Source organism: Triturus cristatus, chromosome 3_1 (genome assembly GCF_964204655.1).
Source record: "Triturus cristatus chromosome 3_1, aTriCri1.1, whole genome shotgun sequence".
Classification (NCBI taxonomy): Eukaryota; Metazoa; Chordata; class Amphibia; order Caudata; family Salamandridae; genus Triturus; species Triturus cristatus.
In genome coordinates, this window is record NC_140583.1 from 415575974 (window position 1) to 415720152 (window position 144179).

Consider the following 144179-nt stretch of genomic DNA (forward strand, 5'->3'; position numbering starts at 1 on the left):
AGTCGCCTGTCCTGTGTTTGGCACATACAGAGAAATAATGGTGTAGAGGGTGCCCCTTAGCCTCCCCTTTACCATAAGGACCCTTCCTTCTTGGTCGGTCTTGACCACTTCTGCCTGGAATTTAGCAGAGGACCGATAAAGTAGCGCTACCCCATTGTGTTTGGTGGTATTCGATGATTGATACATAAACGGGTATGGTCTATGGCGGAGCCGCTTGTCTTCTGACCTTTTCAAGTGCATTTCCTGGAATGCCACAACCTCGAATTGCCTATCGGTAATATACTTCTAGAGTTTTTGCTGATTTTGTTGCAAATTAAGGCCTTTAATGTTCCAGGAGGCTAGCAAGATCATACCCTTAATGGATAGCAACCTCTTTGCCTAGTATAGATCCTCCCCCCACAACTCAACCACACAGGCTCAAACTGTTGCCCCAATGTCAATCCGCCTTCCCCCCAGAGTGTGCCCCTATGTACCCAAGAGACCCTTATCTGTTCATCATCACCACCAGGTATCCCCCCCAACAACCAAATCCCCAACAACCACTTGAAACAATGTGCCATGATGCCAGCAGGCCCCTGGCAATAAACAGCATTGAAAAGCAAAGTAACATTTCGGGCAGTATGGTCAAGGCCCATACCCCCTGCTGCCATACTTCAATATCACAGAGATAATAGCGATAAGTTGGTGATCACATTCATTGCGCTGCATCAGTGATCAGAGAGCCAGCGCATGTCGTCCACAGCACCGTCATGCCTGTCCGCCAACCCCGTGGGACTGCACATAGGTACGCGGTGTAGAAAGTTCAGCACTCCAGCGTAGATCAATTCCATTGCTTGTCACACGGGTCATTTTAGTGTCGAGCCGTTCCTTGCAATCGTTTGCCATGATCTGGTCTCCTTCCTAGATCGGTGCTCCCCGGTAGAGGGATAAGGGGTGTCCCCCTCCGTTGGTACCGGGAGGCCGAGGAACCGCAACCTTTCGTTCAGCTCAGTCACATGATGAGATTTGTTCCAGTACTCCAAGGTGAGACCAAAGGGATAGGTCCATCGATTTCTGATGTTGTCGTCCCGTAGTTTAGAGGTGATAGGCTGCATGGATTGCTGACGCCCCAAAGTGACAGGTGCCAAGTCTTGAAACAGGACGCATTTATATCCCTGGAAGGAGACCTCATCCTTCTCTCAAAATGGCTTCCTTTGTTTGAAAGGAGTGGAGCTTCACCAATATGTCCCTGGTCCATTTGCGTTTGCCAGCCTGCACAGGCCCAACTCTGACGGGGGGGCCAGCAGTTCTGAGAAGAGTCCCACTATGAACGTCTCAAGATCAGGGCCCTCCCCTCCCTCCTCTAGGTCTCCAATATGTACATTGTCTCTACGAGACCGGTTCTCCAAATCCTCCACCTTCAAAAGCAGTTGCTGCAGTTGGGACTGAAGTGACAGCTGGAAATTTGTGTAGACCCTGGGAGTGGGTCTCGAGGGTCTGTGCTTATTCCTCCACCTCCAGCAACTGGGAGCCCACAGCGTCTACATCTTGGCGCAGGGAGGCCAGCTTTCCGGTAAGGTCGGCTCATAGTTGATCCATGGTTGCACGTAGGTCATTCTTCATTACCTAACAGATATCTTTTTTAAAGTACTGTAGCATGGCTTCCAGATCTTCCCTGGTGAGGGCCATGGCCCGCGCCTGGTCCAACTTGGCCGGAGGTGAATTCTTATCTGTGGCCGAAAAGTAATTGAAGACCTTGTAGGAGGATTTCTTAGGTGACATTGGGGCTGCGTAGTGAGAGACACTGGAGTCCGCAGCCGTTCAGATTGTTAGAAGGTGTTCTAGGAGGTCCCCCCATCGGTACAAGCCCCCTGCCCACTCAAAGATACGTCTGCAATCAAAAGGAGCTGGCCACCATCTTAAAGTCAGGCAAGCGATGTGGGGGAGTGTTGCCCAGACCAGAGCAGTGAGAAGTTCCAGTCCCTACACCGCAGGGGGGTAAATGAAATCCAGTGACTCGCCTGCCTCAACTTCTGCGTGCAAGTGTTGTAGCTCTGGGGGCCACAGATCCAGATCAGGGTTCAGGCACCATCTTGGGGTCAGGCTGCTGCCTCGAAAGGTATCTTAACGTCAAGCATTGCCATATAATTTTCAGCAGCTCAACATTGTTCAAGTGAGTGAATTGTAATACTGCTCCCCATCCCCAACCGTTCTCTTTTGTATTTCTTCCCTATCACTTAATTCTGAACAAATTTCAAAGCTGTCTAAACCTGCAGGTATGTGTTTAGAGATCACAAATGTTATCAAACTTAAGAGACTGCAGTGATTGTGGTGTTCGTTTCTACATGCTGTAAGGCCAATTATCCTCCATGAATGACATACAAAAATTAGTTACATCCTTAACCCAAGTAGTCTTTATTAAAACATAATGCCAACCTAGGAGAGTCTGCTTTGGCTAATGCCAGACTACTTGGTCAGCGAAGACCAAAGAATAACAAGTGATTGATCATGAAATACTGAGAGCTAGGCAAATAATTAGATTTTACATGCACTTTGTTTACAGAGTATAAAGTAAATGCAGTCCTAGGATCTGTGATGTCAGCATGAAATATTTCAGATCAATGTCCATAGGGTGGACAAAAACCTAGAAACACTCTTCACAAGAATACTTCCTTTCAAACTCTACCATCAATTAATAAAATAATATTACTAATAACAAACAGAACTATTCACACATGCAACGTACACTTATGAGTACTTCACACATATAATTTACTCTTACACCTTTGAGTAACTTAGCTAATTTTGGTTATTCACAAAAACCGTAGACATACATGTCTCCACGCCCTGAAAAAGGGGTGGAGCCAAATTTACAAGTGTTTGTTACTGCTTCCCAAAAAGAAACAGTAGTAAGTTAAGCACCCAGGATAGCCAAACACTGGTACTGGTAAAAATATATATGCATTGTGTTTAATGTAAATAAAACACATTTAATTAAATTATATATTTATTTATTGATATAAAATATTTTTACCAACATGTTTTAATTTATAAATGAAATGTAAAATTATTTTAAATAAAATATAAATAAATTCCTTTCAATCAATTCTATATATGACTTTTAATATCTAATTAATGCATTTATTTGTTTTACTTTAGGTTGGAAATTATTGTTTAATTTAAACTTTTGAAAAATATTTAGAATTCAGTTGAATATATTTACTTAGTTGAAGATTTAGTTCGAAATTAAGTTAATTGTCCTGGAACATAAATATATTTTGTTTTTAGATTTTTAAGCATTAAATTACGTGGATTTATGTTTGAACTATTTAAATAAAAATTTGATTTGGGGTTTTATTTTAAGTCCCTACCTCCATTATTTTCTTTGGGAGTGTGCTGCAGTACCATTGGTTGGCCATGTGCGGTGCTGGACCTACTCCAGCTCTGAGCTGGAGAAATGTACTACTGTTTTGAGCCCATTTTTGGCTACAGTACCTTTGTGAATAGCAATGGGCTTACTCTTTTGTGGCTGGGGGAATGACCCTCCCTTAACCTCTCAGTAACCCCCCTAATGCCTTTATTAATCCTCCTTACACCCTTCACATTTAGTTGTACATATGCCCCTTTTTCCAACCACACCCCTGGTCCCTACCATATTTACTACTAAGGTGCCGATACCGATCCGGGTCAGAAAGCACTCTGACCGAGCCGGATCCAGAGTGTTTTCTGACCAAGCCGGAGTCTTGCAGTCCAACCGAGGGAGTACGATGCGGCCGTATGCTGCCGGACTCGGTTCGGTCGAACTCCAATAGAAGTCAATTGGAACAGGTCGTAAGACGCGTACATGGGCTCCCATTGACTGAATAGGTACGTCTTGCACAAGGGCGCCCCCTACAGTGGGTACGCATCGGTGCCATCCGCACCGTATATGCCTGTGTTGGGGGGACACTTGGGTCTCCCCCTGTGTCCGAGTCGTAGGGCTACAGGTGACAGCGGGTCCGACGCGGACCCCCAAAGGCAACCACCCGTACATTTTGTGAGCCGGACACTCCGGCTCGCACAGGCTGTCCGATGTGTGCATTGTACTGGCTCGGTCGTAAATCGCATCCATTGCAGGCCACGGTTAGCTTACGACCGAGACGTACGGAGCGGTTCGGAACCGGAAACGACTCGGTCAGTGAATTTCAAGTAGCTCGCATCGTACTTGCTCTCTCGTATAGCTGTACGAGTCGGGCGTAAAACACACGTACGGCTCATAGTTTTTCCGGCCAGATCACGTTCGGTGCCCTTCCGACCCGGATCGGAATCGGCCCCTATGTGGTAGGATTTCCTCATAGAAAATATAGGATGGTTGGAGGTAAAAATGTACACTCCTCGGTCTGTGAATAGCATTTGTAGTACTTTAGAAGTACCTTTATGGTACTACTAAACATACCACAAAATTCACTTTGAGACTAGGCCTCAAATGTTCTCTAAATCAATCATAAAAAGGTAACATCATCAGCTTTATGGCTTAAAGATAGTGCCAGCAGGCTACCATTTCTCTGATAGGCTTTAAATAAAGCAAACCTTTTTATTTCTTTCCCCTAAAGAAAAAAGGCTGCATTTTTTTTTAAAGTTTAATTTTTGGAATTGTTTGGTTTATGGTGGTCAGTGGACCCTTGGACCACTGTTTGAACACCTACAAACGTTCCTTTCAAATAGCAAAACAGTATGGGGTCTCAAACTCATTTTAGGAGTCGATAAAAGTTTAAAATTTGGTTGATAAATAGAAAAACCCTATTTTGCCATCTCAAAGTCAGTGTGGAAGTGTTTCCGACCATACAACAGTTACATACTATCTGGCCTTTAGTGTCATAGAATTCTGGTCAAGCTGAAATATAAAATCTATGACTTCGATGAATGACTCTTATTTGCCCCCTTCCATGCCAACCCTAAAAGAAAACTGTGAATAACGGTGTGCCTCTTCCCATTCTAATACCACAAGTCACAATACCTGACCAGTCAAAGCTCAGGTGCAACCCACCTCATGTAATACTCCTCTAAAACAACTTCCAAAGCATCCACTCGAGTTGGGTCATTATAATACTTATTTGAAATTTTATGATGTTTTAGTAAAATTAGCATTTTGGAAACAAACGTTTTGATTTGCAAACAATTGAATAATTAGTCAATTTATTTTGACAGGTGAAGGCGAATCTGCCTTTTGACATTTCACCCAACCATTCCAAAATTAGTTCAGATATTATTTAAAGCTAAAGATAAATCAATAAAAATGCTATAAATATGAAAATAGTAAAGATTCTGTCTCTTTAAGAAGCAAATATGCTTATAACTGAAGGATGAGATGAAGGTGATAGTATGCAAACGTATTCATTGATAGACTAATTGGTAAGATGTCACTTGCTGATAAAGTAAATGTTAACCAGAACCACTGTGGGGTTGATTCCACACAGTTTCTATCTTGGTTATACGACTACAGGATTACGCCAGAGAGACGTTCGTTTTTAGTAAAATGTGAAAAAGTATGGTGCAGGATAAATCTGATAATCCTAAAATGATCTTTCTAAAACAGTGCTTAATCAAAGAGCTATGCAAGTAATTTCAATAATTGAACACAATGCTAATTTATTATTTCTAATTTAACAATATAGTTTATTAAGAGTTACAGCTTTTAAAACACCATATAATTTCATGCCTAATATGAGAAAATGCAAATATGTTTACATTCATTAAAAACTTAGGTGTCAATAAGGAAATTTCTTAAAGTTTTTTTGCATAATACCTCTATGGCTGATAATCTCCTTGTTGCATCATGCTTAGCGAACACAAATAATAGACAACTGAGTAGAAAAATGGGCATGATCACATTTTTCATCAAAAAACAAAAATAACACTCACTTCACATCATCACCCCAAATCTTTATCATCTAGCCAAGGGATATAAGTACAATCACCTTTCATGCAATTTATCAAGAACATTTACAGTTAAGCAATACATTTGTTCCCAAAGAAGGCAGGGATAAAGCTATTGACATTTTGTTTTTCAGATATTGGGAATGCATAATTTGACTTTGTTCTTGGACAGATGTACATAAGAGCTTTTATTTTTAATTAAGAGAAATTAGGACATCTCAAGAGTAGTTGAATTCAAGAGTATATAAAATCGCAAGCAACAGCCTACAGCTAACAGATTAAGTAGAGTAAAGCTTTGCTCAGTTTGACTAGACTGGACCAGGGATGAGAGAAGGAAGCCACTACTTTGTCAGAAGTCTACTCTTTAAGAGAGCCACTTTGTCAGAAGTGTAATCTTTAAAGAGAGCCATGCTGTCCACTTCTCTAGTGCCAATGTGTCTACCAGGTGTAACAACGTCTTCTGCAATCATGTAATCTTAAAGGCGATGGAGTTCTCCATCCACCAAACCCTCAGTCCGCCTGCCTCATTAAGTTACAGGAGGACCTTATATGTTCTGTGTTTGGAACCTCCATGTCTTTGTTGATGGAATACATTCTACGATGGACGAATGGAGTAGTGGCCATTGGAGGAAGCACATTACACTGACCGTCCTATTTTAAGTATTTAATGGAATAGCTTTTTTCCTTGTTTGTGAGAGACCAAAAAGAAAATATGACCCCCACATTCAGGGAGAAAACATTTCTGCTTTTTCCGGAATTAATAACTGCTTTGAAAGAAAAAAACTGTTTTGAAAAGTTTAGTGAATGGACATTAGACCTGATGATGATCATCCACCAAAGATTTTATTCACTGAAAGGAACCGCATTGATGGCAGATCCTTTCATTATACAGAGATGGCCTCTGGGCCAGTGGTTATCTATAAATTTTATGGACAGTAGTTCATCAGGATAGCAGTAATAATGTATTTCACCGCCCTAATGTAAAGAGTACCATTGGTCAAAATCCTAAATCATGACTGTTGGAAATAGTCCTTTCTGCACGGTCAGCCCTCAAATATTTTGCCTTCTGCACAACCTTTTTGCTGATTTCATCCTTAAAATGCTGGGCACTTGTAGTGCCAGAGGCACTCCCATATAATGGGACCATGTGAGGACCTTTGACTACCATTATTTTAATGGACTTTTGGCGTTTTACTTTATTTTAGCTTGAATGTACAACATTACTTTTTCTGCATGTGCATTTTTCCTTGAAGATTTCACAGAGTAGAAAAGCCTTACCAGGAGCAGAACGTGTGGGATGTGCAGTCGAAAGCATGAGAGAGAGGTGTGAAATGTACTTCATGGTCTCAGAGTGCAGTGTTATAAGCAGTGGTGCTCAAATGTGGATTCAATTGTACATTGGGAGGTGAATTGTGTGATGCTATAGGTAGTTGTGCAAAAATGTGCATTATGTTGCACATTGGGAAATATTATGAAGTTCTTCCTATTGGCTTTGACATGCCCTCATGCCGTCTTCAATTCTGACTCTGTCTAGCTTGAGCTTTTGCACACACAGGCAGGCTCCCTGATTACTCAAGTTGTTTAGGCTATTCACGTTCAAGGTTGTTTTTGGAGATTGTTTTCTGTACTGTTGGAGACTTTCATAAGCTTAGTTTTGGTAAAAGCTGGAGCATGTGAGAGCGCAGAGTTATAGGTTGGAACTCTTTTGCCTTTAGAATGCTTGAATGAAGAATGGTTAACTCCAGTAAGTTTCCTTGGCACAGAGGAGGGCTTCTCAGAAACTTCTAGTACTTTGACATCATAAAACTAGGGTTTATTGAATTGGAAACTGGGATTTGTTTGACCTGAATGCGGGACGTGTCTCTGTTGCTGAGTCTCTTGACCCCAGCTGTGAATCTCCCAGATTCAAGTGGTCTAAGACGCAGTGTTTGCAGCCGGTGATGGTTTATCTTTGATTTTTGATATTGTGATGTGTGAGTGTGTCTGGGTGTACATTCAAGGCTCTAGTGGCTATAATCATCATTGTGATGTGTGAGTGTGTCTGTGTGCACATTCATGTCTCCAGTGGTTATTATCATCTAATGTGCTAATTTTGAGTATTGACATTGTGATGTGTTAGTGCATCTGTGTGCACATTCAAGTCTTCAGTGATTATAATCATCTTTTGTATTCTAGTGTATATATCTTACTGATTTCTTGCAGTGAACATCTATATTATTATCTCCTTGTATTTCATTTCATGTACTGCTCACTTATAAGTGTTTTATTATTGCGTGCATATATATAAGCCTTTTTTTAGAGACTGTTGCACAAATGAAACTCCATGCCTTATTCAGAAAACAATCTTTTGATGTGTGTCATTTTATAATTGTGAAATCCCTTTCCTGGTGGTATTTTTATTGCTTCGCTGTGTTTGTGCCTCCGTGTAGAAAAGCAGTATATTCTATTATTTGGGAGGGCGAAGCAATACATCACTTTACCTCGCTACCAGTGATGAAGTGCATTTGCTCTCTCCCTAAACATGGTTTGATTGACTTTTCACAAACTGGCATATTTAAATTACTTATAAGTCCCTAGTATAGTGCACTACATGTGCCCAGGGCAAGTATAGGAAATGATACTAGTGGGCCTGCAGCACTGATTGTACCACTCACCTAAGTAGCCTGTTTTAACATGACTCAGCCTCTCAGGCTAGCCACTGCAGAGCCTGTGTGCAGGTTACACTGCTATGGCGTATTGGCATTTAAATAAACCTTATTAATCACCTCTGAGGTAGGCCCTAAGTAACCCATACGGCAGGGTGCAGTGTAATTACATGGATGGCCATGTAGTTTAAAGTTTTACATGTCCTAGGGGTGAGGAACTCCCAAATATTTTTTTTACTACTGTGAGGCCTGCCTCGCCCTTAGGTTAACATTGGGGATTTCATGTTACATTTAATAAGCTGTAATTCCTAATTGGAAGGCTGTGGATCTGCAATGTTTAGCATCACTGGGATTTTTGTGATGATACATCCTGATGAACTATCCTGGGCAAGATTGGAGAGACGAGCTGGACACAGCTTCACACATCTGAATAGGCTATGCCCTGTCCCCACACACATGTTGCTTACCCCCATGTAGTAGGTCTGGAGCAAGAGCAGGAAGGGAGGACCTCTGGATACTTCAAATCCCCTTTTTGAAGTGTCCCCCACTTCAAAGGCACCATGGGGTATAGGGACTGTACCTCTGGCCCTACCAACGTAGCACACCTCTAGACCTGTGGATACTCTGCCAGGATGAAGGACTACTGTTCAGCTGAAGGACTGCCATTCTACTGGATTGCTGTTTTGGAAGAAGTGCTTTCTCGCTGTTCTGAATAACTGGCTTCTGCCCTCCTTGCCTGGGTGAGAAGGAGTGGGTCCACATCACTTGAACCCAGAACCAAAGTGACTCTAAGGACTTGCTGGCTTGTGTCCTGTTCTAAAGTTTCAGGGACATCAAAGACTTCCAACCACACTGCAACAGCACCTGGTCTGTGCCATCATTAAGTCTTGCCCGGCCAAGTGGTGCTCACTTAGTCCTGGACCTTTGAAAGTGTGCATAAAGTGCCACTTGTAGCTAATGCATCAACTTCACCCGTGGTTCAGCGACGACATAGCACATCTTTGCTTCTCGCATCTCTGCTCTGTCGATGACACAACTAAGGTACTTTGAAGTGGTCCAGGGCTAGCCCCTGTATCTGACCAATTTTTTTATTTGACCCATTCTAGTGCGACCAGATAGCCCTGGTTTCAGCAGCATAGTGGTCTTTCCTCCTGGCAGAGTATCCACAGGTCTAGAAGTGCGCTATGTTGGTAGGGCCATTAGCCCAGTCCCAATGGTGCCTTTGAAGTGGGGGAGACTTCAAAAAGGGACTTTGAAGTATACAGAGGTCTTCCCTTCCTGCTCTTGCTCCAGACCTACTACAGGGGGGTAAGCAGTCATGTGTGTGGAACAGGGCAAAGCCTATTTACGATGTGTGAGGCTGTGTCCAGCTCCTCTCTCCCATCTTGCCCAGGATGTCCATCAGGATGTGTATAGCCAAACAAATTACTCCTAATCTCCCTTTGTGTGTGGCTGTCTAGAGGGAATGCACAAAGCCCAGCTGTCACCCACCCAATGCATGTATATAAGACAGGCACACATGACTAAGAGCAGAAAAATGCCATCTTTCTAAAAGTGGCATTTTTAAAATTGTAATGATGAAATTAACTTCACCGCTAAACAGGGTGTATCATCAAAAAAATACCAGTGATGCTAAACATGGCAGATCCACTGCCTTCCAATTAGGAATTACAACTTATTAAATGTAAAAAGAAATCTCCAATGTTAACCTAATGGCGAGGTATGCCTCACAATAGTAAAACATGTATTTGGCTATGAAGAGTGGTCCCTGAACACAAATTTTGGCCTTTGGAGTACTTTCTGCCAAATTTTCTGCTGCAGAGAGCAAAGATTTCTGCCACATTTATAGAGTAAAACATATTCTTTTTGCCCTCTTACCACAAGATAGATTGCTACATAACTTGGCAGGCCAAAACATAGTCTTACAATGTATCTTTGAAAAACTTTCAGCAAATTTGTTATACAGTCCCAAAATGATAAACCACCCCAAAAAACACATTTTGAATTAAAGCTGATTCTTAATCAAAAGTATTGTCACTATTGGCAAATCAGAAAAGTATACAAAACCATAATAGTAAAAAAACTAAGTTTATATAACATTTTTATGGAGATTATAGACATGGAAATATTGCCCTTATGTTTAGTAAATTGTACTTGTTTTGACATAAAATAGTATTCCGCATGGTTTTGATGTGTATGACTTACATGAATTAAGCCTTCATTCTATGCCGCCAATTTCCTGGTGGATCCCCTCAACCATCACTGGTAAGATCCAATCTAGCAGTAAGTAAGTGTTGCAGATCTTGGCAACCCACCACCAGTACAGACCTTGTGTGTGCAGTTTTAAACTGCCATTTTTACCCTAAGGTAGGTCCTGGACAACCCATGGGCGGAGCACAGTGTTTTTAAAAAGTAGGACATGTGCTGTTAGGATTAACATGTCCTGATAGTGAAATACTCAGATTTGGTTTGTACTATTCCAAGGCCTATATCTATCCTAGGATAAGATTGGGATTGTCTTATTACATTTTTGAAGTGCAATTTCCAATTAGGAAAAGATGTGACCGCCGAATTTTGGGTCTCTGGCATCACAATTCAAAAACACAACTGATGGCGAAGTTGGCTTTTAAATTGCAATTCTAAAAATACCAATTTTAGAAATGTCAAAAAAATGTTGTCACCATTTGCTGCCTCCCACCTGTCTCTGGAATATACATCTTGGGTGGGTGACAGCTGGCTACCTGTATTCCTTCTAGACAGCTACACACAGAAAGGTAAGGTAGTTGTGGCTGAATGTCCATCTGTATGCTGATGGGTCATCCTGAGCAGGATGGTATGGAGGAGATCTCAGCTACACGTGAAAGGGCTATGTCCTGTCTCCACACAAAGGGTTGCATACCCCCCTGTAGTGAGTCTGGAACCAGGGGAGGAAAGGCAGTGTCTTGTGCACTTCAAAGTCATCTCTTTGAGGTCTCCCTATTTTAAAGGCTCAACTGGGTATAAGTACTGTACCTTTGACATCACCAAATTAGATCTCTTCTGGAACTGAGGACATTCTTCCAGAAAGGAGGACTGTTGTGCTGCTAGTAGGAACTGCCACTTTGGTGAACTGCTTTGATGTGTTGGTCTGGTGCTTCTTGCCAAAGTGTGAGAGAGACTGAACCTATATCTCTACTCTTAAGAAAAAAAGTATCTCCAAGGGCTTGTTGGCTTGCTTCCTGTTTCTGAATTCTCAGGGATATCAAAGACTTAACAGGTCAACCTGCAACAAGCACCTGTACTCTGTCTGCTGAGCTCTGCTCTGCCCAGTGGTGCCAGCCCAGTCCTGGGCCCTTGAAAGTGAGTTCTCAGTGTTGCAATCCAGAAAATGGATGCATTGATGACATTGGGCCAATCCTACCGGTGCACTTCCGTAGAGACCAATGCATTGCCACTGCTACATGAACTGCAACACCACATCTCAGACAGCGTGATGCATCGTTTCCTGTTTCTGACACCTCTCCTACCTTGCGTGGATCAGTGCCACCACATTGTTTTGTGCTGCACGCATCACCTACAACCCAGCAGTTCGACAATGATGGATCACCCTGATGTTCAACACATCTTCATTCTAGACGCATCCTCTTCTTTGCGCAGCTCAGTACTGATGCATTGCCACAGCTGTGAAATTGACAGCGAAACATCACCTCTGTTGTTCCACGCATCATCCTCAGCGTTGACGCATCCAAAATACTGTTTCGGGGAGACAAGGCTGGTCCTTGTATCCAACCAGTGCTCCATCGAGTTCGGCTTGAATTTTTTGATTTGCCCCTGGTCAGGTGCCACCAGATTGCCCAGATTTTTGTTATTTTGGTTGTTTTGGTCTTGTGGTGTTTTAACTATGTTACTGTGTGTTGTGTGCACAAATACTTTACACACTTCCTCTAAGTTAGGTCTGACTGTTCTGTGCCAAGCTACAGAGGGTAAGCACAGGTTAATTTAGAATGTGTTACCCTGTGTAGGATTGTGGTTCCTGCTTGGACATGGCACATGCCTTTGCCACTGCGAAACGCAATTGCTACCATAATGTAAATAGTGTTTCAATGAAATAGGAGCTTTAGTGACAAAATGATTGTATAGTTACAATCACATGACACAGAGTAAGATGATACACAGTCTGTGTAAGAAAACGTCCCTTTTTGAAACATCACTCCCGTTTTTTGGACCTGAAGATGCTGGTTTTTGGACTCCATTCATTTGGACTCTAACAACCAGGTCCCAGTGGGTGTGCTTTGACCCCTAAAACGTGTTGTATTGGCTAATTCCCACATTGCTGCATTTAACTTCCTTATAAGTCCCTGGTGTATCAAAGTTAACTCTCACTATTGTACTGCAGTGCAGGTTGTGCCATCAATAAAGGGAAAAGGTAAAACATGTCTCCAGGCCTGCAACCGTAGCCAAGTGGTGCAGTTATAAAACTGTCATTTTTATCTGTCAAAATAAACCTTTTGACATGTCTAAACTTTACTTTTTAATATTTGTAAGCCCCCCCTAACATATTCTTTAAATAGTCACAGGGAAGGATGCATGTTATTTACAAGTGGGAATTGTATGTTTATTGCTTTACATGCCATGGCAATGAAAAACATCCAAAGTCCACTGTGGCAAGGGTTGCTCTCCCTTAGAGTAACCTGATGTACACTATTACATTTAATAAGTAGTAAATTCAGTTTGCGAATAGCTAGAAAACTGTGTTAAAGTCTCATTTTGAAAGCAATTGAAAATACAGTTTAAAGCAAATAATAAAATGTCATTATTCTATGACAGAACAGACATTTTAGAAAGCTATCTATTTTCTGCCTAAAACCCAAGGATTTTCTGCCAGTGCCCAGTTGTCATCTAACCTATCATAGCTCCCCTGAAATGAGATCTAGATTGCACCTAGACAGTGGACAAAGAGCTTTGGGCGGGGAGGTGTCTTTCTTACTTGAGCAGGGTGCCCTGAGGGCTCTGCCCTGCCATCCATGAGCTTAAAAGCACTCCTACACTGTTGCTGGCAGATGTTGCTCAAACCGGAGCCTGCCTCCCTTTTGTCCTTCCAGTCAGGCTGTCTTCAAAACCATTGGGAGGGGAAGATCTGCTCAGAACTGGGTAGAGGTGGTCGAGAAAGGATTGCACTGCACCCGCAGGTTGGCATTTGGCATACAAATCACAATTCTCAATACCTTATTCAGACCACTATTGAAGCAGTAGAAGACAAAAGAATGACTTTGCCTGCTGTTGAGACCTGTGTGGAGAACCCTATGGGCTGGAGCTGTTTTCACTTGTAACCAGGAGACAAAGATGGACTCGGAGAGTCGGTTGGGTGACCTCCTGTTAAGCTACAGAGACACAGAATTACAAGAAGCCTACTTTCCTGAAGGGTCCCTGCTGAACAGTTCCAACTGGATGTGCCCTGGAGCCTTCTAGTGGCTTCTGCTGGGGTGAGTCTTGACCACAAGTGCTATTCTTGAGGTCTTAGAACCATTGGCAGGTGTCAGAGTGTATTCCTTTTGCCTAACTCTAAAACTAGGGGCTGAGAAACGTTTTGGCAACTTTTCTTCAAGAGAACTCATCTAGGACCGGGACCATGTCAGCCAATATACCACTGGTGAATCAACGGTGGGATTGGATTTCCTGCAATTCCTGCTACATTCTCCACTATGAGCGCAAAGAAGAGGCCCCCTGCAGTTCCGATAAGGATCCTTAAGGTAGGGAAAGTCAATTAATGTACATATTTAAGGCAACCAATGTATAGACCATGATTAAAGTTAAAAACATAAACGATAGTGTTCTGAAAGAACCAAAGACAACAAATAATTTATCCAAAGTACAAAAACAGCATTTATTAAGTTTTTAAACAATTAGAACAAAATTAATAATCATTCATTCACTTTCATATCCATCATACAGACTCACAAACATACTAGAGACAAATTAAAAACATTGTTGGTGTGGTAACATATTGTTCAAATGTATCAGATTGTTAAAAAAATGAATACCATAAAACCAGGAGCCATAATTACAATCCATCCTGCCCTATGAGCTACATTGGACCCACCTTAGGGGTGACTTATGTGCAATAGAGTGTTGACTGATTATTCCCATTTAGCTGTTCTGGGGACAATTCACAAAGGCACATAAAAGTAAGTGAAAGACTACTAAATGAGTATGATTCTACATACTCCAAATTACCTTTATCAATATGGCCTCCTGCTTTTGCGTTTCATTTTGGGTCTTGTAGTGCAGATATTAAACGCTGAAGAACCCAAACTACAAGTAATGAACTGCTAAGCAAAACTCCCCATACCTGAAGTGAGCGAAAGTTTGAGCTCTGTGGAAAGTTACAAATACTTATTTCTTTTATGCAATTAAAATACTCCAATTGTTCCTTTATAAGGGTATTGCAAAGTTACTCAGAGTTCATTGCTTTTCTAAAGGTACTAGGCAGGCTACAATGTGCCTCTTAATGTGTCAGATGCATCTGTGACTTGCAACATCCTTTTAATGCAGTGACATATTTTTATATATTTTAATTATATCGAACCATATTCTGCCATTTCATGTGTTTGCCTATTAGGTTGTGGCTGGGTCAGATGAACAGAGCAGATGGGTGATGTGTTTTTGCGCTCTTATTTACATACATGAGAACCCAGTGAACGTCATCTGTCGTGCTGGCATGTTGTAGGTTTGCTACAGCACTGATTTTATGAAAACATTGCATGTAATATACATCGAAGGCAGAGCTAAATTCCAGTGAAAAACTTCTCTATAAAATATAAATGTGTCATCTGTTTCATAAAGTAACACATTCTAGGATATATCTTCCTCCAGTTGTGTGTTAGCATGCAGAACGGGTATCAGTGCTCCTCAGCCGGAAAATGAATACAGGCCCAGCTGCTACTTAAGAGGACGTCTAAACCTCTGTGCTGTCAACAGTAATCCTTACTTTTCTAGAAAATATAGTCATGACACAGCAGGGATGAACAGCAGATCTTCTGCTTAAAATGTCGTCCAGTGTTCCGATGGCAAATTGAATTTTTCAGTGTGCTTCACCGGCAGAACGCAAAGCGTGTGTATCTACAGTCAGCCTAACAAACCATCTGTGGATTCGCGAACACGGCAGGATCGGTGTTACTCTATCATGGCTATTAGTACCTCAATTGAAAGTGCATTTAGAAGCAAGGAAGCGTCACCCTTTGGTGTTAATTAACTGGTCAATTGACATTTAACTTCTGATTTGAATAGTTTGGTACAATGGACACACATCATCTTTGCACGTGAAGAGATGTATGATGATACAACAAAGTCTATTACTATGCGTGGCATACAACGCAGGTACTGCAAACCAAGAGCCATTACCGTGCATTGCCATTACCGTGCATTGCCATTACAGCGCATTGCCATTACCGTGCATTGCCATTACCGTGCATTGCCATTACAGCGCATTTCTTTCCACACAGATGCCTTTGCAATGCATGCCTTTACCACGCAAATGTAACTAAGTTCTACATGTAAGTATAAAAACCCTTTCCATGTATATAAAAACGGTTTATACTTCCCTGAATAATACTTACATTTCCATGGTAAAGTCATAAGGGGTAAAGGTATACACATAATAAACTTGGTAAAAATGTAAAAGATTGGTACAAACCGTATATTTATACATATTGTTTTAAAATATAGATTGATTTTTAATTCACTTTTGACACCCACAACCCCTCAAACTAATACCAATCCTAAACCCTAAAATTGCCCTTGCCATTTAAAAGCCCAAACCCACCCTAAATCCTAAAAATACCCTTGCCATCCAAAAATCGAAACCCATCCTAAAGCCTAAATTTACCTTTGCCACCAAAAACCCCATACCCACCGTAAACCCTAAAAGTACCCTCGCCCTCCCCAAAATCTAAACACGCCTAAAACATCAAAATACCCCTGCACCCAAAAACCTAAACCCATCCTTAACCAGATAATTGCCCTTGAAACCCATGCCTATCCTAAACCCTAGAAATAGGGGTAATTGTTTTTTTTACAAAAGAAGTTAAAAATGCTGAGAAACAGAAAAAATACAGTTATTCAAAATTATTACTTAGAAAAGCTCTTTTCAGTATGAATGTTGTTTGTACTGTTATCCTTTTTTTTCGTCTTCACGGTTCTCGTGAGACACTCATGAGAGCCCTGATGCTCTCATACATAACATGGGTGACTCTTGTCTCCAGGTGCACAGTGCTCTGTTTCCAATGCGAGGGGCAGTGTTTTCTCCTTACACCCATGAGCCAGAGCCAGAGCTTACTTTCCTAATTAAATTGATATTTTCATAGAACATAGCCTGTTGTAATATGTATAATTTCTATACACCAGATTTTCGCTACCCCTCTGTTTTTTACCTGATCCCACTGGAATCTCATGAGACTGTGATTGTCTAGCTGGCGCATGGATGTCTTTCCATGGATATAATTCCCAGCGTTTTTTGGGGCCGGCGGCTTTTGCAGCTCTCTCTCCTAACAGGTGTCTTGATGGCCTGTCAAGATGATCCGGGAGCAGAGCTTGACGAAGAGAAGCAACACACTGATGGATGGTGATCGCGGGCCTCACACGAGTCTCGTAGTGCAGAAGTGAACAGCGTGGAGGGGATTGCCCGAGCACATTTGTGTACAACAGACGTGCACAGCGACAGGGCATCTGTCGGTTATCGTTACATCATTGGCTATGACGTTCAGACGAACTTTTCTCTACTTTCTACATAAAATACTGATCTCCATAACTGAAGAAGTTTTCTAATATCCATCCTGCTGATAGAACAATTGAAAGTGAAAGCATACATTACATTTTTCATTCCGTCCATCAATTGTTTTTTTTCCATATGTCGTCCTAAGGGGGAAGGGTGTGCCCAGACGTGGGTCCCGTGCTCACTACACCACTGGATTCAAGCTAGCCTGGCTGATGAAGGGTGATGGCAGGAAACCGGTCCCAGGATGCTTGTTTCTCGTCCAGGGAGGACCTGGCTTGGCAGTTCGGGCTGGACTTTTCCCATAAGGTACAGGGTCAAGACTGATTTGCATATGGCTGGGTCCAAACTGGGGTGGTGTGGTGAGAAAAAGAATGATGGGATTAAACACAGATCCTTGTGACTGGGGGTGAATGTTTGCAGTGTCCAGCATTCCGTCCATCAATTGTTTCTTTTCCAAAAAGGGATTTAACATCTGATATTAACCATGAGGGTCAGATACCAAACCTTCTGGGGACAAACATGGCCGCAACAAGCCCTTCTACCCCACTACCACCACTATGAGCAATAATAATCCTATATCAGAGGGATAAATACCACCGGTTGCAATACCTGTTCAAAAATGAAAGAGGGCCCTTCTAGAAACCTTTTCAGTAATAATTCCAAGATACCAAGAAAATGCTAAATTGCACCAGAAAATACGTCAGGGGGTAATATGGAGAAACCACAGCTACAGCCGATAGTCACCCCATCGCAGACCCTGAACTTGGATCGTTTTCTTAAAAAATTCAAAGAGCTCCTATCTCCCATAAGTCTACGTTTAGAATCTATTAAAAAGGCAGTAAAGAAGCTAGTATCATCAAGATATATGCCACCCTGTTACGGTGGGGCCAGAAAGAACCCCACAGTGCAGTTGCAAAATCCTGTAGGTGGTGATGGAAGCGACATGGTGAATAACAGTGCAAATTCCCTGCCAGTGGCAATCCATCAATCTCATAGTGTTGCTTTATTAACCCAGCCTCCATCTCAGTGTAATGCTGCTTGTTTCCTTACCGGTATCAGCCTCAATTCAATGAGCAGGATCAGTGATGGGAGTCCAGACCCCTCCTGGATCCTTGGGACATAGAACAGGGTATTTCAACTATAAGGGCAGGGGGCCCTAGTCTTTCACAAAGAGTGGATGAGGAGCTGAGGTTAAACCCCCCACCAGCTGCATGTCCTTACGTGGTCATCTTGGCAAGGAATCCAGTTCTAAAAAGAGACCAAATAGAAACCACTACCCAGCTAATCCACAAAGCTCGACATTGGATTTATAAAACCGTCAATGATCGGTCAGAGGGACTTTGTAACATTTTAATGGCTCACAGAGTTTCTTGGCTTGGGAAACAAGCCAATTCTATCACAGGGGACTATGTGGTTTTAACTCTTAAATCTCTTGCTATGGCTGAAACATTACTACATTTATTACCTAATACCCCATCTGCATTAACACAGATATTTGCCCTAACTCTTGGTTTCTTTTATAAACCGTTGATGTACCAGCAAGTTACAAACAGCAACAAAGCCCACAATCTCTTTTTCCCCTTAGCAGTGCCCAATCACATTCGCAGTGCAGAGGAAATACTGCTCCATTCTTACCAACCTCAAACCGCTTTATGGCCTTGTCGGACCTGGATGCTTGTGATTGACTGTGTACTAGGGAGGGGTCTCAGATTGCTGTAGGGAATGAGGTTCCGGAGTGTTTGGTTGATTTAGCCCCTCTACTAAAGGACATGGATAATTTTACAGCCATCACATGGAACATTGCAGGTTTGGGACAGAAAAAGTTGGATCCAGATTGGCTAAAGTACATTTCCACAGTTTGACTTAGTGTGCTTGCAAGAGACATGGGCAGTGGGTCCTGTTAATCTAGATGGCAATAGGTCATAAGATACTCCCTTTGCGATTTGAAGTGTTGTCATCTCACAATGATTGTCAATATTTTAATATGTTACACCTTAAAGTTCCTGAAGGCAATACTATTTTACTATTTTATTGATTAACTTTTATAATAGTCTTTTTCGGGTGAGATGTATAAGGTTGTCTGTATAGTAAAGGAAAATATGAATAGGCTAATTAGCTCATGTATAAAAGATGCAGTAGTGTTGTGAATGGGAGATTTTAACGCACCCCTTGCCCTTTTGCACAAACATCAATCTATGGTCTAATAGACGAGGATGGAGGGGGTAATGTGCATTTCTGCCCCAACCATTTTGAGAACTTACTAAATAAACTTATTATTACAAAAGACCTGGAGATAATAAACCCCCCTGTCAGAATCTACCGGCCTCCTTATAGAAACCTTCCGCTCCACTTTAAAAAGCTCCACAATTGATTTTATAATAGCCTCTGCTACACTGGGAGGAGTTTTCAGTTATAGGACAGTTGAATTTTTGGTTTTAGAGTGACCATGCTGCTGTAACCTGTTCACATGCAGTGGGTAGGTATCCATGGCCCTAACGTCTCACATATAAAACGTATTATTGCAAGGAAGAATGGAATAACACTTAAGTGGGAGAGCATTGATAAGGAAATCCTTATCCCCGGGTAGTGTCTAGAAGACTGAAAGAAATAGTAATATGTCTAGATCTAAACCTGGAGTCCCAGTTTATTATTGAGGCCTTTGAAACTATGTTGATAGAGGTGAAAAAGAATCTCTTAAAGAGCAGTGGGTCACATAAAAATAAGGGACCAAAATGGTTCGACCAGAATTGCACTAAAGCAACGCCCCATTTTTAAAACCGAATTCTGATCCTAACCTTGACACTCATGTGGATGAGGATTCATGGGTGGAGCATTTCAGTAAAATCTTTAATGGAAAGCACAAGGGCAACCGGATTTTGCATGTAGGGCCTGTCTCCCCACCTAATGTTGCTCTTATTTTTAATAACCTTGAGATAAGTGTAGCTTTGGCACAATGCACTAGTAATTAGGCACCTGGCCTAGATGGTACCCCAATGGACTCTTTTTCAGATTGACCTGATCTTTGGGTAGCCTTGCTTACTAATGTATGTAATGCCATAGCCAGAAAGGGTCTGCCTATGTTTTAAAGGAGTTTTAATATCCATTTACAAAAAAAGAGACAACTTTGATTCCAGAAACTATAGGCCAATCTCCCTCCTTAATAGCACAGCAAAAAGTATGGGCAGAGTGATATTAAATAGATTGGAGGCTTGGGCACTGACAAATAACAACCTGACCCTGGCCCAATATGGCTTTTAAAAAGGTAGCGGTACTTAAGAACAATGTCTTAACCTGAATCTGCAAATAGCAAAGTACACCCACGCTAAGCAAGGTAATCTATACATGGACTTCTTGGATCTCAGCGCAGCTTTTGACTGAGTAACCCATTCCCATCTTTGGAGGATCATGAAAGAAATGGGGGTAGACCATGAAATAATTACCTTTATAAGACAATTTTATTTCAAAGCTGAAGTGAATGTAAGCTATGGACAACAGGATGAGTGCACCAGATGGTTTTCAGTCACTAGAGGAGTTAGCCAAGGGTGCTTTTTTGCCCCTTTTCTATTCTTTCAATATACAAAAGGTGTAGAGTCTCAACTGCTCGAATCAGCTATAAATGTCCCTAGAATAAACAACATGTGTATCCCAATTTGTTTGTATTCAGATCATGCAGTTTTCATTGCACGCATGGGAAGGTCGCTCCAGAAATTGTTAGATACCTATGTAAAATTAATGGAAAGTTGGGACTTACAAACAAATAAATCTAAGTCATTTGTTTTAAATACAGGACAAAAGCTGATGAACCTCCCTTCCTCTTTTATCTCTGATCGTAAAGTGGTGCAGACAGAGTTGTTTTCTTTACTGGGGTGACTTTGATTGTAGATCTTCCTGGATGAATATGGTGGTGAATCGAGGGATCATGCTTGAAAAGAGCACAAACGCTATTCACTCGTTCTCTAAAAAATTGGGCACAAGACATCTAGATATTATAAGAAAGGTCTAGGAGCCAAATCTAGTGCTGGAGCTGCCTCTGGCGCTGGAGTCTGGGGCCATGTCAATGTAAAGGGGATACAAACAATAGAGGATTATTTTTGGAAATCAATGATAAGCCTCCCCATCAGTTTTAAATTACGTCAAGAACTGAATACACCCTATATAATCGATCAAATAAACTTAGCACTGATCGTGCTTTGGCATTCAATATGGCTAAGAAACACTGTGATTCTTACCCAACAAATCATTATGGATTGTTCATCTCTAGAACACACACAGAACATCCAGTGGTCAGCGTATGTTAAAAATTCTCTACATACTTCAGATCTAGGGAGTTTATATGAATCACCAGGGAATTGTGTATCTGTTTCGAAAAACGTTTTTAAAAGCCCGCTTTTTCAAAATTGCGAATGATGGGTGAATTACTATACGGTATAGTAAACCTATGGTCAGGGAGTAACTTAAGGGCCCATTACAGGGTGAGGGGGAACCATCTTACCTAGAGTTTGTAAAAAAAACCTGGCACAGATTTATTTTTTTAAGGTTTTGCCTTAATTATATTACGTGTATGCTGGGCTTCCCTGCTGGTACCTATTCTATTGATGCTATCCCATGCTGCCCATGTTCCTCATGCCAAACTAATTTGCACATTTTCTTTTTTGGTAAATTTTATTGTAATCATCAAGAAAGCATAAATTTAGACAATGTCGCCGGCCTTATACTTTTTTCGAATGCTGCTATTACCCTGTATTACTGTTACCTCCTTTTTATCTTTGTGACTGAGAACCAGGAAATTGGACAGTTGCTGAGATGAATTAATTGTTTTTAACTGCCTTTTAGAGCTTCTATTTGTGATGTATATTCAAACTTTCTTGATTAATTTTGTATTAATCGAATAAAGTAATCTGACTGACTGTAAAAAAAATTACTTTAGAGGAATAATTTAAATTTTCCTCCATTATAAAACGTATCTCTTACAATCCCTTCTACTAGACTATGGGGAGGGACTGGCCTCTCCACTGAGACCTTGCATGAAGACAACTAGTGTGTAGTGTAGGATGTAAAGAAACACTGCTTCCCCATTCACACATTTCCCCAGGCTCAATAGTATGCATAGTAGAGTAGTGTCAGAGCTCACCTTCAGCTTCTCGCTGATTACTGTTGTCTTGCACAGGAACAGAAGTCGCTAGCTTCCCAACTCCACCTACCAACCACTCGGCCCCAAGATATGATTTGGCGCCAACTGATTAGTGAGGGGGAAGGGGGAAAGTGGATAAAATAATAAACAATAAGAAGAGACTGGTTCTGGACCTTCTGGTTTCCTATCTGGAATTCTTCTTCTGCTTTCGGTCTGCTACTGAAGAATCTTAAAGGTAACTAAACACACAACAATTTATTATTTCTCCCTCTCTACTCTATCGTATCCTTTTCCTTTTCTTTTCTCTTGTGTTCGCTACCTACCCAGAATCCTGAACTCTGTGCCGCTCTTCCTGTCAGACTCTGACTTCTTCTTTTCTTGTTATTGCTGTTGCTACTTATCTGTAAAACATGTATCTATTAGTCAAACCTTTTGAACCTTTAATGTGTTATGCTTCTACTCTTTCTCTTTTTAAAAACCTACCAGTAGTTTTAATTTAGTGGTAGCTTTCTCTTTCCTCTCGTAGTTTTTTCTTTATTCTGCTTTTTCGTTTATATTCTAAGCTGTCGTCTTTTTGATAATCTCTTCCTGTGTTTTCTCTTCTCAGGTTATCACTGTGTTGGGTTGACTCAGGTGAGTCTATCTCGTTTCTTCTCTAGTTTACTTTTCTTAGTCTGTTTGTTGTCTTTTCATCTCTCTAGGCCTTTTCACAATATTCATAAATGTTCTCCTTTTCTCTTACAGGACTCTGCACGCTTATCGCTGCTCACGACAGTAAGTCTTTAATTATTATTAGCGGTTCTTCATCACTAAACATTATTTGACATTAATGTGCCTGTAAATTCTTCCTATAATTCACTTAGCTTTCTACTTGTTCTTTTTCAGGGCGCGGCTGAAGTCTTCACTCGTTTTCTGAAGAGACGAGGTGACTCCGTACTCGACTCCCGTAAGTAGTCCTTCTCAGATTCCAAGCGTCTTCCTTTCTTTTCGGTAAGTATCGGATTCTTGTCTACAAATGGTTCACCAAGGGTTGCTCTCAAGAAAAACTTCTAATCTAAAAGAATTCACTTCAAACTGGGAACACTCGCAGAACCTGACTTCTCTGAGGAAATGTCTTAGTGAAGTGCGCAATACTTCAGGCGTGCGCGCGTCACACAGTCTCTCTGAATTTCCTAACAACTAGACAGCAGACCCCAACGCCTTAGCGGCCATCTTGGAATTGCGGGCATGCCACCAACTCGACCATTGAAGCTTATTCCACACCGAAGCGCCTCTTGAACTTAATCCCTTGCGCTTCGTTTTGGAACTCACGTTAGGGATCCTGACAGTACCCCCACCAAGAATGGTCCTCCCACTCTGGCCTTGGTTGGATTGCGCTGATAGAAAAGCCTTATTAGTCTAGGAGCCTGAACATCTGAATCTAATTCCCAAGACCGCTCCTCAGGACCGTAGTCTTTCCAATCTACCAAATAATACAGTTTTTCTCTAACTAATTTTGAGTCCAGAATTTCTTTTACCTCGAACTCCACTCTTGTATCTAGCTGAATTGGTTTTGGAACTAATTCCTTTCTCAAATTAGGAACTGCCTTCTTCAAAAGGGAAACATGAAACACAGGGTGTATCTTGAATTTGGAGGGCAGGGTCAATTTATAAGTCACTGGATTAATCTGCTCTGCAATAGGGTAAGGACCAATAAATCGTGGCTGGAATTTTCGGTTCCCTTTTAGTCGTAAATTTTTTGTATTCAACCAGACTTTATCTCCAACTTCTAGTGGAGGAGGTATCTTTCTTTTCTTATCTGCGTACTTCTTATATTTCTCCTTAGCCTGTTCGAGGTTCTTTGATGCTAATTCATGTACTGAATGATGAGTCACCAAATCCTTGACTGCTGGGACTGAGAGCTCCACATCTTGTACTACTGAATTTGGATGTCTACCATAGTTTAAGTAGAACGGAGAATACCCAGTGGACACATTCTTTGCGTTATTATGAGCGAATTCTGCTGTCCACAAGTAGTCCGGCCATTCTCCATCCTGTTTCAGCGAGAACAACCGTAAATATTGCTCCAATTCCTGGTTCACTCTTTCAGTTTGTCCATCCGTCTCCGGATGGAAACTGGTGGAGAAACGGGTTTCTACTCCTAAACCTTTCATAAAGGCCTTCCAGAAATGTGAGACAAATTGGGTACCCCGGTCAGATATTATGACCTTGGGTATTCCGTGTAACCTGACAATCTGTGTACTAAAATGACTTGCTAACTGTTTCGCTGTAGGGATTCCTTTTAAGGCCAAGAAATGTGTCATCTTCGTGTATGCATCTACTATTACTAGTATTGTATTTGTCCCATGACAGGATGGTAAGTCTGTAATTAAGTCTAGGGTAATTGTATGCCAAGGATGAGGAGGAATGGGCAGAGGTTGCAATAGCCCCTGGGGAGCGTGCCGTTCTGATTTTCCCTGAGCGCATATCTCACAAGTCTTTACATATTGTTCAATGTCCTTACTCATCAGTGGCCACTAATATTTTCTTTTGATTAACTCTGCTGTCTTGTACTCTCCCTTGTGCCCAGCCAACAAGTGATCATGACATTCCTGTAGGGCTTGTTCCTGCAACGCAGTAGTCAGCAAATACAAAGCACCTTCTTTAAATGGTAATTCATCTTGAACTTCTCTCCCAGGCTCTAGTTGCGCCCACTTCTGCATTTCTTCTGGGGTTAGAGCTTGCTTTACTTTTTCTTTAAAGTTCAGTATGTCTGCGGCGCCGACAATCTTGGCTTCCGGAATTATCACTTGAGCAGTTTGTGGTCTTCTTTCTTCTCCGGTTTCCAACCTGGACAAGGCATCCGCCTTTCCATTCTGTGCACCCGGCCGATAAGTTATCACAAAATCATAATCAGCAAAATACAGTGACCAACGAAGTTGGCGAGGTGTCAAGGTTCTGGCTGACTTCAGGAATTTTAAGTTACGATGATCTGTGTAAACTGTTACCACATGGTGGGCTCCCATTAGATAATGTCTCCACTCCTTGAAGGCGTCTTTTATTGCCAACAACTCTTTTTCTGTAATTGTATAATTCATTTCAGCTGGTGTCAACTTCCTAGAACGATAAGCCACCGGGTGTAATTGGCCAGTTTCCTTATTCCTTTGAGAGAGAACCCCTCCAATTGCTAGGTCCGAGGCATCAGTCTCAACATGAAAGGGCTCCATCGGATCGGCATGAAGGAGAATGGGTGCTGTGGTGAACTCAATCTTCAAATCCTTAAAGGCTTGCTCTGCTTCTTCTGACCATTCGAATCGTGCCCCTTTCTTCAGTAGTCGAGTCAAAGGTAGTATTTGTCGAGAGAATTCTCCAATAAATCTCCGATAAAAATTTGCAAACCCAATAAACGCTTGGACTTCCTTGACACTAGTGGGTGACTTCCATTCTTGTACTGCTTGAATTTTCCGTTTGTCCATATGAATTCCTGTTGACGAAATCACGAAGCCCAAAAATTCTACCTGTGGAACTCCAAAGGCACATTTCTCCAACTTGACAAATAATTTATTCTCTCGCAGTTTTTGTAAAACTCCTCGAACTTGTGTTTGATGCTCCTGCGTATCCTTTGAATAAATCAGTATGTCGTCAATATACACAATTGCACATTGATCAATAAATTCACTGAGTACATCATTTATAAAGTGTTGAAACGCTGCAGGTGCATTACACAACCCATAGGGCATAACCTGGTATTCAAATAGCCCCAAGCGAGTCCTGAAGGCCGTCTTCCACTCGTCTCCCTCTCTAACTCGAATAAGGTGATACGCTCCTCTCAAATCCAACTTCGTGAATATCTGTGCTCCTTTGATCTGGTCCAATAAGATGGAGATCAGAGGAAGAGGATACCTGTTCTTCTTTGTTATTCGGTTGATGGCTCTATAGTCAATACACGTTCTCAACTCTCCCTGCTCCTTCTTAGGCACAAAAAATAGTGGCAAGGACACTGGAGATTGGGATGGACGTATAAATCCATTGGCCAGGTACTTGTCGATGTATTCTCTCAGGTGATGATTCTCTCGTTCGGTTAAGGCGTACACTCGACTGCAAGGCAAATTAGCCCCTGGTTCTAGGTCTATCTTGCAGTCGTAAACACGATGAGGAGGCAGTTGCTCCGCTTCCTGTTCATTGAAAACGTCCTCGAAATCTTGATATTCCCTGTGGTATTGATTGCGTCTTTATTACGCACACAGAAACTTCTGCTGAGCATAAGGCGTGAGCCGGGTTCAGTTTACTTGTTTCCTTGAAAGCTCCAAAACAGTTCTCTCTGCAATATGCCGAGTTCATTTCAATTGTTCTGTCATTCCAATTAATTGAAGGATTGTGCTCCGTGAGCCATGGAAGCCCCAATATAAGTTGAAATTGAGGGGCATCAATTAAATTAAAGTGTAAAGCTTCTCTATGCCCATTCTCTTGAATCAGCTCCACTAATTCTGTGTGAATTGTGATAGGCCCTGAGGAGAGATTGGTACCATCAATCGCTCTAACTGGTTCACTTCTATCCTTGGCGATTGCTTGCAGCCCAATTTTTGCCGCGAATTTCAGATCGCAGAAATTACCTGTGGCTCCTGAGTCCACCATCACCGTTACTCCTTTCATAGTTTCTTGTCTGAACCGGATTGTCACAGATAGAATCAAATGGGGGGAAGACGACTGTAAAGTATTCGCCAACCGATGTTCCTGGGGAGTTGATTTTAGATTCACATCCACCTGCACAACTCCTTCTACAGGTGGTGCTGCGAGTTTTCCTTCGGCTTAAATGAACTCTTTGGCTTTTTTGGACAATTCCGCACAAAATGCCCACTAGATCCACAGTACATACATAAATTGCTGACTCGCCTTTTCTCCTTTTCTTCTTTAGTAAGCGGCCCCCGTATGGTTCCTATTTGTATAGGTTCAGATCCTGAGATTCTCTCTGTGCCCCGTCCTGCTTCAGCTTTCGCTCTGTCGAAACGCGGAACAGTACTTCTGTATTCTCGTCTTCTCTCTCCCCTTCGCTCTCCCTGCCGGAAATCCAGTTCTAGTACCAGGTCTATTAAGGCGGAAATTTCAGTTGGACGGTTCGGTATTTGAGCCAAACCATCCTTTAGTTCATCTCGCAGGCCTCGATAGAATATTGCTGTCCTCTTGTTCTCCGGCCAATCTGTTTCCATTACTAGTTTGTTGAACTGAGCAAGATAAGCCACTAAGTCTCTATTTCCCTGCTTCAGCTCCAATAGTTCGTTATCTACAGCTTGAGAAATCCGTCTTCGGTCAAAAATTCTCAGAAATTCTTTCTTGAACTCATCAAAATTCTGCAATAATGGATCATCTCGCGAAACTATCGGCATCGACCATGCCGCGGCATCTCCACTTAGATATGACAAAATGAAGGCTACCTTAGATTGCGCATCAGGAAAAATAGAAGGGCGACACAGGAAATGAAGTGAGCACTGTGTAATAAACACCTGCGCCTTTTGTGGGTCCCCACTAAATCTCTCGGGCGCTGCCAACGGTATCACTGGCGATAAGGAATGTATTACTTGTGTTGCCAGCTTATTTGTGTCTCCCATAGATTTGGTGGGACCCTCCCTTCCGGCTGAATACGGTTGCCTTATTCTCTGTGCTAACTCTGCCGTCTCTTTCCTAGAATTCATAACCTCCTGCCTTAGGCTTTGATTCTCTTCTTTTACTCCAACTAGTTCCTTTTGTATCGCCTCTAGGACCCACCGCAAGGTCTGTAAATTTATTCCTTCAACCATTTCTTTTCTGTTCGGGTGCAAGATTTAGGACGTGGGCAATTCACTCTGTCAGAGCTCACCTCCAGCTTCTCGCTGATTACTGTTGTCTTGCACAGGAACAGAAGTCGCTAGCTTCCCAACTCCACCTACCAACCACTCGGCCCCAAGATATGCTTTGGCGCCAACTGATTAGTGAGGGGGAAGGGGGAAAGTGGATAAAATAATAAACAATAAGAAGAGACTGGTTCTGGACCTTCTGGTTTCCTATCTGGAATTCTTCTTCTGCTTTCGGTCTGCTACTGAAGACTCCTAAAGGTAACTAAACACACAACAATTTATTATTTCTCCCTCTCTACTCTATCGTATCCTTTTCCTTTTCTTTTCTCTTGTGTTCGCTACCTACCCAGAATCCTGAACTCTGTGCCGCTCTTCCTGTCAGACTCTGACTTCTTCTTTTCTTGTTATTGCTGTTGCTACTTATCTGTAAAACATGTATCTATTAGTCAAACCTTTTCAACCTTTAATGTGTTATGCTTCTACTCTTTCTCTTTTTAAAAACCTACCAGTAGTTTTAATTTAGTGGTAGCTTTCTCTTTCCTCTCGTAGTTTTTTTCTTTATTCTGCTTTTTCGTTTATATTGTAAGCTGTCGTCTTTTTGATAATCTCTTCCTGTGTTTTCTCTTCTCAGGTTATCACTGTGTTGGGTTAACTCAGGTGAGTCTATCTCGTTTCTTCTCTAGTTTACTTTTCTTAGTCTGTTTGTTGTCTTTTCATCTCTCTAGGCCTTTTCACAATATTCATAAATGTTCTCCTTTTCTCTTACAGGACTCTGCACGCTTATCGCTGCTCACAACAGTAAGTCTTTAATTATTATTAGCGGTTCTTCATCACTAAACATTATTTGACATTAATGTGCCTGTAAATTTTTCCTATAATTCACTTAGCTTTCTACTTGTTCTTTTTCAGGGCGCGGCTGAAGTCTTCACTCGTTTTCTGAAGAGACGAGGTGACTCCGTACTCGACTCCCGTAAGTAGTCCTTCTCGGATTCCAAGCGTCTTCCTTTCTTCTTCGGTAAGTATCGGATTCTTGTCTACAAATGGTTCACCAAGGGTTGCTCTCAAGAAAAACTTCTACTCTAAAAGAATTCACTTCAAACTGGGAACACTCGCAGAACCTGACTTCTCTGAGGAAATGTCTTAGTGAAGTGCGCAATACTTCAGGCGTGCGCGCGTCACACAGTCTCTCTGAATTTCCTAACAACTAGACCGCAGACCCCAGCACCTTAGCGGCCATCTTGGAATTGCGGGCATGCCACCAACTCGACCATTGAAGCTTATTCCACACCGAAGCACCTCTTGAACTTAATCCCTTGCGCTTCGTTTTGGAACTCACGTTAGGGATCCTGACAAGTAGGGATGGTACTCACCTCACTTGTAAGACGTCAGTATTCCATACTAAATATAACAAGTACTCGCCTAACCACTGACACCTCTACCCAGGCAAATACCCGTCTACATATGGGTGTGGGAATGGATTTGCCTCTCCACGAATAGCTCTCCCTAGCATAACCTAAATATACAGTAGTATATAGATAAACATTGTCTTCTGCACTGTTGGAAAATGACCCTATTTGAAAGGTCACCCCAAACTGTTTACCTTCCTCATACTCTTTTCTGACCATCTTTTTATTGGCCTAAGGCATGTGCGTCTCCTCTAAACATGGCAACATTGGTGTATACACAATTGTCAAATTTTGTCTACTTGAAAGTCTCTAGTACAGTGGAATAACATTTATCAATGTCCTGTAACCTAAATGCTACTAGTGGGCTTTCAGTAAGGATTGTGCCACCCACAGGAGTAGCCTTTCAAACCTGTCTCATGCCTGCCATTGCATGGCCTGTGTATGCAGTTTGCTGCTCACTTTGATTTGGTAAACAGACTACTATGAAATAGGAATAGAAGAGCAAGCCGGGTTGACTGAATTAAACTACATTAACATTTAAGTCCTTCTTACTACAGTAGGCCCAGGCAATAAACTCAGCTCGCGGAGTTTGTGGATTTCGGGCACTCCGTGCTTAACGAAAGAACACAGAGTTCCTGAATCCTGCCTTCCCGGTCACTAAGCACATTTTTTTACCATTTGCACTCTCGAAATTTGTTTTGGTGTTCGCCTGTGAATACCATGATAATCTCTGGCCACTAGCGAGCACGAACACTATTACTGTTTTGAGATTCGCTGCATGGGTTTCCACTGATTGCTCACACTGATAATAAACATTTGCTCAAATTCAAATATTGTGTCACAGGATCAAAACAGACTGTAAAAAGATTGTAAATCAAAGATCTATATTTTGATTGGAAAATATTATAATTGTTTTATAGCCCTGAAGAATTCATGAGGTACTCCCTCAGTGACGAAACATGTGTTGGAACACTCTATTATTCAGGCTATGAGTACTCAGGCTCCTTAGGGCTGTTTATCTTGGACACCAGACGGCCTTAATATGGATTCAATTCTCCATCATGCTTGTGAACATATTAGCTTGAAATTTCTATTTGTTAATTTACATGACCAAATTGAGGTTACAAGGACCATAATTATTACTGATGGCTACCTGTTGTTTTGTGATTGACAATACAGAGAAACTACTATTCAAATTTTGGGTATATTCTCGCCATATAAGCAACGGCCGGGTAGGAATTAGAACTGGTGCAAAGGATGCCACAACTTCATAGAATTTTCAAGTACACAGCCCTGAGGAAGTCATGAGGTACTCCCTCAGTGATGAAACATGTATTAGCTGGGTATAGAATACAAGAGAAGAGACCTATGGGCCGAAAACAATAAAAAAGAGTAATACAAGAATGACGATACTCCAATTATTATGAAGAGAGAATCTTGATTTCATTAAAGACAGATGGAGGCTAACGTAATGCAAATACTTTTATTTGCTGCCCAACATGCAGCCCTTTAAAGAATGTTAATACATCACAAAAACATAGAACGTTCATAACATCATAAGAAGACAGTGCACACTCACATCTTCCTCTTAGGCTGCGATGACACCAAAGAATGGAAACAGTGTGGCATTCCAATTGCTCCTAAGCATTGTTATCTGAGAATCAAGGAAAAAAACACTGGTTAATAAAAGGTATAAAGAAAGTCTATACTGAAAGAAAAATAATAACAAAGCACAAATACATTAAATGTAGAAAATATAAATGTAAACATATCAGAAAAAAACAATCCCAATGAGTAATGAAATAGTACCAAACCCATGATCCTCAGGGAGAGGAGGGTGGGATAATGTTAGCCTCCGTCTGTCTTTAATGAAATCAAGATTCTCTCTGCATAGTAATTGGAGAATCGTCATCTCATTACAAGACCGGAGGCTACCATTATGCATGTTTAAAGAAGCCTTGTAAGACTACGCTGCTAACATGTTCTATTGATCTCAAATAGAACTTTGAAAAGGTACTTGCATTTGATCAATCAGCAGCTTTAAGTATTTCTGCCCCAAAAACGTTTCTAGCCATTGCACCCCTACAAGAATGAGCCCAAAATCTGGAGAGGTCTATGCCAGCTTCGTGCATAATCAGACAGACCCATCTGGCTAAGGTGGCTGAAGAAACAGGTCTAAAAGGACTAACATAAGAAAGGAGAAGTTGATCAGTGTTAACAGGTCTGAATCTAGAAATGTTACTCTCATAACACTTCATACAATTAACAACACACCATTTTTTACACTAATGAAAAAAAGGATAGAAAACAAATTTTGACATTGTTTTGGTTCTTTTCCAAATATTGAAGTGAACACCTTCAGAGGAATAGAATTTATTAGAAAGTTCTAAAGCTTTAATGTCTGAGACCCTTCTAAAAGAGATGAGACACAAAAGTGTCACCAATTTCATGGAGGTTTGTTTAAGAGGAAGTAAATGGTTATCAGGCTAGGATAGGAAGAGATTAAACATTAAGTTACCATTCCAAGGGGATTCGTAACAAGCTTTAGGGGGTCTCCTTAGTCTAACTCCTTTCATAACTCTTTAGATTAAAGGATTGCTACCAATAGTAAGATTATTAATTAACGTATGACCCGAAGATATTGCCGATCTGTAACAATTGATAGTTCTATAAGAGAGACCTTACTCAAAAAGATGGGCTAGATAATTGGCTATGTGTTGTAGAGAACTTTGTATGGGATCTAGATCCCTTTCCATGCACCAACAACACCATTTTCTCCAAACACCTCTATATCTTTTTCTAGTTCCTGGTGCCCATGAATCTTCCAAAAGGCTTTTAGCCTCTCCGAAAGGTCAGAATATCTGTCATAAACCCTGAAATCTTCCAAACAAGAAGGTTCATCCTCCCTTCTAAAACCAAAGGATGTTCTTCTCCGTCCGGACCTTGGAATAGGCCTAAAGATGATGGGATTAGCCCTAGAAAATCCGCTGCCAGTTCTATTACCCCGGGAAACCAAACCTGGGATTTTCAAAAGGGGGTTACATGAATGATGGAGCATGACTCCAGCCTCACTTTCCATAACAGTCTCTGGATCATGAGAAGGGTGGAAAGGCGTAATCTTTGATCCTCCCCTAAGGTTGGAGCAAGGCATCTACTGATGCATTGGGATCTGATCTCCAGCTGAAATACTTCGGAACTTGGTAAGGTAATCTGCTGGTGAACAGGTGTACTAAAACTGGACCCCATAATTTCTGGATTAGAAAAAGGCCAATGGATTCAATTTCCAATCACTGGAATCGTGGAGGAAACGAGAATTCCAGTCTGTCCTTAAATTCTAAATTCCCATAATAAAATCTGCTCTGAGAGTAATCTTCTGATCCAACAAAAATACCATATCTGTTTGGCAATATCTGAAAGAGTCTTGGATCTTTTGCCACCCAGACGGTTTATATAAGAGACAGCAGAGAAGTTGTCTAAGCGGATCAAGGTATTGCAGTTCTTTAGATACTTTTTGAAACTCAGCAGGCATTGAGAGCTGCTAACAACTCTAGGGAATTTATGTGTAGGGATTATTCCTCAAGAGACCACCTCCCCACAGTTTTTAGATTATTTAGGTGTGCTTCCCAACTGCGGCTGCTCGCATCTGACTCTAGAGTAAAGTCTGGAACGTTTCTGAAAATAGCTTTCCAGTTCCATGCTTGAAGGTTCTTTAAACACCAGTGTAGATCCTCTCCTGTGTCTTCTGAGAGGGGAATGAGTCTTCGTACCATAAACCCTTTCTCTGACCTAAAGCCTTAAATCTTTGAAGACCCCTGCAATGAAGAGGGTCGGGAGAGATAGCTTGGATAGAAGAAGACAGAAGACGTAGGACCCTGGCTAGTTCTTTCAGACAAATTGATTATTTTGTTAGGATAAGAGAAACATGTTTCTTTATCTTGGCAACTTTCTTGTATGGCCAGGTAGGAATTAGAACTGGTGCAAAGGATGCCACAACATCATAGAATTTTCAGGTACATAGCCCTGAAGAAGTCATGAGATAAAAAAAAGTGTAATACTAGAATTATGAGAAATGAAACCTATTTTATTATTTTACTACTGTACTCAATATATATTATAGGCATTCATTGATACACTGCATGTGCTAGTCTTGTTGGTCGACTTTTAATTTGGATTTGGAGCTTCTTGTATAATGGTGTTGTTTGCTTCATTGGTGGCATGCACCAGGATTTATTTGTACTTTTATTTGATTTTTAAATTTTGTTGGGTGGGTGGCCTTCTGTTTCAGCAAGGGCCTATTTATTTTTTACAACATTTGTTTTTCTTTTATAAAGGAAAATTGTTGCACAGTTTAATACATTCTCTCAATAATCTGCCAAAGGGCCTTCCAGCCAGTAGGTCCAGTCATGGATGTATGAAACAATTATGTTTGTACTGTATGTTGAATTGAAACAACATTTAGTCTATTTATGGCATTGGATTAAATTACAAAATGTGTTTTTTGCGGAATGTCATGTTTTTGTTCACCAAACAGTGTATAGGTGTGGTGATATATTTGATGCATTTGGAGGATGTGTGTTGATGTAAAATTGGTTATTCCAGTTAATTTTTGTCTTTGGTATTGCTGTTTTCTCCTGTGTTACCATGCCTTCTTTATCTGGCATGGTGTGTGAGTGTGTTTGTCATAGGTCACTTTTTGCCTTTGTTCCATATGCCATCTGAGCAGAAGTCATTTTTTTGTATAGCCAGTGTCTATAGGCCTGTATGTGTTCTCTGTTTACAATCCCTTCTTGTTGTTTCACCATGTGGCAGTTGACCATTTTCTGTAGGCAGCCAGTGTGATTTTGCTATTGGCCTACATGTGTTTCTTTTTTTCCATGCCTTCTGCTTGTTGTTTGACCATGTGTCTGGCTGCCATTTTGTGTAGCCAGCCAGTGTGCTTTTGCTACAGGCCTGAATGTCTTCTTTGTTGTGGCCATGCATCCTTGCTGATTGTTGTTGTTTAACCATGTGGCTGGTGACCATTTTGTGTAGCCAGCCTGTGTGCTTTTGCCATAGTCCAGCGTATGTTATTTGTTGTGGCCATGCCTCCTTGCTGGTTATTGTTTGTCCAGGTGGTTGGTGGCCATTTTGTATAGACTACTTCTCAAAAGTCACCAGCATCAGTGACCCCAAAAAAGAAGAAAAAAGTACAGGCTACTTTTACGAGCATATTCATGCAGGAAGGGGCCCTATGACAGCAACCACCCAAAGGCATGTTTGAACAAAGGGAAGATGGCTAAAATGTTAGTGCTGGACCTCTCCCTTTTTCTTTTGTGGAAGGATGGCATTCTTAGAATTTGTGTCCACCTTCTATCCAAAATGGAAGGTTCCAAGTCAGACCTAGTTTGCTAGAGTTGCTGTTCCAGAGTGATATCACAATGTGCTGCAATTGATTGGGCAAGCTTTGCACCAATTGTTGCTCAAACAATCCACCAGACCCCAGACACGAGGACCAGATGTAATGTGACTGATTACATGTGCATCACTGCACACTGAATCTCTTTTGCAGGGGTAAAGCAAAAGATATCTACAGGTCTTGGCCCAAAAGAATATTTTAAGAGCGTTCAGCGGCATGCATCAGTGGCCATGTTCATGATGGACAGATCACAAGCAGCTGTAAATATCTTGGATGAATTTTGACAGTAAGGTGTATGAATGGCTGCGACCCAAATGTCTAAGAATTAGATTTCTAGCCACAAGCAATGGCAGTAACATAGTCAATGCCATGTCAGATGGTAGCTATTTTCGGGTCCTGTGCTTGGCCCATTGCACAAAACTGGGGGCACAAGACTTTCACAAAAATAAAACATAGTCAGCAATATACTGACCACCTGCAGAATAATCTGTACTCATTTCAGCCATTCTTTTAAAGCCCGAAAGCTGTTGCAAATTACTCAATGTGCTAATAGAGCACCTGTTGAAGCCCTGATACAAGAGGTGCCAACACAGTGGAACTTGACCTATTACTTGGTGCAATGTCTGTTTGAGCAGTTCAAGCAGATCAATAAGTATGTCATTCAAAAAGAAGGGGATGCAGCTGCAAAAACTCTGACCGTGGATGACGACAAAAAAAGCCTAGTCAAATGCCTGACATAGATGCTACTCCCTTTTGAGGTTTTCACACATGAAGTTAGCAAGGAGGACAGTACGATGGGCCAAGCTATCCAGTTGTTGCATCTGCTACAGGACCAGGTAAAGAAGATGTCTGAAAGTTTTCCTCCGCAGGTATGAATGAAAACACAGCAGAGCATGCTTTTGTTGAGAGCTTCATCATTCACTTGGCTTGCAATACAAGGCTGCAACATCTCGTCTAAAGAGTACATTTCTTCCATATTACTTTATCCATGATGTAAAACAATTATGCCTACATTCGTTTTTCTGAAGGGGATGTTTCAAAATACGAGAGGTGGATTGTTGAGCAAGCCATAGACCTGCAAGAAGAATGGATGAAACTTAATGTCCCACCATGCAGTTTTGGGGTGCCGGCTTCAAATTCTAGAGAAGGCAGTCTTGTCTCAAAGCAGCCAACAGCACCATCAACAAGAACACCAGCAACAACAGCAACAGAAGGACCAGACCCAACCTCTGCATTGTATAGGTTTCAATCTGCATCGTTTAACTCCATTGCAGAAGTGATTACAAAAGTGTTTGAGCAAGTGGCAGCACCAATGACCATCCAATAGATGTTCCAGGAGTATCTGAATGATCCAAAAGAGGTCTATTGGGAGCAAAACCCATTGATATAGTGGTATGGAAAGACGCATCAAAGGCCAGAGCTCAACAGGTTGGTGACAAAGTATCTGGCTTGTCTTGTGGCCAGGGTGTCTGCTGAGCAGGTGTTCAGTGTAGCTGGTGTGGTTGTTGCTGTTATATGGACCAGCCTCTTGCCTTTAAACATGGAGAGACTGACTATTGTCAAAATGAACAAGCATTTCATACCACGCCATTATACCATTCCTGAAGCAGCAGAGGAGGAGGATTGGTCAGATTCAAGTTAGCAACTTCTGGGAGAAACATCCACATTTGAGGACACACTCTACTACCCAGACTGTGTCTGCTAGTGCCTCCATAGAACTTTTTTACTCGCTGAACTTCTGTCTTAGCCAACCCCCCAAAAATGTAGCTAGTAGAACTCTATTATTTTTGTGTCAGATTTATGTTGCCCCACCATTTTTTTGTCACATATATATTGCTGGATTTCATTTGGACCAGTGTGCATTGAAGAAGCCTCCACAATTCCTTCATGAAAATGGAGACAAAGCCTGTCTCCCTTGTATGGCTATCCTTTTTTGCATCACTTAGCACTGCTGCCACAGAAGGTCATTGATTTAATGTGCCAATGCTAAATTCCAATGTGCTGCCTGCACCATAGATGAAGTGCATACCTACTACGTTCCCTACCCTTGTTTGGATTGGAAGAGATAAATACATCTATTACAATGGTGAGTGAGTGATTGTGAGGGGTGATTGATGATTCAAGTGGTGGCAAACAGTAAGGGGAGGTGTTGAACTGTAATTTGGGAACTTGCTTGAGAAGATTGGTAATTTTTGGGGACTGCATAATGGGCAATGTTTTTTTCTGGTATGTGATTGGCCCTTCCAGACTGAGCCAGATTTACTTGCAGGGTCCTCTTCTCTGGTCTGGTTCTTCACAAACCAGAATAGTCACTTTAGTTAACAAATAAAAACCTACGCAAAATACTGCAATTCTGTATCTCTACTTGTTCTTCAACAGCAGTGCACTACACATCTAGTTTGCTTGGGTCATGACTGGGACGGAGTTACTCGGAGTCGGGAGGAGGATTGAAGAACTCCAGGTGAGACTATTTCTTCAACAGCTAGAAGCAAGAAGTTATTGACTACAAAGGGAAACATTACTCTGAGGCCTAGTACTCAGCTATGTGAAATGGAGAGAAGTGGTTTGATATTATACATTTTGCAGTGTGTGTTTATGTGTGTGTGTTTGCTGCACTGATGGCAAAAGTGGAACTCTGAGTCCCCCTGTTGTTTTTTTGTCATCTTGGTACACTCCTCATGAAGCTTACCTTTTTATGTCCTTCTCCTAGACACTAAAATACAGTTTCTGTTTTACAATTTGTAGGCCATCTGTCTCCTGGATGAATGAAAGGCAAAAGCTGAACTCAACACTCCAGCTTACCTACTTGACCAGTCCATATAGGCACCCAAGATTGATAGATATCCCCAAGGAGAATGCTGATGTACCAACTCATTTTGAAATACAGTATCATTTTCCTTTTAACAATTCTATTTGGAGAACTGGACATGTGGATTTACTCCTACATAATTTTCATTATTTCCAACCTAGATAACAGAACATTTAGATATCTGATAACTTGGGTCTCTGTGGCAGGACTGTTTGAAATACACTTAACTGTGCTGTGTAATTCTCATTCCTTAGGTTCCTTACACAAACCCCTAGCCCTCTTTTGTCGGACTGTGTGATTTTTTGAGGCATGGGTTAATTTACACCATTAATGCATCACACAATTAGTGGGTCAGATGTGTTAAAAGCAACACGCACACACTTCAGGATCTCTTAACTAAGCAATAGCCCACACTGGCCATAAACACCTAACCTAAGCTTTACACTCCAGACTTTAAGTCCAGTTTTCATGACTCGAGAATTTCTTAACTTTAGTTTTAATTAAATACTAGCTACCCTTTGCTCAAGTTACTATTATTGCTAGTTTGGGGTATTTTATCAGGAATTATTTGTTGTGTCATTGTGTAGTCTGGTCTCAATTCTTTGAAAAGCTTTGATATAACCCACTAACTCAGTGTTTTTATTTACATTTAGTTGCCTGCGTTGGATAATCTTTCTAATTAAGCCTATAATCGGAGCTCACCTGGGAGGGAGTGGGACTTCACCTGTTAAATTGTGATGCTTTACCTGTTAATTTTTTCATCAATATTCAAGTAAGACAACTGTGGGGTGAAGTGAAATAGTTAAGTTAGTTAAGTTTGTATTTAAGTAACTAACTGGTACTGCAAGAAATCATTTATCTAGGTTGTTGTGTACAATACAGGTCATGGTGGCATCCCCCCTAATGGTCAAGACAGTTAGAGAGGTATAACTACCTATATCTAAGTGGTATCATACAATCCTACTAGCAGATAACAGGCTGCATACAAATTAAAGGCAGCAGTGCATAGTAAAAGTAAAACAAAAAAAATCTTCTGGCGTAAAATTTAATGAAATATAATAATTTTCCCCTTTAAATATTTCACAAACTAACCCACTCGTTCTACCCAAAACAGGCCCACCCCTCTCCCCAAACAAATTGACCCAACCACCAATGTCTAAAAATGTCAGAGTAAAAAAAACTGTCCCAACTCCCTACCCACTCTCTCTACCCACAACAAGTCTCTCCCACCAAAACAAAACCATACAGCTTTTTACACACCCACCTATTTATCTACACAGTCACTCATACACCCATTCACTCACCCATACAGCCTAAAAAAACATGACTCGTTCACCCATACAAACACTCACACGATCACTCACACAACCACTTACATACCCATTCACACATCCGAACAATCACTCACACATCTGCCCACTCACCTATATAGCCATTTACATAGACACTTAGGGGCAGATTTACAAGATTTACTCGTTCTACCCAAAACAGGCCCACCCCTCTCCCCAAACAAATTGACCCAACCACCAATGTCTAAAAATGTCAGAGTAAAAAAAACTGTCCCAACTCCCTACCCACTCTCTCTACCCACAACAAGTCTCTCCCACCAAAACAAAACCATACAGCTTTTTACACACCCACCTATTTATCTACACAGTCACTCATACACCCATTCACTCACCCATACAGCCTCAAAAAACATGACTCGTTCACCCATACAAACATTCACACGATCACTCACACAACCACTTACATACCCATTCACACATCCGAACAATCACTCACACATCTGCCCACTCACCTATATAGCCATTTACATAGACACTTAGGGGCAGATTTACAAGCCCCTTGCGCCACTTTTGCATCACTTTTAACATGGGAAATGTGATGCAAAAGTGGCACAAGGGGCTTGTAAATCTGCCCCTTACTCTCTAATACAGCCACTCACACACCAACTCACTTAACCAAAAACCCACTCAAACGGCTACATACTCACCCATACAGCCACTGACACACAGTCACTCACTCACTCACCCATACAGCCACTGACACACCCACTCATTCACCAATATCACCACTCACACAACATCTCACTTACTCCCCTAGTTACTTATACACTGACTTTTATAACTATATATCCACTAACACACACACATGTACACAATGATACAGTCATGCAACAGCCACTCACATAATACATGTGATAACTAGTGTCACTCAGTAGTAGTGTAGCTAGTACACTAATTCAACTTTTATAGTAGGTTACTATATATGTTTAACACCCATAAATTCTTTAAAATACTTACTGGATGATGTTGTCAGGGATGTCATTTGAGATGTCATCAGTGATGTCACTCACCATCTCATGTAGTGTAATATGTGAGGTTCGAAGCAGCATATTGCAGGGGATTAAGTTATATGAAGCTCAGCTAAATATAACTGCCGGACTTCACTGGTTTTGTATGAGTGAAATCTGAGCCTAAATATAACATTTCTATACCTTTTGGTTTTTCAGTGAATTTATTAGTAAAAGGAAGGACCTAGTTCCCATAGGAAAAGAGTTTTTTGACTTGCCTAAAATTTTGGTGCCATTTGATGAGAAAAAAAAGTACATCGCTAATTCTAGTTGTGCATAGAAAGTTTTGGGGTGATCTGCCAAGCAGGGACCGAGAAAAAGAGGAAGTAAAAAAAAGTGTGTTTCCCATGTTAATTCCATAAGGATTGTCATGTAGTGCCTATAAACCTACAAAGGATCTGCACATTTAGACAACATAGACTGTGGGATTGGCGATCAGACTGATTCCAGCCATCCCCACTGGGTATGTTTTCCTGTATACCTAGCTAGCTCACAGTGCCACTGTAAACTCCTCTTGCCATGGAGATAATAGTTCCTGGCAACTATCGAACATGGTAACTCTGTCCCATCAGGATTATAAGCACCAACAGAGTAAATGGATGGTATATTTCTACCATAGTGCTAAAACAATGAATATACGCAAGCATATAAATACATGACAATAATAATGTGTACTCCTACGATGCAACTAGTTGTACCTAAGTGTACCTAGCATGTATGTAGGTGTAGAGCCAAGAATCCTGCTAGGCTGTAGCTAACCCCATTACCTGGAGTGAGAGACTGTGGGATACCGTCTTGGTCTTGAGATGGACACCCTGCAAGGGATGTCAGACCACTGCGAGCTGGAGTGTCTTTGTGCAAGAACCTCAGCATTTTGCGTCAGCGTGTGAGCATGGAAGACTTCTTCTCTGCCTGCTCTGGCAAAAATATGGTGTATATAAACCCAAAATGTACCTTCAGGGGTCTCCACCTTGCTGTTTCATGTCAGCCGAGGATGACAGAAGGGAGGACCCTTATACATAGTTATTATGCAGAAGATGGCAATCCTGCTGTGATTCTGAGAATCCTTATGCATAAATAATGAGGCTAGTTTTCAGGAAAAACCATGCAACATTTATGCAGTGCTTAACTAGATAAAAGGTTAATACCAAAACCTGAACCTGTTATGTAGTGTCATGATACGGTGAATGTAGGTAAAGGGTAAGGGGACTACTAAAGCCTATATTGGGGTACCCTATGAAACATAACACCCACTCCTCATCCGACTGGACAACATACAAAAAAGGGAAGGCCCTAGTCAAGCATTAAACATTGTTAAAAAGGCAGTTAAAACGCTTCTGAAAATTAATAAAGCTGTAAAAATTAAACTCTAAAAGTCCTTTAAAATATGTTCATTTATATAGTCCGAGCCACTGAGTATGTCTGAAAGCCATGGAGCTCAGTAATAACATAGAAATAATTTTTTTTTGTTTAAAATTCAAATTTTTGCTCGTTTTTAATAAGGCTGAATCCTTCCCATCACACGGATAGGCAAATGTTTATATGTCCTGTTTGGGAGATGGAACAACACTGCTGCTTGCATTCGCAGATGATGGTCCCTGTAACACCTCACAGTTCAGGTCAATTGAGCAAAGAAGAACTTCCTCAGTTCCCACAGCCGATGTGTGTAGTAGAGCCAGTATCTGGTCCAACAGGAGCGTCCAGCTTAATGACATCATAGAACATAACGGCGACTGTCCGTGTTGTAAGATGGACAGATTTTGTTCCATTATATCTATAGCAGATGATACAATGTTGCCAAGTGAATAAATCCCAGATGTTAGTGTGATCATGCCATTGTCAACCACAACCAAAGCCTTGTCTAAGTTAATTCTGTCAATTTCGCACAATCTCTCTGCAGCCTCCAGCTGAGAGATTTTCCAAGTTTCATTATAAACAGCATATAGGAAGCGTTTCTCACGTGGATTTCGGAGACATATTAAATAATCCCTAAGATCCATGTCATCTGACAGTAGGGACAAGTGTTTTTTCACCTGTGACTGTGCGGAGGTTCTTAGCCAATCTAGGCATAAATTCTCAACAATGTATGATGTCACCACCCCCGGATGTTCTCGTACATAGCGGGAGTCAGGCCTATGGATACTAAACCCTACAGTGGTACCCTTGAATCTTGACTGACACCTATTTTTGTTGATAGGCCAAACTAACCATCCCTTTCAATTGGGGTCTGTTGAGTTGTATGAGACTTCATGCACAATGTCATCAAGTTACCCCACCATTTTCTGTATAGTTTTGCCATCCTTCAAAGTGTATTCAAGAGGGAATACAAGGTGTGTGTAGGTCCTTAATCTTGGCTAACCCAAGACAGGAAGTCTGTTGCACAGTGTTGTTCAGAAAAATCATCTATTGTGGAATAAGGCATGCTCTAAACAGTGACTCAAATGCCCTGAACCTACCATTCCTTAGTACTCCAGATTGATTTTATGTCAAATGTGTCTTTCCATGAGTCGAAACCCTGTTCAGACAGTTGGGCAATGAAGGTTACAAAAGAAATATGTTTCATTTTATTGAGCATACTTTTCTTCGCGGTTGTTGGTGCGAGCTTATAATAATATGAGAGTGGAAATGATGTATTAAGCCATAAAAAATAAGCAAACCTCTGTGCAAACGTTTGTGAACTACCTTTCGGTGGTGTTGGGCAGTGTTCCCATTGGTGGTATGTGAAAACATTACGTGGTGCACTTGTTTCATCCAGAAAGTGATGACCATAATGTTGATAACAGTGCATGGTATCAAAATCAGATGAGCGCTCAAACATTTCATTTTTCGCAAATGCTGCACATAGTTCTAAATCAGACTACATAATATTAACCATTTCAAAATCTCAATCGTCAGAATATGTACTTGAGGTGATGATATCATTTAAAGACATTTTGAATACATATGGTATTTTTAAACGTTCAGTGGGACCAAATACATCATATGAAACCGTATCACAAACTATTCTGTCAGGAACTGGAACAGCTGTAATGTTCACATAGGGCAGGTCTCTTTGGTACGATGAGATGACGTATGAGGTTTCATTACCAAGTTCCCATGTGATACTGCAGAGAGTTCTCAGAGATAATGTTCATTCACAAGTAAGGAAAAGACAGTTACTAAGCCTATCTAGAATAGTAGGAACAGTATTTCCGATATTACCCAGAGCTGTAGCCATGGTGAATCTAGGTATGTCTTTTTCAGAAAAGTAAAAATCTGGCATTGGAGGTGACTCAGGTTCATTTGGATCCAAAGAAAAGGTGTTGAAATCGATGAAGCAGGCAGATTCAGTTTGATCTATCTCTGGTAGCACAGCAGGTTTTCTTGAACTGGCAGTTGTCTCTTATAGAGGCATTTTATTGTAGATGTCGGTGGTAGGCCAAATTGATATTTGTGTTTCCCTTAAATTTAGTTGTTGTTCAATTTCAATAGTAACGAGTTCCATTTTATTGTTGGTAACTCCTTTACTACGTATAGCAGACTCTTCAAATGTTATCAGTCTTTCTGTGTGAACCTCCTGTATAGTAGCGAGAGGAGAGTGGAGGCTACCCAGGAGCCCACATGGCCTACTATTCATGATCGGCCACATAGTGTGGTTTGACCAGATCAATTGAGAAGAAATCCCTTCTCTTTTCTGCCAGCAAGAGGAAGAAGAAGTACTGTTCTTGTTCCTTTGACAGCCAGGACAGGTACAGGGTTTTGTATGATGGCCAAAATTAGTTCTTCTCCACAATTTTTTCTCTGACTAGATCCTTGACTTTTGGCATCCAGGCAGGTCTTGCCATTACTGATTTCACTTCACCAGTGGTGGTTTGTTTTACTTCAACATTGGTTTGTAGTGCCCAGAATTAATTAAGATCCTGTAAAACAGCCTAACGTTAATTGATGTCAAAAGGTTTTTTATCCGCCACTCTGCTTTCATAGTCAAGATCAGATACCCTAATTCTCGTCCCAATAGGACTTTGTAAGGGGTGACACCTCCTAGGAAACTTCTTGGCATATTATTCAGTGCCTCTGGACCCCATATAGGTGATTGACCCAACTACCACCTGAACCTAATACCCTTGCTGTTAAAGATTGCTTTGAGTCCAAGTTTTTCCTCTCCACAACCGAATTTCCTTTGGGATCGTATAGAGAGGAGTAAGACAATGCAACACCCAAACTACCCATAGCTTCCTTGTAATCCCTAGAGCTAAACGCGTGCAATGGTAAAAATGTTATGTACTAACTGTGTGTGTCCCTATGAAGACTCGCAAATCTTTTATAACAGTTCGAGCGTCAGCCGAGCAATGAGGCCAAACCCACAGGAATCTAGAACAAGAATCCACTGCCATTAAGATATACTTGTAAGCCCAATTGAATTATAAGGGACCACAGAAGTCTAAATAGACACATGCGAGAGCTCTGTCTGATATCAGTAATTGTGTTTGTGGTGGACGTGCTACGGTTGAACCCTTCATCTGTTGACAGATGTCACATTGAAGTACAAATATTTTCGTCTGTTTAGTTAGACCCGGCCACCAATAGTGTTGTTTTAGTAATGAAACAGTTGCAGTAATCCCTGCATGGGCAGAACCCAGACACTCACGTGCAGCTAGAATTAAACCTAATCTGCGATCCATGTTTGGTATAACTCTATCCCCCACTCCTGGAATATGAGCATTTGAAATTTAATTTTGCATCTAACTTGTAGGAGTACTTGAGTGGAAAATAACCCTGGGTGTCAAACTCAGCTAGGCTCATGTAGTTTGCAGATTTTTAGCAACTCCACATTCAGCGTAGAATGTGGAGTTGCTGTAATGCTCTGCAATGGAGAGGAGGTACTTTTTGTTCGCGTGCCCAAGATGTGTTTTTGTGCTCATGGGGGGGACTTACCAGGTGCCTGTGATCGCTGACGAGATTTCCCGAGCCATTCGTGCGCGGCATGAGATTTGCTAGGTAGCCGCAAGGTCCCCCGAGTGTTTGCGATCACAAACACATCATTCAGATGCGGTATCGGACTTCCCGCAGAAGTTTTGCAAAGAACGCGATCCCGAACATGCAGAATCTGCAATCTGGAGAAGCTTATCTCCCAAGCAGCATCAAAACCATCTTGAAATGAGTTTTGAATTTCAAGTTGGAAACTTTGTGTTGTTTGTTTGATTGGGGCCATGCACCTAGTTTTATTTGCACTTTTCATCGTTTAAAAAAATAAAGAATATTGTGGTGGGTGGCCTGTAGTTTTTTCAATGGGGGCCTAGTTGTTTCTTTGAGATTCATTTTCTCTTCTTTTATAAAGGAAACATCGTGCACAGTTCACTACATTTGCTCCAACTTCTGAAATCATCAATTTGCAATATTTATTTAATTCACTATTTAGCCCAGTAGTCTGCCAATAGGCCTTTCAGCCAGTAGGCCCAGAGGTACTCATGGGTGCATGAACCAACTGTTTCTGTGGTGTTCAAAGAATTGAAACATAATTTAGGGCATGGATGGCATTGGATTGAAATGTAAAATGTGTTTTTTCTGGGTATTGCACTTTTTTCCATGTGCCTTTGTTGGATGTGTGTGGTAACTTCCACACCTTTTTATACCCCTGTGGATCTGTATTTTTGGCATTGTTGCATTAAAGATGTGTTTTTCTCATGCCTCCTTTGCTTGGCCAGTGTGTGAGTGTGTTTGTTTGTAATAGTGGGCCATCAATGCCTTGCCTGAGCCTTCCCATGTGGCCAGGGTACATTTTGTAAAATCTGTGTCCATATAGACCTGCTTAAGTTCATTGTTTATTTCCCAGGCCTCCTGCTTGTTGTTGTTGTTGTTGTAGCTTTGTGACCATGTGGCTGGTGGCTATTTTATGGAGGCAGTTAGTGTGCATTTGCCATATACCTGCATATCTTTCCTTTGTTCCTCTTGGCTTATTGCTTCTTGTTTTGGTAGCCTGGTCATGTGGCTAGTGGCCATTTTGTGAAGGCAGCCATTGTGCTTTTGCCATAGGGCTGCATTGTCTGTCTTCCCTTTATAGTTGTCGTGGCCTGGCTGTGTGACTGGTGGCAATATTGTGAAGGCAGCCAGTGATATTTTGCCATAGACCAGCATTGTCCGTCTTTCTTTTATTGTTGTTGTGGCCTGGCCATGTGTCTGGCAGCCATTTTGTGAAGACAGCCAGTATGCTTCTGCATTAGGCCTGCATTGTCTGTCTTCCCTTTCTTGTTGTTGTGGCCTGACCATGTGGCTGGTGGCCATTTTGTGAAGGGTCAGCCAGTGTGCTTCTGCATTAGATCTGCATTCATTCTTTGTAGTTGCCATGCCTTCTTGCTGGATGTTGTTTTGCATGCAACTTTTTCTTCTTTTGTCCAGCAAACAATGTAGCACAGTTTACTATATTTTCTAATACATTTGAAATGTTATTGATTTTATTTGATTCACTATGTGGAGTAGTCTGCCAAATGGATTTCCAACCAATAGGCCCAGAGCTACTCCTGGGTACATGAAGCAACTGTTTCTGTGGTGTCTGTTGAATGTAAACATCATTTAGGGCATGGATAGCATTGGAGTGAAGTGCAAAATGGTTTTTTTTAATATTTCACTTTTTATTTGTTTATGTTAAATACATGCCTTTGTTGGATGTGTGTGGTTTTTGTGTAACTTGCAAACCTTTTTTAACTCTCTGGATATTTGTTTTGACATTGTTGCATTAAAACTGTGTTGTTTAGCATGCCTCCATTTTGTAAAGTCGGTGTCCATATAGGCCTGTTTGAGTTCATTGTTTTCCAGGCCTCCTGCTTGTTGTTGTTGTGAGTGACCATATGGCTTGCGGCCATTTTGTGGTGACAGTTAGTGTGCTTTTGCCAGAGGCCTGCATGTCTTTCCTTTGTTCCTCTTGGTTTATTGATTTCATCCATTGTCAGCTGCAGCTCCCTGAATGTTGCATCCCATGTGAAGCACAATGCCAAACCATTACATTTGTATTTTTGTAGTTCATTTTCTTATTTCCTATCCTTCCTGAGTGTACTGTACGTATGCCCTTGTTGTTGTCAAAGTCTCACAAATGGCTACACTGTATTGTTAATTGTTTTAATAACTTAGGTATTAAAACATTTAATGGTAATATTATTAACACTAACAAGTGTAAACCATTGACTCCAACCCTGCGCGGTCCTCGGACCTATCCTGGCAGACAAAGTGACTGGCCCTTCTGACTGAATACAGGGACACAGCAGACCGGGAGATATTGTACCTGGGGAAATACCGCACTGCCAGACGTTATGGGAAGGGAGAGCGGCCGGGGAGGGTACTAGCGCAGATGTTGCGACCGCCGTACAGCAAGTCGTACATCACCAAAATATGCTCCACCACTAGGCACACACTTACCACTACATCTGAGATCCGTGACAAATTCCTAGACTATTATACCACACTGTATACCTCCAAGGCAGGGACCAAGAGCACAGCTCAGGAAGTCAACCTCTCAGAGATCGCACTGGTCTTCCTAGAAAAGCATATGCAAGACTTCTTAGCAGAGCCCATCTAAGTGGCTGACGTCACTCTTGCCATTGACAGCATTCGCGGCTCCACAGCCCCCGGACTGGATGGCTTTACGGGTGACTTCTACAAAGAATATAAATACCTTCTTGCCTGCAGCTGATTGGGGTATATGTGGAAGCATTGGAAAAACAGGTACTTCCCCCACACTACGCGAGGCCGTTATCTTCTTACTCCCCAAGTCCGGCAAAGATCCAACTCTCTGTGGGTCCTACCGGCCACTGTCCCTCTTAAATCTTTGACTCCTTAGAATGGCCATTTAGTCTCGCAATGATGAGACGAATGGGCATGCCAATGGGTTTCATTGCAACAACAGCCTTGATTTACAACAGCCCCACGGCCAGACTTTGTCTAAACGGCACACTCTCCAGACCTTTTAAACTTTTCTGTGGTACTAGGCAGGCCTGCCCCTTGTCTCCACTCTTGTTTATATTGGCAATGGACTCGCTAATTCATCATTTCCAGGAACGCCATCTGCAGCGAAGGTTACAGTTTAACACGGGCCCTCTCCTTGTCTCCCTCTATGCAGATGACACTATCCTTTACATTAGGGAACCCCAAACTAATTTAGCACTCCTCATTGGAGGAATTCTCCGGTTTGGCAGATTCTCCGGCTTGGGCATAAACTGGCACGAGTCGATCATTTTCCCTTTAACCACGGGCACTACACCTTGGGAATGCGAATATCCACTCGAATGGTGCTCAGATTCGGTTAAATATCTTGGGATCCACATCCACCTAGACACCACAAACATCATTTGCTTAAACTATGGGCAGGCAATTCACACCCTGGAGACACAGGTGGACAGATGGCTGAGATTACCATTATCACTAGCGGGTCGGGTAGCAATTCTAAAGATGGTAGTACTTCCCAAATTCTTGTACCTCTTCAACAACATCCCCATACCCCTCACTGACAGTTTTTACACTCCCACCTCATGCGGCTAATTTGGGGGGGAAACAACCACGCATCTGCTGGTCAGTACTCACGCTCCCATATGACAGGGGTGGGTATGGCGTGCCGGACTTGCAACTATAATATTTGGTAGCTCAGTGTCGCTATGCGTACGCATGGTTTCATCCATACGCAAGAATACCGTTTCCACTGCCTGAGGCGGACCTCGTTCTCCCTGAGCAGCTGTTGATGGTTCTGCCCAGGGGCTTCCCACGCGACCCGCATGACATGCAAACGGTGTCCACCACCAGCTGGGCGTGGGAGAAACTGACGGCTGACCGGCGCTGCGACTCTATATTCCTCCGCCCTCCCTCTGCCAAATTCTAGGTGGATTCCGATTTCCGGGGAACGTTTGGTACAACGCACACTGACAACATTGGACATTGCCAAAATAGGAGACTTATATCCTGAGGGACATGTATTTTCACTAGAAGACGATGTGCGATACACTGACAGCAGTTTTATGGACAGATTTGTTATGACCCGAGTTCAGTCGGCCTTGCGGTCGGCACTCCCCACATTCCTGATCGAACCAGAGTAATTTCCCCCACTAACACTGATAATAGAGAATCCTGATGGAGCGTGTCTCATTTCTAAAATGTATAAAGCTGGAGCTAATATGAGACTGGTGAATGACGCCAAGCTCCAACACGATTGGGAAATAGACTTAGGCCACCCAATAACGGACGAACAATGGGCCAAGTGCTGTGTAGCCACTAAAGAAGTTTCTCTTAACAGGAGGCACAAACTGCTACATTTTAAATTTCTTCATCAGGCCTACTTCACACCCGCTAAAGCGCACATGATAGGCTTATCTAGGCCGCATGCGTGTCTAAAATGCGCAGCACCTCATGCCGACTTCGCACACGTAGCATGGACATGCCTGACTGCAAATTTATTAGGAAAACATCCATTGCACACTATGAAGGATGATTGGATTGCCCCTCATTCCGACACCGGAGGTGGCCCTGATGGGATATACAGTGAACTTCCCAAAGGGGATCAGACGATTTGCGTCACTGGGGCTCCTGCTTGCAAAATGGGAGGTCGCTATACACTAGGGCAGGAAAACAGTACCTAAAGTACAAGACTGGCTAAACAGTTTAGCATACTGCAATGTAAATGCTGAGACCTATGCTAGTATCATGCCCTGTTCCTCCCACCCCAGAGATATATGGGGCCCATTCCATTCATATGTGGAAGCAGTTAAACAGGCCGCTAACTCTCAACCAGACAACGGTATTGTGCCAGAGGGAGTGGAGTGAATTTCACTCATGTCGCCAATATATACAATGTGTGATATCACCCGCAGCCAACATGAAGGGTACCTGTAGCCACTGGGACACAAATTGGGTTGGGGGCAGGAGATGGCCCCATGAGAAATGTACCAACAGCAATGTTGTATTCATCGTACTAGCCGTGCCAAATACAATTGTTATTGAGTTACCATAATGCATATGTAGAACTTGCGAAGTCGATTCTATATTGCATAGTGAACGAGGCTGTTCATATGTATCTTTTGAATATGTTCACAAAATGAAAAATAAAGCGTTTAAAAAAAAAACACTAACAAGTGTGACCACACACTTAGTTGTATTACATTTGTTTGTTCTAGTAAATAGAACCACAACAATAAATGCCACATTTGACTGATTTTCTTCTTGCTTCTTTGCTTTTAGGTACACAAAAGGAGACAACATCACCTATTGTACTGCCAGACAGAAGTCCTGCGGCGCACAACATCATGTGACTTGTGACCTCAGATATCTCTTCAACTTGGGCCACTGCGTGCTGCTGACATCTTCAAGATGGCCCCAAAGAAAGGTACCATGTCCAGTAACAAAAAAGTTGCCAGTGAGAAGAAGGTACTGTCACTTACCACCACAGGTATGGGGCACAAGACCTTTTTAGAGAAACCAAAAATTGTGCCTGCAGCAGCCGTGTCCAGGGAGCAAGCTGGGAGCAGTACCCCTGCCTCAGTGGACCCACCCCACCAACCTAGGCCCAATCCCATGTCTGTTGCAGGGGCAGCCAGTCTAATCACGAGTCCAAAGCTGATGAGCAGTGATGTTAAAATTGACTTATCGTTATTGCAAAGTAGTACCCAATCAATGCAGGAAACTCAGATAAGTGGCAAACAACAGCCACAACCATCCCCAATAGTAGTTGTTCCTTTCAAAGTAGGGGCAGTTCAATAAATCCAGCTTCCTGCAGAGGAAGAAGAAGAGAAAGTCACTCTTTCAGAAGATCCATTCTTTTCCAGATCCCTAGCAAGGACAGAAGTGTTAGTCCATCAACATTTTCTGCAAGCCCCCATTCTGATGATGTAGATGCCACTTGGAAGCCACCTCAGTCTGAGAGTGAGACACGCCACAAGACAAGGATAGGTAAAAGGAAGGTTCCAGAAAGCCTTGGAGTTATGGAGGTAGATGTAGAAGAGGAGGATGATGATGAGCTAGTCATCTTGGACATTAGTCCCACCCCATTGGACAACGACAGTACCCCATCCCCGATTGCTGGAAGCATGTTTGTTGGGCAGTAAAATGTCCAAAAATTGTTTTTTTGGCCCCCCCATGTTAAATTCACAAATATTGATGAGAAGTGGATCTCGAAAAAACTCAACTAAATATAGCTTCTTCTCAGAAAAAAAATGGAAAGGGTTAAAAAATACTGACCATTTAGAAGTGGTATAACAAAAAAAAAGATGAAAGGAAGCCTGTGATTTGTTAACTAGAGCAGCATAAGTAAGAGCACATGGTGAGCGTAGCCATTTTACCTGCTTTTCTACTGAGAGAGGAGGTGGTTTGCAGGAGTTCTGACTGGAGATTTTAAATGAAAACCGATGTTATCAGACATAGAAATAAAACTGAGAGAACAGCAAAGAGCAATCATAGGTATGTTAATTAGGCTGTAGTACATAAAAATATATTTAGCAAAAAAAATGTGTGTATGTAAGTGAAAGAAAATGTACAACTTTTAGACAGTATTCAAGAAGTATATTAAAAGGGAAAATAGATGCTTGCTTAGATGAGAATATTACTAAAACTACAGTGAGCAGGAAAGGAGAAGTATGAGTAAATTACTTGAAAATTAGTGGTGAATTTTTGGTTATAGCATGTCATTTAATAGTATGTAATTTGCATATACTCACATAGTCACGGAGGCACTTGTAGGCACAGTTACATTCTCACTTAAGCAGTTATGTACCCATCACTCATATTGACAGACAGTGACTGCCGCAATCACTCACACACCCAGAAAACCATTCACACACCCATTCACTCATATGGACATCCACGTGTGAGCACTAGTTTGCCCTTAGAGCCTGGAGGGATTGCCGTAGAAGGCAATCTGCACCACATGAAGAGTTTGAAGAGTACTACTTCAGAAATCTTGAAAAGGGAGAACCCTGATTGTAGTTGACCTCACAGTCACAGTCCCAAAGGCTAATGGGTTTCAGAAGGATGGTGAAGAGTGGAGAAATTAGTTGTTAAAGTCTCCAGAGGAGAGAGGTGATACCACAGAGAGAGATTTCTCTATTGGATATGGTACAGGAGTTACTGTCTCCTCCGAAACCTGATCCCCTGAAGACCTCAAGGACATACAGGCTGAGTGGCACTTGAGGCCACAGCAGACCCACCTGGGTGTAGAGGAGAGACATGGTGAGGCTAGGAGATTCTTCAAGGAGAAAAGGGTCTTGCTGGCTCGAGTGTCAAGGAGGTGCACTTGAAGGCCAAATGGCTACTAGAGTCTAGCAAAAATGGTGTTATCACTACTACTGTGTCCAGTGCAGAAGAAAGAGTTTATATATTCAGAGACTTGGAGCCTGACTTAAAAGCGAGGATTGATATAGACAGGGTATTTCTGGAATAAGATGTAGCTGCAGAGGTACAGAGGATGTCTGAAGAGGATTGTAGAGGTACTTTTGGATTCAGATTTGTGGTGATGGAAGGGACAACGCACTGGATCTAGAGACAGGGAAGAGGTTGAGGTGTCCCACTATAAATAAGGCCCTTGTCAGTAAGTATGAATTAACCCCAGGGGAGTGCAGGTTGAAATTCAAGGTTAGTCAGAAACTATGTCACTACTGTTGGGGGGGGTTTGTAATGTTTGTTAAAATTACTGATATTTTTTAAGAAGGTGTTTTTCTTTTTTTCTAAAGAGAACTAAGAAAAAGCAACTTGCTGCAAACAACAGATTGAATACGTATGGAATATGAAATAGAGGGTCCACAAGAATATAATCTTTTTGACCTGTAGTCTGCTGCAGGTATTTGCACAGGGCAGTCATACCATCCAACTAGTCCATTTTGAAATAGTTGAGGAAAATATTGAGCCTCTAATCTTTTCTCCAGTCATTCATTGGAGTTCTTTTAGCTTGTTCATCTGATACAGTTCAATGGCATCCCCAATAATGTCTTTTGAATTTAGTTGATGGATACTGTAATTCCCATATATTTTTTAGCATCTACTTCAATGCAGTTTTTCAAAGTGTCCACTTGAATGCAACATTTCTTCCTCCATGCAACTTCAATGTTAGACAACATCTACATCTTTATAGTACAAGTTATTATCTTTAAGATATAATGTCGTTTTTTTGCCTTATTTACATCCACTGGTTACTGCCATATTACTTGGCTTGTCATGGGCACACCATTCACTATATAAACCACAACAAGAACTGGGGGTCTAATGATAATGTAAAGAGAGAAGGAGCAAGTGGAAGAACAGGAGTATTTATGAAAAAAGCAAAACAAAGAACCCTAGAGCACAGCCTGGATTTCCATCAATTCTTTTCGTGATCAGTATTATCATCTGGTCATTCACCCAATAGAAGAGTATGTCTCTTGATCATACAGACTATCTTCTTGGGGAAAACTCTCTCGCTCAGTTGAACAGGTGGAGCCGGGCCCGAAGACAAAGAAAGACAGTTGTTTCTACAGTCAGTGATCACAAAGAACTTGTGCAGTGCAAAAATTATATAGTGAGTGCAATCTTAAAAAGAGTTGTTCGGAGAAAAAACTATTTTCTTATTACAAACAATCCCCTCACACTCTTATTAAAAACAGTGCAAATAGCAGTGTTAACAAATAATCATCCCTGACTCAGAAGACGCCGGAAGCAACGACGGACAGAGTGGGGCCTCATATTCCTGAGAAAGGTTCCAGGTGAGGTGAGGTCTAGTGCCCAATCAAGACGGGTGGCATCTGCATCCCTTGAATCGGATGATCTGAACCAAGGAAGGTTGTGTTGATTCCAACCTTGTAGTGACAATTATTTTATTTAGTATACATTTTTTGACACTTTATCTGGTTTTGTGTTAGTATAATGTTGCAGTAGCAAAGTTTTGACAAATGTAGGTCCTGAAGAAAGCCTTGGGTACTTCACCCGTTTGGCTGAAACATGTCAACCTTTAGCTAGCAGTTATTTGTTAACACTGATATTTCTTCCAAATCTCTCTCTCCACCCACAGTTTCAATATTGTGTGTGACATGTAAAGGAAAATACAAAAATCTTGTAAGCCCTTTCTGAAGTTCTGTGGATGTTACCATTAATATTAAAGTTTGCTTCTCTCACTAAGTACTGTAAGTGATCCCATAGATTTTCTGCAGAACTCAGGATTAGAAAACAAGTTGGTATTCCTAAACTTTACAACATGCACTTAAGCTCTTAACTACTATACCCATACTCATTCAGTCCAGTATTTGCAGAGGTAAAGTAAATAGACACTGGAAGTACATGGGTGGGGTCCTACTGTATCAATTTATTCCTGGCAAATACTAAGAAAACAACACTAGTTCATTCTCTTGTAAGTAATTATGTGGTTTTCAATGAAATGTTGTACTTTTAATCTGACAAATTCCGCCTCGGTCACAAATTGGGAGTAGTAACCTAAATAGACAGCTGCGGTGTAAGTATATGCATGAGATCCTTCAGTAGTTAATCAAAAGTTTGCGTTTCAGTGGGTTCCTGTGTTTGTAAATATGTAAATTATGTTTGTTTGTTAATTGTTTGGTTTACATTGAATTCAAATATGGTAATAAAATGTACTTGTAAAGTTATAAAAAATATTTAATTATATATTAAAGTAAGGGTCACAAACACACCCATACAGGTAGTCATACATGTACTCACACACCTATACAGTCATTCACACAGGTACTGACACACCCACACACTCTCACAGTAGAAGGGAAAATGGACCCACAGAGAACATTTATATAGGGACAAACATGCTGCATTTCTTCCAATGAGTAACCAACGCATTCAAAGTTTCATACGTTGCTGGTATTATGATGACTGCAGCTGATGAAGGTTACTTCAAGGCTGCTGTGGAGGTCAACTGTCCTGCTGCACCTGCTTCTCTTGCATCATCTGGTTGTAGACCCATTCACAAGTTGTTTTAAGGTGCTTCCACATGGGACATGTCCCATGTGAATACTTCTTTGCAGTACCTCTGAATAACTGCTTGCCGCAAATATTGCACTGCACTTATTTTGCTGTTACCTTCTTTTACCAAGAAGGTATAGTAAAGTGATTTCACACATCAGTTTCTTCTCTGCGAATTGGTGTGTCCTCCTCCTAATCCTCATCAGGTTGGGGATACTCATCTTGGATGGATGATGTAGCTTCAGGCATTGTGTAAAAGCAGAGCAACATTGGTACTCAAACCTCCTTCTAGAGACTTCACTAGAAATGTCTTCTGCTTTTAATGTGGTTTTCCATATGGAAGGGTGGGGTCTCAATGTATTCAATCAGAAGGCTAGGTTTGTCTGTGCATCCAGTGAATTCTCAAATCCATCTGGTAAATTTGTGGATTCGTGAAACTTGTAAAATAGGTACCTTTTTGGAAAAACTGATCTAAGGTAGGTTATATATACTTCTAAATATGTTCCCATCATTAATGACAATGGGGGGGTGTACATATGTTCAGTATTTTATAAAACATTCGTTGAATCCATGATTCAGAGTCACAGATTAATTTCGATCATATAATTGGGAGTAAAAACCATAGAGTAGTAGTCTGTCTTTGTTTGCAGACCCACTAAGGTACAGTGGGACACAGAAAATTTGCCAAAAAATGTTTAATTACATTTTTAAAAAGGTCATTTACTTTTCATTTACTACATTTGTGACTTTTATGTTTTTAAACATATAAAAAGTAAAATTAAAATAAATTATAATATACTTAGTATTAAAAATAAACCCCACAAATTAACTAAAAATCTGAACATTAATTTTGTTCTACATGAAAAGTTTCAGGGTGATCCGTCAAGCTGGGGCTGAGAAAAATGGGGGTTAAAAAGGTATATGTCCCATGTTAATTCCTATAGGAGTTTTCAACATGACTGCAGCCCGAACCGCAGGATGGAATAAAACCGAGGCAGCTTTTTTTCTGCAGATCACTCAATCCGTGATTTGGTGTGAATCTGTTCACTAGTTGTTGAGATATGTGAGAAAATTCAAATTTATATCTCTACGATAACAGCTAATTCACGCATAATGACCAGCTTATGCAGAGATCTGCCGAGTTCTGATTGGCTGCTAACACTTCAACCACTTCAAGGAAGCATTGGCAGCCATCTTAGGACTTGACTTCAGCTGAGTCCCCAAAAAATCGTGAAAAAAAGAAAAGGGAGCAGGGTAGTGCAGAAAATATCATGAAATTATTGCAAATATTGCCATGTATGTTTTTTTTAAAATAATAACAATGATAGCCTTTATTGCATGATTACTTAAAAACATTGCAACCGTAAAATCAATGAATCGAAAGAAAAAAACTGTTTCAAATGTACAAACATGTTTAAAAAGGGTGTGAGGTTTTGTGGAAAAATGGGCACAGCCCGGTGATCAAAAGTCAGGGCTTAGGTTGTGGATTAGCGTGTTTCATTTCATAGGCCTCCAGGTTTAAACAGCGATCTGCTACAACAAAATAAAAGATTGAAGAGTTCAAAGTTTTGCGCTTATATGAATTTAGTTAATGCTGGTTTTTCCATTGTTTCTTGCCAAAAGTCAGTGAGTCTTAGGTACGGCATAAAAAGTCTTCGTCTGATTACTTCGTACTCAAGTTCAGCTTTTTTTCTGCTTTATCTAGAAATTTGACAAGGCAACACGCTAGTTGGATATTTTTGCCGTCGAAGCATGCTTTAACTGCCTGCCTGCATGTTCTTATTCCAGTTTTCTCTATGGCAGGTTTTAATAGGGATCTGCACTTCTTATTCAGTTCCTTGCAGATGCATATTAGATGAAGAATATCCTCTTTTGAATCCCCACATATGCGACAGTTAGTTATTGCTTGAGGGCTTTTCTACGGGGGCAGATGGTATAATGATGGAAGGATTCCCAACAGTAGTCATAGGAACTTCTCCTTCATAATGCGAGTGAAGCCGTCGCCTAGATAGGTTTGGTGGGAGCCACTGGTGTAGCTGAATGACAGTCCAGCCATGGGTCCTGTTGGTTAGCGTTGCTTTATCCTCTACTTGCGAGATGATCCTTACTGATTTGTTTACCAGTTGTTTAAACATGTTGTGTGATCCAGTGCTTTCCCAAAGATCTCATAGATCCAGGGTGTCTATTGAATGCTGTAGGTAGATTGTGGCTGCACTGCCTTTTTTCCTTTCTAACTCCTTCCAGAGATAGTGATCCATTGTTGTAACTTCGGCTCCCTGTATTTTATGCCAGCATTTGGCGTAGATGCCCATTCGTGCTATTCTTCGGTTCCTCAGGCCAAATTGAAGCCTTATTTGTGCCTGAGATGTATACTTAGGGAGGTTAAATATAATATGCATTGCCCTGGCTACTGTATTATCCAAGGTCCGTGTATCACCATCTAGTAAGCATTCACTTTCATAGGTGACGGCCGGTAGAAGTTTAGCTTGGATCACCTATAGCAGAGGGCTGAAGCTGCGGCCAGCCATTTTCAATTTGAGATTTTTCAATGCGAGCACTGTTGCAATCCCTCTCCTTGCTGCTGCTTCTTACTGTGGTAGAAAGGCCCCTTTACTATCAACTAATACACCCAGATATATGTATTCATCCACAATTTCCAGTGATAATCCTCCCAGTTGCCAGAAGAACCTGGGCCTAGCCCTCTTAGAGTTTATTCTCATCGCTTTTGTTTTGGAGTGATTAATGCTTAAGCCATTTGTTACCGAGTATTTATATGTTGTATCAATTAGATGTAGCCTGATCGACGTACGGCTGATTAAAACAATGTCATCCGCATACATTAAGTCTGAGAGGTTGAGACCTCCTAACTTGGGGGCATGAGAGTTGCAGTCGTCTAGCTCGGGTGAGAGGTCAGACATGAACCCCAGTGCCTTCAGATCCTCACAGGTGAGTAGCGCACTTACAAAACCCCTGATTGATTGCTTGATTGAACTTTGAGACCACTTTTCTGTTTTCGCTGTTATTCGGGGAGTTGCGACAATGGCGTTAACCAAAATAATCGTGCCTTTTCCATAAAGTATAAAACACATATATGCACACAAATTACAGTATTTTACACCCTTAGGGTTTATTACAATACATTTAAAACTCATGTTTTTCTGGTGTATTTCTGGAACAACAGCAAATACATTGCAAACACTCAAAGCAAAAGCAGGAAATTAAGAGCCACAACCACATTCAAAAATTATGACTACATAATTTATTCTAACCATCACACTAGATAAATCACTATCTAAATAACTATAAAAACTGTTATCAGAATCTCAATATAACCCAATGTGTATTAATGATTCACTGATATATTTATTTTTATATCCACCAATATTCACAGTGTTGTCGCAATATGAGCAAAGTCCCTAAAACGATACTTGTGTGGGCTGTGCTGGTGATCATGGGGTCATCGCGAATATCACACATGATTAAAGAAATCGGTTGTACACATATAACTTGTGCCACTGTGCGCATGCGCGGACGCCTGTGCATGCGCATTTCTAACGAGAAATGCGCATGCTGGATGCCTGCGCATGCGCATTTGTGAGGAAGAAGTTGCGGTTGCACCAGGAAGAGGGAGCCCCGGGACGCCGCCCCTCTGGTAAGGAATTTTCATACTTTAAAATAGTTACAATTATTTTAAAATGAGGGCGGGCGGGAGGCGGGCGGACATAGTGGGGCTACGTGGAGTGCGCAAGTGTGCGTAGATTTGGCCACACTACGCGATGCTCCACGTAGCCCCACTACGCCCACTATGCCCAGGGTTAATGGAAACTAAGGAAAACTTTCCTCTATCTTTGGCGGCGTTTGACAAATCTTCATGAAAATTTCCGAAGAAGTGTCAATGTAAGTTCTGTTGTGCTTGGGAAGTTTCAGGGTGATCTATTAAGCGGGGGCAGAGAAAAAGGGAGTTACAAAAAGAGAATTTTCCCATTTTAATTCCCGTAGGAATGTGTTGTCCAACCTACAGCTGGAACTGCTGGATGGAATTACACTAAATTTAGCTAAAATGTAGCTGAAAGGTAGATATTATTATGTAGATTTTTTTTTTTGTTATTTGGTGCAAATCTGTTCAATAGTTTGTTGAGTAAAAAATTATATCAATGTCTTTGACAGTGGATATTTCGCAATGATTTTGCTGTCAATCATGAATGCGCCCACCAACAGGATTGCTGTGATTGTCTTGACGCAACTTGAGCAGAAAGTTGCGGTTGCCATTTTATTGATCAGGAATGGTTCCTGCAGCTAAACATTTGCATGAAAGGTTTTAAAATGGGTCAGGCTGGAGGTACTCTGACCCCATGTCTAAGAAATGGGGATGTTAGTGACACAAGGTTTTCATAATGTATTTTTTTAATTGTGCATGTTATTTGCAGTGACGATGTAATTGCCAGCACGCCCCCGTGTACTGTCATGGGGACATTGCGAATATTGCATTTGCATCATGAATTGGTGGAAATATAAGAAAATACATATTCTGTACATACTTGCCGGTCATTGTAACAGACTCATGAATGCACTCACAAACTCAAACTAATTACACACCCATTCACATTCCCACTCAGGCACTTTTATATCCAGGCACATACCAACTCAGATACTCATGCACCCACTCGCATACCCCGTCAGGTACACATGCACCCACGTACAGACTCACTCAGAGAGTCATGTACCCATGTGCAGACCCACTTAGAGACTCAGGCATCTACTTATAGACCCACTCATAGAGTCATGTGCATAGTCTCATACTCACTTAGAGACACTTACACCCACTGAGAGACCCCCCTGGGCCCTCATGCACCCACTCACAGACCCAATCAGATACTCATGCATCCACTCACAGACCCAGTGGGAATCTCATGCACCCACTCACTGACCCACTCAGAGATGCATGCACCCACTCACAGACCTGCTCAAACACTATTGTATCCACTCACAGACCCACTCAGAGATGCATGCACCCACTCACAGATCTGCTCACACACTCACGCAACCACTCACTGACACACTCAGAGACTCACAAACACTCTCACTGACCTAATCAGATGTTCAAGCACATGCTCTCAGATCCATTGACACACTCTTGCACCAACTCTCAGACATACTCAGAGACTCACATACCCACTCACAGACCCAGTAAGAGACTCACATCCACTCAGACTTACTACGAAACTCATGCACTCACTCACAGACTTACTCAGAAACTCATGCACCCACTTGCACACCCACATAGAGACTCATGGATCAGCTTTCAGACCCCGGTCATAGTGTTATACACCCAGTTAAAGACCCAGTGAGAGACTCATGCACCCAGCTGCATTTTGACCTAGATAGTCATTTATTCACTGACATATTAAGTTGTAAACTCATGCAGCCAGGGACATTCTCATTGAGAGACTTATGCACAGACTGACAGTCTTATTCAAAGTGTCATGCTGCTACTAATATGTCTTGTCAGAGACTGATGTACCAACTCGCTTACACACTCAGATAGCCATGCAGCCACTGACATACCCACTCAGAGACTTATGCACCCAGTCACAGATCCACTTGATGGATGATGGCTTTTATCTGCCATAAAAAGAATCCACCTGTCAGTGAAGTGAATGATTTCTTTAGGCGCTAATAATACCAAGCTAGATGTGCTCCACATATTCACATGCTATTATGTGTAAAAGAAGGCTCACATTTTGGAACAGACACTGATGAGTTTGTGTTGTCTTTCATAGAGCAGTGTGTGTCTTGCATCCTCCCAATGGAGAGTGTTGACAAAATGTTAAGACAACAAGTTCTATGATTTCAAAATCATAGATGTAGGAAATGTTGTCATAGAAAATATAGATCGTGATGGACATTTTATGCAAGATGTTGTTTTGGATTATACAAAGTCATAGACAACCGAGATGAAGGAAATTTCGGAGGAGATTTCAGTCGAAATGAGTCTTACAGAGAAATTGTACAGTTTTAGTTTGAAAATGCTTTCTCATAGAGAGATAGGCTCTTCTGAGTATGCAGACTGGTAAAGCTCAGCTAGTCTGTGATCTAAATCTAGAGGAATTTTATGGGTGAATTTATGGCTTGCTAATTCTCATACCAGAGTACTGAAGTCTTTTCCTAAAATCTAATATCTTGCAGAATTTAAGCCACACAGTACAGATATTTTGAAGACTAACATGCTGGATGTGTACTTTCCAAGAAGGAGTACTCATCTACAAAGGATGTGTCTGTATGAAATACTTCAACATTATGCATATAGAAATAATGTCAGTGAAAACATAGAAGAAGAAACATTTGCTGTTGATGGATATGAAAGATGTTTGGTTATACATAACAATGGAGATTTATTCAACCATCAAAAGCTAAGTTGCCAAACTCCAGACAAACGAGATTTTTCCTATTAAGCCCGGTGGCCATTGTGCTAGGCCATGGTGACTGAAAACAAGCTATTTGGAGAATTGACTGTTATAAAGATCCTTTCAATGCTGTGAAAGACACCATTAGGTGCTCGTTTGGCTGCTGCCTGTTTGCCTGTTGGGTGACCAGGGACCAGGACTAGGCCTGGGCTAAAATTCCGTTCCGCTCGTGGAAATTGCGATAATTTGACATTTTTGCGTTCCGCGGAGAGCGCGAAAATGTCAAAATTTCCGCAATCCGCATCTTACCGGAAATTTTTTGCTTGCTCGCGCTGTAAAATAATACATTCTCGCGTGCGCGCGATCGCCTTACCTGTATCTCCGCGTTCGCCGACAAGTTTTCACGGTCCGGTCGCATTCTCCACAAGATGTTGGCTTGTTGGTAGCCATTTGCGCTGTCTCGCGACAGTTCGCGCCCGCAGTAACGTCATTCGTCGCGCGATCACGTCTTTCTTCTTGCGATCATGCACCGCGAGACAAGTGAAAACAAGATGGCCGCGCCCGCGAGCAATCGCATAGGTAAGTTGGCGAGCCACGTCCACGCAGAAAATACCGCGAACGGGCGGGAAAAAAACTTCCGCATCTTCACAGTGATTTTTACCATTTTCAAGATAATTTGCGAAAGTGAATTTCGCAAATTCCGCCCACCCCTAACTAGGACCACGAGTCCTAGCCTCCCTAGCAGCTTGCCTGCCACCAACGTCAGTCTACAGCACCAGAAGGTGCTTTAAAATTAACCAAGGACTCCCGCAGTGCGGGAAGCCCGTTTGGCTGCTGCCTGTTTGCCTGTTGGAGGACTGGGGACTAGGACCAGGAGTCCCAGACTCCCTAGCAGCTTGCCTGCTGCCAACTTCAGTCCACTGTACCAAGAGGTGCTTTAAAATCCATGTGGGCTTCTGCAGCCCGGGACATGCACAGGTGTACCGGGCCATGTCCATGTAAAACCCAGGCCAAGGGCAGGCTTGTCTGTACCTGTCTGAGCCTGGAGGAGGCCGAGTCAGGCCACCCCTCTAATCTCAGCACCCCGGTATTCATCGCTAGGAGGGGACTTTCCTGGCTCAGGTGCGGTCAAGCCATTGTTCGATGGCCTGCTGAAAAGAAAAGGGTAAGAGAAAGCAAACTATGCCAGGGTCAGGCAGAGGGACAGCTGTAGCAACTCTTGACTAATTTCTGGCCAGGACTGCAAATGTTTTGTCTAATGAAATCACTTTGATGGAAAGGAGACTCTCTTTGGAATTAACTAATCTGCCCCAGAGCCTGGTATCATCAAATAGCTCGGCTCCAACGACTGTGCAAATTGGGACTGTGCCTATTTTGTCAGCTGTCACCGTTTTGTCAGAAGTAACTGAGGGTAACCAAGGGGAGGGTGTATCTATGCTGGAACCACCAGTACAAAAGAAAAGAGTTGTAGGTAAAAGAACTGTACAGCCTTCTAAAAAACAAGTGGAACCAGCCGTCCCTGACCCAGCCAATGGTGGCCTGAGTCAAACTATAAACAAAGTTTCTCAAAAAATAGAAGATATTTTAAAGACGTATCTAGCTGCAATTATTGCGTGGTTGCATACGTTGGAACTACTATTGTCTCTTTAGTCTTGCAACAATTGGTAAGGGGGCAGAACCGGTGGGGTTGAAGGGAGGGTCAGGTCTCACCCAGTTGGACAGTCATGAGTCTACAGGGCCCACATCTAGTATGGGGCTGCAAACTAGCAGTAGCATGCACTTAGTACACAGGATGAGTCAGCAGCCAGCACCTGGGATTAACAATCAAACCCCATACAGGATGGGCCTACAGGGAAGTGCAGGATGCTCCAAAACAATAGGGATGAAGAAGTTGCCCAAGATGAAGTCTTGCACAGACCATTAGGGGCTGATCCAAAAAAAGCCTGGGCGATCCTGGGGACTGAGCCACACTGCCCTAAACTTCCTCACCCCTCTAGCCAGCTGGATGAGAGAACTGATTTTTTACATCTACCCCGTGAATCAGCCCCTCTAGTGACTGTATTGCTAGGTGTGCCACCCTTGCAGGGGAATTCTAAGGAGATGACAATAGACCTAATACATAAGGTGACACATTGGCAGGATAGATCACTAATAAATGCCCATTGCATTTCCACCCATGTTATAATGGCTAGATGAGTGGGCTGGGTGAGGAAAGCTACAAACAATGATAGGTGTGGGGACTGTATTGTGGCTAATGTGACACACCCTCTACATGCAAGAGCCATGATGCGTAGTCAGTCGAGCTCAGACTCTCAAACAGGAATTCAAGTCTTTTAGCTCTCCTTTTCTTATCCAGATGGGGTTCAATATCAGGGGCTTTATACCTAGTCGGTCTCAAGGGATTCTGATGCAAGGTCAAAAAGTGTGCACTAATACAAACACGACCACTCCCCTTGCAAATAGTTTTGCCCCATTAAGGGATCTTGATAGTATTGACTGACTACCAGCCTCTATTGACTCCATGACTAGTACAAACTCCCTTTTATTAGTTCATATGACTACTCAGATTTGGCCAGATTGTGACCATAAAGTGATAGACCCTTCTGTTTGTACTTTTATGTCTTGGAATATTGCGGGTTGAGGGCAAAAAAAGATGACGAGCAGTGAACAGCGATAATAAAATCTGGTCACATTATCGCATTGCAAGAAACCTGGGACACGTAGGATTCCTTGTAATGGATGGTTTTGCCTACTTCTTTAAGTCTTTAAGGCTGCGTGTCCCTCCGCTTTAGGACGAGCAAAGGGAGGTCTGCTCATTTTAATATTGCTGTCTAGTCCATCCCCACACCTGCTAGCAGTTGAGTTAACCTTTTCCAGGTGTCTTAACCTGGTGAGTATAAACTTTTATTATTCCTTCTGCAAGGAAAAGGACATTGAGCATATAGTCGCCCTTGAACGTTTTATTGAGGACATTGTACAGGACAGACATATGCCCTACGAAATTATCATAATAGGGGATTTTAATGTACATCATTGCCCTTTAAATTGTATACTGGACAGTAGAATATAACCTGGCCCCCATGGTTCATTTTGAAAATTCACCCCAAGGCACTTAGTTAGAAAGCCTTTTTGCTAACAATAATTTATATTGTTTAGAGCACACAAAAGAAGCAGAGATAATACCCTCCTTCTTTGGGAGGGGGAGTTGTACAACCATAGATGATTTAGAGGTATCCACCCATTCCTCCAAAACATAAGGGAAGTGAGATCATTCTGGACTAGCTAGAATTACAACAACCCAATTATTGCAGAATCCAAGGGTTTAATGGTCCTTCAGGGTACTGAGCCAAAGACTCTTGCAAATGGGGAATTTCAGCCCATGGATCAGGCCCGTAAAATATGGTGGGGGACGATCATTCTGGAGCATTTTTTAGCCCAGTTGTACAAGGAGGGCAAATAAGACATTAAGCAGTGCCTCGATATACATAATGAGCCCGAGGAGGTCCTAGACGCATTTGATAAATTAGCAAGACGGATAACAAAAAGGTTAACTGGCAAAGGAAGTTTAGCTGGTACCAAAGAGGACAAATAGTTTAATGCAGATTGTTCTAAAACCCACAAAGCTCTTATGGCTGCATTAAAAAACAAGGCTAGGGATCATAAACTGATTAAAGTTTGCAGGAAAGCATATAATAAGACTCTAAATCTAAGGAAAGATGACATAAGGGAACAGGCATGGGAAGACCTAAACCAGGCAAGTACCTTGACCAATAGCTCCAAATTTTGGAAAGTCGTAAATATTCCATTTTTTAAGAATAATCATATAACAAGAACAGAGTGTGTTATCTATGCTGATAGATGGGTCAGTCAAGTCAAGCAGATTTATGCAGAGTTGGCTACAGACCAAATAGACTTCTCCTGGGCACCCAGTACTGTACCACTCTCATTAGGTTTCAGAGTGAATGAAGTACAGAGAGCAATTGAGGACGAGTCCGCACGGAAAGCCCGAGGGTGCCAGGGATGACCCAGCATGCTACCGCCTGATTTCATTATTAGACTCTGCAGAAAAAATAATGGCCAAGGTAATTTTAGATTGCCTAAGCAATTGGCTGAAAGAAAGCAATGTGCTATCAGATTCGCAATTTGGTTTTAGAAAGGGTATGGGAATGGTGGACCAATACATGAACTTACTGATGATGACCAGTAAATATACTCTAGCCAAAAAAGGTTGTATGTTCATGGCTTTTATGGATTTAATGTCCATCTTCGACACAGCGAATAGATCTAAATAATGGCCTCTACTGTTAGAAATAGGTATGGACGCAAACTTGGTATCCTTTTTGCACTGGTCTCATTTAAATTTAACTGCCTCTGCCAGATATAATGAAAATGGTTCCTTAAGAAAATCATGGAAGGTAAAAAGAGGAGTGAGGCAGTCCTATTCACACTCTATATAAATAAGTAAAGGGCTGTGTTATCCGATGCAAGCATGTACACCCCGAGAGTAGGTTTTAAGCCCATTCCTGTCCTTTTATGTGCAGATTATGAAGTTTTACTTGCCAGGACACAAATAGTACAGAAATGTCTTGTTAATACTTTCATTGATTTTATGGTCCCTTTAGACCTCTCTGTCAATTTTACTAAATGCCATATAATGTCATCTGGTAACTTAAAACATGAAAAGAATTCACTGATATGTAAAAGTGGGGTGTTGTCCAATGAAGCAACCAACCCATATCTGAGCATGCTATTTGATGAAAATGATACTTGGGTGGCACAGCATGCACTCAAGAAAAAAACTCTAGCAAGGAGCAACATTAGACTTTGCCAGAAGATTAGAGCAAAACCTTACCACCAGTTTTGAAGATCTACAATGAGAAATGTGTCCCGATGACAATGTATGGTAGTGTGGTTTGGGGTTACAAGGAGTGTAATGAACTACAAGGGGCTGAAAACAAATACTTACGAAAACTTTTAGCCAAGTACCCCCTTTTTTGGTGCACAAAGAACTAAGGCAGGGTTACATCACAGACGGTATTGCAGTGGTCCCCTTGATATGGTGGCTAAAAATATGGACAACACCCAAGCCCAACCTAAATCAAATTTTTTTGGAGGATTGCATGAAGTTTGACAAAGTCGCAGACACCCCCTGGTTAAGCTACGTCTTTCAACAGCTCTCAGCTCCAGGGCGCCCTGAGCTTTTTAATAGGGGTGGGCGGAATTTGCGAAATTAACTTTTGCAAATTATCGCGAACATGTTGAAAATTATCGCAAACAAGCGGAAATATCGCGAAGATGCGGAAGTTTTTTTCCGGCATGTTCGCGAGATTTTCTGCATGGTTGCGGGTCGCCAACTTACTCATGTGGTTGCTTGTGGGCGTGGCCATCTTGTTTTGAGTTGTCTCGCGATGCATGATCGCGAGAAGAAAGACGTGATCGCGCGACGCATGACGTCACTAGACAGCGAGACAGCGCAAATGGCTAAAAACAATACAACATCTCATGGAGAACGCGACCGGATCAAGAAAACTTGTCGGCGAACGCAGGGATTCAGGTAAGGCGATCGCGCGCGCGCGAGAATGTATTATTTTACAGCGCGAGCAAGAAACAAATTATCGCCAAGCTGCGGAAACCGGAATTTTTGACATTTTCGCGCTCTCCGCGGAACTCGAAAATGTCAAATTATCGCAATTTCCGCGAACAGAACGAAATTTTCGCCCAGGCCTACTTTTTAATCAACCCAGACAGCTGCACCCTGAGGAGGCGAAAGATATTAAAATCCAATCTGTAACTAGAAGAAGCCTGGAAAGGGAATCAAATGAACTTAGAAACCCATATGTAGACATTATGGGGGTGATTACTATGGCGGAAGGCCTGCCACAGCCAGCCGTGTGGTGGCTGGCCCTGCGCCATCGGACAGCAATTTTCCCCCGTCACATTAGGATGGCGGAGGGAATCAGACCGCGGCTATGGGGGGCGCAAAGACCGTCCACCCCTGATCCGCCACAGGCAATCATTCAAATTGCCAGGCAGAGCTGTTAGCATCTGTAAAATGGTGGCGGTCCCTAGCAGGCCCCGTCTGCCAAATTACAACGCTGGTTGCAGCCAGCCTTTCCATGGCAGGTAAACCACCATTGAAAGGCTGGTGGGGATTGGTTTTGGGGGCCCGTTGCGGGCCCCCCTTGTGTTGGGGGGAGGTGGTGGTGCACTGGAGGTACCCATGGTACCCCACTCCATTTCCCTGGACTACACACATTTTTCAAATTGTGGCAGGTGCTGCAGCCAACAGCACCCTCCGCAATGGTAAAGATGCAAGAAGTGACTACCACTGTGGCAGTCGCATCATGAGTCTACGTGTGGGACCGCTACCATACAGGAGGGTGTTCCAAAGCACCACCACTATGGTGGGCGGACTCAAGTCTGCCCGCCATCATAATGACCCCCTTTGTGATTATAAGCCCTGGTATTTTAGATCAACCTATTTGATCTTCTATTAATAATCTGCATAATCGTTTTTTTTTTAAATCTATTTAGATTTTATTGCATTCACTGGTCCCTTACAGTACCCAAGGGTTTCTCAAAGGCAGGGACCTTACAGCCTTGTTCATGTGATCATTTCTCAGACCAAGATTTATTGCACTTTATGCTTTTCTGTGGTTTTTATAACAAATTACGATCTAAATAGATTTTACCTCTTTTAAAAAATTGCCAATTTGCACAAGTAAAACCAGCCCTGATTTACCTGCAACTGCTCTCTTCCCCATTGGTATGTTATGGGGTTGCAAGCATTCTATCAGGGACAATATTCAGAAGAAAATATATGGATTGCCCATAGTAATGACTCAGGGCTCAATCAAGAAATGTTTTAAATAATTCTGATGGACTTTTTAACTGTGTTTTGATGTTTGCACATGTACAGTAGCTTTTATATTCCATTTGTATGTGTCTCCTCTTGTGTAAATGTACTTTTATGGCCAGAACAAGACCGAATAAAATTGTATTGACTTGACTTGAGTGCTCTGTGTTTCCAGTGTATCTTCAAATGTTGAGAGATGACACTGAACAAGAAGAAACAATTGTTGTTGAGATAGCAAGAGCAAGTTCTCTGAGCAGTCAAAGTTCAGTACCTGGAAGTCAAGATCCTCTTGGACAGCCATTTATTCAAAATGAAGCTGCAATATCCAAGAATGGGGCAGAGAATGCAATGCAGCGAGCAACACAGGAAACGGTGGCTATTGAACAACTAATACAGCAATTGAATATAGATCAGAAAGAAAAGTTTGATGATTCAAAAGGTAAAATGGAACATGGATTTCTGCATGAGAAGACAGAGTGCGCATGTTCCTCATATAAACCTGTTCTGTTGGACAAAAGTGGGCAAGCTGGAACTGGAGAAAGCTTTTCGATGAAAGTTCTGACAAGTTATCAACAGAAGACAACAGATTCCAATTTGTCTTGTGTAGTTACTGCACCAGCATGGTTAGCTGCACATAATATCAAAGGAGTTACCCTTCATTAATTTTTAATGCTGTCTGTTGAACACAGCAACAAATTAGAGTACAACAAATTATCTGGTGAAGCTTGTCATGAGGTGAGAAGAAATTAAAGCTACTAATTATTGATAAAGTCAGCATGGTGTCTGGCCTAATGCTAGCTTTTCTACTTTTAAAAATGCAGTAAATATTAAAAACTGAATAGGACATGCATTTAGGAGAAAAACCCTTAATAGTCTTTAAAGACCTGCTACAACTAACTCCAGTCAAAGGTCAACCTGTATTCAAGACACTACTACATAATGAAACTAGGAATTCACTAGTAAGTATTGGAAATGTAAACATTTGGAAAATCTTTAAATACAAGGAGTTAATCAAAAATATGCACCAAGCATCAGATATGCAATACGGAGATATACTAAAGGACATAGAGTCGGAGTCCTCACAGAAGAAGGAAATAGAGCATTACAAACCTGTCTCATCAAAAATCTGTTTCCAACTAATGTTTCAGCAGCAGAAATAATCTAAAATGTTGTTAAGAAAGAGAAGTCTATAGTTTGTTTCATGCCAACCATTGAGGATTATAATAAATTCAATGAACAATCACTGCAAGTGAAAAAAGAGGAGATCATAGAAATTAGATCAAATGATAAAATGGAACATTATAGAGTTACAGTGCTACTAATAGAAAAACTGCAATCAAAATTGGATAGTTTAAAAACATCTGTGTCCAAAACTGCAGCTTTAGAAAAAGAGTTACATATCTGCAAAAATTGTCAGGTAACCTTACTTCACAATTTAAATGTTGAAAACAGGCAAATGAATGGTGCAATACGTAAAGTCATTAAATGTATTAATTATCCAAACAGAAATGCAATGGAATATGTAGCAATAGAATTTGATAAAGTTGATGAAGTTAAACAGATTGGTAGATGCGCTGTATATTTCCTACTCGTGAAAGACTTGTATGTCCAGCAAAAGCCGTTCTAAGTGTCTTTACCCTTTGCAGTAACTATCCACAAATTGCAAGGTTTAAGTGTAGATACAGCTCTTATTATCATTGGTTGCAGTGTATTCAAAGAAGCAATGTCATATGTAGCTTTGCCGCAAATAAGAACATTGTGTGATTTATTTCTGGTTGATTTTGATGAGAAGAAAGTAAATTCTGATGTTAGCTGTGTAATGGAAAATGATCAGTTAAGAGTTCAATGTGCTCCTCATTTAGGCCATTATCATATGTTTGAAAGAACAATAATATGTCCAAAGCTGAAAATATCAAAACAGTCTATCAGAATTGAACAGATAGATGAAGAAAACTAAAATCGACAAGGGACTTAGAAAAGAAAACTACAACACAATGTACCAATGGAAGGCTATCACTTTGATAATAAATCTGGATTTAATGTTAGGCAAATGTACTGTTAAAGCAACTGTACCATTTGCCTCATTTTACAAATTATATTAAGGAGAAAGCAGTTAAAAGAATGTCTTCACAACTATGTACTTTCCTTAAAGAATTAAGAAGTGACAGAAATGGTATACATTCGGCTTCTGGAATAAGAAAACTCACAGATAAGTGTACGGGTTCAGTAGTGTGTGAACATTGAAAATTTACTTCTACCACTGAAATCAGTTCAGAACGATTCCTCTACTTGACTTTACCATATTGTTAAACTGTGGACTTTGAAAAATGAATCAAACACGCCCATAGGATATGAGCTGTTCAAACTACAGATCAGAAGTAAGGTCTACGTTGTTTCTAGAAAGGTATGGATACTATCTCATAGTCATGCTTCAACGATGCAGAGTGAATAGTAGTAAATTACAAAGGGAAATTACAAACTTTGTAGGTGGTCAAATTTCAATTTAAAAAAAGAACTTTCACAGCTATAGAGATAATATAACTTTGGGACACTAAACAATATATTTAAGATGTCAAACAGGTTGGACAGAGTGCAATGACATACAGGTAACATTCAAACCAAGACTACCTACAAAATTACCAAACTCATATTTTCTTTTTGTAGAACAGACATTTTAAGGATAATTCAGAATAGCAAAATGTGGTATTATGTTCACATGTATATGTATTACAGGTTCTTGAGACATTATTCGGCCTATTAGGGGTATTGTCTACAGCAAGCTGCTAGAAATTAAAGAATCTTTTTAATCTGTGGGATAGGAATTTATAAAACATTGCAAGACTGTATTCTGTTTCTACAGATAAAAACAAAATGGAGGTATTGTAATACAAGCAGCCATAAGTAGTATCTAATAAGCCTCTTCACCACTTAAAAAATGAAATCTTTTGATTCTGCTACAGCAACTTCTACATACTACTGTGTATTATGTCTTTCATACACGGACAAAAATCATTTTAGACATTATTTGGTATAACAGTGATAATGTTTACAAAATATCTAAAAAGGAAGATTGATTCATAATTATTGGACATTTTGTACAAGATATAGAAATATTAGAAACAGTTTTAAGATCTAGTTGCTCTCATTAAGGTAGTAAGTTATCAGAAATCCACTATTAAAAGAGTTGTAGTGAGAGGAATGCATTGCATCACATATTTGTAATGATGCAATGTGCACATTTGGGTTGTTAGTTTTACAATCCATTGATAGTTTCTTCCCCACTGTTTAACCCCTTCTCTGCTAGGCCTCCCCCATCCTCCCACATGCTAAGCCTTTTTTGGCTTTTTGAGGTACTTTGCGCTCAGTCCTCCATAACTTTTTGTCCACATAAGGTATTCACACCATATCTGCGTCCTTTTCTTCCAACATCATGGGAATTTTAAAGGTACCCAAGGTTTGTAGATTCCCGTGGGGGGACTCAGAAATTATCCAAAATACAGCTAAATTTAGTTTTTGGGGGGAAAAATGTGGAAAAAGTGCTGCAGAAGAAAGTGTCTGTTTTTTTCCCTGCAAATGGTATCAACAAAGGGTTTGTGGTGCTGAAATCATCATCTTCCCAGCTTTTATGGACAAGCAGGCATTTTGTCAGCGAACCAAAGTACTCAGTTTTGGCATTTTACTGGGACATAACCTATTTTTGCTACTTTTTGTGCTTTCAACCTCCTTCCAGTTAGTGATAGAATTGGGTCTGAAAAGTATAATGGATCCCTGAAAGCTATAAAGTTCTGAAAAGGAGACAACATTTTGAATTTAGCAAGGGGTCATTCGTGTAGATCCTTCAAGTTTTTTTTATAGAAACTGTTGAAAATAGGAAAAATTTAAAATTAGTTGAAAAAAACAGCCATTTCTTCAAACGTTTTCACCTGTAACTTCGTCTAAGTAGGATAGCTTTTTGAAAGCAATATACCATTACATCGGCTGGACCCTTTTGGTCGTGGGGATATATAGGACTTGTAAGTTCGACAAGAACCCGAGGAACCCATAGCCAATATCTGAGAAGCCTCTTGCAATGGTTTTTCATTGTGTACCAGGTAGATAGCAATTCATTTGGTAAAATATAAAGAGTGAAAAATAGGTATCAAAGGCACCGAAAGGGGAACAAAATGTAGAGTTTAGAAACAGTAGCTATTTGTACATCTCCAAAATTGTGGGTACCATACTAGCATGTGAATTATAGGACATTTTTCAAAATGACTTCTTTTTTACACATTGTCTTACATTTGGAAGGCAACAATGTAGAGAAAGTCAATAGGTGTAAACAGTTTATTTCTTACGTTCCCCTAAGTCTCCCAATGAAAATCATTTTTTACTTGTGTGGATAGTCCTAGTGCCCGTGACAGTAAACGGCCTAAAACGCAATGTGGACACACGACATTTCTACAGCTAAAACTGACCCTTTTATTTCACAGGGCCTAGCTGTGGATTTTGAACCCTAGCTCTGCCGGCACCTAGGGAAACCTAAAAAAATGTGAAATTTTTTAAATCTAGATGTCCAGCGGAATCCAGGATGAGGTGACATGCGTGGCTCTCACCAGGTTCTGGTATCCAAACCCTCAAACTTTGTCAAACAAAACACATTTTCCCCAAATTTCTGTGATGTAATGTTCTGGAATCTGCATGGATTCAGAAAATTCTGCCCAACCCACATTCCCCAAAGACTTCCTATAAAAATGGTACATCACTTGTGTGGCTAGGCCTAGTGCCCATGACAGGAAACGACCCAAAACGCAACGTGGACCCACCAACTTTTTGTTGTGAAAACTGACCCTTTTTTTGCAAAGTGCCTAGCTGTAGATTTTGAACAATAGCTCTGCTGGCACCTAGGGAAACCTAGCAAACCTATACATTTCTGAAAATTAGACACCTAGAGGAATCTAGGAAGGGGTGACGTTTGTGGCTCTCATCAGGCTCTGGTACCCCAAATCCCTGCCCTTACCCCTTGTGCAGTACTGAAATATGTAGATTGTGTGCAGTACTCTTGCCCCTTCCACAGTAGTGAATGAGTTTCGGTAAACTCCTAGGGATAGTGTTGCTGTCTAGAATCACACTGTGAGTCTGTGTGCATTTGGGAACTACTGTGAGAGAAGCATTTGGTAACATCATGTATTAGCTGACAGATAACTATTTTAAAACCTGTCATGTTGTCAAGTTTTAGTAGCATTAGAAGCCAGTCATTGCTTATGCATTCATAAAATGAGTCAGGCTTTGACAGTAAAGTGCAGTACTGAAATATGTAGATTGTGTGCAAACCCCTTACTCCTTCCAGAGTAGTGAATGAGTTTTGCTAAAGTACAAGGGATAGTGTTACTTGTCTCGAATCACACTGTGAGTCTGTGTGCATTTGGGTAACCATTGTGAGAGAAGCATTTGGTAATATCGTGTATTTGGTGACAGATAACTGTTTTAAAACCTGTCATGTTGTCATGTTTTAGTAGCATTAGAAGCCAGTCATTGCTTATGCATTCATAAAATGAGTTAGGCTTTGACACTAAAGTGCAGTACTGAAATATGTAGATTGTGTGCAGTCCCCTTACCCCTTCCAGAGTAGTGAATGAGTTTTGGTAAACTTCTAGGGATAGTGTTGCTTGTCTAGAATCACACTATGAGTCTGTGTGCATTTGGGAACCACTGTGAGAGAAGCATTTGGGTACTTCATATCATTGCATACACATAACTGCTTAAAAACCTTTCCTGTCCTCATGTTTTGGTCGAATTAGAAGGCAGTCATTGCTTATGTATTCACCTAGGAACTGTCCTTGCAATACTGTAAACATTCAGTTAATATCTAAGTAGTAACAGAGTGAGGCAGGCCTTAGCACATGCATTGATTCAAACCCCTATCCACTATGCATGCAGTCCTCTAACCATCTACACAGTTCTCTTTCACACCTTCAATTCCCCAGTCAGTATCCATACACTTCCAGCAAACACCATGTCACTCCCCTTGCACTCCTCTAGTGACCCATTCAGCACTATGTACTAATCCGTTCACTGCGCCAAAACCCAACCACTAATAAGTTCACCCAGGCACTCTCCATGCATTACTCTAATCATTTAGTCAGTACCCAAGTACTCATGCAGTGAGCCAGGCCTTAGCACGTGGACTGCTTTAAAACCCTATCCACTATGCATGCAGTCCTACTTGTCTTTCACACCTTAAATTCCCAGTCAGTATCCATACACTTCCAGCAAACACCCTGTCACTCCCCTTGCACTCCTATGGTGACCCATTCAGCACCATGTTCTAATCCATTCACTGTGCCAAAACCCAACCACTTATAAATTCACCCAGGCACTCTCCTTGCAGTACTCTAATCATTCAGTCAGTACCCAAGTACTCATGTACTGAGCCAGGTTTTAGCACATGGACTGCTTCAAACGCTTAGCCACTATGCATGCAGTCTTTTAACCACCTACACACTTGTCTTTCACACCTTCAATACCCCAGTCAGTATTCATACAGTTCCCGCAAACACCCTGTCACTCCAATTACACTCCACTAGTGACCCATTCAGCACCATGTACTAATCCATTCACTGCGCCAAAACCCAAACACTTATATATTCACCCGGGCAATCTCCTTGCAGTACTCTAATCATTCAGTCAGTATCCAAGTACTCATGTACTGAGCCAAACGCCTATCCACTATGCATGTAGTCCTCTAACCACCTACACGCTTGCCTTTCACACATCCAATCCCCCAGTCAATATCCATACACTTCCAGGAAACACCGTGTCACTGCCTTTGTACTACTCTATTGATCCATTCAGCACAATGTACTAATCCTTTCACTGCACCAAAACCCAAACACTTATAAATTCACCCAGGCAGTGTCCTTACAGTACTCTAATCATTCAGTCAGTATCCAAGTACTCATTCATTGACCAGGCCTTAGCACATGGACTGCTTCAAACCCCTATCCACTATGCACGTAGTCATCTAACCATTTACACACTTCAGTCAGTACCCAGGTACTCATGCAGTGACCCACGCCTTAGCCCATGGAGTGCTTCAAACGTCTGTCCAGTATGCATGCAGGCCTCTAGTCACCTACACACTTGTCTTTCACTTTTTCAATTAACTAGTCAGTATCTATAAACTCCAGTCAACACTCTTTCAGTCCACTTCCACACCTCTACTGACTCATCTGGCACTATGTAGTAATCTATTCACTGCACCAAAACACAAAAACTTAAAAAGATTAACCCAGGCGCTCTCCTTGCAGTAGTGTAATGATTCAGTCAGTACCCAGGTAATCATGCAGTGTCTGAGGTCTTAGCTCATGGACTGTTTAAACGTCTATCCACTTTGCATGCAGGCCTCTGGTCATCTATACGCTTGTGTTTGACTTCTATAATTAACTAGTCAGTATCTATATACTTCAATAAACACCTTGTCACTCATCTTGCACTCCTCCAGTGCCATGTACTAATCTATTCACTGCGCCAAACCGAAAAATTTAAAAGTTTCATCCTGGCAGTCTCCTAGCAGTAGTTTAATGATTCAGTCAGTACGCAGGCATTCATGCAGTGAACTGTGAATTACCATATGGACTGCTTCAAAGGTCTATCCAGTATGCATGCAGGCTTCTAACCTACTATACACTTGTCTTTAACAGCTTGAATTCCCCAGTCAGTATGCATGTACATCCAGAAAACACCCTGTCACTCCTCTTGCACTCTTCCAGTGACTTATTCAGCACCATGTAGTAATGCATTCACTGCGCCAAAACTGAAACACTTATAAATTCACCCAGGCACTCTTCTTGCAATAGTCTAATCATTCAGTCAGTACCTAAGTACTAATGGAGTGAGGCAGGCCTTAGCACATGGATTGATTCAAACGTGTTTGCACTATGCATGGAGGCCTCTAAATACCAACACAATTGTCTTTCAGACCTTCAATTTCCCAGTCAGTATCTATAAACTCCAATAAACACTCTGGCACTTCAATTGCACACCTCCACTGACTCATTTGGCACTAAGTACTAATCTATTCACTGCTCCAAAACCCAAAAACTTAAAAAGATTCACCCAGTCACTCTGTTTGTAGTACTCTAATGATTCAGTCAGTACTCATGTAGTTTTTCAGTGATCCAAGTGTTACTCTATGGACTGTTTCAAACGTCTATCCACTATGCATGTAGGTCTCTAGCCACCTACACACTTGTCTTTCACTCCTTCAATATCCCAGACAGTATTCATACAGTTCCCGCAAACACCCTGTCACTCCCCGTATACTTCTCCAGTGACTTATTCAGCACCATGTACTAATGTATTTACTGCACCAAAATACAAATGCTTATAAATTCATCCTGGCACTCTCCTTGCAACACTCAAAACATTCAGTCAGTATCAAAGTACTATTGGACTGAGACAGGCCTTAACATACGGGTGGATTCAAACATGTATCCACTATGCATGTAGGTCTCTAATCACCTACACACTTGTCTTTCACACCATCAATATCCCAGTCAGTATCCATACACTTCTAGCAAACACCCACTCACTCACCCAGTGTCTCTCCTTATAGTATTGTAATCATTCAGTCAGTTAGCATGTAGTCTTTTAGTGAGGCAGGCTTTAGGGCATGAACTGCTTCAAAGTAGTATGCACTATGCATGTAGTGTTTTAACCATCGTCACACTTGTGCTTCAGGGCTATAGTTTATTAGTCAGTATTTCTATAAAATGTGTTTGTACAGTAATAGAATAGTATAGATTTGCAAGTTATTAATATACATTTATTTGTGATTATTTTTTACAGATACTGTTTTTCACCATTAAAATAGAGAAATCATGCCAGAAAAAAAAAGAAAAGAACAGAGACAAAAGAATTACTTGAAGAAACATCAACCACAGGTATTGAATGAACAACATAATGTGGCTAAAAAGAACATCTTCTGGTAAGATCACAAAGCAATTTATTAAAAATGTTTGTAGGACCAAACAGAATGTACAGAATGCTGAAACCTCTGAGAATGCTTCAACTAGAAAAAAAAAACAAAATAATAGGAAAAGCAAAAAAGCAAATGGACAGTCAAAGGAGACGAAGTATGGTAAAAGAAGGCAAAATCAGTATAAGGAAATACGCAAAAAAATATTTTACAAGAGAGTAGTACATAATTTGCTGAAAGATGTGAAGAAATATAAAAAGAGAGCTCTATTTTATAAAAAGAAGAAGCATATTGAAACCATTGTTGAAAAGGCTTTTGAAATAAAAAGGAAACTATTCATTTTAGTATTAAACAGAATTGGATCACTATATAAACCAATCCATTTAATGAAGGCCAAAAGTAGGAGGAAAAGAGTAATTAATAGAAAAAAATGTTGTGATGTTTTTGGGGAAAATTGAAACACAGTTCCAGTTCAGAGCCTTTCTTTAATGAAGAGAGTTATTTACAGAGCAATAAATTATTGTATGCAGTTGACACCAGTGGTCGAGGTTATGAGGTTAGAGATGGTTGTCCAATTGACAAAGAGAAAATGGTTGAAAGAAATGCAGAAGAAGTGATAGCTGATGAAGTTCTAGGGAGACGTCCTAAACACCCTGTGTACACTTGGGATTGCAGTAGTATTTGTAGTGTACAACAAGAATCTATTGATAAATTATGTCATTTTTTACGAGCATATAGTAAAAAAAGTGTAAAACAAAAGATTAAGGTGTTGCAAGGACTAGACCCTTGCAGAGTGAGAATAAATACTGGTTTGCAAGGTCATTCTCTGGGTTGTCTTTCTAGGAAAGTTTGTCAAAGTGTTTTTCACCATTTCAGGATGTTGGCAGTACATCATACTCAAATGCGGAAGTTAGTCAGAAGATTGTATTATGCAAAAAGTCCACCACTAAAGTTAAATGAGTTGAACAGTGCTCTTTTGCATGGGTCAGTATAAGATGTGTAGAAGGTTTGTGATGATATTGAGTTTTGTTACTTTGGTCCTCAGCAAGAGAGTGCAGAAACTGACACATTAGTAGAACAAAATGTTGAAGAGAATGTAGAACCTGTGATTACAAAAGGTTTTCAGGATGAAATCACAAACTTTAGGTAATTTCAGGTGAAAGACCAAATGTTTCTTGTATTTGTTGTCGGCGAAGTCACTATAAAAATCAGACTAGGGGTGTCAATCTGTATTTAAAAAGTGAAATAGAAGATAATGATAAGTGGAAGGAATTTGCAACTTATTTGTTGGTAGAGGATTGTTTTGATTTGGGATCTGAGCAGCATATTTGCAAATACTGTTATAACAAATTAGATTAGAATAAAATGCCTGCTAGAGCTGTTCATAATGATCTAGAGTTGGTTGCTATTCCTCCAGAGCTGATAGATTTAAATACGTATGATTCTATTCTCATTCAATGTGTGCACCTGTTTCAGGCTATTGTTCGTATGGAGCCTAAAACAGGTAAATTACCTCCATCAGAGTTACAAAGAGGATTGAAAGAAAGAGTTGTGTATTTTCCATTAGATTTAAAGTAAAATATTGAAACTATTGGTTTAGACCATGCAGAAAATGAACCACTAGTGATTCTAGTTAATGGTGTTCCTACTAAGAATAAGAAAATCTGGCAAGAGTTAGTGGATGTTAGAAAAGTGCAAAAGGCATCATTGTATCTGATAAAAAATAATGAGTACAATAGAAATGTGTTTGTAGGAGAAGAAATAGATTTAGCAGAAGATACTGAAACATTAAGTGGACAAATTGAAAAAGTGGACATGTCCAGATGTGAAGAATTCTTTGAACATTACAGTGTACATCCACTTCATTCCAAAGAGGTGATGGGGAATACGATTGAGTTGTTCCAAATGAAAAAAACAAGAGGAAGTTCCATGAGTGTATGGGAAGAGAGCTTGGAAGCTCGTTGTTTCCCGCAGTTGTTTCCAACAGGAAAAGGTGGACGATATGATGAATGTCCTGGGCAGATTCCTTCACCTGAATATTGGACAACAAGATTATATGCAGAATATCCAAGATTTCGACAATGTATCTCTTATATGTTTCATCTTCTGTTTGAAAGTGACTTGTCTGGACTTTCATATGCAGGAAATCACATTTTAAAAACTGGAATGCATCTGCAAAATGTAACTGCAAAGGATTTTATGGATAAAGTGCATCAGATAGATGATCATTTAGAATCTCAGTTGATTAATCTGATGGCATGTCAGCGTGGGACTAATGAATATTGGTACCGTCGTCATGGAGAACTGAAATGTATGCTACGGAACTTGGGAACTCCAACATGGTTTATTACACTAAGCTGTGCTGAGTATGCTTGGGATGATTTACTTGAATTTCTTCGAGGGGCAAATTCCAATATAAAAAATATTGAATACATGACACCTGGAGAATTGTGCTCTTTGGATCCTGTTAATGTATGCAGATATTTCAATCATAGATTTGAAGCTATGATGTGTTTCATCTGCAATAAAAAGAATCCTCCTCTTGGAGAAGTTGTGGATTTCTTTTGGAGAAAGGAGTATCAAGCAAGAGGTGCTCCTCATATACATATGATTTTATGGATCAAGGACGCCCCCAAATTTGGAACAGATTCAGATGAAACTGTTTTGTCTTTCATTGATGATTATGCCACATGTGCCATACCCAATAGCAGAGAAGATAAAAACTTAAAACAACAAGTCTTACGATTCCAAAGCCATAGGAGTGAAAAATACTGTCGACGAAAGTACAAGTCAAAGAATAAGTTCTATACCAAACGTCGTTTTGGATTTCCACGTCCTGTATTATCCAAAGGAAGAGTGAACAGTTTTATGTCAGCTATGCGACATACCATCACAAGAAAGTCTCCAAAAAATACCTACAACTTAAGAAGAAGCAAAGAATCAAAATACATAAATGACTACAATCCAGTTATTTTATCCATGTGGAACGCTAACATGGATATTCAGTATGTTGCTGACAATTCCATTGCTGTTGCTCGATATGTAACGTCCTACATTACTAAATCAGAAAAGACGGAATTGAAAGAAATGTGGGAAGAGATTTCTCATGTGAAGACTCTAAGTAAGAAATTATACAGTTTCAGTTTGAAGATGTTATCGCATCATGAAATTGGAGCATATGAATGCTCAGATCGGTTATCATCTGCAAGTCTATATTCCAAAAGTAGAAGAATCATTTGGGTGAGTCTAGGTCTTGCAGCAATGCGAAATCGGGTACTGAAATCTGTTTAAGAAATTGAATATTTAGCAGAAAAAGTACCAGAAAGTACAGATATTTTGAAAACGAATATGTTGGACACATATTACCCAAACAGAAGTCATCATCTTGAGAACATGTGTCTCTATGAAGTGCTGCAAAACTACACTTTTAAACGGAATACTACAGAGAACATCAATGATGGAAAATATGCAGTGATTGGTTCTGAAGGATGTCTGGTGAAACAAAGGAAAGGAAATTTAATTAATCACAGGAAACTGAGTTGCTACACTGCTGACAAAAGGGAATTTTACTATTTAGCCCTTTTGCAAATGTTCAAACCATGGCGTTCAGAACTGGAATTACTTGGAGATTTTCAGAGCTATGAAGATTCATTTAATGCTTTTAAAGATACCATACAATGCAGTGCTTTTGCAAATTATGTGAAAATGTTGGATGATGAAATTGATCAAGAAGCTACAATTGCAGCTGAGATTGCTAGAGACCGTTCTCAAGACAGTCAACGTTCTGCTGCACTGAGTCAAGATCCACTAGGACAACCAATTGTTGAAAATGAAGCAGCAATTGCCAAGAATGAGGTGGAAACAGAATTGTATCAAGCTCAAGAAGATGTAATACAGTTAGGAAACTTGGAAGAACAACTAAATGTTGAACAGAAACAAATATATCAACAAGTGAAAGAGCAGATTGACCATGGATTACTTCATGAAAAGAAAGGGTGCTCATGTACATAATTTCAACCTATCCGAATGTATGTGAGTGGTCAAGCTGGAACAGGAAAACGTTTCTTAATTAAAGTAATTACAAGTTATCTGCAGACAACAAATGAGTCGCATTTGTCTTGTGTTGTTACTGCTCCAACTGGGTTGGCAGCACATAACATTAAAGGAATTAATTTACATTGTTTACTAATGCTACCAGTAGAGCATGAGAACAAATTGTAATACCACAAGCTATCTGGAGAAGCTTGTTGTGAAATTTCAGGAGTCCTGAAGAAAATGAAACTTCTCATTATTGATGAGGTAAGCATGGTCTCAAACTTGATGCTTGCCTTTGTGCATTTAGGAAAGCAGAAAATTCTTAAAACAGAGTCTGACGTTTTATTTGGAGGAAAACACGCCATAGTTTTTGGAGATGCACTGCAACTGACTCTGGTAAAAGGACAACCGGTATTTAAAACACTTGCACATGAAGATACTAGAAAGTCTCTTGGTAGTGTGGGTAATGTGAACATTTGGATTTATTTTGAATACAAAGAACTGACAATAAATATGTGACAGGCAAATGATGCTGAATATGGAAGTATTCTTCAAGATATAAGAATTGGAATTCTGACAGAACATGGCAAACAAGCTTTGGAGAGTCGATTACTTTGCAATTTGTTTCCAAATGAAAATGTAGTTCCTGAGAAAGTTTACATGAAAATTGCACACAAAAAATCAGTGATCTGCTTAATGCCAACACTGCGCGAGTGTTCTATATTCAACAAAGAACTATTGAAACTGGAAAATGAAGAAATTATAAAAATGGAAGCCATCGATAAAATAGAGCATGAAGGAATCACTAATATTTTGATGGGAAAGTTGAAAACAAAACTGGATTCTTTAGAAAAAAAAATATCTAAAACAGCTGGTTTAGAAAAGACACTATATGCATGTGTAAACTGTCGGGTGATTTTAAGGCGCAATTTGGATGTAGAAAAAGGTTTAGTTAATGGAGCAATGGGTAAAGTGGTGGATTTTGTTAATTATTAGAAAAAAGAAGGAATTGAATTTAAAAAAATTAAATTTGATCAGATTGAAGAAGTTAAAGAAATTGGTCGTTGTTCAGTTAGTTTTTTGCTTGTTAAAGATTTATATGTCCGTTGGAAACAATTTCCATTTTCTCTGGCATATGCAGTGACTATTCATAAATCTCAAGGATTAAGTGTAGACAGTGCATTGGTGAACAGTGGATCTCCCGTATTTAAAGAGGGTATTGCCTATGTTGCTTTGTCGCGAGTCAGAACATTATCTGGTTTGTTTTTGATTGATTTTGATGAGACAAAGGTTACTGCAGATGCAAACTGTGTAAAAGAGTATAAAAGGTTAAGAAGGGCGTATGCTCCCAATTTAGGTCAATATCCTGTATTTGAAAAGCGTGTGGTTGGTCAAAAAAGAAGGTTTGAGAATATCTGTACTGAAGGTGTAGAGAAGGGAAAAGAACAAGATAATGTTGTGATTTGTTTGTAAAAAGAAAAAGGACACTAATGAAGAGATTGTTGGTTATCAGTTTGAAAATAGTTCAGGTGTCAACTGCTATGCTAATGTAGTGGTCAATGTTGTTTTTTATCTTGAAGGTTTGCAAGAACAAATTATGCAGAATCGGCAAAAAAGATTTTGTTCTCTGCTGCATTCCGTTTATGAAAAATTGACAACAGATACAAGTAAAATACAATCTGTTTCAGATGTTCGGAATCTTTTGGATGTGTGTTCTGGTTCTACACAATTTACACAAAATGTCCAACAAGATGCTCAGGAATTTTTAATGTATATGCTTACCATTTTTGAAAATGAAGGTGTAGAAATAGAAAATATTTTTGGCCTTTCTTACAAATGGGAACATCATTGTGAAAATTGCATGTATACATGTAGAACTAATGTAGACACTGAACAATTTCTGTATTTAACATTACCAGACTGTAAATCAGTGTCTTTCAATAAATTAGTTAAAGTTGCAAATCAAAACATGGAGTGTAGCCAATGTAAATCAGAAATTTTATCCACATTATTTTTAACAAAATATGGACAATACATAATTTTAATGATGCAACGTTGTACAGCTGATGGAAGAAAATGGGATACTTTAATAAAGCAATTTGTAGCAACACAACTATCAATATCAGGAAGGACTTTTGTAGCAATTGCAATAATTTTCCATGATGGTCCTTCCACAACATTTGGACATTACACTGCCTATCTAAAATGTGACAAAGGCTGGACACTTTGGAATGATTCCCAGTTGGTTTTCAAACAACGTTTGCCTAGGAAATTACCAAATTCCTACCTAATATTTTTAAAGTCAAAGTTTTAGGAAGATAAATCACTCTCTGAGGAATTTATTATTATAATTTAATAGGATTACCATTGGACAATTTACATAAAAAGGAGGGCAAAAATACCATTTGGCCTCAAAGGAAAGGTATATGTTTAAATTATGGACTTTTTCGTGCTCATTGACTCGGTGAATATTTTAAAGCGACAACATTTACAGTTTTTATAAGTTAAAGTTATAAAATTTTGTTAGCCATAAGCATTTCATATATGTGTGATTTGTATTTTCTGGTATTTTACTGAGAATAGCATGTTGGTTTTTTTTTTTAAACAATATTTTTGATTGGTTTTCTTTTGCCCGCTGTTAAGTGATGAGTACGATTGAAATCACTGTTTCTAGTGAAATTCAATATATTCTGAGAACAGCAAAAAAGGCAAACAAATTACTTTCTTTAAATTATGCTGTGTTGTAAAAAAATTTATTATTACATGTTATAACTATTTTTTCTTTTCTTTCACAGATCCTAATTCTATAATAAGCAATTTACCCCAATTTACATTACAAAAAAACATCTGAAGAAAATGTGTACCATTTTTAATTTCTATTACTGTGAATGTAAGTTTAGCTAAGTATTAATATGCAGAATGGGCAGATCTGCAAGAAGCTACAAAGTTTGAACACGTTTTTAAAAACACTCTGTTTATACCTATATAGTTTTGAAATCTCTCTGTCATCGGATATCATGTGACCTCCAAAAAAACAGATTTGAGTGGTTCATAATATTTCCCATTGTACCTATTGAAGAACCGCAATCATTTCAATCATTCTTCTTTGAACATCTTTGCAGACAAAACTCTGTGCTTATATGTGAGTAGTGAAGTAAGTAAATGACTATATGTGAGAGTGAGTGATTGTGAGAGTGGCTGTATGGATGATTGTGTGCTTGTATCAGTGATTGTATAAGAGAGTAAGTATATGTTAGTATATGCATGAATAAGTGAGGTGGTGTGTGTATAACTGTATAGGTGAGTAAATGGGAGTGTGATCGATTCTTTGCTTGACTAGGTGTGTGATAACTCTGTGGATGAGTGGTGGTGTGTGAGTGTCTGTATAGGTGTATAAGTGCATATGATAGTGTTGTATTGATGAGTGACTGCATGTATGAGTGACTGAATGGGTGAATGAGTGGATTTATGTGTAGACCTAGGAATCAGTGAGTGGGTATATAGTAACCGGTATTGGTGTGTCAAGGGTTTCGAAAATGGTAGTCTATATTTTAGAGTGGGTGTATCAAAGGTTATATTAGGATGTGAGGATGTACATCAGATTATTATGTGGATGATGTCATCAATGATGTCATCAGTGATGTCATTTGATATGTCATCAGTGATGCCACTGACCATGTCATGAATGTTGTAATATTTGACGTCATCAGCAGTGCATTGGGGGCACCAGTTGTAGTTAGCTGACCTAACTATAACGGTTACATTTAACTGGTTTTGTACAAGTAAAATGTCCAAACTAACTATAATGTCCCTGAAACCTGTGTTTTTTCTGTGAATTTCTAAGGTTTTTTAAATACTAACTTCTAACTATACCGTTCCTGAAACCTATTGCTTTTTCAGTGAATTTCAAAGGTTTTTTAAATGCTAATTTCTAACTACAACGTCCCTGAAACCTATGTTTTTTCAGTGAATTTAAAAGGTTTTTTAAATGCTAATTTCTAACTATGACTGCAGAGGAAGGACATGTGCAGGAAGAGGAAGAAAGGCACAGAAAGAAGCAAGAGAAATGCAGAAAGAGGCAACAGAAGTCCAGAAAGAGGAAGAAAGGTGCAGAACGAAGCAAGAGATATGCAGCAAGAACCAACAGAGGAGCAGAAAGAGGCCTTGTAGCAAAGTCATTCTGTGCCCTGGGTGCCCCCTAACGTTTTGCTGACTGGTACTGGTGGTAACTTACTCTGACTGACCCTGGTTTCTGCCTAACCAGGCCTGGAGCCAATGGTAAACTGAAAGACACAGAATACAGTGAAAACACCTACATACAGTAGGGTACACTATGGGTTGGGGTACCCCTGTGATTGCATGACCTCCCCTGGAAGGCATAGTATATATAAGGGCAGGGGGATTAAAACTACCTCTAAGTTCCTAGCATATAATTGGACATGGCAGTTTAGAGGCCAGCAGCCCTTTACTGCACTTGCATGTGTGCACTGCTGGGCCTGAGGTCAGTTTAAAAGTAACCCTGGGTGTGCAGAAAGAGGCAAGAGATGTGTAGAAAGAGGCAAAAGAGGTGTGGATAGAGAGAAGAAGGGTACAGAAAGAGGCAAGGGAGGTGCAGAAAGTAGCAAGAGAGGTGCATAAAGAAGAAAGAGAAGTACAGAATGAGGCAGCAGAGGTGCAGAAACAGGCAGAAGAGGTGCAGAAAGAGGGAAAATGGGTGCTGAAAGAGAAAAGAGGGGTGCTGAAAGAGGCAAGAGGGGTACAGAAATTTGCAAGAGAGGTGCAGAAAGAAGCAAGGGCAGTGCAGTAAGAAACAACAGTGGTGTAGAAGGAGACAAGAGGGGTACAGAAAGAGGCAAAATAAGAGCAGAAACAAGCAAAAGAGATTCAGAAAGAGGCTGGAGGGGTGCAGAAAGAGGCAAGAGAGGTGCAGAAAGAGGGAGGAACAGTGCAGAAAGAGGCAAGGGGGCAAAGAAAGAAGCAAGAGAAGTTCAGGAAGAAACAACATAGATGAATAAAGAAGCAAGAGCAGTGCAGAAAGAACCAACAGAGGTACAGAAAGAGGCAAGAGGGGTACAGAAAGAGGCAAGGGAAATGCAGAAAGAAGCAAAAGAGGTGCAGAAAGAGGCAAAAGGGGTGTAGAAAGAGGGAAGAGAGGTGTAGAAAGAAGCAAGAGGGGTGCAGCAACAGGTAGGTGCAGCAAAGAGGCAAGAGTGGTACAGAAAGAGGTAGGAGGGGTATAGTAAGAAGGAAGAGATGTGCAGAAAGAAGCAACAGAGGTGCTGAAAGAGGCAGGAAGGGTGCAGGAAGAGGCAACAGAGGTACAGAAAGATGTAAGAGACGTGTAGAAACAAGCAGGAAAGGTGCAGAAAGAAGAAACAGAGGTGCTTTAAGAGGCAAAAGAGGTGTAGAAAGAGGGGTACAGAAAGAGGCAAGTGAGGTGCGGAAAGAGGCAACAGAGGAGCAGAAAGGCACAAGAGAGGTATTGAAACAAGCAAGAGAAGTGCAGAAAGAGGCAAGAGAATTACTGAAAGAGGTAAGAGAGGTACAGACAATGACAAGAGAACTGCAGAAAGAGGCAAGAGGGATGCAAAAAAGGGAAGGAGTGTGTAAAAAGAAGCAAGAGAGGTGCAGAAAGAGGCAAGAGATGTGCAGAAAGAAGCAAGTGAGGTACAGAAATGAAGAAAGAGGCAAGTGAGGTTCAGGAAGAGGCAAGAGAGGCACAGAAAATGACAAGAGAACTGCAGAAAGAGGCACGAGGGATGCAAAAAAGGGAAGAAGAGTGCAGAAAGAAGCAAGAGAGGTGCAGAAAGAGGCAAGAGATGTGCAGAAAGAAGCTAGTGAGGTACAGAAAGAGGCAACAGAGGTGCAGAATGACGCAAGAGAGGTACAGTAACAAGCAAGAGAATTTCTGAAAGAAGCAACAGAGGTATATAAAGAAGGAAGAGAAGTGCAGAAAGAGGCAAGTGAGGTGCAGAAAGAAGCTAGAGGAATGCATAAAAGGGAAGAAGGGTGCAGAAAGTAACAAAAGAAGTGCAGAAAGAAGGAACAGAGGTGCAAAAAGGGAGACGAGGAGTGCAGAAAGAAGCATGAGGAGTGCAGAAAGAAGCAAGAGATGCAAAAAGAAACAAAATAAGTACAGAAAGAAGGAACAGAGGTGCAGAAAGAGGCAACAGGGGTGCAGAAAGAGGGAAGGGGTCGAGAAAGAGTCAAGGGGTGTAGAGAGAAGCAAGAGACCTATGGAAAGAAACAAAAGAAGTGCAGAAAGAAGCAACAGAGGTGCAGAGAGAGGCAAGAAATGTGAAGAAAGAGGGAAAAGGGGTGCAGAAAAAGGCTTGAGGGGTGCAGAAAGAAGCAAGAGATGTGCAGAAAGAAACAAAAGATGTACAGAAAGAAGGAACAGAGGTGCAGAGAGGGGAAACAGGAGAGCAGAAAGAGGGCTGGAGAAAGAGGCTAGGGGTGCAGAAAGAAGCACGAGAGCTGCAACAAGAAACAAAAGAAGTGTAGAAAAAAGGAACAGAGGTGCCGAAAGAGGCAAGAGGGGTGCAGAAAGAGGCAAAAGGGTTGCAAAAAGAAGCGAGAGGTGCAGAAAGAAACAAAAGATGTGCAGAAAGAACAGAGGTGCTGAAAGAGGCAAGAGGGGTGCAAAAAGAGGGAAGGGGGTACAGTGAGAGGCACGTGGGATGTAGAAATAAGCAAGAGATGTACAGAAAGAAAGAAAAGAAGTACAGATAGAAAGAACAGAGGTGCAGAAAGAGGCAATAGGGGTGCAGAAAGCCAGTGGATGGATGGAGAAAGAGGCAAGGGGTGCAGAAAGAAGCAAGACAGCTGCAGAAAGAAACAGAAGAAATGCAGAAAAAGCAAGAGAAGTGCAGAAAGAAACAAAATAAGTACATAAATAAGGAACAGAGGTGCAGCAAGAGGCAACAGGGGCAAAGGGGGGTAGAGAAAGAGGCAAGGGGTGTAGAAAGAGGCAAGAGGCCTATAGAAAGAAACAGAAGAAGTGCAGAAAGAAGGAACAGAGGTGCAGAAAGAGGCAAGAAGGGTGCAGAAAGATGGAAGAGGATACAGAACAAGGCAAAAGGGGTGCAGAAAGAAGTGAGAGGTGCAAAAAGAAACAAAAGAAGTGCAGAAAGAAGGAACAGAGGTGCAGAAAGAGGCAAGAGGGGTACAGAAAGAAGCAACAAAGGTGCAGAAAGAGGGAAGAGGGGTGATGAAAGAGACAAGAGAAGTGCAGAAAGAAGCAACAGATATGCAGAAAGGGGGAAGAGGGTTAAAGAAAAAGGCAAGAGGGGTGCAGAGAGAAGCAAGAGAGGTGCAGAAAGAAACAAAAGACATGCAGAAACAAGGAATAGAGGTGCAGAAAGACGCAGGAGGGGTAAAGAAGGGGAGAAGAGAGGTAGAGAAAGAGGCAAGAGAGGTGCAGAAAGAGGCAACAGGGATGTAGAAAAAGCAAGTGAAGTGCAGAAAGAGGCAAGAGAAGTGCAGAAAAAGAAAGAAAGGTGCAGAAAGAAGCAACAGAAATGCAGAAAGAGAGAAGAGAGGTGCAGAAAGAAGCAAGAGTGGCTTGCACACCATTAGTACCAATTTAACACCCACATTTAGCAATAAGTAACAGGTTAGCATGCTGTAACACTTGTCGCTCCATTTTTGGTAACGTTTGAGTCATTTGAGCTAGAAACAAGGCTTTTTTTTGTTTTGTAGTCCTCATATGCGACAATCTAAAAAAAGGAGTTTGTTATAGTTCATTCAGGATCAAGAAACAAGATATAAACTCGCATTCTGCCAGGTGTACCCTGTCCCGGATGCACGTATTTTCACCCTTTATTTCGAGGTGGCGAGGTTACCCCCACATACCTCCCTTTGGATTAGAATGTCTTAATCCTTGGACCTTTTAATACTCTGTTACTTAACTAAGTTTGAATCGTAACAAACCAGAGGCTCCCATATGCTGGCTCTCTTCTCAGGCTTTTTTTGTTCAAATCTGCAGATTAGGCAGCAGATGGTGGATTATGTGGCTAATACAGAAAATGTAGAATTATGCAAAAGTTGGTGCTGGCAAACTGTCGCATAATTCCAGTGGCCCTGCTCATTTTTTTTTTTTAAATATCTTTATTGCATTTTTATCTTTCCTGTTACATAGGTACTAAGTATCAGCACATATTCCATTTATAACAACATCCTTGATATTATGTCGCAGTTACATCAATCCAATTATTTCAATCACAGAATTATGACATAGTGCATGTTTACTTCACAGTGATTGTCGTGCGTTTGTAAAGTATCATAGGCAGTGTCTGCCCCTCTGTCCAGCCGTCTCATCATTAAGTTGCTGACATATCAGTCAAATGCGCCCCTTCCGTATTGCAATCTATAGTACTTTAGCTTGTCTGCCTCAGCTCCAACAGTGAAATCTTCACGCAATTATTTCTGAACAGGAAAGTGTGTGAGTACCGCGACCTGTTTACCAGTTGGGTACATTTAGTTTCCTCTTTTCTGTCTTTTCTGCTATTTTTCGTCTCTTATCTGTTTTCCCCTGTTCCCTGTTTTTATTTTATTTTTTTATTATATTTTTATTTTTTATATCTGCTAACATTAAACCACAACCAGTGGGAACTCACCAAAATCGAAAAGAAAAAAAAGACATCAATTATCAATGGGAATATGTAGCCAGTGTATATAATGCCATCCGAGTTCAGTCACGCCTATGTTTGTATAACCGTAGTGAATGCGAGTTGCCATATCTGTCCTATGTATTGGTGTATGGACACTAGTGTATCTTATTGTAGGAGTTGTGTTCTTTAACTGTGTATAAGGAATGCTAGGTCATTATCCAACCCAACTGCCGTGGCCAAGGTGCTCTGCAAGCGCAGCGTGCCAGCTCCGCTCAAGAGACTTATCAGGTATTGTTAACCGCCTGTTGCCTAGGGGGTGTGTCCAATGGGGCAATAGACGGCACCAGTGCTTTGAGGGCATCGTCCCAGGGCTGTGCTTTAGGATATTTCCGCAACCCCGCTGTTTCTTCCCTATGTTGGATTCTGCTTTCAACCCGTGCCCAGACCTCTAAGGATTTCAACCAGTGGTGTGCTGCTGGAGGGTCTGTATGCTTCCACCTCTTTGTAATCAATCGTTTTCCCGTTATGAGGCCTAGGTCATTAAATCTAGAGCTGACCTTGTTAGCTCTGGTTCGTTCATAAAACCCCAGGATACAGTCCTCCCATGTAGCTGGCACTTCAGTGTTGGTGCAATTCGTGAGTGTTTCTGTGACCGTGCGCCAATAGGGTAAAAGCAGGGGGCAGGACCATAACATATGTAATAAGTCAGCACCAGGGAGGAGGCATCTCGGACATTCGGAGGTGTCGACGTTAAAATATTTATTAATTTTGTCTGGTGAGAGATAGGCCCTGTGCAATATATATGTTTGTATACAAGTTTAAATCGTGAATTGCGTGGTATATGCGTGGCACTGGCTTGAACACATTCCCATTCCTTATCGGTCCAGGGATGACCTCTGTCTGCAGTACAATGCACGCGGAGGCTCTGCAGCGGCTTTAACACCTGAGAGAGCAGGGCCTGTACCAACCAGTGGATTATGTGTTACCCATCTCCCATTACATGCAAATACTGCATTAGCTGATGTGTCGGTGGCTCATTTGTCACGTCCCCCCACGCTAGCAGCAGTGTTCGTGTAATAGCTGCATGCAGAAGGAACTGGCCCACTGGCAAGCCATTTTCAGCCGTCAAAGTCACAAAAGGTAGGAGGGCACCATCGGCATATAAGTCTCCCAGCGTCTCTACCCCGGCATCAGTCCAGGACATGAGTGTCACCTCTGTTAAAGTATTTCTACCTCTAGGCATCCTGATTAGTGGCAATATTGGGGCATAGGGGACCGCATCTTTTGTGAGCTGAAGGCTCCTTTTGTAACATCTGTGCGCTAGTTTCCAGTGGCCCTGCTCATACCTCTGGCTAGGTCCAGATGTGCTTCTCAGTGGTCCCTTCTTTTTTGTCTCATTGAGTTCATAGTTTAGCTTCTATGGAAACAAGGAAGACTAAACCTGAGGTTACCACTCCACAACACACACTACGATCCCACATAATTATTCTCCATAACAAATAATCCCACTCTGCATAATTCATATACACGAAATATCACATACTTCCTATCCACATAATTTCATTGCACAACATAATTCCACTACACACAACGTACATCCACTCCAAAAAACGTTTGTAAAAAACATTTACAATGCCAAAAGGTCTAACTCTTGCAAATGCAAGACCTATTACATTACAAATGCTTCTTTAACTGGTAGTCGCGTTTGCAGAGTTGGTGGAGAAAGGGTGCTGGGCCTCCGATCAGTGTTCAGGAATTCCACTGCGTAGGACTTACAGGAGGTACCAGGAGGGAGTTTTGGCACCCAAAGTCCCTCAGGAGTAAATTGGTCTTCATCACCCAACCCGCACTGTGCCAAGACGTGCGTTTGCATAGTGGTACAGGAAGGGGATTGTGGCCTACAAAGACCTCCTAGCAATCCCACTGTGTGGGACTTACTGGAGGTACCAGGAGGAGGAGTTAGCCACAAAGAACCTCTTTGGGGCCAACTACCCCTCCTATGACCTCAAGTAAGTCCCACACACAGCAGGATTGCTAAGTTCTCCTAGCAGGCCAGGCCTCCATTGCCCACCACTCTTCTAATACGCCTCCTGGCAAGCTCTTGGATGGGGATTAAAGTCCCCTTCACTGCTGGGGGTCCTTAGGAGCCAACTAGCCTACCTAATACCTCCAGTAAGCCATAGCTAGTGGATTGCTGAGAGGTGGACACAGGCTGCGCCCCCATTCTCTACCACTCTGCAAATGCACCTCCTGGCACGCTCTTGGGGAATGAAATTATCTTGCTTTTTATGGGTCCCAGGGTGCCAACTAGCCCACAAGGTATCTCCAGTAAGCCAGACACAGCTGGGTTGATGAGAGTGGTCTGAGGCCATGCCCCCTATTTTACACCACTCTGCAAACACGCCTCCTGGCGCACTGCTGCTCGGGGGATGAAGTCCACTTTAGTCCTGAGATCCTCAGGACACAAGACAACCTCTTTGCCCACCAGCAATGCTCCAAGAGGCGCTTTTGCAGAGTGGCCTCGGATCACCTCTCAGCGATCCCACTGTGTGGGGCTTACTGGTGGTACCTGGTGGGCTAGTTGGCTCTTTCGGCCCTGGGGACCCATCCCCTGGGAATTTGCCTCATTTTTTAAAAATGTTTTATTTATGTTTAACAGGAGGGGGGCCACGTGGCCCCCCGTCCCTGGGCCAGTTTTAGCCCTGGTGATGCCATACCCCGGGCCTGGTCTCATCTAGAAAAAAATAAATATATATATATGTATAAGGAAGGGGGACCCCATCCCTCGGGCCTGGAAAGACTTTTTTTGGGCAGGGGGTGTGTGGCCCCCCTCCTGAGGCCAATTATCGCCTCGGGGACCCCAACACCCGGGGCCTGGCCTTACGTTGGGGACCGCAGGGGGAGCCCCAATGCCCCCACGGTCTCAGCCAGCTCCCCACCTCCTATGGGAGCCGGCATTACTTTTGGGCAAGAGGAGCTGCTAACATTCAGCTCCCCTTGTCCAAAAGCAATTCTTCTTTGCTTCTTGCAAGCGAGAGCTGGAAGCAAAGCAGTGTTGGCTATGGCAGGGCAGGAGCAGTCCTCCCACTCTGCCATAGCAAATGGCAATGGCCCGGGGGTGAGCACCCTGGGACATTGCAGGAGCCATCCCTGGGGGATGGTGGTCCCCAGGGCCATCAAGGGCTCCAGGAGGGGGGCCAGGCAGCCCTTCATCTAACTGGTTAAAGTCCCAGGAAGGTGGTGGTCCCAGGGGCCATCCGAACTCCACCCACTCAATAAAACGGTCGCACAGCGCGAAAATTCACGCAGCACGGAAAAGATTTTAAAAAGTGTGCCCTGGGGAGGTGGTGGTCCCTGGGGCAGTGTGGGGAGGGGCAGGAGCCCCCCACACTAATTTAAAATATAGAAGCCCCGGGGAGGTGGTGGTCCCTGAGGCTTGAGGGGGCCAACAAGGCCCGCTGAAATTTAGTGTGCCCTGGGAAGGGAGTGGTCCCCAGGGCAGTGTGGGGGAAGAAGCACCCCACACTTTGTTTTTAAATTGAAGTCCAGGGGAGGTGACGGTCCCCAGGGCATGGGGGGCAGTGAGGCCCCCGATCATAATTACCAATGCTCTGGGGAGGTGGCGGTCTCTGTGGCAGCATGGGGGAGAAGAGCCCATCCACACATTTGAATAAGAAAGCCCCAGGGAGATGGCGGTCCCTGGGGCTGTGGGGGACGAATGCCCCCCCGCGTAATAAACTAAGCCCCGGGGAGGTGGCAGTCCCTGGGGCTGCGGGGGCCTGCAAAGCCCCCACACATTAATGAAACATTACCCCCGGGACCTGGCCCACCCAGGGGCTCAAAGAAACGAAGTGCGGGAGCCCACGCTTCATTTCTTTAAAATTTAATTTAATTTAAATTCTTTTTTTTTAAATAATTCTGTTTTCCCTGGGGGTCCTTGTGGGACTCCCTGAGCAGGCCTAGGATATCAGGGTGTTTCTTCCCTGCCCCCGTTTCTTGTTTTTTATGCTTTTTTTACTGTCAAGTCACAAGATGGCTGCCCACATTCCCTGGTTTGGAGTGTTGACAGCCAATCAGAATCAAGCTCATGCTCGGAAGGGTTCGAGAATCCTCCTCGGCCCTCAGATATCGATATTTTTATTTTTTTAATTTCTCAGCAACTACTGAATGGATTTACACCATTTAAAAAAGGGTAATTTTCTGAACCAAGAGCTACCTTTTTTCAAATGTGGTGTAATTCTGTTCTGCAGTTCGGGCTGTAGCCATGTCTAATTTCCTATGGAAATGAACATGTGGAAAACCCAATTTGGGACCGCCCCTTTTTTCTCTGTCCCCGCTTGACGAATCACCCTGAAACTTCCAAGACAGGATCTGACCTGAGTGAACCAATAGTTTTGAAAGTTTTGTGTAGATTCATCAAATGGCGTCAAGGCTATTGGCAAAAGAAAAAACGCTTTTTGAATAGAAACAAGGTCCTAACTCTAACTACCGACTGGCGACCACCAGTAGATAATATATATTATATATTACCTACTGGAGGTCGCTAGTCGGTAGTTAGAGTTAGGACCTTCTTTCTATTAAAAAAGAAAATGGGGCCGTCAGGTCAGCTCCTGTGTTGAGAGTTTTGGGGTGATTGGTCAAGTGGGGGCAGAGAAAAAGGGGGGTCCCAAACGCATTTTCTACATGTTTATTTCCATTAGAAACTTTAGACACAGCTACAACCCGAACTGCTGAATGGAATTACACCAAATTTGGCACAAAAAGATAGCTCTTGGAACAGAAAGCACTCTTTTTGTTAAACAGTGTAATACAGTTCAGTAGTTGCTGAGAAATGTAAACATTTCTCAGATATCCATATATCTCAAGTCTGCGATCTGATTGGCTCCCAACAGTTCATACCAAGTCACAAGAAAAAATGTTTAAAAAAAAGATAAAAAAACAAGAAAAGGGTGCAGGGTAAAAACACCCTGATCCCCTAGGCCTGCTCAGGGGGTCCTACAGGGACCCAGGGCAAAGAAAAAACATTATGTTTTAAACTTTTCAGCTGGAGTCGCGTAGGGTCGGTGATTCACGCCTAAACGTTTTTAAAAGATGAGGCGCCATCTCCTGCGCTTTATTTCTTTTTAGCGCCTGGAAGGGCCAGGTCCTGGGGGCAATTGTAATTACATATGCGGAGGATGGTGGTTTCCCCCTCAGCCATTGGGGACCGCCACCTCCTCATGGCTATGTTAATTAAGTGCGGGGGAGCCACGTGGGTCCCACGCAGCTCCAGGGACTGCCACCTCCCCACCTCTCTATAGTTTTTTTTTTTAAATATGGGGGCCACGTGGCCCTGCACAGCCCCGAGTAACGCCACCTCCCCGGGGCTATTTCTTTGGGTCCCTCACGCAGCTGCAGTATAGGAGATGCACTATACGTTGAGAGAGTTGATTAGCCATCAGAAAGTACTACATTCAAGTAGAGGAATTGCACAAAAGGGTGGCCTTTTCTTGGCTAAATATGCAGGGCAGGATTCATTCTGGCACAATGATCATGTCACAAAAATTAAACCTCAACAGAAAGCACTTAGAGATATAAGGAAAGCAGGTGCCCTAGCTGAAGCTCCACTTCTGTAACACATTTATCAGCCTAACTTTGTGGGCATGGTCATGGCTAAGAAGGTGTGCTTTCTCCTCATCTCCAATGTGAAAAGATCACTGTAATCCTTCCTGGAGGTGGTTGCACTCTTGCTTTTCTCGAGCGCAAATCCTCATGCAGTTCCTGTGACCAGGAGGATTTTTTTTGTCATCTGCTGCTGAGACAAGAGATAGTGTGCTGACCTTTTATAAGAGGCATGTCAGTCAGTCAAATAGCTTTTTTCGATTCATTTGAATCATAAAGGTTTGCATACATACATAAAATAATGAGGTATACATAAAAACTTATGCAAAAAAATCTGACACAAAATACATATATAGACTTCAAGGTTTAAAACTTTAAAACACAAAACATATCCTCCTACATGGCTCTTACTCCCTATGCACAGATTCCATATTTAATAAAAAATTAATTCATCATATCAATTTTCAGCACATTAATACCAAATAAATAAAGCTATAAAATCATTTAAAACTTAAATTCCTGTTAAAATTCATAGCGTTTCCTAATTGATGAAGCAGTTCGGATGAAGATAAGCACAGCAATACAAATAGCAGCAGTAGATAAAGATCGTAAATAGTTAACACCCTCTTGGTAAGAACAGGGTCAAATCTCGCTCAAGACAGGCTTGATAAAGCGTGCCCTTGGGTCTTTGTAGAGCTTGCAAAACATCACAAAGTGCATCGTGCTTTGTTGGGCTGAATTATTGCACGGACAGGGAGTTAGTCTCTCACACCAACTTGCCTGTTTGGGAAAAGCCACAAGAAAGTGCAATGTGCAAAGATGAAATCTAGTCATGAGGAAACGTGATTGTACATGGATAGTGAAAGACAAATAAAATTGCAGATGGTTTAGGCGCCTGTTTACACAATTTTGTGTTCCACCATCCCGATTAGACATACTTAGTTCAGCATAATATGCATTTCTTATGATCAATTTCATATTGGATTCAATCAAATCAGGATTATCATATTAGTGCCCTAGCCCAATCTTTGACATATCAAACCCAGGGGATAGCAAGAGACTTTTCAAGGTTCAAACAGTCTCTAAGAATATTCCTTAAAAATGATAAGTCATCTGCGGTCCAAACTTTCCCCCAGAGGTTCAGTGGGACGATGTTTATTCTATCTTCTACAAAATCCAATCCCACTTCCGAGTGACAGAAAGATGTAGGAGAACTAATAGGGATTATTATTAATCTTTTTAGGAATTTATTTTCCATAATTTGTATCTAAGTACTTTTATGATGCCGCCATACACCCGCCCCGTAGGTAGCTACTGACAGGCATTTAGATTTGTATAGGGTTATCATTTCCGCAACCGGTTTATGTCCCAGCTTACAAGCAAAGCGGAACAGCCCCTCTACTATTCTGCTAGTGTGTTGAACCCTGGCCACAATCAGTTGCTCCCAATTAAATGTATTATTAAAAACATTACCCAAGTAAGTAAAATTGGACACCTTATCGATAATCTTTTCCTTCACCACAAATGTCCTTGTTTTGGTTCGGTTGGGACCACATACCATGATAAAAGATTTACTAAAATGTACTTTTAGGTCCAATGCTAACATGAAGTCATTAAAAGCATTTAATGCCTTTTGGAGGCTGTTGGCAGTCAAAGCCATAAAAACAGTGTTATCAGCATATGACAACAAGGGCACTGATTTGCCTCCTATGCTAGGAAAATCTAATTGCTGCTCTAGCAGAAATGACTCCAAACTATTTGAGTATGAAAGGAATAAAAAAGGTAACAGGAATGATCCTGTTAGCTACAGGCCTATTTCTTTAATTGATGCCACATGTAAAGTCCTGGGAGGATAATCCTTGTACGTCTGGAATCATGGGCTAATGCCTCTGGACATATATCCAATACACAATATGGCTTCAGAAGGGGTATGGGGACAAACAGTGCCTCAACTTATCTCTGATCATGGGTAAGTACATGAAGGCCAGGAGGGGGTCAATCCACCTGGCTTTCATGGACTTATCCAGTGCTTTTGATACAGTAAATCGGGGGAAGTTGTGGAAACCAATGGAAAACATGGGCTTTGAGGAACCCCTTATTACACTGTTGCACAGGTTGCATTCCTCTACTACTGTTGCCATTTGTTATGGTTCTGGGGGAAAGAAGACTAGGCCAATTGCTTCTACAGACGGGGTTTGCCAAGGTTGTATCCTGGCCCCTTTTTTATTCCTTTTATACACAAATGGTTTGGAGTCATTTCTGCTGGAACAGCAATTAGGTTTTCCTAGCATAGGAGGCAAATCAGTACCCTTGCTTTAGCCCTTGGTTGGTGGTGATCTTCCTGGTTAACACAGTTTGACCCTCACCCAAGTTGATGAATATAATGATATAATGGCATTAAGCAGACCAGTTGGGATACCCAACACCTGGAGTTTTCTCTATGAAATACCTCTGTCCACTAGGTTGAATGCTGATGAATAATCCACAAAGCATGCGTAAAGAACTGAGGATTTCCGTCTGATTGCCTGGTGGGCAAGATAAGACAGGATAGTTATGTTGTACAGTGTGGAGGAGTTGGGTAGAAAGCCTGTTTGGCAGAGAGGAATTATTTTGTTTGTTGTTGCAGCTCCGTAAATCTTGGCCTCAATATCCAATAAGGCTATCAGACTGTAGTTAATAGGGTGCTGTCTATCGCCCTTTTCAAATATTGGGTACAGTATTGAACCTCTCCAGCTGTCGAGCACTTGATGGAGCTTTGCCCAGGTGGTAGACAATGGGGAAAGTATTGCGGGCCTTAATGCTAAATCTTCATTAGGGAGTTGGCCCGGGACTCGGAGACCATTTGGCCCAGGTGCACCTGAAGCTCCTATTTTATGTAGTGCTTTTTGAATGCTGTTGATTGTATGTATGGAGACACAGTCTTTGGTATCATCAGCGGGGTCTGAATGTTCGAGCGGGAACATTTTCGGATGATCGACTACGTATAGCTTTTTTACATGCGAAGACCACATGGCTTCATTGATGACATTAATCCTTGTAACTTCCTGGCGTGTTTTGTTTATGATATGCCTCCATAAATCGGCCTGATTGTGCTTGCTCATTATCGAGTAGACATATTGCCAATCCTTTTCCCTCTGCTTGTTTTTTTCCTGCCATATCAGTTGCTTATGTTGTTTTCTTGCGCCTTGAAGTTCCAATAACAACGTGGCGTTGGCTTGTTCGTTCCGGGATTTCTAACATGCCCTTGTCAACTTTCAGATGAGCCTTGAGCTAGACATTATAAGCTCATTTTTGTTAGAAGATTTTAACTGATGTCGCCCACGGCCTGTGTGGGAATTTATTGTTTCGTGGATGCCTCTGGTTATAGATGCCCAGTGGGTTAGTAGGTATTCGCCACTTTGGGCTGCAGAGACTGTTCAGTATCAGCTTTCTATGATGCTAATTCCCGATGGTTAGCGTGGCCCCATTTTATTCTCCGAATTAGATGTACTGATTTGTCATTGCAGGAAGTACCCAGAACCTTATGGCATTTGCATTTAGGTAGGTAGAGATTAATGGTTGTATAAAGAGGGAGATGGTCACTATCATTTGAGGGATATACTTTGAAACTCACAAGATGGTTCATGAGTTTTTCAGAGGCAAAAACATAATCAATAGTGCTTATCCCCCAGAAAGTTTTTAAGGGCTGTGTTGATGGTTCAAGGTTGTTGACTGTTGTCTGTGCAGATTTTAGTGCATTAAAGGTGGGCATGAGTTGTTAAATGATCCTAGGTGGCTCAGATTGAAGTCGCCACAGATTATTATTTCATGATTAACATGATCGCAAAGGATTTGACCCAAATTATCGCTCAGCTGGCTCAGTCTTGTTGCTCGTAATGATCCAAAGCTATTGAAGTAGATGTTGATCAAGAGGATCTTAATTCGAAATTCAGATGTCTTGGGGCTCTCCAGTACGAGCGCTTGGAGCATCTCATCTTGAGTTAGAATTAATTGTGTTATTATTTTCATGTTCAGATTGAGGTATATTGACAAGCTTCCAGAGGGCCTCCCAAAGATGTTTTTTTCTTTGCTACTTGGTGGACCCCTTGGAAGCTTGCGTTTGTTATTGGAGTTAATGACCATGTTTCTTGGAAACAGTGAACGTCGAATGCCATTTGCAGTGATTTTGCTGCGTTTGAGCTTAAAAGTCTTGATATCCAAGCTATGTTCCATGACAGAAGGGTTATGTGTTGATGTGGCTCTTCTGTGCGCATCTCACTGCTAGGAATAAGCTGTGGCTTCACTGGACAAGATAAAGGGTACCCGGTTCCAGTCAGTTTGATATTCTCCCCCAATTTGACCTGTTTCTATTTTCCTAGTCGGGCCCCTTATTGATGAGTAGGTGCAAGCAATATGTATGTTATCTATCTGTGGAAGACAAAACGAGTGCCCTGTCCCCATTAATATACTGTAGGGGAGATCATTTGGGTTGGATGAATCAAGTGACTTTTTTAGTGGTGTTGGGTATTTAGGCACTTGGATTTTTTGAATTCCTATGACCCATTCCTCAAGGATAGCCTTACAGTCTAATATGTCTTCTGCCAATTAATTTTATTTAATGTTAAGTATGTGGCTTTCTATCCATTGCAGCACTCTGGGGTGGTTTTAAATTCCACACTCAATATGTCCTCAGACGTTATCTTTGACTGAATGGGAGTAGCCTTAAACAACCTTAATATGTTGGATCGATGAAGTACATCATGGCTCCCTTCCGAGGGGTAATGGGAAATAAGGGCCAGCTTAGTCGGTCGATCTTCACCTAAACACTTTTTAAGTTTACCTTCGTTATGAAGATGGGCGACAGGAAGATGATCGTTAGTGATTGGTCTGATCGGATCACACCCTGACAGTCGTCTCTGTGGATCCACGCTATCTGTCGCAGATGAGATGACTTCTTGCAGGACAGAAGACGCCGCCCGTCCTGAGGGATGCTGCGCCCTCTGCATTTGGATAGAAGATGCTGAGTGTCGAGATAGGGGGCTTTGGTGGATGGTGGAACTTAGTTTATTCTTTAATAAAGAAAGAGCCAATGTCACAGAACTTTCGGATGTGGGAGCAGTCAATTGTCCTGGTTCTAGTTGTTTTAATTTGTTGCGACTGTTACTGGGCAGAGATTCCTTCTGGTCTTGCATGGTTAAGGGAAATATCCCCAGCAGATGTGTTCCTAGTATAATGGGTTGTGTTACTGGACTTTGTACCGTGATAGAGTCTGTATTTGGTTTGGGTAAAGTCGGTAACAAAGCCGAAGTTGCATGAGATGAAGAAGCATGTGTTTGAGCAGATCAAAATGCGTTCTTCGTTTTTCCACTGCCTTTGAACAGTGGGTATACATTAAGCAAGTTGTCATCTGGTTTTGTTGGCTTGGGTGGAAGCTGATTGGAAAAACGTTCTCTCTCTGCTTTGTTTCTGGCCTTCTTTTGTCTTTTTTTTGCTCTTTTTGATAAGGCAACAGACCAATTATTATCTTCAGTTGTAATTTTTCCATTATGATAGCCTGGCAATTTTTTGTCCTTTACTTCTATGGCCGATTCATGCACTGTAGAGGGTAGGTCAGCCCCCTGTGTGTGGTTTCCTGCCAAGGTGTGCAGTGAAGATTTTGTGAGAGCTTTCTTTGGTAAGATTACACCCAACTGTGGGGTTTCCCTGTCGGCTGCCTCCGGTGAAGTGGTCACTCGTTTCACGATACATCCAGCTTCCTTCTCTTTTGCTTTTTGGTCGGACCTGCCGACAGTGCTACTTACTTGTTGTTGTATGGCCGACTTTATATCCATTATCATTATATTCAGAGCGTTAGGCAAGGTGCATAGTTTCTCCGCAATCTGGTGGCAAGAGCATGATGCGCAAGGAGATTCTTTACCTTTAGCATTTTTTAACCTCTCTTGCAAGTAGCTGACTTTTTCCTCGATCTTTAGTATTGAGATGGCCAGGGTTTGAATTAAATCAAGTTGTAATTCCAATTTATCGGACTGCCATGTAAGGGCATTTATTGTGTTGGCTAAGGTGGTATTTATGTAAGCCAGTAGGGAGTCATGTTCAGTGTTATTTTTGATCTTTTTAGTGGGAGATAATATTAGGCTTTCCATGATGCTTGAGCTGAACTTGGAGCTATGGGCCGCTGAAAGTTGGAACTCTTTGATCTTTTTCCATCATTCCAGTTGATAGCTCAATGTCTGCCAGCAAACTATCTGGGAGGCTTCCTCAAGGATATGTCAAATACTGTACTGTTTGTTGATTGTTGGTGCACCTGGTTATGCTTGCTATTTATTTTGGGAGACGGGCTTATAAGCGATATTATGTCAACCATGGGGGCAGCGGTGGCTACTGAGCCTCCATTGAGTTCCTTTTTCCTAGAGGAGTCTGAGATGTCAAGGTGAGATGACTGGGAGATATTTTTAAGAAGTAATCTATTATTAAGGTTTTTGGGGTATTTCTAAAATGCTTACGCTGCTAATGTGGCTGGCCATTTTGCTATCCATGTGGACCCTTGCTGTAGATGCGTATGTAGGTTTTGGTGTTAATGGAGTTGCACAGGCTGTGTCTTTAATGGACTTAATAGCTGCTGGGGTCTCTAAAGTCGATTGGCTTATCTTGTTATGGTTGAGGTTAGACACTACACCAGAAGAAAAGGGCATGCATGATACATCATGAGTTGTCATCGGCACTTCAGTTACTTTGGCTGTTTTTTTGTCTTCAGCTATGTGTCTTGGATTTTTGGTCCTTCCTTTGTAGGTCTCGCATAGGGCAGTGCATGCGCTGCCTGTACGAGACATTAAGTAATTAGTATTAGTGGTGAAACTCCACCCATTGCGCTTCTTTTTGTTTTTTCACTTGCCATTGGTTAAATCTGGCATTGCTCTCCTTATCTCTCTTATTGTTGGCTGGTGGTCCGATACGTCACTTCCGTTTTCTTCCGTGTAGTCCGGAAGCAGCAGCGCCTAACTGCTGTTTTCGTCCGCATTTGTGCTTTATGTGTGTTTAAGGTGAACTTTCTTTTACGTTTTTTGCAGCCCAGAATGCTGAGTTGCAGCATAACATACTTATTTGCATACATAATGAGTACGGCACTCCTCAATAGCGCTGATCTGTAGCATAACATACTTATTTGCATACATAATGAGTACGGCGCTCCTCAATAGCGCTGTTAATTGTTTCTTGGTTTTTCCACTTCTCCGCAATTAAAGTGTTGTTTTTTTAAATTAATAAAACGGACCCTTCACTCACGCTTCCCGCATGCCTGTTGTGGGTTGATTAAGTGGGCTTGTGTTGTGTGATACATGCTCCGGAGTCCAGGTGCGTAATGAACGGTGTCCTAGCCGAGAACATAGGGGCATATCAACAAGGGCTTTATCTCTGCTTTTTTGGCTTTAAAAGCCAAAAAAGGAGAGATAAAACTAGCGCCCTATCAACAACAGGGTGCTAACATGCAAATGTGCATGTTAGCACCCTTTTACTCTACGCTTCCCCTTGCATCTCTAATGAGATGCAAAGGGGGCGTTCCAGAGTAAAATAATAGGAGAAATGTCGCTAAGCGACATTTCTCCTATTATCAAGAATGTCGCTAACCCTGTTAGAGACAAAAAAAGCAGCGCTAACCGCGGTTAACACTGCTTTTTTACATCTGGTATTTTTCAGACTTAGCCATGATATCCTATGGAAGGAGCATATCATGGCTAAGTTTGCCTGTCCCTATCAACAAGGTAACGTGAGATTATCGCTGGGTTTCCAGCGATAATCTCACGTTAGCCTGTTAGCGTGAGGATTTTTATCGCTATTGAGATAAGCGTTGCTAATAGCACGCTATCTCAGCGATAAAAATTCACGCTAGCCGGCGATAATTATCCTAGCGCTAAGTGCGCTTAGAGATAATTATCGCCGGTTGTTGTTGATATGCCCCATAATGACTGCAGCACAAGATGGTGGTTCATGTGTGTCCATCCAACTACCTGCAGCTTCCCCATTGCTCTAAGTCAAAGCACCCTGACCCAAAAGAAGTTAGCGCACTAACGCACAAAACACCTGAGCAGACAGACTTCGTGATTGCAGAGTTCTCGGTAACACAGCTGCAGGCAGCTCATGAGGATGACTGCGGCGCACTTTTATTACATAGAAAGACATTGCCAACTACCAGAATACCGAATCTTTCAGGCAAAAGCATACCGAAGCCCTCCTGACATCCCACTGCTGCCATCAGCCTTGTCTCTCATTTTCTCAAACGCATTATCTTTCGCTATTTCTAAATGTATGCTCCCACGCACACAACTCCTTCGGCTTCGGCGCTGTCTCCCCCATCCACAAAGCAAGCAAAGGGTGCATTACCACAGGCTGTTACTAGGTGTCCCTGTGGGGTTATAAACAAACCTCTATTATGAACATAAGGCACTGCAAGCACAGGGACACCTAGTAACAGCCTGTGTTACTGCACCTTTTCCTTGTTGTTATTGTCACTGTTACGGTGTATCCATAAGGTTTCCCCAGTGCTATGGGACAGAAAGATGCTCCGATTGGCTCTTATTTTTTTTAAACCAAAGGGATTTGGCAAGAGCAATCATTAAATCCGGAGATTGAGCTTTACCGCATACAATGTATGTTTTCACACGCGATAATGGCACACAAAAGCTTGGTATTAAACAGCAATAGGAACCGTTTCTGACTCGTTGGCTGTGGAGTCCGCAGTTGCAACAAATAAGAAATGGGACGCGGCTCTCCCCAGTGCACCTGGAGAGCCGCCGCTCTAAAATTCACGTCAGAGTGCAAGGAGCTCCCATAATGCCATATGGAGCTTGCTGGCATTTATTTCATAAAAAAATACTCGTTTTGGCTTTCTGGTGGCCTCAGGAGAACGGAGTCCCCAGCAAAAGGATCTAGGAGTTCGGGGAGAGCTGCAGGAGCAGCGCAGCCTCCCCCTAAAAGTAATTCGAAAGACCCACCCTAATTTGGATAGGACTGGGAAAAACAAAACTCCTCTCGGGTTTAGACACGTTGACGATCCATTCCAATTTTTGAAGTAAATGTTTGTCAGCTTGAGAGGAATGTATTCTCTAGGGGTAAAATGATAGCTGCCATTTCTGTGGCATGATTGTGTATAATGTGAATATTCTTCATGGAAAACCCTCTAGGGGTGAGCGATAGTAAATAATTGCGTGTGAAAATTAGGAGTTAATGTTACTGCTCAATGTAACAATCTCTGAATAACTAAATGCACTAGAGAAGTTATCGGGACTGAACCCGTCGATGTCCAGAGCACATTTTAGGTAAAAGTATACATCTTTCACTTCTTGCCTAGATATTTTAATCGTTCATTTGTTTTCTATAGTTTGTGTTTTTTATTTCCGGTACTTTGACGGTGAGCGACAATGACCTTTTGTTGCCTGTCTGGCAGCCCTAAAACTGCTTGTACTATGACTCAGTGTGGTGTGTGGGTTAATTGTTGCATAGCAGTAGCCATGGCGTCTGATTGGACGCCAGCACCATATGCTGTTTCAGTTCAATACATATTCCTGTTTACTTTTCCATAATTTGAAATGTGAGGTGGAAAGTAAACCTTCAGAAACCATAGCGCAGAAAGCAAAGGTCTGAGCAAAGTTTTGCCCCCACCCCTCCCGGCTTAATAGATATTTGCCCAGAGGTGCTGGACTGTTAACCCCTGGGGTGCTACTTCAGGCGTCTACTTTTCTTGCAATAGTCTGCAACCATACCATGGCTTGCATCTTATCCTAGAGTGCTCCGTGGCTGCCTCAGGGTGGTTTGCAGTACTTTATACAACTTCAAAAAACATAAATGCCATCAGAGTTTCAATTACTGAGTCAGGTTTACCTACCAGGCACCTGAAACCACACTGGCTGATGCTGGGATGCACTTAATACTGCCTCTGTACAAGCACTTACAAGACTGACGACTGAGGGAAAGCAATGTGTATAAAATGACCATTTTCTTTATCTGAGAAACAAGGATTAGGGGACTGATGAAGGTAGAGGCAGGTCTCAAACAGTGGGTACAAACTATGCATCATTTTGCAACCTGCCTGTTACTTGGTGATGCCACATAGTTACTAATAACTCATAATTTCACACCACTTGATTCAACTCCACATCACTCCACTACATGCCACATAATGACAATCTATCATATTGAACTCCACACATTTCCACTCCACTCCATGCCACATATTTCCACTTCACATAATACCACTCCATGCACCATCATTGTATTACACTCCACACAACACAGTTCAACTGCAAATAATTCCACAGCACATAATTACACTCCAAAATACATAATTTCACTTCATGCCACAGAATTACACTCCACATATATCCACTCTGCTCCAAAACACATAATTACTCTCAACAAAATTCAGCTCTGCAACGTGCCCCATGTTTACACTCAACATAATTCCACCCCATGCCACACAAATCCACCCAATGCCACACCACACTATTCAATGCCACACAATTCCATACCACACAACATAATTACACTCCACTCCATACCACATAATTCCATTTCACATAAATCTACTCCATGCCACATAGCAACACTCCACATAAATACACTCCACACCATGCCACATAATTCTACTCAACATAATTTCACTCAATGTCACACAATTCCACATAACACAATTCAACTTCACACAATTCCATTCTACAGCCCACTACACACCACATGCATCCAGTCCACACCACAGAACTCCGCATCATATCACATAATTCAACACCACTCCACATAATTCCACTCATTACATGCCACTCCACGACACAAAATGCCACTACACATAAGTCCACATATTCACTATCCACATACTTCCACTGAACATGCACACAGTGATCCAGCATTTCTCATCTTGGTTCACTTCAGGCCTTTCAGCACAGTTTCTTAACTAAAACTTTTTTTAAAATTCAAACCGCAACTCTCCTCCTCCTCTTTCGGTGTCTTCTGTGTACATAAGCGCAGACTCCTTATGCCCCTTTAACCTTCTCTCCCATTCATTCTCTCTTTCTCACATACTCTTTCTACTACTCTATCTACAGTTCATTCACCACTTCATACACAAACTACCTATCACTCTCAATCTTACTTTCTATCTATTTTATACAACTCTCACCCCTATCTATTCACCATTCCATATATTCCAAAAATACACAAACACACTACACACCATCAATTCCACAACTAACAATTCAAATTCAATCCACATAATTCCGCTACAAACAACACACATTCCCTCCGCTACAAACAAAAAACATAATAAAAAACAATATCATTTACAGCTCAATTAGCTCTAACTTTCACAAATGTGAGACCTATTGCATTGCAAATGCTTGTTTCAGTGGCATTGACTCAGCCTTGGTGAAATATTCTATGAGATAATTTCTATCCTTGGAGGAAAGGTATGGCCTCCTGGTTGCTTCATGGTGAGGGTCCTTGGCTCATCTGAGAAGATAATGGCTTTTCTGGGTGGGCTGAGCTTCGGGTGAAGACATTTAGAACGGTCGTAAAAGGCTTAGCTAGTTTATCTATAGTGAGATGCGTTATGCAGATTGTAGAACCGACTGTCGCGCTGGCGGTAATTGAGGTTGGAGTTGTAACTTTGGTTGCCGTTGCTGTGGCTAACAGGATATGGTTTACCTGTGCCACAGCAGTAATGTTTAATTCAGATACCACTGCTTGCTACCACAATTCAAGCCGGGCAACTGTCAGAACACTCCACAAAAAGAAAACAAAAACTGTGGGTTTCACCCAGTTGGGGATAAAGTTGATTCCTGGTGCTCCTTTTTTTTATGATTCCCGGGAGATCGGTCGCACTTCACCCTGTTTGGCCTGATTTAGCCTGATTTAGCCCAGTTTAGTCTACCCGCAGTGCAGTTGTCCTCCCCTCGCGGGGGCCCCTCCAGGGGTCTCTCAGCAGTTTTCCAGTCTATCAGTAGAGCTTGGCAACCAACCAAGCACAGACAATGTCGAGGCAAGTGTGAGGTCTGCTCGTGGCAGGTGACCCAAAAAGAGAAGGGAGGTAGCGGGGGACCACACCTGCAGTGACCGACAAGCCACCTCCACTGAGTCGGGCGGTGCCGAGGCTCTGGAGTCCCCCACCCAGCACTTACCTGGTTATGTTTGGCCAAAGGCTCCCGTGTTAGTCTGCCGTGTTGGACTGCCACGGGAATCCCCCTGCTGCTGCTGTTGTTGGCCGTCGGCGGGATTACGGGCGAGGCAGCGGCGTTGCTTGCCTTCTGCCCGATCCCATTCTCCGCAGGGCCAGCTCGGCTCTCCCAAGCTCCTGTGTGAGCGGCAGTGGTCTCCACGCTGCCGCCTGCTCAGCACTCAACGCAGGTGCGACGAGTCTCATGGCCTCGTGGTCACGGCTTTGGCTGAAAGCTGACTCCGTCGGCTCTTCACTCGTTCCTTCGATGCATACTAGAATAGATGCAGTATTTATTCAGCGGTGCCCAGCAGAGCTCAAGTTAGCTTAGTGCCTTTAAGGGTTTACCCTAAAAAGAGTGGTGATTACTTCTTGAGGAGGGCAGTCACTCACTTCTAATCCAATTGGTTTACAGGCACCAAAGTTATTATTGAAACAAAACACACATCATGATCCTTACACACACCATCGGGCAATAATAATGACCCTGGGCCAATAAATGGGGTAAAAGGCCGCTTTATTGGACAGGTGGCAAATTATATAACAATATCACAAATGCATATTCCTGCCTAACCCCCCCCACCCCTACCCAATTTCCCCAACAACCGGCTTCCACTAACATTGTCGTGCCTAATCCTCCTCCCCAAACCCCTATCTACCTCTCCTGCCTACCCCTTGCCTCCAACCTCGCTCCCTTGCTTCCCTCTGTCCGAAACTCTTCCTGATGCCCCCAACCCTTCCTGCCTGTCTTGCTCTCCTCCAACTCTGCCACCTGGCCAAGCGACAACCACCCAAAAAGGGGTTTTTATTTATCTATTTTTTTTTATTTTTTTTATATATATATATATATATACATCAATTTTTTTTTTTTTTGCACATGGGGAGGGCGGGTGGGCCAAAAAACGCCACCGCCAGTCTCCGCGCTTCCTCAGTGGCTGTGTGTGACGGTTATGACGTCACCGCCCGCTCGCGCTATCCGCAAACCCAGCGCGCAGCGCGCGCCACCTGTCAGGGCATTCCATTGCCCGAAGCAACCCGGGGGTGGACAATCTGAGATTGCCACCCCCAGGAGCCCCCATCGGGCAATAATAATGACCCTGGGCCAATAAATGGGGTAAAAGGCCGCTTTATTGGACAGGTGGCAAATTATATAACAATATCACAAATGCATATTCCTGCCTAACCCCCCTCACCCCTACCCAATTTCCCCAACAACCGGCTTCCCCTAACATTGTCGTGCCTAATCCTCCTCCCCAAACCCCTATCTACCTCTCCTGCCTACCCCTTGCCTCCAACCTCGCTCCCTTGCTTCCCTCTGTCCGAAACTCTTCCTGATGCCCCCAACCCTTCCTGCCTGTCTTGCTCTCCTCCAACTCTGCCACCGGGAAAAACCCCAACACAGGAGTTTCCCCCCCCACCTGACAACACACTCCACTCCCCATGACTGGACGCTTGTCATCAGTTAATGTACACATGCCACTACTGTCGCCCAACAGGTGAAACTTTATTCATAAAGAGCAGTTCATTAATCTCGGCTCTGTCATATTCGTAGACCCCCAAACAAAAAACCCCCGCAATATTTCAAGCAAGAAAAAATTATTTTCATATCTTGCAAACAAATTGAAAGCTTTTATGTAACTGGGGGAGGAGGGGGAGGGGGGGGGAGTGCAGGAAGAACAAGAGAAGAGAGGGGGGTATGTAAAGAACATTTTTTTTTATATACCGCAAACATACATTAAATGTACCTTGTCTTAACCGTCATTTATCCCCAAGACAAAACAATTATACAGTGAAACGAATGTCGCCAAAACATCGTAACTAACACCATGTGTTAATCTGAAAATTCTTTGAAACCTTTTCCCTTATATTCAGCAAATAGATTTCGTTACCTATGAAGGTTAAATGGACACCATCGTGCCTAAAAAATTGATAGTTGTCCTTTGTAATGGAGTCATGAGACAGCCAACCTATTCCAGCCTCGCGGCAAAAGCGATGAAGGTCTCTATTCGCTTTCCTTCTGGCCCTTTCAACTGCCGTAAACTTTTCTGCTCCTTTCCAAACTCTTCGTGGCATTAATGCCGTTAAAACCAAATGTGTTCCAGGCAGTGTCTTTAAGAGGATTTTAAGATCCGCTTTCATGTCTATGATTAGCCCAAGACCTGACAAATGAATGATATCATTCTCCCCAAGGTGAATTAGCACCATCGCCGGTTTTCTTTTACAAGACAGTTCGCTGATAAGAGGCAAAAGCTGACCCCACCTCATGCCGCTCTTACCAAACCATGACAGCAGGATCTCTTCAGAACGGAAGCCTAAGTTTCTCCCAAACTGCCTTTTCTCCGCTTGCTTAGCGGCCCACTTGATAAAAGAGTGTCCAATGAGCCATACCCTGCGTTGAGACAATGCGACACTGACACCAGGACCTGAAAAGAAAGGGGCAATTAGTAACAAAACTTAGGAAACATCCCGCTCTAAATTTCGAATGTAGCGTAAGCAGCAATCAGACGACCATCTGCCCAATTTTTTAACATCACTGATCGAAAAACCCCACCTGGCTGCCTCTGAAGCCGCTCCTATGCGGAAGGAATGAGTCCCAAATTGACAGGGGTCCTCCCCCACCCTTTCCAACGCTCTGCGCAGGATCGCCAATGTTTGGTAGGCCGTTAGCCGGGAACCATCCTGATGCCTGAAAACGAACCTTGTTGTTGCCCCTCCGACTGATAAGAACTCTGACGATGCCGTCACGGGGCATAGATGGCTTTCTACAGCCTGTAATACCACCGTTGATCCTTTACCGACCTGATCTGTTTTAGACTGTTCCAAGAAAATAGAAATAGAGGAGTGCGAAATGGACACATTATGTACTTTTAGTCCCTCGACATGAACTGTACCCAACAATTCCGAAATACGAAATGCCCCAAAGCAAAGCCAAATCATGCATAGTTTAAATAATTGACATTCAAATTGTGAAAAACAGACCCCGCTCAGAACACATGTGATGTTGTATAACAGTCTGAGTGATATAGGTTCTCTTTTATATTGACCCCTCTTTTTCATTTTCGCCCATCCTTGCAAAACTCTCCGACCCATCTCCCCCGCTGAAGGTTCATAACCCCAAAAGAATTTCCCATAAAAAGAAACCCCTGCCAACTTCCCAGCTATCGTAGTGGAAGATATGCTCCTGCGTATGTTGTCCATAATAAATCTAATGACGTCGTCGTTACGCTGCCTGAAACCTGCCCCGCTAGGAGGTCTATACTTAGCTCCGGATTCTAAAAATTCCAGCCAAGCACGTCTGTTAGCCAACTTGGTGCTGGTAGCTAAGGAGCTCTCGATGAGATGATGGGTGGTCAATTCGCTAGATCCCACACTTCCCGAGGGACCGGTGTCTTCTGACCGTCTGCTCCGGGCACCAAACCACGGAATCTCATCCACTGGAAACGAGAGAGGGCATCTACGATGTTATTTGCCACTCCCGCAATGTGTTTGGCTTTGAAAATCATATTAAACTGCAAGCATCTTAGCATGAAATTTTGCAACAATTTTAACAGCTTGGTGTCCCTGACCTTTTGCCCATTAACTAGGTCAACCACAGTTCTGTTGTCTACGTTAAAAACCACTGCTCTGTTGGCTAACTGTGGACCCCAGATAGCCAATGCCACTATAAGGGGAAAAAATTCAAGGTAAGCTATGCTCCTTTTCTCAGCAATCCATGCCTGTGGCCACCGTTCTGAACACCACTTCCCCTCCCAGAATATGCCGAAACCATTTGCGCCAGATGCATCAGAATACAACTGTATTTCCCAGTTGAAATCGTCATCCAACGACCAGATTGTGACGCCGTTGAAATCCTTCAGGAAATGTAACCGCACTACCAAGTCCGCCCTTATATTGGCAGTAACTCTGATCCTGTGACGGGGCAACTGGATGCCCGACATGGCGAACCCCAACCTTCTGCAGAATGACCTCCCTGCCCGGACCACCCTACAAGCAAAATTTAAATGGCCCAGTAAACACTGTACCTCACACAACTTCAACTTGTCAGCTCCTATGGCATACTCCAGAATACCAGTGATCTCAGTCACCTTTTTCTTCGGTAATCTGGCCTCCATCCTGTGTGTGTCCACTTCAATACCTAGGTATGTTAGACAAACGCTCGGCCCCTCCGTTTTTTCTGGCGCTAAGGGGACCCCCATCTCCTGAGCAAATGTCTTAAAATCTGCCAATGCTCTAGCACATTGGTGGGAGCGTGCCGCACCTACAAACAGGAAATCATCCAAATAGTGTGTCACTCCCTTATGGCCTGATACCCATGAAAAACACCACTGCAAGAATGAGCTGAAAGCTTTGAAAAGCCTGCAAGACGTTGCGCAACCCATGGGAAGGGCCTTATCCACAAAAAATTGTCCCTCGAAATGTATGCCTAACAAGGAAAAATCTGAGGGGTGAACGGGCAATAGCCGAAAAGCCGACTTGATGTCGCATTTTGCCAGCTCCGAATCATGCCCTGATAGCCTTATTAGACCTAAGGCTGTGTCCACGGAAGCGAACCTTACCATGGAGTCCTCCCTAGCAATGAAGTCATTGATGGATTCCCCCTGAGGCCAGGAAAGATGCTGGATCATACGAAACTCGCCTTTCGCCTTTTGGGGTACCACCCCCAATGGAGACATGATAAGATCTTCTAACGGTCATGTACTGAAAGGGCCTGCCATCCTGCCCTCAGCTACCTCTGTCAACAGTTTCTGCTTGACCACCAGTGGTAAATCCTCTGCCGACCTTAAATTTTTTGCAAAACGGCGTCGCCTGGGACCCTGGTAGCCTAGCTTGAAACCTTCCTTAAAACCCCATGCGAGTAGTGAAGCCTCATGAGTGTCCGGGTAATGTGCTAAATATGCAGTCAACCTTTCTAATTTAATTGGTGTAAAAGCCTTTGACTCCAGATTGAGGGCCCCCGCCCCTGCCTCTGCCAGGTAAACTACTTTCCCCCCACTGCCACTGCTCCCCAAAGCATTGGGTAACGGCATGTTTCCCTCCACAACGTGAACATTCATGTTTGTATTTACATGGGTATTTGTTACAAAACCCCTTGTTGAAATTCCAACATGCGCCGGAGCTGGCAATTTGTTGTTTATTCCAACTGCCCACCCCCCCCCAGGGTGGGCTTGCTTTGAAAGGGCCGATTATGTACCGCTAACTCACTCGCTGTATAGTTAGTTGGTGGAGGTCTTTGAGGATACATCAATTGCACCCAAAGCTCGTTGTCCACTTCCCCCCATGGCTTATCAGGTAAAAGAACCAACCGTGCTCTGAATTCCTCATCATACTGCAGCCATGCGAACCCACCAAATTCAATGGCCGCTTTCCTGATGGTGTCCATATATTTAAAAATCGCCACGGACCTGTCTGGAAAATGTTCGCAATATATGCTTGCAAATATAAGAAAAGCTGAGGTCCAGGAATCAATGTTAGTGGGTACCCTAGGCCTCCTTGACAACTCCCACGCTTCTTCTTTTGAACCCTCCTTTGCCTGAACCTCCCTGTGTAACAGCTTAAAAACATCCACAAAGTCCCCTTTCCAAATCTTTTCTTTCGTGGCTTTAGACAAATGGGCACCCAAAGGCATCGAGAAGCCCATATACGGTAAACGCTTTAAAACAGATGATTGTGTTGTGCCCACCTCCGTTTTTGTCCCCCCTTCTTTACCTGTAGCCTCTTGAGGCTGCTTGTCTGAAATGCCAGTATCCGCAGTTACCTGAATGGCCCGTGTTGACTTGAACTCCCCACTCTCCGTACCCACACCCTTATCCACACATAAAATCTTGCAAAGTGATTTCGCAATTGCCTCACCTGCCGATATGGCCTGACTTACTTCAGAAAACATTCTTCTCTTCCTCCCTGTAGTTTCCGGTCGCGGCTTGCTCCCCTTTGTAGCGTCCACATTTTCTTTTCCCTGTGAAAAATAACTTCTGAAAAAATCTTTAGTAGACCCCCCCATCTTCCCGGAAGAAAAGGTAAAATCCTGCTCTGGAATATCTTCGTCCCCAATTTCCCCCTCTTCCAAAGAAACAGTATCAACTTCTATCTGCTTACGCCTCCCGCCCCCTTCCTTGCCTACTCTACCACCCCTTGTACTACAACCAGGTAATTCTCCATCCCCAACTCCCCCATCATACACAGTCCATTTTATCTGTGGCGCAAAACGAGCCGCTTTCTTGGGATTCAATGGCGTGAGAAATTTCGCCAAAAAATTCCCCTCCTTTCCGCTTCGTTCGTTGCAGGATGCCAAAAACCTGGACGTAGTGCTCCCACTGCCCTTTTTTGTGCATGGCAGCGTTTCGCCCCCGGAGGGCTGCAAGGCGCTCGACCCCGCAGCTGCAGGCGCTCCCCCAACTTGAAAACGTTGAAGACGCGCCGAGTCCTTTATTTCTTTTGGCATCCAAACCCAACTGCCTTCTGTTAAATCGGCAAAATCATCATATACCTGAGCACCAACCCAGTTTCCATCACCATCCTTGTCGACCCCCCCTATTTCCCTTCCCACCCCAGCCTTTCCAGATGCCCTCAAGTTCTCCACAATCACCTGACCTTCCATAGCTTCACCTCTGTACTGTGCGCCAGCAGACTGTACTGGGCAGGCCGACGAATCACGCCCTGCGCTGGTAAAGACGGGTGATAAACATCGTTCACCAGAAAATTTTGCACCCCACCTGAACCACTCAAACTTTTCTGGCCAAATATTAAAATGTCATTCCTATGAGCTGTCAATGCTTTTTTGTCAGCCTTTAACTCCTGGAATTCCTGCCTCAAAACACCAGGTGGCGTGTTTCCCTTCCCTGAGATAACCTCTGCTGTTTGTGGGGAAACCTGGCCCTTTAATGTAGAGTCCTGCTGCTGAGGCAGCAAAACTTTGAGAGCGCGCGTGCGCGGCCGGCCCCTCCCTCTCTTCAGCAGAGCCTGCGAAGGGCCATCTCCAGTAGGTTGGGTAAGCGAAACGCCGCCTGCCTGAGGTAAAGATTTATGCTTTAAACCCCCACCATCAATTGACTGAGTAGGAGAGCTCTCGCTTGACAGGCATGCCACCACTGCAGCTGAGACCCCACCCGCCGCCCCACGCGTCTTCCTTTCAAGGCCCACCCAAGCCTGAGACAAAACTCCCGGGATGATTAAGTCCTCCCGCCCTGCCTCACACAGCGTGCGCAGCGCTTCCCTTACCGAAGCGGATACATTCCTGCCTCCCTCCATACCTTGCTATATGAAAAATTAATGTTCCCCGCCAAAAAACGCCACCGCCAGTCTCCGCGCTTCCTCAGCGGCTGTGTGTGACGGTTATGATGTCACCGCCCGCTCGCGCTAACCGCAAACCCAGCGCGCAGCGCGCACCACCTGTCAGGGCATTCCATTGCCCGAAGCAACCCGGGGGTGGACAATCTGAGATTGCCACCCCAGGAGGCCCCATTTCGTCCAAGGAAATATGTTAGCCTTCCAATTAAACGCTGATACTAGTAGGCATCTGCGCAAATAATTTGCTTTTATTTTCTAAATACTTTTAAATGAGAAGTAAGAAATATTACTACAATCTAAATATGAACAAATAATATTGCATTTGAAATTAAACGTAGACGTTAAATACCACAAACAAATTCTAGGCAAAAGTGTGATTTACTTTAGCTTCCAGTTTTTCCCATATAGTGGAGATATTCTAACATTTACTCATTTATGTTGGCTCGTAGTGTTAGCAAATTCAAAATGAAATGTTAAACGTTACGGAGAACAGGAGGCGGTTTGGTGATATGTAGGTAAACTTTCTTCTTTGCTCTCATATTGTGACGAGTCTTTCGAAGCACAAAACAAAACTAATATATGTAGCATTTGCAGGACAGATTGCGATGCATACACTTTTCACACCAAGCGCTGCCAATATGCAGTGTGGTACACTGGGAGCAGCATCCGACTTCCAACTTCCTTGCGCCGGAAATGGCAGGTAGGAGTGTGACACCGCTCTGGAACTGGGAGAAATGTTATTAAGCGCCACCACCAAATAGGAAATTAATACACATAAATCAATGATGCATTTGTTTCTCTTTGTTTTTAGTTTTGTTTTTAGCTACTTTCAAAGCAGGGATATTTAAATAAAAATTCTGATTAAGTATACCGAAGAATACTATGGGTTTCATTTTTTTACTGTATTTATCCAATCCTTCTTTTCTTGCACTTGCCATGTCGGGTTGTTTAAATCAAGGAGTTTATGCTAAATACCCATCCGTTTGCATCAAGCAATCTGGGGATCCCGCACACGATCTGCAACAACGGAGTCCGCATGGACTGCATTTTGTCTGACCCTGGATATAGGCAATTTCAAATAACAAACTTTGAAATCATGAAATGAAATTTCTGGTTCAGCGGGCATAATATTTCATGATTCGCTAAGGGAGCTACTTCTTTATTCTGCATTTAAAATAGAAGCTTATTGGTTGAATTATAGAGTAGATTGGACCTGAATGAATTCACAAAGACTTTACCTGAGGAAACCCACAACGTTAGCTCAATGACTCCATGTATGATCTTTTGTCATTTGACATTACTTTTAAACTTTTCTTCCTCAGGCTGCGGCGTCGTATATTAAATAAATGATAAACACCATTGTGCACACATAGCCTGCTAACCATTTGAGGCACAAAAGATATTTGAAAATCTTGGAGAGGTTAATATGTATGCATTATTTATCTTCTCTCGCTGGCAGATATGTTGTTTATTATTTTAGTATATAGTAGGGATAGCTCGTGGCTCACATCGTCACAAACAGAAATCATCTTCAGACATTCAGGAACATAATATAATGAGCGTCCAACCATGTATTAAACTGTCTTTGCCAAATCCCGTATGGGCATATTGCAAGAGAAATCATACATAAATAAAACGAATCTTTGCCAAAGTTTGAGCCCAAACAGAGTTCAAAGGGGATCTATAGTGATAGTAAAAAAATCTGACTGACTGACTTGTCAAATTCATATTCTTTTGGAGGAAGAAATCTCCTTAGATTGGTGAAGGAATTCCTAGTTGAATTCACTGAAGTATGAGAACTGAACAGATAAACGTTTTACCATATTTTTTTTTCACAAACTACAGTAATCTTGATAAATATTTGCCTTGGTCAATGAGGCTTGATTTAGCATGGTGTACATTCATGTGAACTTTAGAGAATCACCTTTGTGTAGTACACTTTACCTCCCTGAGAAGTAATTTCCTTTTCCAGCCTCTTTATTGATTGTGCTTCAGAAAGTGGATTATTCATTTGGGTGATGTTTGCCCACCACATGTAATAATGTCACTACTCTTGTGGGAAACAGCCTTTTCAACAAAGGGGTATATTCACAAAAACGTATGACAACTACCGCAAGAGTAGCTTAACGCAACTCTCAACATCGCAGTCTATCACGGGAAAATGACGCCCTGCCAACTAAGTATTCACATTGCGGCGGTAGCATGCGATAGTCACCAGATAACGTGTCAAATGTCAGCATGAAAATCAATGCCACGCCGCAAAAATGCGAAATGCAAACGCAAAAAATCATGTGATGAGGCCAATCGCGGTACAAAAATCAGCGAAAACCAGCCACAGGCCTGCAAATCCCACACATCTGGCACATGGCCCATTGGATGACTGTGAAGGTGAGTACTAGCTGTGTCCCCATTGCATATCAACAACAATCTCACACACCCCCAACGTAGGCACGCGTCCATGTATTGAATAGGGCTGTGTGTAGGAAGGACCTAATCGGTAGCAGGCCAGGAGTGGTGTTCTACATCACATGTGACAACAGAACTTCACGTCGCATACCTACTCACACACATCTGTGTGGAAACATTCTGTTGTGATATATGACATTGCTCCACATGGTCAGAGGTTGGGCACCATACTCACATTGCTGAAGTAACATAAGTGCACAGGTCAGCCAGCAACTATCCCAAAACAATGTCTGGCTCACAGAGGTGGAGCTTGTAAAAGGGAGTCACCCCCAATACACATGTGTCAGTCACTTCCTCCCTGTGTAGGAACGATGCTCATTGTGGCACTCGAGTGGGCAATCTAATCAACACACATCACAGTTAGACACCAGTGGAGTGGCACAGACTTTATTGGCATGTGCGTGTCAGTACAGACGAGGCAACGGCCACAACAGGCAGGGACATGCATAAGACACTTACGCAGCATGGGAACATGTTGAGGTTCAGAAAATGGTGAGGCAAAAATGGACAACAATCATCACGGATGGCAACGGTCTCAGCCCACCTTGCCTTGCTGGATGAGTCATGTTTTTTTGGGCGTCTGCCCATTGCCCCGTGTGAGGGGGCACGACTCACTGCCCATGGGATCTGCATAGTGCTCTGCCACCGGAGTGCGACGGTTGTCTGCTCTGCTGACAGTGATCAGGTGAAAGGGTCCGACAGGTTCACATGTCATGCTACATTGCCATGTGTGTACTCTCCCCCCAGCAGTGTGTCTGAATTGGTAAAGTTGCCAACCGACACTGTGTTGCTCCGACCATGGACCTGCATCACCTTGCACCGGTGTGTGTACACACGCATAGTTCCACGCACATGCATCCAGAATCCTGACAAAGGCAGACATGTCGTCTGTTGTGGTGGGATATGTGAGCATTCCCCACGATGCAACAAGTTGTTGGGACCTGTACTGTGGGAGACAATCCGATGTGGCTGCAGGAACGTAGTTACTCATCCATGAATGCCCGTGCAGCTTCATGTGCTATGTGTTCCAATAGTACGTCGTTGTCGTATTCAAGGAACACCAGGGTGGGCCAATCCATTAACTGGTCTGGGCAGGTGTGCACAGCCCACGTCATTTCACCAATCTGCAACACAGCCCAATAGGGAAGTACCTTGATGTGGTCACTGCACACAAGGAATTTTGTAATCTCCCATGCACAACTGCCAATACATACGCAGTATGTCAAGGCATCCCATGCACGGCTGTCTGGTTACACTTCTGTTTGTGATCTAACAGGGGGCGCAGACACAAGTCATAGTCCAATTCATCTACGGTTGTGTTGGATAGGCAGACATCCATCAGACACTCCAATGTGCATGTTCGGCAGTGGAACCAGGGCTGGACGCAGGTGACGTAGGCAAGGCGGAAGCTCAGCCAGTAACTGACCCACAGCACTGCCAGTGGCAGTGCGCCCAGTAAATGCAGCACACGTGCATGGTACTGTTCCATGTGACCGGGTTGTGCATGTGCCCAGGATGGCCTGCCATTGCGTTGGTGCGTCTCGTGGAACCGGCACTCTTCTGAACTGCGGCAGTTGTGTTGAGGATATGGCACAGCTCTGAGCAATGATTCGAATGTGTGTGCAATGTTTGGGAGAATAGGTTGCTGTTTCCGTGAGTGTCAAGAGCATCCCATGCGGGGGTACCTCAGGCAGGGGCTTTTGTGTGTGGGATGTGGATAAGTCGGATAGTTATTTTGCGCAATGTGTGGTGTGGGAATCGTCCCCATCTGCCATGGCATCTCTCTCAGGGTATTCCAGCCACTTTCTGGACCAAGGTCAGAGGTGCAGGTGTCCTCCCGCCTTCTGCATTGGAACAATGGAGCTTTCGTCCCTGATGTTTGTCTGACTACTACTTGCATTTTCGGAATGTGATGTGGCTTTGGCGTTGAGTATAGCATGTGGAGCCTGGTGCCCAAGAGGCCTTGTGCTGCTTCTGCAATCTCACTCCATCTCACTCCCTCACACTCTCCCTCTCTTTCCTTTGTTGGGCGCATGGCACACCTTCTTCTCTTGGATTTTGTCTTCCAGGCTGTGTGCTACAGCGTATCCAGTGAGGACCCGTTAGGACTCATCCGAATGTTTGTTTTGACTTGTTTGAATGGTGTTTGGTGTTGGTGAATGCATTGCTCTATGACTCATTCCCCATTTTCTGGCAACGCATGTATGTTGATTTTCCTGTTGATTTTCCTGCTTGTGCGACATCAGGCAAAATATTTGTTTTGGGATTTGTGGTGTCAGTGTGCAGTTTCTTTGTTCGGGGTTGGGGGTGGGCCCGGGAGGGTGTTGCGGGCCTGGCTGTGGTGTCGGTGGGTGTTGTGGCCCTTTTGGATGTCCGTGCTGCATGTTCAGTTGCTCGGGGGCATCTGTTGTTCTTCATGTGTAGCTCTGGGCTGTGCTCCCTTGTCTGGTGCAGGTTGTGGTCCGACTTTGCACCAGGTCGGAGCAGGTGTTAATTTCCTGGTGCTAATGCGCCTTATCGCCTGTTTTGTGTTCTTATTGCAGATCTGGCTGGTCGTTGAGAATGTTGCGGAGTGATGTTGTCGCTGCTTCTTGCTCTGGAACGCCCACTCTGCATCTCATTAGCGATAGTTGTCGGGGCCACCCGTGGCGATGTTTGTTGTGGATGCTAACGCCGTAAAAGTGGTGCTGTAGGCTGTTTGCACCGGCTTGTGAATGGGGCGGTAAATTTATCACGACTTTGGCTGTGCTAAAGTGCCGTTAAATCGGAGATAGATCCTTGAGAATATGGCCCAAAGTTTTTACCACGTTGAACCTTTACAATACATTTTTTACCACACATGTTTATAAAACACATATGCTATCACAACGTTTGCCTTTACCATACATGTAGGTAAGTCTGAGGGTGTGGGGGGTCCCCCCACAAAAACATTGTTTAAATATATAAATATATATATATATTATCTACTGGTGGTCGCCAGTAGATAGTTATAGTTAGGACCGTGTTTCCATAGGAAATCCGCAACATTCTATTTGGAATAACTTTGGCGCCGGTTGACGAATCCTCGCGAAATTTTCAAAATAGGTGGGGCGCTCCGCTCCGCTCCTACCCTGGAAGTCTCGAGGGGATTCGTCAAGCGGGGGCTGAGAAAAAAGGGGGGTCCCAAAACGCGTTTTCCCCATGCAATATTCCGTAGGGACCTTTAGTCCAAGGTACAGCCCGAACGGCTGAACAGAATTACTTGAAATTTGGCAGAGAGGTAGTCCTCAGGTCAGGGATGTGCCTTTTGCAGGTCTGGTGTCAATCTGTTCAGTAGTTCCTGAGAAAATCAAAAGTAAAATCATATATATATGTGGGCGGAGCCTAACCACACATCTCATCCTGAGACCTGATTGGCTGTCAGCACTTCATCCAAGAAGTGTTGGCAGCCATCTTGGGACCAATATACATGATAGCACCTCATTAAAAAGCATTTGCAGTTAATAGAAGGTTTTAAGACTTTAGTTACATTATAAATCATTTGTTGATGGTACCATACTCATTTTAGGAATTGTGGTATGTTCTAAGGTGATTTCACCATGTGAAAAAGCCTTCTGCTGGCATATCATGATTGAGAGAAAAATATTTTCTCATGCTTTTCCCACAGAGGTTTGGAAGGTGATCTATAAGCTAAACTGAGAGCTTATTTTCTGTAAATTCACATTATCTTTCTCAGTCATGTGAGAATGAAGTCTGACATTCTCAGTAAAACATGTACATCCAACAAGGGCAGAGACTGTCAGTTGATTCCTTTGTGTTCTACTGCAGCTTCCCAGAGTGTTCCAAAGAACAACTAGAGCGCTAACAGTCCTACTTATGATAAACGTATGGCACACCTGAAGCCATCTTGCTTGGATTAAAGTGGTAACTCTTAAAACATTTAATTTAAAAAGGAACAAAATGAGGGGGTTCATTTTTCCATAAAAAGTATGATTAGTGCTGCAGAAAGAAAAATTAGGGCACATTTTGAGTGACTTCTCAAATCCTCTTCTATTTCATTAAAAAATTCTGACATGCAGACTGAAACATGTACTTTCAATACCAGCAGCAGTTTTCCCTGGTGAGCAGTAGCTTTACTACAGTGATCTAATGAGCAAAAAGAGTGCTAACATTCTGAATTTATGGCAAATGTGTGACACATCTGAATGCCTTTGGAATCAAAGTAAAAAACTGAAAGTATTTCCTACTGAGGAGACTGCAGTAAATGAGGAAATTAGGAAACTTCATAACAAATAAGTCTGCCAAGATGGCAACCAGAGACAAAAGAGCCCAAATGTAGCCCAAATATCACCCAGATGTAGCCCAAGTATAGCCCAATGACAGAATGTCCCACAGTACAACTAGAGCGCTTACTGTCTTCATTATAACAAAAGTATGGCACACCTGAAGCCACCTTGATTGGAATAAACTGGTAACACTTAAAACATTTAATTTAAAAAGGAACACAATGAGGGGGTTCATTTTGCCATAGAAATTTTGATTAATGCTGAAGAAAGAAAATGAGGGCACATTTTGAGTGACTTCTCAAATCCTCTTCTATTTCATTAAAACATGCAGACTGAAACATGCACTTTTAATACCAGGAGCAGACTTCCATGGTGAACAGTAGTTTTACTACAGTGATCTAATGAGCAACTAGAGTGCTAACATTCAGAATTTATGGCAAATGTGTGACATATCTGAATACCTTCATGATGGAATCAAAGTAAAAAACTGAAAGCATTTCCCACTGAGGAGACTGCAGTACATGAGAAAATTAGGAAACTTCATAACAAATAAATCTCCCAAGATGGCCACCGGAGACAAAAGAGCCCAAATGTAGCCCAAAATCACCCAGATGTAGCCCAAATATAGCCCAATGACAGAAGTGTGCAAAACACTTATTATTTTGGGTTTTTGCAGTGTTATATAGTGCAGACTTGTCAGGTACTGGAGTGCTTTACATGAGCATTGGTTACATCACACAAGAACAAATTCATTTTGGTTGTAGACATGGGGAGACTAAGTGATTTGACCAGAATCACAGAATGTCGAGCTGAAGCAGAAACTTCAACCTGGTTCCCCAGTTGCAAAGTCTGCAGTTCTGGAAGTAACACCACATCCTCTTCCCTAAGTGCAACATTTAATCAAGTGGTCAACTGGATAAAAAAACATAAAGGTAACAAATAATTTAAAAGTGCTTTCTCGCTATTTGAAATCTCAGAAAATATGTCCTTATTTTACTCTTTTAGAGCACTAACCATAATTTTGATGCCAATAAGACCCTCTCATATATGTAATTTCTAAAGGAAATGCTCTAGGTATTACAGTTTTGATTACATCAAGATGACGTCAGGCGTTCCACACTTTTGTAATAAATATAGAATGTTAGCAATCTAGTTGTTCATTAGGATACTGTTGAGAGGCAGAGGCCAGGGGCACGGACTCTGAAAATTGAAGGCAGGTAGGAGGGTGCAAAGGCAACAATTTGACCACACTGAGCAGGCAGGAAGGGCCGTGGCAGTACAACAGACTATGGAGGGCAGTGGAAAGGGGGGCAGGGGCAACAAACCAACAATACAGGACTTGCAAGAGAGGCTGTGGCAATGTAATAGACCATTGTGGGCAGAAGGAAGAGGCAATGGTAGTACAACCATACATGCGAACAGACCCGATTCAGCCAGGAAACGTCCAATGTTTTTAAGCTCAAATGGGCTTTATTTTATCTGTCTCCTGTCTACAATCTCCTCTTATTCAATGCAACTCAAAGGGGAAAATCAATACCCCAGTTTTTTTTCAAAATCTCCCTCTTACCAAGTTCAAAATGTTCGCAAGTATGGTACATTGGATCATGGAAGGAAATGGGGTAGGGACATGGACTTGGATAACAGAGGACAGGAGGGACATGGAGAGGTGCACCAAACTGACCCTGCAGGGCAGGCATGAGGGTTTGCAGCAGCACAATACACCACACAGGGCATGCGGGACGGGAGTGCAGCACAACAATCCATAGAAAGCAAGAGGGAGGGGACAGGACCATGCACATGGTCAACGGAGAACAGAGGGGCAAGAGGCAGGACCATAATGGACAGACAGGAGAGAAAGCTGCAGCATAACAGACCATAAAGGGCAGGAGGGATGGATCAGGTGCATTACAATGGAACAGACAAGCCAGGAGGGAGGGAGTAGGGGTCTGCACATGTAAACAGAGGGCTGGGGGCAAGGGGGCAGGGCAGGAGCAGCAAGATAGCCATGGAGGTCAGGCAGGATGGGCACTAGAAGCAAGACACACCATGAAGAGCAACAGTGAGACTGTGATGGCATACACACAGACCATGGAGGGAAGGTGGGAGGGGTTCAGGGGCACTAACTGACCACACAGGGAAGGTGGGAGGGGCCATGGCAGCACAGAAGACCATGCATGGCAAGTGGGAGGGTTAGTGGTAGCACAATGGCTATGATGGGCAAGAAGGAGGGTGCAGGGGCATGCACAAAGGACGATGGAGGATAGAAGGGAGGGTCAGGACCTGTGCACAGACAAGAAAGTTCAGGGGAAGGGGCCTCACAACAGACCGCACGGGGCAGGCAGGAGGAGCAGTTGCAGCACAATAGACCAGGGAGGGCAGAAGGGTGTGGCAGTACAATGGACCATGTAGGACAGGAGGAAGAGGATAGGGGTATGGCATGTGGACAGGCAGGGTGGAGGTGGCAGGGACAGGTTACAGTCATCTGACAATGCTAGGCAGGTGGGAGGGGAGTGGCAGCTCAACAGAATACTCAGAGTAGATAGGAGTGGCAGGTCCATGGAACATGGTGGGCAAAAAGGATGGAGCAGGGGCATACTCAAAGACATCGGAGGGCAGGGGGAAGGAGAATAGGGGCAGCAAGCTAAGCACAGAGTTTAAGCAGGAGGTCAATGATGGGGCATAGAATTGGGCAATGGAGGGCAGGAGGAGTGGACTGGTACATCATACTAAATTGAGGGCAGTGGCAGCACATCAGACCATGCATGGCAGGAGGGAGGAGGCTAGTCCATGGATTCACACAACAGAAGATAGGGAGGAGGGGGATGGGGCAGCAAGCTAACTGTTCAGAGAAGGCGAGTATTAGGAACTTTATTGTTTTTAAAACGTGTCTGTGCAAACTACTTAAAATATGAACAAGTATGCAGCATAATCTCACTTTTATTCAGGAAGAAGAGGACGTTTGTGACTGTGACTCCGGGCTCACTTGGCAGAAACACCCCCTGACCCTCCACCCCCTATCGCAAAATGTAATGCCCGTGAAAAGGGTAGGTGAACACAGTGTTATATAGAACATAGTCCTGAGAGCACGATTGAAAATGAAAACTAGATATAGTGTATGGTATAAACTATGCACCAAAAAGTGTGATATAAGATGAACCGGGCGTGAAATATAATATGCAATACATTGTGCGCAATGACAGATTCATTGGAGAGCGCGAGATAGCACAGGCACTAGCGCGTGCTATGCGATGTGCGCCTTGGAGTGTAATATGCACAGGGCAGTGTTGTGTAACCTAACTAGTCTCTAAAGTTGTGATATAAAATATGTGCTGGGGAGTGTAACGTTGCATATGCACTGTGACAAAGATATGGATCCCAGATTGTAATATGTATGGCATAGCACTGTGCGTTATAACATAGGCATCGAGGAAGGCACGTTAGATGGGGCAATATAACCCGTGCGAAGACAAGTGTGGCATGACATATTCACGGGGTGGTGTTACAGTGCACATGGGCTAGAGAGTGTCATAGCATATGCACTAGCTAGTGGAATACAACACAGAGGTGTGTGGCACTCAGCAGGCAATGGTGGGTGTAACACAACATTGGGCTGTGACTCTCAAGTGATGTTCGTCCCCTTTCCAGAGAGTAAAATAAAAAGTATTACACATCCGGCAGCGGATGTGTGTTTTATTAACCGTGAGGGGGGTTTCTTGCATAGTTTTGGTCGAATTTTTGTCGAATCCCCTTTGAATGGCTTGGTGTGCATGTGTATTAAATGTGCCCGTCAATAGCTACCCATCTTTGTATAAATAAACGACAAGGGTGTCTACCGGGATTAGGCACGGTAGGGCATCAGACATGTCAGAGCTTCACTAGTGGTGTAAATACATTCCACGTGGATTCATTGTATGCATAGTCGCCTTTTAATGAATATCACGCAAATCGTCATGGTGATAGGTACGTACGGTTTGTCCAGCATGTCCTAGGTGTGTCTATAAATATATATTTTTAAAAAATAATAAAAAACAGTGGCCGGCCCTGGGGATTGGGGTCAAAAAAATATAATTAGGAGACAGGCCCTGGGGGATGGGGTCATCAGGGCCAATAAATTAGAATAAGAAGGGGAACCACACAGCCCCCCTTCTTAAAAAATTAAAATAAATAAAAGACTGGCATCGTGCCGGAGGCCACGCCCCCTCCTTGCAACACTCTGCAAACGCGCCCCCTGGCGAGTTGTAAGTTGGGGAATTAATTCCTCTTCAATACTGAGGGTCCGTGAGGGCCAACTAGCCCAACAGGCATCTCCAGTATGCACCAGGGAGCTGCGCTGCAGACAGGTGTTCTGAGGCCAAGCCCCTTTTTACACCTCTCTGCAACGCAGCTCTGTGGCGCTTACTGGAGGTACCTAGTGGTCTAGTTTGACCCTAGGGACCCTTAGGATTCAAGGGGACTTAATCTCTCAACTTAGAACAGCCACAGGGCGTGTTTACACAGTGGTGAAGGGAGGGGACGGGGCCTGAGGTGACGTGTGCAAACACGCACTATGGCACGTTTTAAATTGGGGATATAATTTCCCTTCAATACTGAGGGCCCCTGGGGGCTAACTAGCCCACCAAGTGCTTCCAGTAAGCGCCACTGAGCTGCATTGCAGAGAGGTGGTCCAGGCCGTGCCACTTTTTACACCTCTCTGCAACGCAGCTCTGTGGCACTTACTGGAGGTACCTAGTGGGCTAGTTGGACCCTAGGGACCCTCAGGATTCAAATGAACTTAATCTCCCAACTAAAAACGGACACAGGGCGTGTTTACACAGTGGTGAAGGGAGGGGACGGGGCCTGAGTTAACGTGTGCAAAAACGCCCTGTGGCCTGTTTTAAGAGGTAGTATTAATCCCCCTGCCCTATTATATACTAGGGGCTTACAGAGGAGGTCATGCTAATCACAGGGGGACCCCAACGCATAATGTTCCCTAGTGTATGTAGGTGTTTTCACTGTATTCTAAGTGTCTTTTAACATAGCACTGGCTCTAGGACTGGTTAGTCAGACTCAGTTACCACCAGTATCCGTCTGAAAAAGTTGAGGGTACAGGATGATTTTGCAACAAGGCTTCTTTCTGCTCTTCTTTTTGTTCTTTCTGCACGTTATCCTTCTTCCTGCACTTTTCTTCGTCTTTGAGGACTTCAGTTGCTTCTTTCTGCACTTCTTTTTTTTCTTTCTGTGCATTTTTTCTTCTTTCTTCACATGTCCTATCTCTGTAGGCATAGTTAGAAATTAGTATTTAAAAAACCTTTGAAATTCACAGAAAAAACCATAGGTTTCAGGCACGTTATAGTTAGGAATTAGCATTTAAAAAACCTCAGAAATTCACTGAAAAAACCATAGGTTTCAGGGGTGTTATAGTTAGCTGGACTTTTCACTTGTACAAAACCATTGAAATTCCCCCGTTATAGTTAGTTCAGCTAACTATAACTCGCCCGCCCACAATGCACTGCTGATGACATCACATATTACATCACTCATGACATGGTCAGTGACATCACTCATGACATCACTGATGACATCTCAAATGACATCACTGATGACATCACTGATGACATCATCCTTGTGATAGAGTGGCAGACCTCCTCTCACCCTAATATAACCTTTGATACACACATTCAAAAATAGAGTCTAAACTTTTCAAAACAATGGACATACCAATACCAGTTACAACAACCTCTTCAGTAATTCTAAGATTCACACACACATCCACTCATTCACCAACAGTCCTATACAGTCACTCATACATGTATTCACTCATCATATGTACTCATACACCTATACATCCTGTTACACAATGCCACTCATCCATAGAGTTACTCACACACATAGTCACTCATGCTAATAAAGAATCAAACATACATTTATTTGCATATACAGTTATACACACACCACCACACTTACTTCTACGGAAACTTACACATACTTAGTCTTTTAAACAATCACTTCTAGAAACACATATTTATTCATACAGGAACTCTTTCAATCTCTCACTCTCACGTATACTCACTTATATACACCAATAGTCACATATACTAGTTTAAAACATATGTAGATACTCATAAAGACACTATTGAGACAGTCATTCACTCACTAACACACCCATACACACACTCATCCACCCATACAGTCCTGCACACATGCTGTCTTCAACACATACAAAGAGTGAGTCACTCATTCATGCACCTATGCACTACGTAATACCCCCACCGAATCATGCAGACACTCAGACTGATACTCAAAAAACCAACTAATAACCTATATAGACACCCATGTAGCTACTCACCAACCCATGCAGCCACTTATACACAAAGTGAGAGACTGATACAGATATTTACATATTTAAACATTACTCACTAAGCCATGTATTCACTATGATACACTTAATAAGTCAGTTCCACAATCAATTTTTCAAAAACAAATCATCCATTTAGACACTTATATACCCATTTATTCTTCCATCGACCTTGAGATATACATATATAAAACATATTTAATTTTCAGAAAAACACACATTCACTGGATGATGTCATCAGTGATGTCATTTGAGATGTCATCAGTGATGTCATGAGTGATGTCACTGACCATGTCATGAGTGATGTAATATGTGACGTCATCAGCAGTGCATTGCGGGCGCGCGAGTTATAGTGAAAAGTCCAGCTAACTATAACACCCCTGAAACCTATGGTTTTTTCAGTGAATATATATATATATATATATATATATATATATATATATATATATATATATATATATATATATATATATATATTACCTACTGGCGGTTGCCAGTAGGTAGTTATAGTTAGGACCCTGTTTCCATAGGAAATCCGCAACATTCTATTTTGAATAACTTTGGCCCCGGTCGACGAATCCTCGCGAATATTTCAAAATAGGTGGGGCGCTACGCTCCGCTCCTACCCTGAAAGTCTCGGGGGGATTCGTCAAGCGGGGGCTGAGATAAAAGGGGGGTCCCAAAACGCGTTTTTCCCATGCATTTTTCCATAGGACCTTTAGACACAGCTACAGCCCGAACGGCTGAACAGAATTACTAGAAATTTGGCAGAGAGGTAGTCCTCAGGTCAAGGAAGTGCCTTTTGTAGGTTTGGTGTAAATCTGTTCAGTAGATTCTGAGAAAATAGCCTTTAAATCAATATATATATCTGAGCCAGCTTACGGTGCGCTTACGGTGCGCTTACCGTACGCGTACGGTGGCGTGCGCGAGCGCGATTCTGATTGGTTCTTAGATCTTAGTAAACATTCGAATCGGTCGAAACCAGGAAGCGGCGGCTGCCATTTCGTGTGTTTCACTCAGAAAAAAAAGAGTGATATCTTGAAAAGGGGGCAAGGAGGAGAGTTACAGACCCCCTAACATTTGTAAGGGGGTCAAAGAAGGACAGAAAAGTACAAAGAAAACATTTATTGATTTTAAACAAAATCACGGGGTACGCGTACGGTAAGCTTAACGTACGCGTACGGTAGAAAAAAATAAAATAAAAGAAATGAAATGCAGATTTAAAAGTTTAGATATTAGGGGGCTCTAAAAAGAGCCGTTGTGTTTATGAAGTGATTTTTTAGTGGTACCTACAAGTAAGTACCGATGCAGAGTCTAAGGTTCAAGAGGAAGACTCTGTTCCCTTCATCATTGAAGTGCACCCCATCTCCTCTATAAATGTCTTGCATGTCGTAACGCAAGTTGTTGTGGTAAATGGAACCCATACCATAGTCACGGAGGAAAGCAGAAACAGATTTGTTGACGTGCTTTCTTGCTTTGTCAATCTGCGGACAGAAATGATTGGACCAGTTCCATTTTTGCCTTTGGCATATGTTAGAAAACACAAAGGCAGTTTTAGGGAAAAGTGAAAACAGTTGTGCAAAGGTGTCCTTCATAAGCATTTCCAGACCTACCCCAGTCAAAGTGCCTAGGTCATTGCCACCACAGTGCACTATTATGAGGTCAGGGTGTTGGATTTGCATGAAGGATTTCACCAATGGCATCAATTGGTGCCACTTTAACCCTCTCTGACCAATCCATTTAATGTCTACATTTGGCAAAGCAAGGTCTCTCACCATATCTGTTTTCTCTGCATACTTTTCACTCCAGAAGACATAGCTGTGCCCTACAATCCACACTGTGAACATCTTCAAAGGAGAACTGGATGCACTCAGGAGGTGTAATTCAGTAGAATGGTAAAAAGAAATGAAAGACAGTTTGGAAATGGAGGCATACATATTTTTTTCATAAAAAAAAGAACTGATTGGCTGTTTCATACCATTCTAGAATAAAAACTAGGCTGTATGTGTAAATTAATAGAAGCATGTTTTGTATTGGTACAGAAAAATGTGTTACCAAAGAACAGTACTATGGATTTGCTGTTAGGTTTGAAAAGTCAAGCACTCTTGCTCTGTGGAATTGAAACATTGTTTGGTGAACTTCTGACCTAACTCCACACAGCAGTGTTCCATGAGCTGTTGCTATGGTAGCAGGCAGAAGTCAAGTTGGGGGAAGGGTACTAGGCAGAAGTCAAGTTGGGGGAAGGGTACTTTTGGAAAAGGGTTGGTTTTCAACCAATAGAAATGTGTGATTACATTTGAAAAAAAGGGGGAAGCACTGAGATTTGAAATTAACATGTATATGTGTGGAAAAAGAGAGGGAAAGTTTGCCATTATCTGGTTCTGCTGAGAGGAGAGAGGTGTAAAGAACAGAGATCCTGGCTCTGATAATCTGCTGTTTGAGTGCCACATTTCTTTCACAGCCAACTAATTTTAAAGGTGAGTTTAGAGTTTGAGAGGGGATGTATATGGTAAATTAAGAAATGAATAATAGAAATGGAATTCCTTTTGTTGAAGTTGTGTTTATTATTTTCTGTTTTGGGAGAAATTTAAATGTGAGGAACATGTAAAATAATATGGACTATGTTTTCACGATAAATTAAGGTGTACTGGTAAAAATAAAGAATACTTTAAGGGTTTGAGGTTGGACTCAGTAATGCAAATACATACAGCATCAGTAAGGCTGGTTGCCCTTGCTGGAGTGTAGGCAGTCACCCAGGTTACACATGGTGCTGGTCTGAAAAAGCAGTTTGGACATGTGCTTTTTTAAGAATCTGAAAAGTGGATTCAAAATGTGACAGACTGTAAAAGTGTTTATCACTTGCCAAAAAAAGAGTAGTAAGTGTGCTTTCAAAATGGCAAAGAAATTTTGTTTTGTGACTAATGTGAAAACATGTCTCTGTGTGCATATAGGAATTACAGGCAGAGATTTATTGCGTATTGCTCTAGTGATTTCACAGTTGCATTAGATGGAAAGGGGGAGCCATTTTTTGGTGCAGAAGCAGACTCTTAGCACACACCCAGCTGCTTACCCTGTGGAATCATGCACAGTATTCACAAGCGAGTGGGGTTTGAGGTTTCAGTCAGTAATGCAAATACATTCAGCATCACTAAGGCTGGTTGCCCTTGCTGGAGTGTAGACAGTCACCCAGGTTACACATGGTGCTGGTCTGAAAAAGCAGTTTGGACATGTGCTTTTTTAAGAATCTGAAAAGTGGATTCAAAATGTGACAGACTGTAAAAGTGTTTATCACTTCAGACTGTAAAAGTGTTTATCACTTGCCAAAAAAAAGAGTAGTAAGTGTGCTTTCAAAATGGCAAAGAAATTTCGTTTTGTGACTAATGTGAAAACATGACTCTGTGTGCATATAGGAATTACAGGCAGAGATTTATTGCGTATTGCTCTGGTGATTTCACAGTTGCATTAGATGGAAAGGGGGAGCCATTTTTTGGTGCAGAAGCAGACTCTTAGCACACACCCAGCTGCTTACCCTGTGGAATCATGCACAGTATTCACAAGCGAGTGGGGTTTGAGGTTTCAGTCAGTAATGCAAATACATTCAGCATCACTAAGGCTGGTTGCCCTTGCTGGAGTGTAGGCAGTCACCCAGGTTACACATGGTGCTGGTCTGAAAAAGCAGTTTGGACATGTGCTTTTTTAAGAATCTGAAAAGTGGATTCAAAATGTGACAGACTGTAAAAGTGTTTATCACTTGCCAAAAAAAAGAGTAGTAAGTGTGCTTTCAAAATGGCAAAGAAATTTCGTTTTGTGACTAATGTGAAAACATGACTCTGTGTGCATATAGGAATTACAGGCAGAGATTTATTGCGTATTGCTCTGGTGATTTCACAGTTGCATTAGATGGAAAGGGGGAGCCATTTTTTGGTGCAGAAGCAGACTCTTAGCACACACCCAGCTGCTTACCCTGTGGAATCATGCACAGTATTCACAAGCGAGTGGGGTTTGAGGTTTCAGTCAGTAATGCAAATACATTCAGCATCACTAAGGCTGGTGGCCCTTGCTGGAGTGTAGGCAGTCACCCAGGTTACACATGGTGCTGGTCTGAAAAAGCAGTTTGGACATGTGCTTTTTTAAGAATCTGAAAAGTGGATTCAAAATGTGACAGACTGTAAAAGTGTTTATCACTCGCCAAAAAAAAGAGTAGTAAGTGTGCTTTCAAAATGGCAAAGAAATTTCGTTTTGTGACTAATGTGAAAACATGACTCTGTGTGCATATAGGAATTACAGGCAGAGATTTATTGCGTATTGCTCTGGTGATTTCACAGTTGCATTAGATGGAAAGGGGGAGACATTTTTTGGTGCAGAAGCAGACTCTTAGCACACACCCAGCTGCTTACCCTGTGGAATCATGCACAGTATTCACAAGCGAGTGGGGTTTGAGGTTTCAGTCAGTAATGCAAATACATTCAGCATCACTAAGGCTGGTTGCCCTTGCTGGAGTGTAGGCAGTCACCCAGGTTACACATGGTGCTGGTCTGAAAAAGCAGTTTGGACATGTGCTTTTTTAAGAATCTGAAAAGTGGATTCAAAATGTGACAGACTGTAAAAGTGTTTATCACTTGCCAAAAAAAAGAGTAGTAAGTGTGCTTTCAAAATGGCAAAGAAATTTCGTTTTGTGACTAATGTGAAAACATGACTCTGTGTGCATATAGGAATTACAGACAGAGATTTATTGCGTATTGCTCTGGTGATTTCACAGTTGCATTAGATGGAAAGGGGGAGCCATTTTTTGGTGCAGAAGCAGACTCTTAGCACACACCCAGCTGCTTACCCTGTGGAATCATGCACAGTATTCACAAGCGAGTGGGGTTTGAGGTTTCAGTCAGTAATGCAAATACATTCAGCATCACTAAGGCTGGTTGCCCTTGCTGGAGTGTAGGCAGTCACCCAGGTTACACATGGTGCTGGTCTGAAAAAGCAGTTTGGACATGTGCTTTTTTAAGAATCTGAAAAGTGGATTCAAAATGTGACAGACTGTAAAAGTGTTTATCACTTGCCAAAAAAAAGAGTAGTAAGTGTGCTTTCAAAATGACAAAGAAATTTCGTTTTGTGACTAATGTGAAAACATGACTCTGTGTGCATATAGGAATTACAGGCAGAGATTTATTGCGTATTGCTCTGGTGATTTCACAGTTGCATTAGATGGAAGGGGGGAGCCATTTTTTGGTGCAGAAGCAGACTCTTAGCACACACCCAGCTGCTTACCCTGTGGAATCATGCACAGTATTCACAAGCGAGTGGGGTTTGAGGTTGCAGTCAGTAATGCAAATACATTCAGCTTCACTAAGGCTGGTTGCCCTTGCTGGAGTGTAGTCAGTCACCCAGGTTACACATTTTGCTGGTCTGAAAATGTTGTTTGGACATGTGCTTTTTTAATAATCTGAAAAGTGGATTCATAATGTGTCAGACTGTAAAAGTACTTATCACTTGCCAAAAAAAATAAATTTCGTTTTGTGACTAATGTGTTATTGTGATTTTCATTTATAGGAAAGGGGTTTATAGTATTTTAAGATTTCTAAAGAACATAAAAAATGTAGTAATATATTTAAATAAAATAAAGGATTTTTTTTTTAGTTTTTTTCAGGTATTGCTGAAGAGCAGTGAACAAAATTTAAGATGCCTACAAAATCCAGAGTAAAGAAAGACCACAAAAAAAAACTATATTTGAAGACAACTGGAGGACCTAAGTTAGTTGGAGATGCTCATGTTGGGAAAAAGAAAAAATCTTCTGGTAAGCAGACAAAACATTTTTTAAAGAACATATTCAAAAAAAGGAAAAATGTACAAAATGTCTGTACTGGAAAGAATGTTTTCAATAGAAAAAGGGAGGAAAAAATTGAGCATTTAGTGAATGCAAATATACCGTCTGCAACTAAAAAGATTAACTTAAACAGAAAAACAGCGTTTAAAGAGATACGTAGAAAAATGTTTCAGAGAAGAGTTATGTCCAATTTGATAAAGGATGTGAAGAAATATAAGCAAAAGGCTAAGTTTTATAAGAGAAAAAAAGAAATTGAAGCCATTGCAGCAAAGGCATTAGAATTAAAAAGGAAACTATTCATTTTAATTTTGAATAGGATGTGTACATTAGATAAAATGGTTAATGTACTGAAATCACAAAGCAAAAGGAAAAGAGTAGTGAACAGAACAAACTTTTGTAAAGTGTTTTTAGGAAAATGGATGCATAGTTCAAGTAGTGAACCTTTTTTTAATGAAGAGAGCTATTTTCAAAGTAATAGTTTGCTGCATGCAGTTGACACCAGAGGTCGTGCTTACGAAGTGAAAAATGGTTGCATAATGGAGAAGGAGATAATGGTTCCAAGAGATGAGGTACAAGTGATGGCGGATGAGGCTATGGGGAGACGTCCTAAAGCCCCAGTGTACACTTGGAATTGTAGTAGTATTTGCACTGTGCGTCAGGAATCTATTGATAAATTTCGTGAGTTTCTAAGAGAATATAGTAAAAAAAGTGTAAAACAGAAGATTAAGGTGCTTCAAAGTCTAGATCCATGCAGAGTGAGAGAGAATACTGGTTTGCAGGGTCATTCTCTGGCTTGTCTATCTAGAAAAGTGTGTATTAGTGTTTTCCATCATTTTAGAATGCTGGCTGTTCATCATACTGAAATGAGAAAGTTTGTGAGACGGTTGTATTTTGCTAAAAGTCCAGCAATAAAGTTAGATGAATTGAATAGGGCTCTGTTCCGTGGGTCAGTATCAGATGTAGAGAAGGTTGTTGATGAAATTCAGTTTTGTTACTTTGGTCCTGAACAAAACAGTGCAGAAAAGGACACAGTAAATGAGGAAGAAGTGGAAGAGAATGTACAACCATTTGTAAGTAAGACATTTAATGATCACATAACAAAATTTGAAAAAATCTCTAATGAAAGACCAAATATTACTTGTATTTGTTGCCGCAGAACTCATTATAGAAAACAAACCAGGTATGTTGATCTCTATAGAAAAAGTGAAAATGAAGATAATTATAAGTGGATGGATTTTGCCACATATATATTTCTTGAAAATTGTTTTGAATTGGGTGAAGTTCAGCGTATTTGTAAATACTGTTATAATAAGTTAGAAGAAAATAGAATGCCGACCAGAGCTGTACATAATAATTTAGAATTGGATGCTATTCCTGCTGACTTTCTGAATTAAATACATATGAGTCTATACTCATTCAATGTGTTCATCCGTTCCAGACCATAGTACGTATGGAGCCCAAAACTGGTAAATTACCTCCTTCAGATTTACTGAGAGGTTTAAAAGGTAGAGTGGTGTATTTGCCCTTGGATTTGAAAAAAAATATGGAAACTATTGATGCGGATACTTTGGAAACTGAACCATTAATTATTCTGGTTAATGGTGTACCTACAAAGAATAAGAAGATTTGGCAGGAGCTGGTAGATGTACGGAAAGTACAAAGAGCAAATTTGTATTTGAAAAGGAATAACAAATGGTATGAATCAATTTATATAGAAGAAGAAGAAGAAGAAGATTTACAAGAAGACACAGAAACACCAACTGGACAAATTGAAAAAGTGGACAAGTCAAAGGAAGAAGAAATTTATGAACATTTTAGCATACATCCTCTTCATTCAAAAGAAGTTATGGGAGACAATATTGATCTGTTTCAGATGAAGAAAGCAAAAGGAACTCCCGTGAGTGTATGGGAGGAGAGCTTGGAAGCTCGATGTTTTCCCCAGCTGTTTCCTAAAGGAAAAGGAGGACGATACGATGAACGTCCGGAACAGATTCCAGCTTCTGAGTATCGGACTACAAGACTATATGCTGAAGATCCCAGATTTCGACAAAGTATTCCTTATTTGTTCCATCTTTTATTTGAAAGCGACTTGTCTGCACTGTCTTATGCAGTAAATCACATTTTAAAAAGTGGAGTACATTTACAAAATGTGTCTGCTAAGGATTTTATGGAGAAAGTGCAGCACCGAGATGATCATTTGGAAACACAACTGATCAATCTGATGGCTTGTCAGCGTGGGACAAATGAATATTGGTACAGACGCCATGGTGAATTAAAATGCATGTTACGGAATTTAGGAACACCAACATGGTTCGTTACCCTAAGCTGTGCTGAGTACGCTTGGGATGATTTACTGGATTTTCTACGAGAGGCAAATTCAAACATTAAAAACATCGAATACAAGACAGCAGGAGAACTGTGCTCATTGGATCCGGTTAATGTTTGCAGATATTTCAATCATAGATTTGAGGCTATGATGTCGTTCATCTGCAATAAAAAAAATCCACCTCTAGGAGAAGTAGTGGATTTCTTTTGGAGAAAAGAGTACCAGGCAAGAAAGAGGTGCTCCTCATATTCATATGCTGTTGTGGATCAAGGATGCCCCAAAGTTTGGAACAGATGCTGATGAAGCAGTGTTATCTTACATTGAAGAATATGCAACATGTGCTATACCAAAAAACACAGAAGAGAAAAAGTTAAAGGAGCAAGTTTTACGTTTCCAAAGTCATCGGTGTGTAAAATACTGTCGACGGAAATACAAGAGCAAAGATAAACACTACACTAAATGTCGATTTGGATTTCCTAGACCTGTTCTTTCAAATGGAAGAGTAAACAGTTTTATGTCATCTGTGAGACATACTATCACAAGAAAATCACCTACGAATACCTACAACCTTAAAAGAAAAGGAGAATCAAAAAATATAAATGACTACAACCCAGTCATTTTATCCATGTGGAATGCTAACATGGATATACAGTATGTAGCTGACAATTCCATTGCTGTTGCTCGATATGTAACGTCTTACATTACGAAATCAGAAAAAACAGAATTGAAGGAAATGTGGGAAGAGATTTCTCACGAGAAGACTGTCAGTAAGAAGCTGTACAGTTTCAGTTTGAAGATGTTATCGCATCGAGAAATTGGATCCTACGAATGTTCAGATAGGTTATCTTCTGCAAGTCTCTACTCTAAATCAAGAAGAATAATTTGGGCAAGTGTAGGCCTTGCAGCAATGAGAAATCGGGTACTGAAATCTGTTGGAGAAATTGAATATTTGGCCGAGAATGACCCAGAAAGTACAGATATTTTGAAATCAAACATGTTGGACACATATTATCCCAAGAGAAGTCATCATCTGGAGAACATGTGTCTCTATGAAGTGCTGCAGAACTACATTTATTCACGGAAAGCCACAGAAGACATCAACAATGGAAAATATAAAGTCATTGGTGAGGAAGGATGTTTGGTGAAGCAAACAAAAGGAAGTTTGATAAATCACAGGAAGCTGAGTTGCGACACTACTGACAAAAAGGAATTTTACTACTTGGCTCTTTCACAGCTGTTTAAACCATGGCGTACAGAGGATGAACTACTGGGAGAATTTCAAAGCTATGAAGATTCTTTTAATGCTTGCAAAGACAGCATACAATGCAGTACATTCTCAACTTATCTGCAAATGTTAAATGAAGAAATTGAACAGGAAACTACAATTGCAGCAGAAATAGCTAGAGACAGTTCTCAGGACAGCCAAAGTTCAGGAACACTCAGTCAAGATCCCCTAGGACAACCAATCATTGAAAATGAAGCATCAATAGCCATGAATGAAGTGGAAACGGCTATGAATCAAGCTCAAGAAGAATTTATAGACTTACAAAATTTGGAAAGACAACTGAACGAAGAGCAGCAACAAATTTATGAAGAGATCAGAAACAAAATTGATCACGGATTTCTACATGAAAAAAAAGAGTGCTCATGCACATCATTTCATCCAATCAGGATGTATGTAAGCAGAGAAGCTGGAACTGGAAAAAGTTTCCTTATAAAAGTCATCAGAAGCTACCTACAGCAAAAAACGGATTCTACTTTGTCTTGTGTGGTTACTGCTCCAACTGGGTTAGCAGCATATAACATAAAAGGAATCACTTTACATCGTTTGCTAATGTTCCCAGTGGAGCATGAGAACAAAATACAATACAACAAGCTAACTGGAGAAGCATGCTTGGAAGTTTCAAGAGTATTGAAGAAGATGCAAGTTCTCATTATTGATGAGGTGAGCATGGTATCAAACTTAATGCTTGCCTTTGTGCATTTAAGAATGCAGCAAATTCTGAAGACAGACTATGACGTGTTATTTGGAGGAAAACACGTCATAGTTTTTGGGGATCTTTTGCAACTTACTCCAGTTAAAGGACAACCAGTGTTTAATACTGTGACACATGAAGACACGAAGAAGTCATTGGGAAGCATCGGTAATGCAAATATTTGGTCCTTCTTTGAGTACAAGGAACTTACTACTAATATGAGGCAAGCAAATGATGAAGAATATGGAAGTATTCTGAAAGATATCAGAATTGGACTACTCACTGAAGCTGGCACGAAAGCATTACAGAGTCGGCTGCTACATAATTTATTTCCAAAGGAAGAAATAGTTGCAGAGAAGATATACAAGAACATTGCAGAAAAGAAAAGTGTCATCTGCTTAATGCCAACTCTACGTGAATGCTCAATATTCAATGAGGAGCTTTTGAAATTGGAAAAGGAAGATATCAGGAAATTGGAAGCAGTGGACAAAATTGAGGATGGAAGAATTACTGTTACATTAACAGGCACACTGAAAAATAAATTGGATCCACTAGAGAAGAACATTTCCAAAACAGCTGGATTAGAAAAAAATCTATATGTTTGCATGAACTGTAGAGTATTTTTAAGGAGAAATTTGGATGTTGAAAAAGGTTTAGTTAATGGAGCTATGGGAAGAGTTGTGGGTTTTATTAATTATCAGAAAAAAGATGGAATTGAATGTTTAAAAATAAAGTTTGATCAGATAGAAGAAGTTAAAGACATTTGTCGTTGTTCAGTTCGTTTCATGCTTGTGAAAGACTTATATGTACGTAGGAAGCAGTTTCCGTTTTCTCTAGCATATGCTGTAACTATTCACAAGTCTCAAGGATTGACTGTAGATTGTGCATTTGTGAACATTGGTTCAACTGTGTTCAAAGAAGGTATGGCATATGTTGCTTTGTCACGAGTGAAAACATTATCAGGTTTATTCATGATAGACTTTGATGACTCAAAAGTTAGTGCTGATGCAAATTGTGTAAAGGAGTATAATAGATTAAGAAGAAGCTATGCTCCTCATTTAGGTCAGTATCCTGTGTTGGAGAAACGTGTAGTTTCTCGTAAAAGGAGAAATGAGAATATCTGTAATGAAGATGTAGAGAGGGGGAAAAAAAGAGGAGTGATGTAATTGCAAGCAAAAAGAAAAAGGAAAATGAAGAACAGGTTGTAGGATGTCATTTTGAAAATAGCTCTGGTGTCAACTGCTACGCTAATGTAGTGCTGAATGTTGCATTTTATCTGGAAAGTGTGCAAGAGCAGATAATAGTAAATCAGGGAAAAAGATTCTGTTCTGAGTTGAGTCTCCTTTTTCAAAAGCTGAGTAATGATAAAACTCAAAAAGAAAGTGCTACTGAAATTAGAAAACTTTTAGATGTATGTTCAGGACGAACACAGTTTTCTCAAAATGTACAGCAAGACGCACAGGAATTCTTGATGTTTTTTCTTCAGGTACTGGAAGAAGAAGGGGTTCCCATTGAAAATTTATTTGGTCTCTCTTATAAATGGGAACATAGTTGTGAAAACTGTTATAATATATGTGGCTCTAATGTTGATTCTGAAAGGTTTATTTATTTAACATTGCCAGAAAGTAAAACAGTCACTTTTGCTAAATTAGTTAAAGATGCTAATCATAGCATGGAATGCAGTGAGTGTCAATCTGACATGTTTTCAACGTTAATTTTAAAGGAATACGGACAGTATGTAATTTTAATGATGCAACGCTGTAAAGCTGATGGTTCAAAATTAGATACTTTACTAAAGAAGTTTACAGGACAGCAATTATCAATTTCAGGAAAAACTTTTGTAACAGTTGCAATAATTTTCCATGATGGACCTACTGTAACTTCTGGTCATTACACAGTTTATCTTAAATGTGAAAAAGGCTGGACACTGTGTAATGATTCCCAATTGATTTTTAAGCAACGTTTGCCTTTTGATTTAGCAAATTCCTATCTAATCTTCCTGAAACCTAAATTTTAGAGAGATTTGGCAACATCTGGACAAAACAATTTTACCATTTTATTGGATTACCATTGGAATTTTCAAAAAAAATGATTTTACAAATTACCATTTGGCCTAATGGAAAGGTAACCAATTGTAATGTGGACTTTTTCAATTTTTAATGAAACTTTGGAAAACCAAAAATTTAGAAAAAATCGGTAACATCTGCATAATTTAAATTTAAATTTTGGAATGTTATTGGATTGCCATTGGAAATTTATTCAAAAAAGATTTTTAAAATTACTATTTGGCCATGCGGAAAGGTAAACAATTCTATTGTGGACTTATTTAATTATTAATAAATCTTTCGGAAACCAAAATGTTACAGAGAATCGGTGAGATCTGTACAATTTAAACTTTAGATTTTTATTGGATTACCATTGGAAATTTAATCAAAAAAGAATTTTAAAATTACTATTTGGCCTAAAGGAAATGGAACCAGATGTATTGTGGAGTTATTTGAGATATATTTGTGTGATTATACTTCTGAAACAAAAATATCAGACGGTATTTTAAAGAAATAAGTATTGATATTAGATGATATTTTTTAAGAATATTATGCATTTCTATAAAGTTATGTTTATGCAAAAAGAGATTGTGGGCTTTTTAAAAACAATCTTTGAGATTGTTAATTTTTTTTTTGCCCGCTGTTAAATGATGAATGCAATTGCTTTCACAATTTATAGTGAAATGCAATATATTCTGAAAACAGCAAAAAAAAGGCAAATTTTTTGAAAAATATGTAAATATGTGTACTGTATTATAAAATGTTTTATTAAATATTAATACTTTTTTCTTTTTTTTCAGATTGAGATAGAAAATTTTCGAAAACTAGAACCATTTTTAAAGCAATTAAATTTTTTTTTAAATGAATCAATATTTTTTTGAGTGGGTATGGTAAGTCAAAAATATCATGGTCCCTTTTTTCCACTTCTCCACAATCACATTTTCAGTTTTTCATTGTAGTCTCTCAAGGACCTTGTAATGTGATAATTGATTTTTAGTGTTTTTTTAAAAAAAAAATAATAATTACACGTACCGTACGCGTACGGTAAAAAAAAAATCAAAAAAAAGTTTTAAAAACATATATAAAAAATAGATGAAAGGTAAGGTTGGCTCATGAGCCGTTGTGTTCATGCAGGGACAGAGGAAAGAAAGAATGGGAATATTAGACGGTACGACAAATGTGCTGATCTATTTTATTGTTCACTAGGGAAATACTGGTCTCCCTATAACAAATTAGATCATGACAAGTGCCGCACCGTATTTCAACCCTCAGAAACCGAGGGTTAATTTCCTGAGGAGAAGAAAAAGGAGATGCTCCCACCACAGATGAAGGGCTCACCTGACCTGCAGAAGAAGGACTCGGCCCTGCAGATGATGGTCCAGGCTGAGCTGCTGTGGTTGTGCTTGGTTGACTTACTGAAGGGTTACCTTCAGTATGTCGAGCATGTGTCCTTCTGTGTACATCCTTAAGGTGTCTCAACATGGTGTGATTCCCGAAGGAATACTTCTTGTTGGGATTCCCTCTTGGAAGTACACGCTTACACAGCTTACAAGTCACTAAGGGTGCATTTACCTTTTGCTGGCCCTCTGGAAAAGAAAAATACTCCCATATGAAAGGGGTCTTTTGTTTCCTCGTTCTCTGCCTCAAGGTAGTGCTGCTAGCCTCACTCTCAGAAGGGCTCTGCTGTTCTGCCATCGTATCACAAAGACAACCCAGCTCCTTCTCCTAAGGGATCACAAGCAGAAATGAGGGGAATGGGTGTGGTGTAGGAGAGTTCTAGAACTGAAAGTAGTTTCAACCAAACAAAAGTTGTGTTTCATGATCACATGATCCACCGTACGCTTACGGTGCGCTTACGGTGCGCTTACGGCAAAAGTACGCATGCGCGTAAAAAAGACGCGCGCACGCGCGCATGCGCAAAACAGGCACGCCCCTTCACTTCCGCGTAACGTGCGCGTGCAGCGTACGCGTTACGCGCTGTGCGCGCGTGACGTGCGTCTACGCAAATTGCATAAATGAACGCAAACAGCGTAAAAATCTAACGTAATTAAAGCAAGACGTGCGCTTACCGTACGCGCACGTTAAAAAAAAAATAAAAAAAAATAAAAAGGAAAAAAAAAAAAATATGTAATACTAATAAATTTTACCTGTTTATTTTAAAAAAATGGTAAAATAAAAACATATTGTAGAATTTTTAAAATTTAACCATAGTCTTTAAAAAAGGATAGAAAATTAAAATAAAAATATGTAAAAAAAAAAAAATTAGCATTTAAAAAACCTTGCAAATTCACTGACAAAACCATGGGTTTCACTCACGTTATAGTTATGAATTAGCATTTAAAAAACCTTGCAAATTCACTGAAAAAACCATGGGTTTCACACACGTTATAGTTAGGAATTAGCATTTAAAAAACCTTAGAAATTCAATGAAAAAACCAAAGGTTTCACACATGTTATAGTTAGCTGGACATTTCACTCGTAAAAAACCATTGAAATTCCCCCGTTATAGTTAGTTCAGCTAACTATAACTCGCGCGCCCGCAATGCACTACTGATGACGTCACATATTACATCACTCATGACATGGTCACTGACATCACTCATGACATCACTGATGACATCTCAAATGACATCACTGATGACATCACTGATGACATCATCCTTGTGATAGAGTGGCAGACCTCCTCTTCCCCTAATATAACCATTGAAACACACATTCAAAAATAGAAACTAAAATGTTCAAAATAATGGACATATCAATATCAGTTACAACAACCTAATCAGTAATTCTAAGAACCACATACACATACAGTCATTCACCAACAGTCCTCTACAGTCACTCATACATGTACTCACTCATCATATGTATTAATACACCTATACATCCTGTTACACAACGCCACTCATCCATAGAGTTACTCACACACATAGTCACTCATGCTAATAAAGAATCAAACATCCATTTACTTGCATATACAGTTATACACACACCACCACACTTACTTCTACAGAAACTTACATATACTTACTCTTTTAAACAATAACTTATAGAAACATATACTTATTCATACAGGAACTCTTCCAATCTCTCACTCTCACATATACTCACTTATATACACCAATAGTCACATATACTAGTTTAAAACATATGTAGTTACTCATAAAGACACTATAGAGACAGTCATTCACTCACTAACACACCCATGCACACACTCATCCACCCATACAGTCCTGCACACATGCTGTATTCAACACATACAAACAGTGAGTCACTCATTCATGCACCTATGCACTAAGTAATACCCCCACCGAACCATACAGAAACTCAGACACTCATACTGATAAAAAACCAACTAATAACCTATATAGACACTCATGTAGCTACTCACCAACCCATGCAGCCACTTATACACAAAGTAAGAAACTGATACAGATATTTTCATATTTAAAGATTACTCAGTAAGCCATGTATTCACTATGAAACACTTAATCAGTCAGTTACACAAAATTTTTTTTTAAAAAAAAGCATCCATTTAGACACTTATATACCCATTTATTCTTCCATTGACTTTGAGATATACATAAATATAAAACATATTTAATTTTCAGAAAAACACAATCACTGGATGATGTCATCAGTGATGTCATCAGTGATGTCATTTGAGATGTCATCAGTGATGTCATGAGTGATGTCAGTGACCATGTCATGAGTGATGTAATATGTGACGTCATCAGTAGTGCATTGCGGGCGCGCGAGTTATAGTTAGCTGAACTAACTATAACGGGGGAATTTCAATGGTTTTTTACGAGTGAAATGTCCAGCTAACTATAACATGTGTGAAACCTTTGGTTTTTTCATTGAATATATATATATATATATATATATATATATATATATACATATATTATCTACTGGCGGTC